Source organism: Sorex fumeus, unplaced genomic scaffold (genome assembly GCF_029834395.1).
Source record: "Sorex fumeus unplaced genomic scaffold, SorFum_2.1 ptg000042l, whole genome shotgun sequence".
Classification (NCBI taxonomy): Eukaryota; Metazoa; Chordata; class Mammalia; order Eulipotyphla; family Soricidae; genus Sorex; species Sorex fumeus.
Window position 1 is genome coordinate 3,994,794 of NW_026606099.1, and position 139,233 is coordinate 4,134,026.

Genomic DNA, 139,233 nt, shown 5'->3' on the forward strand with positions numbered 1-139,233 from the left:
CCCGTTGGCTGTTTCTGTGTAAATGAAGTTGTGTGAAATAGCCAATTGGATCACATATGCCCTATATCAATTAGGTGGCTTTTTTTTTGGGGGGGGGGAGGGTGCATACCTATATGTGCTTGGGGCTAACTCCTGGCTCTGTGCTCAGGAATCACTCCTGATGGTATTCAGGGGACCATATGGGATGCTGGGTGTTGAGCCTGGGTTGATTGTGTGCAAGGCAAGTACCCAAACCTCTGTAATATTGCTCTAGCCCACAAATAAGATTTTGTGAGATGACCAATGAGAGAGCTTGATTATCTAGCCCTCCCCTCCTCACTTCCTTCTTCTTTTTTTATTTTTTTGCTTTTAGGGTCACACCTGGCAATGCACAGGGGTTACTCCTGGCTCTGCACTCAGGAATTACCCCTGGCAGTGCTCAGGGGACCATATGGGATGCTGGGAATCGAACCCGGGTCGGTCACGTGCAAGGCAAACGCCCTACCTGCTGTGCTATTGCTCCAGTCCCACTTCCTCCTTTAAGACAGGAGCCAGAGATATAATTCTGAGGTAAAGCCCTTGCCTTGTTGGGAGGGACTGAATTTGATTCCCAGCACCATACACACAAAAAAACCAAAGCTCCAGTCCAGGGTTTACTTTGATACCATCTATTGTTAAAATGCTTAGAACAATATGCTAAGAACTCTGTCTTCTGTTTGCTTCTTCCTCTCTTTCCTTAAATTTTTTTTCTCAAGGTCTTTAAAATTTTAAATTTTAGGGGGCCAGAGAGACAGTACAGTGAGTAAGGCACTTGCCTTGCATGCGGCCAACCTCGGTTTGACCCCAGCACCCCATATGGTCCCACAGGCACCACCAGAAGTAACCCCTGAGCATAACTGGGTATGTCCCCATTTTCTCTCTCCCACTGCACCATCCCTGCTCTCCTTCTGTTAAGATTCCTTTCATGTAATTCCCCCCCCCCTTTTTTTTTCTTTTTGGGCCATACCCAACAATGCTCAGGGGTTACTCCTGGTTCTGCACTCAGGAATTACTCCTGGCAGTGCTTGGGGGACCATATGGGATGTTGGGGATCAAACCCAGGTTGGCTGTGTGCAAGGCAAACGCCCTCCCCACTGTACTATCACTCCAGCCCCACCCTCTTTTTTTTCTTTTTAAAGTAGAAAAGTTTATTAGAAAGTAGAAAAGAAAAAGGAACTCCAATTTGGGGAGCAACTCAGTATAGGACTAATTTCTATTTTCTCTCTTTTATCTGCCTCCTCGTGGGAGGCCTTGGTCACTTGATCACTTGACATCCCATTACCTATCAATTTGCTCTAGCGGGCGCCAGGAACGTCTCCATTAGTCCCTGTCGCATGCTAATGTAGCCCAATGGTGTCTGCTCCTTTTAGGAACATGAAGAGCCTCAAATCGATTGTTCAGGGTCTTGACGAAGAAGTCTGACCATCTTGTAGGTGCGCGGCCACGCGGTCTTTTGACGTCCCATGGAATCCAGTCGGTAACGGCTCTAGTCCAGCGGTCATCTCCAAATCTCATTACGTGTCCTCTGCTTGCTCCCCGTGGGAGGCCTAAACTGTGAAATTTCTCCCAATAATCTCTATTTCCTTATTAGCTACACTTAGTGTTAACCAGATGCAAGGGTACATATTCCAGACCCCTTGGCTATGTGATTAACTTTCGGTTAATTATTAAGGAGAAAGTAGAAGTGGTGTAAAAGGTTTCTTAGCAATGTACTTCTAGGGAGGTGCAAAATCTTGTTTCTTCTTTCCTGATGACTAGAATGTGAACATAAGGGATGGGTTTGAGCAGCATCCTGAACCATGAGGTGAAAACTATACAGAGAAGCAAAAAAGAAGCAATAGGACTCAATACCAGTCTATAGTGTTCTTTCCAATCAAGTTTACATGAAAGAATCTAATTTATTTCTGATTTAAGCCACTGGTCTTTGGAGGTTTTTGTTCCTTGTAGCCAAATCTAATGCTCAGTAACATGTATGTGGTTGTGGACTCAGGAAGATTTGAAAGCTTCAACATGGATGAACATGGATACTTTGGACAACCTGGCAGGCTACCAAATGTAACCTGCCCACACGGCAGAGTCTGGCAAACTCCCCGTGGCGTACCCAATATGCCACATACCAGTAACAATGATGGGTCTCATTCTAACTCTGAAAGAGCCTTGAATATGGCGCTTTTTCAAATCTCAGGGCTAGGACGAAGGAGACGTTACTGGGGCCTGCTCGAGGCAATCGACGAACAACAGGATGATCGTGATCGTGAACATGGACAGTTACTCTTGTGCCAGTCTATACTAATTGAATAACTATCATGTGCAAAATGCTATACCCAACCCTCTGTGGAAGGCAACAGTGAATCAGAGACGAATCCTGCTCTTAAGTATTTGCTACTGTTGGGCCGTGACCTGTCACCATCTCCCTGGCTGAAGGATTTTCTTTTTATTTTGGATTTACAAATATTTTGAAATGTTTGGGTATCATGTTTCACAATCCTATAAATAATAGAGTTTTATGAATACAATGTTCCAACACCTCACTTCCACTCATGTGCCCTCAAGTCACGACCTCCTTGCCCTCACCAGAGCGAGCTCTGTTCTCTAGACCAGTTCTCAGGTTTTGTTACCTTTGGCCATTTGCTATTTTTATGCTATGTTTCTTTATATGGGCTGGAGCGATAGCACAGTGGTAGGGCGTTTGCCTTGCACGCAGCCAACATGGCCGACCCGAGTTCGATTCCTCTGCCCCTCTCGGAGAGCCCGGCAAGCTACCGAGAGTATCTCGCCCGCACGGCAGAGCCTGGCAAGCTCCCCGTGACGTATTCGATATGCCAAACACAGTAACAACAAAGTCTCCAATGGAGACGTTACTGGGCCCGCTCGAGCAAATCGATGATCAACGGGAGGGCCTTTACCTTTTTACTTTTCTTTATATACAACATCTGAAATAGATTATCCTGGTTCTGGTTTGTTTTCCTGGCAACATCCAGTTGAGCATAGGACAGCTTGCTCCTGGCTCTGTGTTCACTCCTGATAGGTCTTGGGGGTCCATATATAGCACTGGGGGTCGAACTCAGGTTGGCCTGGGTGCAAGGGAAACAACATATCCATTCTATCTCTCTGGCCTGAGAAACATTATTCTGTGTCTGACCTTCTCCTGGTTAATCAAACCACACAGCAGCAAATTGCATGATTGTGTTTTTTCTTTTTTTGAGAGGTGGTTATTTTTTTTTAATTTTTAAAAATTTTTTTAAAAAAATTACACTGGTAATGCTCAGGGCTTACTCCTGACTCTGCACTCAGGAACCACTCTTGGAGGTGCTTAGGAGACCATATGGGGTACAGGATATTGAACCTGTGTTGGTTGCAAGGCAAACCCCCTGCCCACTATACTATCCCTCTGATCTTTTTTCTTTTTCTGGTGGTGGGTCACACCTGGCTGTGCTCAGACCCTACTCCAGGCTCTCTGCTCAGGGATTACTCCTAGTAGCTCTGAAGGACATATACCATGTCCTTCCTGGGGACTGAACCTGGGTCAGTCATATGCGAGGAAATCACTTTACCCTTTACCTACTATACTATCTTTCCAGTCCTGATTTTGTTTTTTCTTTTGTGATTCGTTGTTGTTGTTTGGGGGCTATACCCTGTGATGCTCAGGGCTTATTCTTGGCTCTGCACTTAGGTCTGACTCCTGGCTCTTACCTGCATCATACTATCTCACCAGCCCCAGACTCCAGTTTTTCAGATGAGTGTGTGTGTGTGTGTGTGTGTGTGTGTGTGTGTGTGTGTGTGTGTGTTGACAGGGTTTGAATCCAGCGCCTCACACACCAGGCAAGCAATCTATCACAACTACTTCTCTGGCCCTCTTCTGTGTACTTTAAAACCACATTACCAAATATCGTAATTCATCTAGATGGTTTGGTAGCAGGAGATAAGATTAGGAACACATCAATGCCTTTGTCAAGCCCTTGGAAAGGGTTTACCTTTGAGGCTATTGTAGGTTTGAAAAATGTAAATTAGTCTTTCAGATCCTGCTTATCTGTGCGTGGCCTACCATAACTAAGCCCTTGGCCTTCAAAACTGAGACCAGCTGGGAGATAGCTCAAAGGGCTTCACATGCAGAAGACACCTGCTGCACTCTCAGTAACCATGGTGCCTCTCCGGCGCTGGAGAATGAACATCGCGCCAGTCAGGAGTGGCTCTGAACAGAGGCTCTTTAAAGTGCTTGAGGTTGTTTTAAAGCGCTGAACAGTGCCCCCAACCCAAAACACTGAGAACCAAAGGGGCTGGGGAGATGCTCCCTAGCACCTAAGCTTAAAAACAAACAAAAATTCTTCTCACACGCTGGACAAGAATTGAATGCTGAAAGTAGGCAAAGGAATATACAGGATAACTTTTCAGCATTGGTCCTACAAACCAGTACTGCAAACCTTAATGCCCAAAAGGAGAGAGAGAGACAGAGACAGAGAGACAGAAATAGAGACCGAGGCAGGGAGACAAAGATAGAAACAGAGACAGAGAAGAAAAAGAGCCTGTGGTAAAGGCAGACTGGGGGTGAGGATGGAAGAGGAGGGAAACTGGGGACGTTGGTAGTGAAACATGTACACTGTTGAAGGTATGTTGGAACATTGTGTGATCGAAACCTAATCATGAACAACTTTTAACTGTGTCTCCCTCATGAACAACTGTGTAACTGTATATCTCCCTCATGAACAAGTTTTTAACTGTGTATCTCACTCATGAACAACTTTATAACTGTGTATCTCACTCATGAACAACTTTGTAACTGTGTATCTCAGGTGGTTTAATTAAAAACAAACCAAAAGAATCAACCCCCACCCACCCGCCCCCCCCCCCATATTCCTCCCTTCTAGTGCTAGGGGTGTATCATTCTAGTAACCTTTCCAGGGACATCCTATTTATACATTTTTGAAGCTATTATACATAGCTGCTCATTGGGTGTTTGCTTAGTTATGGGACCATCTCTTAGAACAGTTATTTTCAGTGTGACTGTGGATTACAGTCCTCAACCTTCACGTGAAAGTGCTTGAGGTTGTTTTAAATTATTACTTATATATTATGAATGACCTTCAAGCGGTATTCATGAAGCCTATGGCTCAACCATCCCCTGACACACACACACCCATGCTCAGGAGACCCTGAGATCTAAATTCTGCAAGACCCTTAACCACTCAAACTATCTCTCCGGGCTGTGGAGGGTTTTTTGGTTTTGTTTTCTTTTGTTTTTCGTTTTTCCTGTTGTCACTCCTTCGGCAGCCCTGCAGATGCAGACTAGAATGAGCATTTCCTGAAAAAATTCAAGGAACAATCGAATACAAGAAACAAAACACAAGGAACAGTGAACAACTGGATCCAGAGCAATTTCTGCACTGACTGGAGCGCAAAGGAAGAGCTTACCCCCAGCCTCCTCCTGGAGCGCACATTCCTTTGCTTTGCGTTCTCCCCGAGAAAATTGAGGGTCCTTCAGCCTGAAATGCGCGTTCCAGAAATCCGCGGGGATTCTGTCTGGGTTTCTGGAGCGCTGGGCGCGGGTACCCTTGGGCAAAGCCACCCCAGCCTGTTCTTCACTGTTCCTTGTATTTTGTTTCTTGAATTCAGTTGTTCCTTGAATTCTTTTGTTGTTGTTGTTCCTTGAATTTTTTTTTTTTTTTTTTTTTTGCTTTTTGGGTCACTCCTGGTCTTGCAGTCAGGAATTACCCCTGGCGGTGCCCGGGACCGTATAGGATGCTGAGAATCGAACCCGGGTCGGCCGCGTGCAAGTCAAACGCATCTCCCCGCTGTGCTATTGCTCCAGCCCCCAACTGTTTCGGGAAATGTGCACGGCAGTGTGCAGGGTGCAGGGCTCGCCCGCTCGGACAGACTACAGCTCCCGAGATGCCCCGGGCGGCGGGCGCGGCGGGCGGGCGGGCGGGCGGCGCAGTGCGCACGTGCGCGCGGCGGGCGGGCGGATGGCTGCGCTCGGCTGCTGCGGCGCGCTCCGCGCCCTGCCCTGCCGGTGGCGTCGGGCTCCGGCGCTCCGGGGCCTCTGCTCCAGGAGGGGCTACGCGGCGGGCCCCGGGCAGGTGAGAACGCCGGGCTTTCCGCCGAACCGTTGCGCTGGAAGCTGGGGCAGGCAGGGACCGCGCGGGGAGGAGCCGCGGGCGCGCTGCGCGCTCACCCGCCACCCCCGGGAAATGGCCTTGACTAAGCAATTGACCTCAAGTGCACCGCGATCTCCTCTCCTGGGGCGCGCAGGCCTCCCCCGGACTCAGGCCTCTGCAGCTCAGGAATGAGCCAACCAAATCCGAAATGCTCCTCGAGTTTTGTTCTCGTCTCTTAATGCCCTTTCTAAAGTTACTGGGCAGTTTGTGGGTTCCCACTTTACCGATCAGGTACTTTCACTGCTCTTCCTTCTCTCTTGTCTAATTTATTTATTTTTGCTTTTTGGGTCACACCTGGCGATGCACAGGTCTTACTCCTGGCAGTGCTCGGGGGAACCATATGGGATGCTGGGAATCGAACCCAGCTCTGCCGCGTGCAAGGCAAAAGCCCTATCCACTCTACTATTGCTCCAGCTCCTTCTTCTTTTTTTTTTATTTGAGGGAGGGGCCGCCCGGCCGAGCCCAGGCCTTCCTTCAGGGTCTGTGGACACTCCTGTCTATGTGAAGGACCCACTGTGGTGCAGGGCTTGAGCATGGGTCAGCCGTGTGTCAAGTGATTTCTATCTCTCCAGCCCAAAAGCAACATTTTTGGTCATTATTTGGGCCACACAGGCGACAGTCAGGGCTTACTCTGGCTCTGCACAAGAGGTCACGTCTGGCATTGCCTGGGGGACCATACGGGGTGCTGGGCATTGAACTGATCTACCGTGTGCAAGGCAAGCCTCTACCTGCTGTACTGTTGCTCCAGCCCCTCAACTTTTTTTTTTTTAAGTAACTGGAGACTTGGGGAGATATCTCAGAGTGCGGGACTACATGCCTCGCGTGTGGGGGCCAGCTTCCGTTCCTGGCAACATGTGACTCCCCAAGCTCTGCTAGGAACGGCCCAGATGCGCCCCCCCCCCCCCCCCCAGCACTGGGATGCTCCCTACCTGTTTATCACTGGGCCTGAGCAAGCAACTGCATTACTGTGTTTGAACCGTCTGGCCAGTGTAGCTGAACACAGTATTGCCTGGGAGTGGTCCCAGGGCTCCCCATCACTGCTTGGGAAGCTCCCGACAAAATGATCTGCAGCTCATGCTGGTGATGTAAACCAGCTCCGCCACTGACCACTCACTTCACAGAACCCTTTTTTTTTTTTTTTTGCTTTTTGGGTCACACCCGGCGATGCTCAGGGGTTACTCCTGACTCATGCACTCAGGAATTGCTCCTGGCGGTGCTCTGGGGACCATATGGGGTGCTGGGAATCGAACCTGTGCCGGTCATGTTGGCTGCGTGCAAGGCAAACGCCCTACCCGCTATGCTATCACTCCAGCCCCAGAACCCTTTGTTTTTTGTCTGTCAGGAGTCACTTTGTTTTCTCTCAGCTTGCAATTTCTGTACTGGTAGTATTTGTTTTTGAGCTGTACCGTGCCAGTGCTCAGTGGCTACTTGGGCTAGTTGCTGGGGTGCTCAGAGGACCCGCTGAGTGCCAGGGACCAACCCAGGGCCTCCTGCGTGTGAAACACATGTTCTACCCTGTTGAGCTCTTTTTCTTTTCTTTTTTTTTTTTTTTGTTAGGAGTTTTCCCTTGTATGCTGCTTTCACAGTAACCCTTTGACAAAGTTGTACTTATTTTCATGGTGGCAGAACTAGTCCCTTCCATGTGTGAATCATACTTAGCTATGGAATCACAGCCCCTGCCTCTTTATTTACTTAGAATCACAGATTACACTGTGTTCCGGGCACTATTCTCAATACTTCACAGTTGCAAATTTGTATCATCTTTTTTTTCTGCTCTGGCTTTGATGACTGGGATCACAAACTTTGTTGTGGTGCCTTTTATTTCTGCTCATGGGATGTCCCTAGGCCTGAGTAGCGGTACCACAGGTCGAACTCCAGGTCTTTATTTATTTGGTTTTAGGTCCACACCCAACTTTGCTTAGGGCTTACTCCTGGCTCTGCACTCAGGGGTCACTCCTGAAGGGCTTGGAAGACCCTGTGAGATGTCAGGGATCAAACCTGGGTCAGCCACGTGCAAGATAAGCACCCTACTCCCAACTCTTGACAGGTGATGAGTTACCACTGAGTGATCCTTGGACCCCTGTTTCTTAAAATTTTCATAACAATTCTGTGAGGTGTGTAGTGGCATGGTTCCTGGTTCCTATTTTTTTTCTTTTTGCTTTTTTTGGTCACACCTGGCGATGCACAGGGGTTAGTTACTCCTCGCTCTGCACTCAGGAACCACTCCTGGCGGTGCTCAGGGGACCATATGGGATGCTGGGGATCGAACCCGGGTTGGCCGCGTGCAAGGTAAGCGCCCTACCCACTGTGCTGTCGCTCCAGCCCCTCCTGGTTCCTATTTTATAGATGGAAGACTGAGGCACAGAGGGGTTAAGCAACGTGTCCAAGGGTGCACAGCTGTATGTGGCAGAATTTGGAACCCAGGGGCAGTCTGATGCCAGATCAGACTTAACTGCTATATTATTATTGCTATTTTGTTTTTTTTTCTTTTGGGGTCACACCCGGCAATGCACAGGGGTTCCTCCTGGCTCTGCACCCAGGAATTATCCCTGGCGCTGCTCAGGGGACCATATGGGATGCTGGGAATCGAACCTGGGTTGGCTGCGTGCAAGGCAAATGCCCTACCTGCTGTGCTACTGCTCCAGCCCCTATTATTGCTATTTTGCATATGAGCAGCGAAATGTCAAAGAAATAAGTCACTAGTGTCACAGAGCTAAAAGTTACTAGGCAAGGGGTGTGGAATGAGAATATATTGATGAAAGGACTTTGTAAACTCAAGTGACATGTTTATTGCTGTCTTTTATTTATATATTTATTTCAGGTTTGGGGGCCCAACATGGTGGTCATGCTTTGCTCAGAGGCCACTCTGAAGGGACCATTTGGTGCCGGGGGAGAGTTTTGCAAGCTTGTGCTCAGCGTAGTGAGTGATTTCTCTGGCCCCTGCTGTCATTTATAACTGTTATCTTGATCAGCAGAATGGGAGGAGATCACTTTTCCCTTCCTTCCTTCCTTCCTTCCTTCCTTCCTTTTTTTTTTTTTTTTGGTGACTAAGATTTTTAGGTGAATGGTTGAGGCCTGCTCAGAAGGCTGCGGCACACATGATCTTTCAGACTGCGTGGTCCCTCAGCACCACAAGGAACAACTCCTGAGCACTGAGCCAGGAGTAACCCCAAGCACTGACAGGTGTGACCCCCAAAGCAAACACCAATAAATAGTACAAATCCCTGATTTCTTGTTATTTCAGTTTTATAGTCTTCTGTGTAAGAAAGAACATGCCTCCCCCTCCCCCGCCCCCAAGGACCAAGTAGTAATATAATGTCTCGTTATTTTAACATTTTCATTTTGGAACTAGAGTGAAAAGTTGTGTGGATTGTATTCCTTGTTAATATCCATTGCACATTAGTTACTTTGCAGGTCAGCCAGGGCTCACTGGGTGGTGCTTTCCATGACCCATCTCACCTCCTCCAGCCCTTACAGTGTTCACCAGCACCATTTGGGCTGGGGCCACCATGGGTCGTGCAGGGCAATTGCCGCCACTGCCATGGGTCTGGGAATGCCCTTCATGTGCACCCACTGCCATGGAAGAGCATTTCTTAACAGCCTACACCCCCTCGGTAACAGTGTAGCACTGTCCTTCTGTTGTTCATCGATTTACTTGAGTGGGCACCAGTAACGTCTCACAGCAAATTGAGAATTGCTGTTACTGTTTTTGGCATATCGAATATGTCATGGGGAGCTTGCCAGGCTTTGCTGTGCAGGCGAGATACTCTCGATAACTTGCTCTCTGAGAGGGGCGGAAGAATCGAACCCGGGTCTGCCGCATGCAAGGCAAACCCCTTACCTGCTGTACTATTTCTCCAGCCCCGGCCCCCATGGTAGTTGTTTTATTTCTATTTATTGTAGAGGTCCCAGGTGCTCAAGGGCCAGTTAGGCAACCCTGAGTTTAGTCCCTGGCTGAGAGGCTGGATGTTCTTTGCAGGGATTGTACTTGGTGTCTTACTTGTGTAGACACGTATTTGACCATTGGAAGATTATCCCCAGCCTCTTTATTTCTATATCATTTTCCTTTTCTTTTTTTTTTTTTTTTTTTTTTTTTTTGCTTTTTGGGTCACACCCGGCGATGTACAGGGGCTACTCCTGACTCTGCGCTCAGGAATTACCCCTGGCGGTGCTCAGGGGACCAAATGGGATGCTGGGAATTGAACCCGGGTCGGCCACGTGCAAGGCAAACGCCCTACCCGCTGTGCTATTGCTCCAGCCCCTATATCATTTTCCTTCCACTCCTTTTGCTGCTGTTTTTGTTGTTGCTGTGTGCAGGAGAGTGAAGACCTGGTTGTGGTGCCAGGGACTCCTAACTGAATGCTCCTGGGGCCGCAATTGCATGGGGGTTATGTGGGGATCAAATTCACAGCCTCATGCTTGCAACCCGAGCCCCTAGCAGTTGTGTTAATATCACTTGAAATCCAGACCTTAAGATTTCCTATTTTTCTCAAAACCACGCCAGATGTATTTAGCATTTGAACTTTCGGGATACTGCCCTGTTCTCAGAGACTAAAAGGAAAATGACTGGTCACGTGGTCCTGAGAAGGGAAGGATATTGGTTTTTTGTTTGCTTGCTTGCTTTACCTTTGGGCCACACCTGGCCATGCTCAGGTTACTCCTGGCTCTGTGGTCAGGGATCATGCCTAACAGGTAAACAATATGGGATTCCAGGGATAGAACCTGGGTTGACTGGTCCAAGGCATATGCCCTACTGTACCGCCTCCCTGGCCCAAGAAGGGAAAGTTCTGCTTTTCCTTTGGCTTGTTAATGCTTGTGAGTCTGATTGATCCATCATGTCAGATTTTTCATAGATATTAATATATATAGTGAGCATCATGTATCTTTTACTAGTCATGTTGATCACAGAAATGACCCCCACCCCAGAATGTGGGCAAAAGGATTACATAAAAATACCTCTGGGGGTGTTGAGAGGGAGGATCGTGGGTAATGCTTCCCTTACGGGCTGCCAACCCGGGTTCCATTCCTGGCATTCTTCTGTTTCCCCAGACCCCTCCAGGGGTGGCCTCTGAGAGCAGAGCCAGGAGGAAGCCCTGAGCACGGCTGGGTGTGGTCTCCAAACAAAAATAAACAAAAAGTACCTGTGGAGCTGGGAGGTGGCACTGGCATGCTTGCTTTGTGTGTGGCAGCGTTGGGATCCGACTTGGCACTGTGGCCCCCCATGCAGCTGGAGCGGGTCCCAGGCAGGATCACTGCACCAGGAGTAGCCTTTGAACACTGCCATTTGTGACCCTGACAGTGCTAAAAATAGTTCTACAATCCCTCTAGCTCACTGTCCAGTGTGAGCTCCACACACCAACCTTGGGGGCTGAGTTGAAGATACTGTGTGTTCAGACATAGGGCAGGTATTTGCTAGAGGTCAGAAGTGCTACTTTGTTGCAGTAAGTTGCTTTCCTAGTACTTTCCCAGTGTTACTTCCCACCTGGAACTTGCTGCTGTCCTTGCTGGGCACCAACGTGAAGGAGCTAGAAGAGACCTCCCTGATGTTCTCTGCTGGGTGGGGGGAAGGGTCGTTATTTTACAGTCACTTCATTGGCAGTTTTACGTGACCCAGAACCCCACAGCCTGTTCCTCCCTGACTGTGCTGTGGGCCCTGGCCCCCTGTCAGTTCTTCAGGTCCCTGAATTTCGGTTGCTTCTCTCCTCCCATGCTCTCTTGTTTTCTGTGTGGCTCTCCCTTTGGCTGGGGGCCACCCCTGGTGGTGCTCAGCGCTACTCTGAGCCCTTCTCAGGAGCTTCCTGCCTGTGACGCTTGTGCGCCAGCCCTTGACCTGAATCTATAGGTTGGTTGGCTTTTGTTGCTGGGGCTCAGGAGTTGCTCCTGGCTCTGTGCTCAGGGATCACTCCTGGCAATGGTCAGGGGACCATATAGGGTACTGGAGATCAAACCTGGGTCAGCCATATGCAAGACAGGCGCCCTAGTTGCTATACCGTCTCTCTGGTCCCTGGAAGGGTAGATTTAACTTACTGTCTTTTGGCTCCAAATTTTCTTATTTATTTTGGTCTGTTTGTTTTTGGCGGCCACACCCAGCAGTGATCAGGGGTTACTCCTGGCTCTATAATCAGGAATTACTTCTTATGGTGCTCAGGGGACTATACAGGATGCAGGGGATTGAACCCGAGTTGACCACATGCAAGGCCATCACCTGCTGTGCTATCTCTCTGGTTCCACAAAATTCTCTTCTTAAAAACCTGTTTATTTTTATTTATTTATTTATTTGCTGTTTGGGTCACACCTAGCAATGCTCAGGGGTTACTCCTGGCTCTGCATTCAGAAATTATTCCTGGCAGTACTCAGGGGACCATATGGGATGCCAGGGATCAAACCCGGGCCGGCCCCGTACAAGGCAAATGCCCTACCTGCAATACTATTGCTCTGGCCCTGTTTTTATTTTCTGAGAACTTAAATCCTTAAACTTGACTTGCACTTGGGACAATGCTGCCATTGTAGTGGTTTCAGTATTTCCTAGGAAGGTCGCTTGTCCTTTCGCCCTCGCAAGCACAGTTCCCTCCTCGGGTCCCTCCCCGCAGGAGCCCTTTCAGAGCAGGAAGGCACTGGACTTTTGGCACCAACAAAAGCGAAATAGCAAAGAAGTTGGGTTGGGCTTTTTGATAATTGCAAAACCTTTTCTATGTAAGCATATTTGTAAAATTAGCAATATGATTTTTTTAGGGGTAGTGTTAAACTTTTTAAATATAAGCAGTGCAGATTGAGATGACAGTTTGTTTCTTTGCTTTTAAACAGTGTTTGATAATTGAACTTTTTTTTGGGGGGGGCCATACCCAATAGTACTCAGGACTTAGTCCTGTCTGGCCTTGGGTGACCATATGGGATGCTGGGGATTGAACCTGGGTCATCTGCATTCAAGGCAAGTGCCTTACCACTGGACTATTTCTCTGGCTCCCAGAACTCTTTAATATATGTGGAAGTGTACTATTATGTATAAGGGTAGAGTTTATTACCAATGGCTGTGTAGTTAGATATGTGTCTTTAGAAAACAGTTAATCGGTGGTGTTATGTCCTTAATATGCTTGCACTCCTTTTACTCAATCGTTTTTTGTGGGGAGTGGAGGGGGCAGACCACCTGTAACATATACAGACAAAGGGATTGAACCCAAGTCGGTTGTATGCAAGCATCCTACCCACTGTGCTATCACTCTAGCTCCCATTAGCTATATTCCTAAAATAGAAGTAATAAGTCATGCCAGAGAGATAGTACAATGGGGGAGGTGTTTGCCTTGCACACAGCCAATCCAAGTTTCACCCCTGGCACCACATATAACCATAGAGCACTTCTCGGAGTGATCCCCGAGAGCTGAGCCAGGAGTAGCCCCTGAGCATCTCCAGCTGTGGCCCCTTAAGCCCCCCCCCCCCATATAGAAAGATAAGTAGCACGGTAGCACTGTCCTCCCGTTGCTCATTGATTTGCTTTAGCGGGCCCTGTAACGTCTCCATAGTGAGACTTGTTACTGTGTTTGGCATATCGAATACGTCACAGGTAGCTTGCCAGGCTTTGCCGTGTGGGCAAGATACTTTCAGTAGCTTGTTGGGCTCTCTGAGAGGGGCAGAGGAATTGAACCCGGCTCGGTTGGGCCGGCTGCATGCAAGGCAAATGCCCTACCACTGTGCTATCGTTCCAGCCCATAGAAAGATAAGTATAGCAGTGAAAACTTCTTAGAGGGGGCTAGAGCAGTAGTACAGCAGGTAAGATGCTTGCCTTGCGTGCAGCCAGCCAGAGTTTGGACCCTAGTACCCCATAAGGTCCCTGGAGGCTGCCAGGGATGATCCCTGAGCTCAGAGCCAGGAATAAGCCCTGAGCACTGCTAGGAGTGACCCCCAAATCAAAAAGCACAAAAAGGCAAAGGACTAGTTGCTAAAGGCGGAATTGCTCCATCAATTCTCTCTCGCTCACTCGCACTCTCTGACACACAAAAACTCTCTTGCTCGCTCTTTATCTCACACACACAGAAACTTTTTTTTTCTTTTTTTAAAAATTTTTATTAGTGAAACACCATGTGTTATAGTTGTAGACTTACAAATTTTGTGCTTGGGTTTCAGTTATACAATGATCAAGTACCCATCCCTCCACCAGTGCCCATTTTCCACCACCACTAATCCCAGTATCCCTCCCACCCCCATCTCCCCATCCCCCCCCCTGCCTCTGTGGCAGGGCATTCCCCTCTGTTCTCTCTCTCCTTTTGGGTGCTGTGGTTTGCAAAAGAGGCATTGAGTGGCACTCATGTTCGGTCTATAGTCTACTCTCAGCATGCATCTCCCATCCTGGGAGGATCTTCCCAACACCCTTAACTTGGTGTTCCCTTCACTATCTGAGCTGCCTTTTCCCCTAGCATGTGTGGCTGGCCTCCAAGCCATGGAGCAAAACTCCTGGTACTTATCTCGGCTATTCTTGGGTGTTAGTCTCCTATTTTGTTACTTTATATTCCCCAGGTGAATGCAATTTTTCTGTCTGTCCCTCTCTTTCTGACTCATTTCACGTAGCATGATACTTTCCATGTAGTACCACTTGTATGTAAATTACTTGTATGTAAATGGCTTCATCTTTTCTAAGAGCTGCATAGTACTCCATTGTGTAGATGTACCAAAATTTCTTTAACCATTCATCTGCTCTCGGGCACTTGGGTTTTTTCCAGATTTTGGCTATTGTGAACAGTGCAGCAATGAACATAGAAGTGCAGATGTCATTTCGACTGTACTTTTTTGCCTCTCGAAATATATTCCCAGGAGTGGTATTGCTGGGTCAAATGGGAGCTCAGTTTCTTAATTTTTTGAGAATCGCCCATACTGTTTTCCAAAAGGGCTGAACCAGTCGGCATTCCCAGCAGCAGTCGCCACATCTATGCCACTGGTTGCTTTTGTTCTTTTGGATGTGGGCCAGTCTCTTTGGTATAAGATGATATCTCAATTTTGTTTTGATCTGCATCTCCCTGGTGATTAGTGATGTAGAGCATTTTCTCATATGCCTTTTAGCCATTCAGATTTCTTCTTTGGGAAAGTTTCTGTTCATTTCATCACCCCATTTTTTGATGGGGTTAGATGTTTTCTTCTTGTAGAGTTCAACCAGTGCTTTGTATATCCTTGTTATCAACCCCTTATTGGATGGGTATTGGGTAAATATTCTTTCCCACTCTACACACAGAAACTTTCTTGCTCTCTCATACACAAACTCTCTAACTCACTCTGACATACAACACACACACAAACTCTCTTGCTCTCTCTCTCACACACACAGAAACTCTCATGTTTTCTCTCTCACACACACAAACTCTCTTTCAAAGAGACTCTTGCACACACAGACTCTCTCTCTCTCTCTCTCTCTCTCTTTCTCTCTCTCTTTCTCACATACACACACACACGCCCTCACCCCCTGACTCTGCTGGTCTCTCCTCTGCAGAAAGCACCTACCTTTGGGTTCCTGTTTGACATCGATGGTGTGCTGGTTCGCGGTCACCAAGTGATCCCTGCTGCTCAGGAAGCGTTCCGTAGGCTGCTGAACCCCCAGGGACAATTGCAGGTACCCGTGGTTTTTGTCACAAATGCTGGGAACATCTTACAAGACGGTAAAGCACGGGAGCTGTCAGCCTTGTTGGGGTTCAAGGTAAGGAGTCAACAGAAGAACAGGGAGCCCCACCCCAGCCCTGACTAAGCTTCCTTCCTTGTATTGGGGCATAGTATAGACAAGCTAATCCACAAGTCTGGCCTCACAAGTAGACCCTCTTCAACACAATTCTGTTTACATACACTTTTCCCCCCGTTTTTTCCTGGGGGTTGGGGGGCATACCCAGTGATGCTCAGGACTCTCCTGGAAGTTCTCCAGAGACCATAGGAGATGCTGAGGATCAAATTCAGGTTGGCCACGTGCAAGAAAAATGCACTGCCCACTGTACTATCTCTCCAGCCTCTGCATACGCATCTGCATTGAGCACAAACTCCTGCTCATGACTTTGTCAGTTTTCGGCCACTGTCTTGGTGTCCACTGAGTTTCTTCCAGGCGTCACGGCTGTGTTTTTGGATGGTCAGTCCCTGGAAAACAAGGGTCTCATTGACCTTTCTCTCCATGTACCAGGTGTGACTCTGAAATAAAAGTCCTGCTTTTCATAAATCAGCTTGCATGATGGAGTGAGGCCAGTCCCCACGAGCATTTTCTCTCTACCCACTTATAACTCTGTACTGCGTTCCCAGAGAGACTGTCTACTTCATTAAGGATGGATTTCTGTTTGGAAAGAGTTCTCTCTTTTATTATTATTATTATTAGTATTATTTATTATTATTTTATCCTAGCATTAATAAGTTCTGGGGCTGGAGCAATAGCACAGCGGTAGGGCGTTTGCCTTAGGCTCAGCCGGCCCGGCCGAGACGGGTTCAATTCCTCCACCCCTCTCGGAGAACCCGGCAAGCTACCGAGAGTATCTCACCTGCACGGCAAAGCCTGGCAAGCTTCCCGTGATGTATTCGATATGCCTAACACAGTAACAACAAGTCTCATGATGGAGACGTTACTGGGCCCGCTCGAGCAAATCGATGAACAACGGGAGGACCGTGACTGTGATTATTTTATCATTAGCCTTTATTTTGTCTTATTTTTTATTTATTTAAAATTTATTTCAAATTTATTTTAAAAGAATTTTCTATTGAATCACAATGGGATAGACCCTTACATAGCTGCTTGTGATTGGGTTTCAGTCCTAGTGTTCCAATATCCATCCCTCCACGAGTGTACATTTCCCACCACTAATGCCCCGTTTCCCCCCCAATCACCTCCCGCCTCCCCAGGGATGCTGGAGATCGAACCCTTGTCAGCCACATGCCAAGCAAGCACCCTACCTACTGTACTGTCACTTCCTTTGCATTTTGGAACTCCAAGTTCCGTCTCAGCACTGCATGGTCTTCTCATCACCACAGAGAGTCACCCCAAGTACCACAGCACTGAACTGGGGGTAGCCCCCAAACCTACCCGGTGTGTCCCCCCAAAAAAAGAAAAGAAATTTTTACTAAAAGAAAAAAACCTTCCACTGTTTCCCTCTCCCTGCTGTTTCCCCCAATGCTTGCCTCTTCCTCAACCCTCCTGTCACCCTGACTGTCCTACAGGTGGATCCAGACCAAGTTATTCTCTCTCACAGCCCCTTGAAGCTCTTCTCACAGTACCATGGGAAGCGGATGGTAGTGTCTGGGCAGGGGCCCCTGGTGGAAAATGCTCGATTGTATCCTTTTGGTGTTCCCCTCTCTAGCCCAAGAGGAATGGACAGGCCTGGCCTCCCCCTTGGCAGGGGAGCAGCAGGGAACTGTGTCCATCTTGGGGGTTTCTGAGTGTGGTCAGCCCTGGTGCTTGGCAGGGTCCAAAATCCAGACGACTACACCTGAACCTCGAGAGATGGAAATGCAGTTCCTGGGCCTTCAGCTCAACACTCTTGACTCTTTAGGCCAAGGAAGGGAGGGGCTGAGAGCTGAAGATAGCATAGCGAGTCAGCTGCCTGTTGATCCCCAGCAACACATATGGTTCCTGAGCACTACGGGAGTGAGCACAGAGTCGGGAGTAAGCCTGAGCTTCACTGGGTGTGGTTCCCAAGAACAAAGCAAAAAAGAAAATGATGGGCTGGGGAGGTAGCTCAAAAGGCCAGTACATGTGCTTTTGTAAAGGAAACCCAGGTTTGAGGCCTGAGCCGTGCAGTTAAAAACAGAGAGAGAGAGAGAGAGAGAGAGAGAGAGAGAGAGAGAGAATTCTGTATTTTCAGTTTGGGACTCACAGCACTAGTGCTCTTCCTTGATGCCCAGTGAACACGCCGGCCAGTATCAAGTGTCTTGGCCCCGTGCGCATTCGAGAGCTGCTTGTCCATTTGCTCGCACCCGTTGTTTCCTGACGGGGAAGTGACCCGCTTAGACCCGGTGGGGTCTGACCTCTTCCTCAACCCTCCTGTCTGCTGTCGCAGGCACAGCACGTGGGTCTGAGTGTCAGGAGCGAGGGGAAGGGAAGGTTCCCGGCAGGCTGGCTGCGCTTCCTGAGGGCTGTATTGGAGCTGGCCCCACCTTGCAGGGGAAGTAGCTGAGGTGGGCAGGAGTGAGAGGAGATGCTGTGGGAATCCGGACTTGCCTAGGCCGTGATGGTGCCGCAGTGCCACCAGGCTGATGGGACGCCGTCTGGGGACTTCGTTCTGGGTCCAGTTAAGGCTGCCATGGTGCTGGAGGCTGGAGGCATGGGTGGGTCTCAGCTCAGACCGGAGGCGACTGCCTGTCTTTGGGACACTGAGATCATCCTTCCTTCCCTCGATTTTCTCAGTGCCCGCTGCCTATGGGATCCCCCACGGGGCACCGTCACCTCCATTTCTGGGAGCCCCGTGGTAGCCTCTGGCGGTGCCAGGAGAGTGTTGGGACTATGGCCCCATGCCCGCTGCCCATCAGGCCTGCCTACTGGTGGCCTTGGCGTTGCAGGGAGCAGGGACACCGGCTTGTCGGGACCTGAGTGGTTCCCTTATGCACGGCTCGGTGTGTTCAGTTAGGTTCCCCCTCCGCACTGTCCAGCTTTGCTTCCCTGATCATGCTCTAGACTGGGCTTCCAGAACGTGGTGACTGTGGATGAGCTGCGGACGGCCTTCCCTGTGCTCGACATGGTGGACCTGGAGCGGCGGCCGAAGACCACGGTGAGCAGGAGCCACCCAGCTGGCCGGAGACCTGGGCCCTTGGCCAGGCATCACAGCTGCTCCCCAAGAATTTGGTCACCCAGATCTGCCGGAGTGACCCGGGAGCCCTCAGCTTCTAGGCCTTTCCTCTCTGCTTTACAACCGCACAGAGAACCCAGCTCTCCTCTTTTTAGAGGCTGTTTCTTTTGTGCAATGCCTGCCCAGTGCTGATCAGGAGAAGCAGGAGCCTTTGCTTCTTCAAGCCGTGCTGCGGCTAGACCCTGTCGCACGCTACGGAGGTTAGCCTTTGTGAAAAAACACGTGCAGAACATCCTCCACATGGCCGCCGTGTAGGGAGCGACCCCCCAGCTCAGCTGAAGTGGCCCCCGAGCAATGCCCATGTGGTTTTCAAATTTAAAAAGTTTGTTTAGGGGCTGGAGCAATAGCACAGCGGGGAGGGCGTTTGCCTTGCATGCAGCCGACCCAGGTTCAATTCCCAGCATCCCATGTGGTCCCCTGAGCACCGCCAGGAGTAATTCCTGAGTGCATGAGCCAGGAGTAACCCCTGTGCAATGCCGGGTGTGACCCAAAAAGCAAAAAAAATAAATAAAACGTTTGTTTAATGAAGTGAGACTTGTATATTTAATAAGTCATGGGGAGCTTGCCAGGCTTTGCCATGCGAGCGAGATACTCTCAGTAGCTTGCCAGCTTGTCGGGTTCTCAGAGGGGGGAGAAATTGAACCCGGGTCGACTATATCGCCGTGTGCAAGGCAAACTCCTTACCCGCTGTGCTATCACTCCAGCACAGTAATAACAAGTCTCACAATTTGTTGTGAGACGTTCCTGATGCCGGCTGGAGCAAATCGATGAACAACGAAAGGGAGGACAGTGCTACAGTGTTACAGTTTAATGAAGTAACAAACAGCATACTTTGCAGACTGGACAGAGTAACAGCCCTTCAGGCACGTGCCCTACCTGTGGCCGACCTAGTTTTGATCCCTGTGTGGTTCTCTGAGCCCCACCAGGAGGGCTCCCCGAGTGTAGAGTAAGCCCTGAGCACTGCTAGGCATGGCTCCAAATCCAACCTTCCCACAAACAAACAAACAAACAAAAGTAGTACTGTGGTTTCTGTAGCTTTAGTTACCTGTCCTTAGAGCCTGCCTTTTTTTTTTTTTTTTTTTTTTTTTTTTTGCTTTTTGGGTCACACCCGGAGATGCACAGGGGTTACTCCTGGCTCTGCACTCAGGAGTTACTCCTGGCGGTGCTCAGGGGACCACATGGGATGCTGGGAATCGAACCCGGGTTGGCCGCGTGCAAGGCAAACGCCCTACCCGCTGCGCTATCTCTCCAGCCCCGAGCCTGCCTTTTAAATGGTGCCCTCCATGTGCTGGTGAGCTTTCTCCTGAGTCACGGATGCTGGAGACTCAGTGTCAGAACTGACCTCAGCACAGCCCAGACTTGAAGCCTGTGGCAAGAAGTGGCTTCCTCGGGACATACAAGCTGCTTGGTGGCAGAGCCAAGACTGACAGCATTGTGGAAAGAGGGACTCTGGAGCCGGGAGCCGGGAATCCTGCCTTCTGTCAAAAGCAATGGGCCTTTTTCTTTCTTTACTTTTGGGGCTGGGGTGGTGGAGGATTGGCCATACTTGGTGCTGCTCAGGGGTTACTCCTGGCTTTGCACTCAGGAATCACTCCTGGTGGTGTTTGGAATGGGATGCTGGAGATTGAACCCAGGTTGGTTGCATGCAAGGCAAACGCCCTACCCACTACACGGTCTCTTTGGCCCAAGCTATGAGTCTTTTTCTCCAGGGGCATATCTAGTCTTGCCCCATCCTTGAGGCTCACTTGGCCCTTCTTGCCTCCCAGCCTCCCTGGAGGACAGCGGCACAGCCTCTCCTCCTGACTACCTTCACACACACTGTCAACTTGTTCTCTGCTCAGCTGGACCAGATGTTTTGTTTGTTCCAGGGTCATACCCAGCAGTGCTCTTGGCTTACTCCTGGCTCTGTGCTCTGGGATCTCTCCTGGCAGTGCTCGGGGAACGCTCAGGGAACCGTGTGTGGCACTCGGGATGGAATCAGGGTTGGCTGCTTGCAAGGCCACTGCCTTGGCCCCTGTACTGTTTCTGTTGCCCCTTGACCCCTTTTGTTTGTTCGGTTTGGGTTGGGGGCCACGCATTCCTTGTTGCTATCTAGTTTTCATTGACTTGGGCTAGAACGTGGGTGGTCTTTGATCTTTCTGGAACTCGTCTTTCCTTCTGCCCAGGCCAGGAATCGGGGATGCCTCCCAGGTCGGGGAAGTGACTCTTGCACTGACTAGCCTGTTTTTTTGTCTCTTGGCAGCCCCTTCTGAGGACAGACTTCCCGGCCATTGAAGGTAAACAAGGTCCCCTTGCGTGGATGGGCTGTCTAGGCCCTTCTGAGCCCTTAAGGTGGTTATTGTGACACTTGCTGCAGCCGCATGGGGTTCTGAGGTAGGGTCTGCCACTCACTGCCTTGAAGGCATTTTTTCTTCATCTTTGACTCCCCATTATCATGCCTCATTCCTCTAGAAAAGCAGTAAGCTGAGACAATCTTAGGGGGACAGGTCACTTGCCTTGTACATGTGAGGGTCCTGGGTTCCATTGCCGACAACACACAAATACTTAGATGGAAAGGGTATCTTCCCCTAGTCAACCATGTTCTCCCCTTGTTATTAAAAAATAATCATGATAGATTGGGGATGTGGCTGAGCAGTAAAGTCCTTGCCTTGCATTTGAGGTCCTGGGTTTGATCCTTTGCAAACAAGCAGAACTGTAATGTCTCCTTCACTCTCCTGAAATAAGAATCATAGGTAATGAGTTTCCTAGATATGTATAGCAGTTCGATATAGTTCAGTATAACCCCCTTAGTGTAATATGGGAAAAACATTTCCTTAAGGTAATTTATGTTTCAATAGTGAAATGTGCCAGAAAGACATAACGAAAGACATAGTGAAAGATTTGTGCCACACATAGAATCACATCAATGCTACAAGTGCACTCAGAGGTGTGTTTAGAGAGGTGGGATAGGTGTGTTTTATTGATGACTGAAATTTGTTGTCAGTGAATTTCTTAAATGTTTTTGAGCCATATCCAGTGAGCTCCGTGGACCTATGGGATGCCAGGAATTGATTCCAGGTTAGCTGGATATTAGGCAAGTGCCCTACTCACTGTACTATCTCTCCAGCCCCATAAACTGAATTTTTTTTTTTTTTTTTTTTTTTTTTTGCTTTTTGCTTTTTGAGTCACACGCGGCGATGCTCAGGGGTTACTCCCGGCTCATGCACTCAGGAATTGCTCCTGGCGGTGCTCAGGGGACCATATGGGATGCTAGGAACCAAACCTGTGTTGGCCATGTTGGCTGCGTGCAAGGCAAACACCCTACCCACTGTGCTATCGCTCCAGCCCCAAACTGGAAATTTTTGAAAAAATAATACCTTGTCTTGACTTGTGATTTTTACATTTTTAAAATTGCATTTTATTTATTTATTTATTTTTTGAGCCAGACCCATCTGTGCTCAGGACTTACTCCTGACTCTGTGCTCAGGGTTCACTTATGGTTGGGCTCAAGGGACCATATGGGATACCAGGATGCCAGGGATCGAACCTGGGTCAGCCATGTGCAAGGCAAGCATTCTTGCCTTGGGACCCTGACTTATGATTTTTTTTTTAAAGTTGTTGTTTATTAAAACTGCTTCTAGAGGCCAGAGCGGTAACACAGCGGGGAGGGTGTATGCCTTGCCTGTGGCCCACCTGGGTTTGATCCCCCAGCACCCCCAGGAGTAATTCCTGAGTGCCAAGCCAGGAGTAGCCCCTGAGCATCGCTGAATGTGACCCAAAAAGCCATAAATAAAAATGAATCCAACTCTCTTCACCCATAGAATGGAATTAAAGTCTGAGCCCAGGTATTCTAAACAGGCTTCTCCCTGCATGCATGTCAGCTGGGACTCTTGGATGCTGACAGGGTGGTTTGGGCTGTCCTGTCCTGTGGCAGCTGCAGCCTCCTATTGCAGTCCTCATCCAATAATTGTCAGTCATTGTGACAATGAAAATAAATCTGCCAGGGGCCGGATAGATGTCTCGGCGGGCTAGAGTGCATACTTTGCATGCAAGAAGTCCTAGGGGTGAGTCCTGGTACCACATGGTCCCCTGAGCTTCCCGAGAAACAAGCCAGGAGTAGTGCCTGAGCACTTCTTGACCTGACCAGTGACCTGCAGCTCCTTTTGATGTGGCTTGCCCCTAGTCCAGGTTAGTTACATCAGGGCTTGTCTCAGTTCTCATAACAGCAGTAGGGATGTTTGGTAGGCTGGAGTGGAGAGAAGGTCAGTAATAGCCTGGCTCTGGGCACTGTGGAGGAAGAGAGGGTTGGGTAGCACCAGCGAGCCCCTGAGGGGACACACTATGACCCTCACCCCATGCCTTTGCTCTTTATAGGGGTGCTGCTCCTCGGGGAGCCAGTCCGCTGGGAGACAAGCCTACAGCTGATCATGGATGTCCTCCTCAGCAATGGGAACCTGGGGACAGGCCTTGCGACGGCCCCCTACCCCCACCTCCCTGTCCTGGCCAGCAACATGGATCTCCTGTGGATGGCTGAAGCCAAGATGCCCAGGTGAGGACAGTGCCAACCTTGACCTGGGGACATGCTCTCGCTGCTGCCCGGGCAGTGACCTCCCTGCCCGCAGTCTGATCATGTGCAGTCAGAGCCCTTCCTCGACGGACCCAGTGGGTGCCACTGGAGTGTTTTAGGTGACCTTCTGGAAGTGTGCCAGGGATTACTTCATACACAAGAACCACAATTGACTCATCACTGAAGATATATTGAGACAATCCACAGCTCTCGTGATTGGGTTTCCGTCATACAACATTCCAATACCCATCCCTCCACCAGTGCACATTTCATATCACCAGTATCCTCAGTTTCCCTTCTCTCCCTTCTCCCCACCTTCCACTCCCCAAGCCTTCTTCTATGGCAGGCACTTTTCTTCTTTATCTCTCACTCAATTTTTTTTTTTTTCTTTTTGGGTCACTCCTGGCGATGCACAGAAGTAACTGCTGGCTCTGCACTCAGGAATTACTCCTGGTGGTGGTCAGGGGACCGTATGGGATGCTGGGAATTGAACCCAGGTCGGCCACGTGCAAGACAAATGCCCTACCCACTGTGCTATTGCTCCAGCCCCATTCACTCAATTTTTGAGCTTTATGGTTACTGGGCCCACTCGAGCAAATCGATGAACAATGGGAGGACAGTGCTACAGGCTATATGGTTTACAATACAGAAACCGAGAGGCCATCATGTTTGGTCCTTTACCTGCTTTCAGGAATAAGTTCTTTTTGACTGGCAGGATTTAACTCTTTTTTTTTGGGGGGGGGGGTGTTTGGTTTTTGGCAATGCTCAGTGCTCAGGGGTTACTGCTGGCCCTGCACTCAGGAATATGGGATGCTGGGAATCGAACCCAGGTCAGCCACATGCAAGGCAAACGCCCTGCCCACTGTGTTGTCGCTCCAGCCCCAGGATTTAACTTTTAAGGCATGTCAGTGCAAGTACTCAGTTGCTTTTCTTCCCTTGTCTTCAACTGTACATTGTTTCTTTTGGGGGCAGGGGGGCAGGGAAGCAGGAAGTATTATTTTTTTTTTCCAAAGCCATAATTACTCTGATCTGTTTGTAGACCAGTGTCTGCACGTGAGCAGGGCCCAGTCCAGGTCTGCAGGTGAAAATTTCCCACTGGCCTAGTGCCTTGCTTAAAAGTATTAGTCTCTAGACTAGCATGCAGGATAAGTGTGAGCTTGCATATGTGAAAGGTTGAAGATGCTGCCATGGACCAGTCACCTTGGTGATTTCTCAGAGGCTTGTGGGTATTGAGTGCACCTATACTTCCCACTCAGCCATGCGGACATTTCTCCTATCTTTAAAAATAATATTTGCTCGAGCGGGCCCAGTAACGTCTCCATTGGAGACCTTGTTGTTACTGTGTCTGGCATATCAAATACTCTCGGTAGCTTGCCGGGCTCTCCGAGAGGGGCGGAGGAATCGAACTCGGGTCGGCCATGTTGGCCGCTTGTAAGGCGAACGCCCTACCCGCTGTGCTATTGCTCCAGCCCATGATTCTCCAGGGCCAAACCTGACATACTCATGGCACTGGCTGTGCATACCAGGAATAGAACTCAGGGCCTCGCTCATGCTAAGTGTGTGTCTGCCTCTAGCGCTGTTGCCCCAGAGATAACAGTCCTTTACAGTGAGGCTGGGCACCATGCAGGTAGCCAGTCCTTCTCCTGCCCCTTGAGAGACTGAGAGGTGGCCCTGGACAGCAGGTGGGGCCTTGCGTGCGAGGTCACAGTCTAGTGCTCAGGGGGACAGCGGTCTTGCCCTCGCTGGACCCACAGAGGGAGGGAGTCTGGACTTGTCTGATTGCTTTCATTTTCATTCTTTATGTAATTTTGTTCCTTGTGTTTTTTGGTGCCTGAGACTGACCCGGTGCCTGCACCCTTAGCCCATCTGGAAAGTGTGCTTCTGCGGGGAAGAGGGGCTTTTCTCTGGGGTGTTCCTCACTGTGGGGGCTACTGATGCCCTGTGACGGAGTTGGTCTATAGGCTGGAAAGTGGAGAAGAGACAAATTTCAATGTGTAAAGCAGATTTCAGGTTAATTTGTCATCAGGTAACTTACATATTGAAAACAGAACTTTTTGTGGTTCCAGTATCCACCCCAGGGCCTCAGGCATGCAAGCCTGGTGCACCCACAGGCTCTCTCCCGGCCCCAAGTGGAGCTCTTGGAAAGGTCAAACTGAGACGCCACTTTAGCACATAGTATGCTATCAGTGATAATTCCGTTTAACAAGAAAATACAAAATGTAGTTTCAATTTTATATTTTAAATTATATTTTAAATATAGCACTGCACTGCACTGTCCTCCCCTTGTTCATCGATTTGCTCGAGCAGGCACCAGTAACGTCTCCATTGTGAGACTTGTTGTTACCGTGTTTGGCATATTGAATACGTCACAGGGAGCTTGCCAGGCTTTGCTGTGCGGGCGAGATACTCTTGGTAGCTTGCCGGGCCTCTCCGAGAGGGGCGGAGGAATCGAACCCGGCTCAGCCTGGCCAGTCGTGTGCAAGGCAAATGCCCCATCACTAAATTAAAATTTTATTTCAAATATTTTTAAATTGTATATTTTTAAATTTGGGGGTATTTGGGTTGTTTTTGAGCCACACCTGATGGTACTCAGGGCTTACTCCTGGCTTTGTGCTCAGGGATCACTCCTGGCGAGTTTCAGGGGACCATATGTGTACCAGGGATCAAATGTAGGTCAAAGCCTGCAAAGCAAAAGCTCCCTACCTGTTACACTATTGGTCTGGTCTGGGTATCTTTATTTATTTATTTTTGCTTTTTGGGTCACACCTGGCGATGCACAGGGGTTACTCCTGGCTCTGCACTCAGGAGTTACTCCTGGCGGTGCTCAGGGGACCATATGGGATGCTGGGAATCGAACCCGGGTCGGCCGTGTGCAAGGCAAACGCCGTACCCGCTATGCTCCAGGCCCCCTCTTTTTCTATTTTTAATTTATTTTTATAAAGTTGTTCACAATATTTGATTACATTTAATATTTGAACATCAGTTCCACCACCATTACGCCTTCTTACCACCATATTTCCATCCCGAACCCCAAACCCGGCCCCCAAAGAAGAACCAAAATAATTTATTTTGTATTGCTTGTTATGACTAATCTGCTAAAAATGAGACAAAAAAGGTTTCCTAGAGGAAAGTGTATGAAGATGGTTATATTTCACCCAGGAGCCAGTAAGCCCTTCTATAAGAGATTAGTAACATTAAAGGTTGAGCCTTGTGTGCTTATATATATTTCTATATAAATATATTTCCCCCTAAGATTGGTTGCCTTCTACTTTAAACCCAATCAAATGTGGTGTGCTACTCTTAGTATATTGGTGGTGTAACGTTTGAGATGTCCAGGAAGAGATTCATCCTGGATGAGGCTCATCCGAGCATGTGGAGAGCGGCCGTGAGCATCTGGCCTGGGTATCTTAAAATTTGGAGTTTGTGGTAGCCAGTGAGGGACTTGTTTGTGAGCTCCACCTGACAAGGACCGAGGCATCATTTGGCTTCCTGCTGTGCCGTCCTTTCCCTTTCATGACATCCAAAATGACTGCCTGGACTGCAGCTATCATATCAGTGGTCCAGGCAGCCAGAAGGATGGAGAAGAGCATCTCCTTCTTAGGAAGGAAACTTGAGAAGTGTGACTCAGAGACTGCTTTCAGCTGGGTAGTCAGGTGTCACTCATTGGCTGATGGAAGATGAGGGATTTTCCCCCCTTTATAGCAATATTCTCGAAGGAAATTGGCCCCAAGCAAGAAGAGGAGAATGACAGCAAGGACTGTGCCATAGCTCCAACTTATAATTTATGTATATGCATGCGCGCGCGTGTGTGTGTGTGTGTATGTGTGGTGATTTTTTTGGGGGGGGGCCATACCAGGCAATGCTTAGGGGTCACTCCTGGCTCTCACTCGAGTGGTGCTCAGGGACCACATAAAATGCTGGGAAGCCATTGCAGGTTGGGTGCAGAGCGAGTGCGCTACCCACTATCCTGTCCCTCCAGCCCATTTGGTTTTGGGTCACACCTGGTGATGTTCAGGACTTTCTCCTCGCTCTGCACTCAGGAATTGCTCCTGGTGGAGCTCAGGGAACCATATGGGATGCCAGGGATCGACCTTGTGTCAGCTGCATGCAAGGCAAGTGCCCTACCTGCTATACTACTGCTCTGGCCCCTCATGCCAAATTTCAACTCCAAACTAAATTTTTCTGTTCCTGGAGTTAGCCTGGGGTATTCCTAGCTCCTTGCCTTCATGCAAGTGAGTCTTTATGCCTCAGTTTCCCTGCTTGTTGAAAATTATGGTAACTCTCACAGGGGTTTTATTTTTTTCTTTGCTTTTTGGGTCACACCCAGCGATGCACAGGGGTTACTCCTGGCTCTGCACTCAGTAATTACCCCTGGTGGTGCTCAGGGGACCATGTGGGATGCTGGGAATCGAACCCGGGTCCGCTGCGTGCAAGGCAAACGCCCTACCCGCTGTGCTATCACTCCAGCCCCATCACAGAGATTTTTGAGAATTAAATATGGTTTCCTGTACTAGAAGAGCATTTAGCACATATTAGTAGATAAAAGTATGCTGAAATGTAGACCATGTCACTTTGTGAAGCCCCGCGGTGAACAAATGTCACATGGGGTCGTGCTGAGAATGTGGCAGGTGTGGAACAGAACTGAGCTGCTGTGCCCTCCTCCCCTGGCAGGTTTGGCCATGGCACCTTTCTGCTGTGCCTGGAAACCATATACCGGAAGGTGACGGGCAAAGAGCTTCGTTACGAGGCCCTGATGGGCAAACCGAGCATCATCACGTACCAGTACGCGGAGGACATGATCAGGCAGCAGGTGGAGAGGCGGGGCTGGACCGCCCCCATCCAGAAGCTCTATGCCATCGGGTAAGCTGTGCTGCCCCTCCCCCTCCCATGCCCAGCACAGCTTCCTTCCTACTGAGCACCCCGCTCGCATCTGGCTCGCTCCACCTCACCCCTCCATCCTTCTCTGTAATCTTGGCTTTGCGACACTGAACTTAGGTTTCTTCCCGTTTCCTTTTCCTCTGCCAGTGATAACCCTATGTCTGATGTCTACGGCGCCAACCTGTTCCACCAGCACCTGCAGTCGGCAAAGCGTGAAGGGGCAGTGCAGCCCGGGCGGTCGCAGCCCTGCACCACGCAGAGCTGCACCCCCATCCTGGTGTGCACAGGTGTGTACAGTCCCCAGGCCCCGGAAGCTGCGCCTCCCTTCCATGGACATCGGGACTTCGACTCAAGCCCAAGCCTCCTGGAGGCCTCCTACATCGTCCATGACGTGGACGAGGCTGTGCAGCTGGTTTTCCGCACGGAAGGCTGGACTTTGTAGCGGGCCAGGGCAAGGAGCTCCTGCAGCTGGGACGTTGCTGGTCTCTTGGAAGATGCTGATTTCTCTCCCCTGCGGGGCAGTCGTACAAGGATTATGGCATTTCGTGAGCCACTTTATGGGTAGAACTCGGGATTTTCTGGGCTAGTTCCTGTCTGTCTCTGCTGGCAGTCAGGCCTCAGGCCAGCCTCTTTACCTCTGTGCCTCAGTTCCCTCCTCATGTCAGGAGGGACTTCTGAAAAAGGGTGGAAATGGATGGAAGGAAGGAAGAAATGGATGTATAAATTCCTGCAGGGCCTTTGCCCATACTGAAGGAGCTGTTGATGCCAGCACAGAAACACTCAGACATGACTTTTTATGGCATTTTAGATTCTTCTCCAGGGACTTCTGGTCTTTTTAAAAATAATTAAAATAATCATGCTAAATATTCATTATGTTGTCTCCGGTGAAGCTCTGTCTAGAGGGCAGGGCGTGTGCTGGTGACCTCGCATCAAAGGGATAGGCAGCATTTCACTGCCGTGAATCGGTGTTGGCATTTCTCTGCCGCCTCTGTTCTCCCGCCCACTGCCAGCCCACCCCCAATCTGGGCTGTGAAGCCTGAGTCTGTCTAGGAATGAGTTATACCCAGGCGTTGGCATATTCTTAGCAACTTCCCTGATGTGAAAGAGAAATAGGATCTTGTTTATAGTTTGTCCTAAAAGAAGGAGCTTTTCCTGCAGTAGTTGTAGAAAAAAGTAGGGACTGCTGATATTCTTCCCTTAGGGATCGTTCATTTCTCCACCGCCTGTTGCCCACGAGCTTGGCATTTGCCATCACCTCGCGTCACATCTTGTCTTCATCCACTCCAGCAAGTGTCCACAAGGTCACAGGTTTATTACTCCCTCCTTCTTAAAACATCTTTTTGGAGGCCGAGTGTAACTCAGTGTTTGAACACATACTTCACATTTGTGAGGCCCTGGGTTTAATCCATAGCACCACATGTACAAAGTCTTTTTTAAAAAATCATTCCAAGCATACAACAGACTTCATATTTGTAAAAAACTTTTTTTTGTGGGGGAGGGGGTCATACCCATGGCTCTATCAGGGATCACTCCTGGTGGCCTCTGGGAGACCATATGCAGTGCTGGGATTTGAGTTGGGGTCAGCTGTATGCAAGGCTAATACCCTACCTGCTGTACTATTGCTCCGGTCCCAATACTTCCTTCATTTTTGCAGTGCTGGGTCTTGAGCCTAAGGCCTCATCCAGGTGCTGCCTACATTCTACCACCGAGCCACAAGACAAGAAGAGAGAAAATCTTTTTTTTTTTGGTTGTCCTTCCCCATTTATTTATTTTTAAAAATTTATTTATTGAATCACCATGAGAAAAGTTACAAAGCTTTCAGGTTTAAGTCTCAGTCATACAATGATCAAACACCCATCCCTTCACCAGTGCACATTCTTCACCACCAAGAACCCCAGTATACCCCCTTTCCCACCCCTCCCGATTCCTGTGAGGCAGATGATTTCTACTTAACTCTCTCTCGTCTTTGATTACATTCATTATTTCGACAAAAGATGCACCATTATTATTTGGAATTTCCCCCCAACAATCAGAACTGCTGAAAAGGCATTGTGAAATAATTTGTTTTCTATTGCTGGTTAGGAAGACCATATGATGGCGATTTTGGATTTCTGATATTTTACTAATTAAGTCTGGAGGGATTTCTGCCAAAAGCCAGATAATTATGAAATTGGTTTGTGTGCCTCTGGGGCCATGGCCATGCTGGATCGCTGCTTGTGGGGGCAACTTGTGGCCTCGGTAGGGCAGGAAGGACGTGCCAGTTCCACTCCCCCCATCCCATGAGGCTGCAGTTGCCCCGTCACCACAGGCTCATACCTGGCTGTCCAGTAAGTTCTGAGGCGGCAACCACCATGCTGCCAGAGGGGTGGGGGGAGTGGGGGGTATGGCAGAAGAGACACTTTTCCCTTTCAGGGGGGCACGGCACCATAGTTTAATGCATAGTCCATTCACATTTCTGCCACAAGCTGCTGGGTTCTGAATTAGGTCCGTGTGCCTCTGGGTCCATGGCCGTGCTGGAGAGCCGCTCATGGGGGGCAACTCGTGGCCTCAGTAGGGCGAGAAGTGGGAAAATCTTTTTTAAAAAATAAATAAGACTAAAAGATAAGATGATTTTTATTTTTTAATTTTAATTTAAAAATGTGGGTGGGTTCGCACCCAACAATGCTTAGGGGCTACTCCTGGCTCTGCACTCAGGAATTACTCCTTGCAGTGCTTGGAGGACCATATGGAATGCTGGGGATCGAACCCAGGTCTGCCATGTACAAGGCAAATGCCCTACCCACTGTACTATTGCTCCAGTCCCATGATGAGATGATTTTTAGAAGTTCCACCAGACTCCTAGTTCTACCTGGTGACTACGGCTGTATCCCATGGCACCAGGAGCTGGAAAGAGACAGTGTTCATCAAAGAGAACCCAGGGTGATTTTTTTTAATTAAAACAGAGTTTATCCTCCAGAACTCAATTGCTGCCATACTCACAGCTCATCTCCTCAGGCTTGGACGAGACTCATCCATAAGTGCATCTGCTAAAAAACCCAGGTATGTGGGACTTGTGACCAAAATCTTCAAATTCTCACAGAGGGCTACACCCCCCACTCCCTCCGCATTGCCCTGTGCTTCCTCTAGCCTGCCAGTCGTGCCCACAAACTGTCTCTGGCACCGTATAAGCTCATTAACAGCCATGATCCAGAGTCTCATAAATAAATCTCTCAGAAGGGAGCAACACAGAGCAACATGCCATAGAGATGCCTCCAGACCCCATGCCAGGCCGACTCATTGGGGCAACCCGGAGGGGATGGGTGAGTTGCCCTCCCTGCCCCAACAGAGCCCTGGCAGCTAAAAACCTCCAGAACTCAATTTCCACGCTACATAACTATTTAAAATTTTAGAATTCCTGGAGTATGTCATACTCTACACCACTGATGTACCAAGAGTAGCACACCACATTTGATGGGGTGTAAAGTAGAAGGCAACCAATCTTCGAAAGGAAAAAATACATATAGATATTATATCTATACCAGAGACCTCCGGTACCCAGCCACAGCCATGCTCAAGGCCACACTCTACACGCTCGGATGAGCCTCACGCGTGAAGGAACCGGCAGAGGAACCCAGGTGCGTGGGTCCGGGGGCTGAGACCTCCAAGCCTGCTCGGATCGGGACTGGGCCTCCTCCACCCAGATCCCCCATTTTCCAGTAGCTAGGCAGATACACCCACAAACTGCCCCCAGCGCCATGAAATCCCATCAGCAGCCAAGATCCAGAGACTATGAAACAAAGCTCCAGACCTCTTATAGTCTAATTCTCCTCAGAGAACCTGGCAAGCTACCGAGGGTATCCTGCCTGCATGGCAGAGCCTGGCAAGCTCCCGTGGCGTATTCAATATGCCAAATACAGTAACAATGATGTGTCTCATTCCCCTGACCCTGAAAGAGCCTCCAATGCGGCACCATTGGGAAGGACGAGTAAAGAGAGGCTGCTAAAATCTCAGGGCTAGGACGAATGCAGACGCTACTGGTGCCCGCTGGAGCAAATCGATGAATGACAGATGACAGTGATATAATGATAGATATTATATATGCATCTATATTATATATGTGTGTTGTGTGTATATATATAATAGTTTATGTGTGTGTATACACACATGTGTGTGTATACACTGTCACTGTCATCCCGTTAATCATCAATTTACTCGAGTGGGCATCAGTAGCATCTCCATTTGTCTCAGCCCTGAGAATTTAGCATCATAAACTTTATGCTCTCTCTCCGAGGATGCGGCACCCAGTTGGATGTTCTTGGGTACAATGATGATGGACTTGGCAGAAGTTGGTGTCCTCGAGGAGCCCCACCAGGTAGGCCTCACACGCCTCCTGCAGTGCCATGAAAGCTGAGCTCTGGGAGCGCAGGTCGGTCTTGAAGTCCCATGTGATCTCGCACACTAGCAGCTTGAACAGCAACTGGCGGATCCTGCATAATGCAGTGGTGTTGGCCGGTAGCAGTGTGACTTCGTTGGTGCACTCTTGCAGGCCGCCTTGGTGGCCAGCTGCTTTCGGGGCACCTTCCCGCCCATTGACTTGCTTAGTACAAGCCCTCTCGCTCTTCCCAACTCAACTGGAGACTCCTTCAGGGTTAGGGAAATGAGACCCATTTTAGCTACTGTTGTTGGCATATTTGGTACATCATGGGTGGCTTGCTAGGTTCTGCTGTGCGTGCTGGAAACCCTCAGTAGCTTGCTGGCCTCTCCAGGTGCGTGTCTGTGTGTGTGTGTGTGTACAGTAGTTTAAGAGGGCATTAAACTAATATATATGTATATAAACACACACAGCTCAAACTTTAACAACATGTTAGTAAGCCCTTATACAAGGTTTTAATGGCTCCATGGTGAAATACAACAATCTTCACATACTTTCCTCTAAGGAAACTTTTGGATCATTTTTAGTGGATTATTCATAATAAAGCAATACAAAATAAATTATTTAGGTCCTTCTTGGGAGCAGGGTTTGGGGGTCAGGTTGGAAACATTCGAAATATGGTGGTGGGAAGGTGTCCTGGTGGTGGGATTGATGTTGGAATGCTAAATGTAATAAATTATTGTGAACAAAAAAAAAATAAAACAGATTTATATAGAGAATTTGAGGAAGGGGGAGGAGAGAAAGAGTAACATGCTCAAAAGAAAACACGGGCTTCTGCAGAGTGGAGCGGGAACCCCAGTACACATCCCAGCATTAGGTATGAAACTGAAAGTACAATCTCCAGGGGGAAGTTGTGGTGACACATGAGCTTGGGAGCAACACATGTGCTCAGGCACTGCATTTGTGCCAACAGGGTGTCTGGAGAATAGCTCTGCATGGGCAAGTGGGACTCAGGGCATTAAAGTATTATGATTCTTTTTTTTTAATTAATTTTTATTAGTGAAACACCATGAGGTACAGTTGTAGACTTACAAATTTTTGTGCTTGGGTTTCGATTATACAATGATCAAATACCCATCCCTCCACCAGTGCCCATTTTCCACCACCACAGATCCCAGCATCCCTCCCACCCCCATCCCCCCCATCCCACCTTGCCCCTGTGGCAGGGCATTCCCTTTTGTTCTCTCTCTCCTTTTGGGTGTTGTGGTCTGCAAAAGAGGCATTGAGTGGCAATCATGTTTGGTCCATAGTCTACTTTCAACATGCATCTCCCATCCTGGGAGGATCCTCCCAACACCCTTTATTTGATGCTCCCTTCTCTATCTGAGCTGCCCTTTCCCCTAGAATGCCCGGCTGGCCTCTAAGCCATGGAGTAATCCTCCTGGTACTGATCTCAACTATTCTTGAGTATTAATCTTCTATTTTGTTACTTTATGTCCCCCAGATGAATGCAATCTTTTTATGTCTATCCCTCTCTTTCTGACTCATTTCACTTAGCATGATACTTTTCATGTAAGTACTATGATTCTTCAAGTGCTCAGAGGACAGGAGTGGAGGTCTGGCCTGTGGATACCTTTCCTAACAGTCACCGAGTTGTAGGGCTGGGGAAAGTCTGACTAGCCTATGGTTTTCCTTCACATAACCTTTCCCAAAGCATTTCATAGGCATCACTTACACATTCCTTGTAAGACCTTCCCAAAGCCTTAATGGAGAGAGTTCTTAATCCTCCCAGTTTCTAAGCCAGGACACCAGGACGAAGATCACTGTTATTTCAGAAATACTGAGACACTGCTGGGTACTGAGCAACAACTAGGCCACAGCAATGACCAGTCATTGGCAGCAGCACCTGCCTTTGTGGACATCTGTTCCCTTGGAGTAATGATGTATTCAACAATCACAATCAATCACAACCATCCTGTTATTCGTTGATTGCCTCGAGCAGGCCCCAGGAATGTCTCCTTCATCCTAGCCCTGAGATTTTTTTTAAAAAGTGCCATATTCAAGGCTCTTTCAGAGTTAGGAGAATGAGACCCTTCATTGTTACTGGTATTTGGCATATTGGGTACACTACGGGGAGTTTGCCAGACTCTGTCATGTGGGCAGGTTACATTCGGTAGTCTGCCAGTTTGTCCAAAGTAGGAATGAGATGATAAGATGTCGCACAGCCTCGAATGCGGCTGCGCGCTTCCGGGATCTGGGTTTTATAGTCTCTGAGTCTTGGCTGTTGATGGGATTACACGGCGCCAGGGGGCCAGTTGGTGGGTGTGACCCCCGCTTACTGGAATTTGGAGGATCTGGGTGGAGGATGCTCAGCCCCGATCTGAGTAGGCTTGGAGATCTCAGCCCCAGGACCAGTGTGCCTTTGTTCCTCTGTCGGTACCTTCATGTGTGCGGAGAGTGGTCTCAGCATGGTGGTGACTGGTTCTGGAGGTCTTCGGCTGCCGGAGCTCTGGTCAGGGCAGGGAGGAAAACTCAACCCTCTCCCCTCCAAGGAGCCCCGGCGAGGACAGCCAGGCGCTGGGGCAGGAGACTCTGCGCTGTTCTCTTCTGGGAGCTGGGTTTTATAGTCTCTGAGTCTTAGCCATTGATGGGATTACACGGTAACATTGGTAACAAATCTGGCAGTTGGGCATTTGCCTTGCATGTGGCCAACCCAGGTTCAATTTCCGGCATCTCATATGGTTCCCCAAGCACCGCCAGGAGTGATCCCTGAGCACTGCTGGGTGTAGCCTAAAAACCAAAGGTTGGTAAGCAAATGGAGGGGCCATACCTCCAGTTGGGTCTCCTGACTTTGAGCCCAGTGCTCTTGCTCCCCAGGCATGCACCAAAGACCCTCCCTGCCTGCAGCCTGCTGCCTTCCTCTGAGCATCACTGCCTGCCCTGGGCCAGCAACCTTTTATGGATACAGCCCCGCGAGCTCTCGTTGGGCAAACAGGCTAAGCTTTCTAGGTGGAATGGCAGGCAGGTGTTGGAGTGAGTTGGAAAATCTGTGGCTGGCGGGTTGGTGAGGGGATCTTGGTAGCTAGCTAACTCTTCGCTCCAGGTCGAAGAGACAGGAGGACAACCTCTCCACCTCAGCCTCAGTCTGGCTGGTTGCCATTCTGAGTCCTTGACCATTGAGCCTCTTGGTCTCCTATACCTGTCACAGGCTCTCGCAGACTGGGTCCTGAAGAGCATAGCAACGTCATAATGCTGGTGTATGTCAGAGCAGGGCCCTCTGCTCCCAGTGTGGACTTTGTCTAACCCCTGAAGCCAAAACTCAGCTAACAACTTTATTCCAGCCACAACAGAATGAAAATGTTAGGCTGGAGTGTTTAGATGGAGCCGAGTGAATACAAAATAAAAATAACTGGAACTGCAGTGGATTGGGTGTTTGCCTTGCAAATGACTTGCCTGGTTCCCATCCCTGGTATCCCATCCGGTCCCCTGAGCCCTTCCAGGAGTGATTCGTAAGCACAGAGCCCAGAGTAACACCTGAGTATTAGGCCAGGTTGGCCTAAAAACAACAAAAAAGAATAATTAAAAAGAAATGAAAGCAACCTTGATAATTGAGATACCAGAGAGATTCCATACTTCTTTTTTTGTTTTTATTTATTTATTTTTGGTTTTTCGGTCATACCCAGTGATACTCAGGGTTTACTCCCGGTTCTACACTCAGAGATCACTCCTGGCAGGGCTCAGGGGACCATACATGGTGCCAGGGATCAAACCTGGGTCAGCCATGTTTAAAGCAAAAGCCCTACCCACGGTCTGATTGCTCCAGCCCAGATGCCCTAGCTCTTTTTTTTCCTTTTTCTTCTTCTTTTTGGTTTTTTGGTCACATCCTGTAATGCTTAGTGGTTATTCCTGGCTCTGCACTCAGGAATTACTCCTGGGGTGCTCGGGTGACCATTTGGGATGCCAGGTATCAAACCCGAGTTGGCTGCATGCAAGGCAAAGTGCCCTCCCCGCTGTACTATTGCTCCAGCCCCCCAATTCCATAGTTCTCGGGGCTGGAGTGCAGATGAATCTCCCTAGTCTTGGGGTCCCTTCAGCCTTCAATATTCCATCCCCATTTACCAGGCCCAGGCATTGGTTGGCCAGGTATTCCCAGGAGCTAACTGGGCTACCAGAACACCGGTTGGGAATGCCTCCCAGCCCCCAAAGAAACAAGCTTTGAGTGGGAAGTAAGGTTATAAGTTTAATAAGATTCTTCAGGGACCGGAGCAATAGTACAGCAGTTAGGGCGTTTATCTAGCATGCACCTGACCCGGGTTCAGTCCCTGAGCCCTAACAGGAGTGATTCCTGAGCATGAGCCAGGAGCTCAGAGCATCAGCCCTGAGCACCACTGGGTTTGGCCCCCAAACACAAAAATAAAATAAAATTCTTCACCCGGAACAAGGCTGGAGTGATAGCACAGCGGGTAGGGTGTTTGCCTTGCACGTAGCTGACCCAGTCGGCCCAGGTTCGATTCCTCCGCCCCTCTCGGAGAACCCAGCTAGCTACCAAGAGTATCTCGCCTGCACAGCAAAGCCTGGCAAGCTCCCTATGATGTATTCATATGCCAAACACAGTAACAACAAGTCTCACAATGGAGACGTTACTGGGTCCACTCGAGCACATCGATGAACAACGGGAGGACAGTGCTACAGTGCTACACCCAGAACAAAACAGATCCCTTGGGTGTCCACACGAGGCAGGCGGGACCACCTTGGGTCATGACCTTGGTGTCCCCTCTGGTGGACGCAGCTCCCGGACTCCTGAGGACAGGGTCCTGCTGGCTGCTCGCCCAAGGCGGATGCAGGGAGCAAGCTGGTAATCAGGACTCCAACGGAGCTGGGTTGCCGTAGCAACCGGATGCTGCCTCGAGGCTGGAATTTTAAAATATCTCAGCTCTCTGGGTTGTTTTTCCCGCACTCGTCACTCCCAGTGCTGCGTGGGGCTGTGGGGCTGGGCCGTGCCAGGATGCCTGCTGTTCGCTCCCTCTGCCGGGGGCTCTTGGCAGCCTCTCTCCGGGGGTGGAGGTGGGAGGACTGTCTCGGGGTGTCAACTGCCAGGAAGCTGACAGAGCTCCAGCCTTGGTTCCTGCTTCCCCAGCTCCTATCATTTTCGCTCTGTGGTGAGACAGAGGGGAGGGTCGTCCCAGTGCAACCTGAGCCTGGATTTCTAGGCCCAAGCCCTTGTCCCTTCTTTCTGCTTTTCCTTTGTTCTGACTTCATTTATTCGCCTCGACAAATGTCCGCTGAGAACCACGAAGTCTAGGATGAGGAATGAGGAAGTGCCCTGGGTTTGGCCTTGTAACATTTCAAATGTTAGTTTCGTTCTTTGGGCCGAACCTGATGGTGCTCAGGGATCGCATAGGAGTTGCTCTTTGCAGTGCTCAGGGACCTGGAGGTGCTGGGGATCAAACCCAGAACTGCTGTATGCAAAATCTGTGCTCCAGCCCCAAGAGCTCTCTCCCCAGTCTTCAAGTATTTTTATAAAGTTACAGTAACCAACACAAGTGTCACTGGCAGAGGGAAGGGTATAAACCAGTGGAACAAAATAGCACCTAGAAATGGTCCCTGAAAATATAGTCTATGAACCTGTGCATCACAAAAGAAATGTCTTTTCCTTCTGTTGACCCCAGCACTTTATTGGTGAGAAAGGCACCTTGGTCCCAGAGAGGAAGTCTGAGATGCGGAGGACCAACAGACATCTTGGGGATTTTCTTTTATCTTTTTTGCTTTTTTGGGTCACACCCAGCGATGTACAGGGGTTACTCCTGGCTCTGCACTCAGGAATTACCCCTGGCGGTGCTCAGGGGGACCATATGGGATGCTGGGAATCGAACTCGGGTCGGCCGCGTGCAAGGCAAACGCCCTACTCGCTGTGCTATTGCTCCAGCCCCTCTTGGGGATTTTTCTAGAGATCAGTTGTTGATGCAGGTTTAGAGAAAACACCCCATAGGTGAAATCTCCAAGGGCACCGCTGGGCCTGCTAGCAGGAAGGGAAGCCTCAGGAATGACAGAATTTGGATCCTGGGCTTGAAACCAACAGTAGGAAAATGGGGGTGGGCCTGCACACAGACAGGGCCATCAGCAGTTTCTCAGCACCCCGGAGACACTCTTGGGGCCCATCCCAGGAGCAGTGGTGCTGCAGAGCCTCCCTAAGAAGGTGAAACAGGTGCACACATTCACCTTGCGGGTCTCTAATCTGAAGTTGGGCTCCAGTTGCAGCAGGTTAATCCCAGGGCCTCCCCCAGGCACAACACCTGTGTTTGCTCTACTGCTGCTCCATCCCTCTGGCCAGGTTTCAGTAATTTCCTACTGTCTTTAATTTTGCTATTGTCTATATTATTCACTTTATAAAGTAAGTGTGACCCATTGTATCTTTCCCTCTTTTCTTGGAACAATTTATATTAAAGGGGCATCAATCTCTTGCATATTGGTAGCACTGTAGCACTGTCCTCTCGTTGTTCATCGATTTGCTCAAGTGGGTACCAGTAATGTCTCCATTGTGAGACTTGTTATTACTGTTTTTGGGATATTGAATACACCCTGGGGAGCTTGCCAGGCTCTGCCGTGCGGGCGGGATACTCTCGGTAGCTTGCCGGCCTCTCCAAGAGGGACGGAAGAATCAAACCCGCGTTGGCCGAATGCAAGGCAAACGCCCTACCTGCTGTGATATTGCTCCAGCCCGCTGTGCTATCGCTCCCGCCCAATATTGCATATTGGCAGAACACACAAAAAGTTTTGAATCTGGGAAATTTTGTGAGGGAGACTTAATTACTGATTCATTTTTTAAAACAAAAAGCTTTGATATTTTAGTGCAGATTGATTTTTGATTTTTGGACACACCTCATTGTACTCAGTATTTATTCCTGGCTCTGTGCTCAGGAATCAGTTCTTGCAGTGTTCGGGGAAGCATCTGGGACATCGGGGATCCAACCTGAGTTGGCCATGTGAAAGGCAAGCACCCTACCTGCTATACTATTTCTCCAGCCCTGTACACTGATACAGGATATTTTCATTATGCTAAAAATTCCCCTGTGTGTTGGAAGTGGTGTGACAATAATAGTTAGAAATGATCACTCTGGATGGACAAGAACTGAGTGTTGAAAGTAGGTCAAGATACATGATAATCTTTCAGTATCTGTATTGCAAACCATAATACCTAAAGGGAAAGAGAGCGAGACAGACTGACAAAGAAGTTCCTGACATACAGGGGGGCAGGGAGGGCAGGGGGAACAAGAGGGGACATTGGTGTGGGAAATGTACACTGATGAAAGGACAGGTGTCGAACATTATATGACTGAAACCTAACTTTATAACTATCTCACTGTGATTGAATAAAGAAAATTAAAATTGTTGGGTTGGAGCAACAGCACAGCAGATAGGGCATTTATTTTGCACATGGCTGACCCGGGTTCGATTCCCAGCATCCTATATGGTTCCCTGAGCACCACCAGGAGTAATTCCTGAGTGCATGAGCCAAGAGTAACCCCTGTGCATCGCTAGGTGTGACTCAAAAAGAAAAAAAAATCCCCTGTGGTCTACTTACCTATCTTTCCTTCCTGCCTCCTAATCCACTGATCTTTTGGTCTCCATACTTTTAATTTTTTCTAGAATGTCCTATAGCTGGAATCACACGGTATATAGACTTTTCTGATTGCTGTCTTCATCTAAGTAATAAACTTTTGAGATTCCTCCATGTTTGTTTATGGTTTGATAATGCATTTTTTTTTAGTGTTTAGTAACAGTTTGGACCATAGTATCTGTTCACTTACTGAGGGCCTCCTGGTCGCTTCCAAGTTTCACAAATTATGAATAAAGGTGTTATAAACATCTATTCTAGGGCTGGAGCAATAGCACAGCGGGTAGGGCATTTGCCTTGCACATGGCTGACCCGGCCGACCCAGGTTCGATTCCTCTGCCCCTCTCGGAGAGCCCGGCAAGCTACCGAGAGTATCATACCCACATGGCAAAGCCTGGCAAGCTCCCTGTGATGTATTCGATATGCCAAACACAGTAACAAATCTCATGATGGAGACATTACTGGGCCTGCTCGAGCAAATTGATGAACAACAGGAGGACAGTGCTACAGTACTAGGTATTGTACATTTTCAAGTTCTTTGGGTCAGAAGCATGACTGCGGGATCATACGGTAAAAGCACGTTTGGTTTTGTAACAGCCTGTTGCATCCCTGGCAGCAAGGCAGGAGTGTCTCTGCACTGCACATTCTCACTAGCATTGGCTGTGCTCTGCTCAGTGCTCCGAGCAGTGATCATTCTAATTTTCTAGTTGTGTGTCTTGTTGTTTGAATTTGCATTTCTCCAATGACAGATCGTGTCAGACATCTTTTAAACTGCTTCTTTGCCATCTGTATATCTTTGGTGAAATGTTTAATATCTTTAATGCATTTTTTCCGATTTGTTGGTTGGTTTTTGGGCCACCACCCTGCAAGGCTGACTCCTGGCTCTGCATTCAGAGATCATTCCTGGGGCCTTGGGGTGCCAGGAATCAAATTCAGGTCAGTTGTGTACAAGGCAAGCACCTGACCCGCTGTACTATCTAATACTATCTCTTTGGGTAGGAGAATATAATAAGCAGTAGATAAAGATATATTCTCCTAGCATATGTCCAGTGCACATTTTAATTATAAATGCTATGTATTGCATACCCATGACTTACATACTTTATAGCTGGTCTGCTATAATTGTACCCTTTTGTCCACTTTCTCCCACTTTGTTCACCCTACACTGTTTTCCCCTACCTCTGGCAAACAATCTGTTCTCTCAGAGTTCAGTGATTATTGGTATGGCTTTGTTCTGCGATTATGGGTATAAGTGATACCGTTTCATATTTATCTTTCTCTACCTGATATTTTACTTATCACAGTACCCTCAAGTTCTGTCCATGGCAAGACTTTCTTCCTTCTTATGTCTGAATAACTTCCTCTGTGTGTCTCGATTTCTTTCTTCATTGACTCATCAATGGGCATTTGAGACTGCTTCCATGTCTCGCATATTGTCAATAATGTTGTAGTATACATTAGAGTACATAAAATTTTCAAGTTCATGTTTTTGGTTTCTTCTAAATAATGCCTTGAATGGTTGGTAATTACTGATCTCTGCTTTAATGATTTTTGTGAACCTACATATTGTTTTCCATAGGGGTTCCATCAATGTACATTTTCACCCAAACCATGCTTTACTACACATCCTGCCAACACTTGTTATTTATTGATTTTAATAATATGAATAGATGTCACATGACATCTCCTGTGCGATGGTTTGATTTGCATTTCCTTGATTTAGCACTGTTAAAATATCTGTTAGCCAACTGTCTTCCTTCTGGATAAATTGTACAGTGGGTTGCCTTGCACGTGGCAGACCGGGTTTGATATCCAGCATCCTATATGTTCCCCGGAGCACCACCAGGGGTGATCCCTGAATGCAGAGCCAAGAGTAAGCCCATAGAATGGACAGGTGTCACCCCCCAAAAAGAGAAAAAAACACATAAAAAAATCACAAACAACAAAAAAACTGTGTTTTTCTGGTAAAAATTTTCTATTAAACTCCTCTGTTGGGGCTAGAGTAATAATACAGTGGGTAGGACAGTTGCTTGTACACAGATGACCGGGGTTCAATTCCCAGAATCCCATATAGTCCCCTGAGCACTGGGAGGAGTAATTCCTGAGTGCAGAGCCAGGGTAACCTCTGAGCATCACCAGCTGGGACCTAAAAAGCAAAAAAAAAAAAAAAAAACCATAAATAAAATTAAAAAATAAAATTCTGCTCAATTTTGGTCTTAGCTTTGTTTTCCTTTTTCTCCCTTTGTTGTTGCAGTGACAGGGTGAGGAGTGTCCTTACACTCTTGGTTGTGGTGCCAAGGATTCTAGTGAGGTGGTACTCAGACTTAAATTTGCAGCCAGCAGGTGTGAGAGCAGACACTCTGACGGAACTGGCCCCCAGTTTCTCTTTCTCTTTTTCTAAGTGTTTTGTTTTGTGTTTTTGGTCGTGGCAGTGGGGAGGAGAGGGGTGTTTAGGGAACACCTGGAGAAGTTTGGGGACCACTCCTGGTGTGCTTAGGAAAACATGTGGGACTGGGGATCAAATCTGGGCCTCTTGCATTCAAAGCACATGTTCTCTGTCCCTATACTTTTGTATTTTAGGTGAGCCTGGCAAGCTACCGAGGGTATCTCGCCTGCACGGTAAAGCCTGGCAAGCTCCCCGTGACGTATTCGATATGCCAAACACAGTAACAAGTCTCACAATGCTACTGGGCCCGCTGGAGCAAATCGATGAACAACGGGAGGACAGTGACAGTGACAGTGATTTTTCTTTAGTGCTTGGGGTGTATTTATGCTAGCTCACTTAGGTCTTTCTAAACCCAACAAACTCCTCTAACACAAATTTTTGTGTTCTTTTTCTTTTGTTTTTTGGATCATACTTATACCCACCTTACTCCTGGCTTACTTCTGACTCTGCACTCACAGATCGTTCCCAGTGGTTCTCGGGGGACCATGTGAGGTGCTTGGGATTAGATCTGGGTTGGTCCCATTTGAGACAATCGCCGTATTTGCTGTACTATCTCTCTAATCCTTTACCTATTTTGGGGGGGAGATGGGAGGGCTTTGGGGTCATATAACGTGTGTATTATGCTCAGGAATCACTCCTGGTGTACCTTGGAGGACCATATGTGGCCCTGGTGATTGAGCCAGAGTTGGCTGTGTGGAAGGCAACAGCCCCAAGTGTCCTATAGAACTACCTGCTGTTATCTCTCTGAGCCCCACTTACCTATTTCTTTTTTTTATAATTGTTTTATTCATTTATAATTCACCTCCCTTTTATATTTATTTCTTTATTTATATGCTCGAGCGGGCCCAGTAACGTCTCCATTGGAGACTTTGTTGTTACTGTGTCTGGCATATGGAATGCTCTCGGTAGCTTGCCGGGCTCTCCGAGAGGAAAATGCAGAGATAAATATAAACAAATATATTTATTTATTTTTTTCTTTTTGGGTCACACCCAGCATTGCACAGGGGTTACTCCTGGCTCACGCACTCAGGAATTACCCCTGGCGGTGCTCGGGGGACCATATGGGATGCTGGGAATCAAACCCATGTCGGCCGCTTGCAAGGCAAATGCCCTACCCGCTGTGCTATCGCTCCAGCCCCTCACTTACCTATTTTCTTAGGGGCTTCATGACTTTCTGTTGAAACTCAACATTTAAGATAATATATTCTAGCAACTCTGGAAACCATCATGCTTCCCGACCCCCACGCCTGACTGGAACTGTTGTGTTTCTGCCATTTGTGTAGCGGCATGTGTGTAGTGGCAGAACCACACTGCAGTGGCGCATGGATCCCACTGTCTGCTCAGAGCTGTGCCTGACCCTTCGCGACCCCTTCCTCCATGGAAGGGCTGTCGTCTGACATGGTTTTCCTGCTCTCCTGCTCTGCCTCAGTTGGTTTCAAATTGCAGCTCTGATGCTCCATCTGTGCTGTGTGACGGCACCAGGGGCGGAAACAGCTCTGCAGGCCATGCCAACTAGGCTGGTGCCTTTGCAGGAGGGTCCCACTGCTAGCACCTTCAAAAGCTCTTTTTACAGCCCCACATTCCTGGGTTTTGCTTAAACATTTGCTGTGTCATGTACTTTGTCACTTGTCGAAACTTTCTAAATTACTCACCCCCAAGTTTTTCATTGTTCTCAATATTTTCCTTTTTTATTGCTTTTGAACTTGGTGCCCTTACTCAGTGCTCCAGGGATCATGAGGTGGGTGCCAGAGATAAACCTGGGACTGATCTCCACTGTTTCCCCGTGTTCTTAGACTTGATCTTCCCCTTCCTCTGTTTGAGAGAAGGCCAGTCTCCTTATGTTGTGCTACAAAGCTCTTGTGTTTTTTTTTTGTTTGTTTGTTTTTTGCTTTTTGGGTCACACCCGTCAATGCACAGGGGTTACTCCTGGCTCTGCACTCAGGAGGTACTCCTGGCAGTGCTCAGAGGGCCATATGGGATGCTGGGAATCGAACCCGGGTCAGCCGCATGCAAGGCAAATGCCCTACCCGCTGTGCTACCAGTCACAGAGCTCTTGTTTTTACACCCTGGACAGATCCTCTCTGCCTCTACTCCGCAACCCAGAGTAAGAATGTGTATCTCACATCTCACCTGTCAGTTAGCGAATGAGAGAAGAGGGTGGTAGTCACTTGGCCTCTCAGCTTGCCCGTTCTGGAACCTCCACACTATAAGTGAGCTGCAACAGAATGAATGGGTTAATATTTCTGGCCTACAATGCCTATGTTAGAATTTCTAAATTACAAGTATGACTGGGTAGATTTAGGGAGCCACGAACCTCTCAGCAAAACTTCTATGGAACTGTGTTTCTGCCCATGTTTTGTTTTCCTCTTGCCCTCCCAGGTGGAGCTCAGGATACCCAGCAACACTCAGCCCATAAGGCCACGTGGTTCGGGATGCAGTGCTGCATGCTGGTAGCGTCCTCCAGATGACACCTGGCGATGATGCCAGGTGGTGCCAGAGACTGAACCAGGGTTGAACATGTGCAAGACATCTCTGTAACCTCTGTACTATTTCCTGACCCTGTACATGAAATTTGGGGAGGACAGAGTGGGATGAGAGATGAGACGTGTTGATGATTACCCCTTCCTGGGCACAAGCTACTGTCCTAGACTGGGATATGGGGAAATGAAGCCCCTGGAGTAGAATCTGTCACACTGACCTGGGAAAGCGAAAGAAGAGAGCAGGTCATGGCCTCAAGACCACAGACTCTCAATGTTCTTACTGAGATAAACTGAATTTTCTTTTTTTTCCTTTTGGGGTCACACCCAGGGTTACTCCTGGCTCATGCACTCAGGAATTACTCCTGGTGGTGCTCGGGGAACCATATGGGATGCTGGGAATCAAACCCGGGTCAGCAGCATGTGAGGCAAACACCCTACCCGCTGTGCTATCGCTCCAGCCCCAATAAACTGAATTTTCTCAAGCAAGTGTTTTTCCATTTACTGAATGCCCCAACTTTCAGAAACTTTAAATGATCTTTCTGTTGTTGTTGTTTTCAGGTCATAATCAGCAGTGCTCTTGTGCTATTCCTAGCTCAGTAGTCAGAGGACCATGCAGTGCTGGTGACCTGGGACCACCTACAGGTAGTGTTTGGCCCTAAATGGTTATTTTTAAATTATTTAAATTATTTTTTAAAATAATTTATATCAGGGGCTGGGAAGATAGTAAAAATGGCCTGGCAGCCAAAAACCTCCAAAACTCAACCTCTGCCATGCTCACGGTCACTCTCCACACACTCAAGCCAAGCCTCACCCACAAGTGAATCTGCAGAAAACCCACACGTGCAGGACTTGTGATTGAAAACTCTGGGTTCAATGAAACTGGGAATGGGTGACCTTTGCCCATTTCCTCCCCATGTTTCCAGCAACTTGGGAGTCACACCCACAAGCCACCTCTGGTTGGTGCCAGATAATCTCATCAACAGCCATGATCATTGTCCTTCTCTCTCAGAAGAGAGCATAAAATGACACTGTCATAGCCTTGCCGCTGGACCTGACGCTAGGCTGTTTCATTTAGGGTGCCCCAGAGGGGGACAGGTGAGGCCTCTCCCCACTCTAAGGGACCCAACCCCTGCAGCCAAAAACCTCCAGAACTCAACCACCACCGTGCTCACGGCCACTCTCCACACATTCGGGACGAGCCTCACCCATGAGTAAACCCATCCCTGAACATCTCATACCTCACACCACTCATACTCCAAGAGTAGCACACCACATTTGATGGGGTTTAAAGTAGGAGGCAACCAATCTTAGAGGGAAATATAATTTTTACAAATATATATCTGTATATATATAAACTGCTCTCAATAACCTTGTAAATCATTGTTCTTTAAATAAAAAAATTATACATTAATTTTTTGAAGGGAGGGCACACCCAGCAATGCTCAGGAGTTACTCCAGGCTCTGCACTCAGGAATAACTCTTGGCAGTGCTTGGAGGACATATGGGATGACAGAGATCAAACCTGGATCAGCTGCATGCAAGGCAAACTCCTTACCTACTGTACTATCGCTCCAGCCCCAAATAAAAATTATTAAAAACAAAAGAAAGAAAGAAAGAAAGAAAGAAAGAAAGAGGGAGAAAGAGAGGGAGAAAGAGAGGGAGGAAGAAAGGGAGGGAGGAAGAAAGGGAGGGAAAGGAAGAAAGAAAGAAAGAAAGAAAGAAAGAAAGAAAGAAAGAAAGAAAGAAAGAAAGATTGCATTCATCTGGGGAACATAAAGCAACAAAATAGAGTGTGGTACTAATCTCGGCCACACCCAAGAGTGGCCGAGATTAGTACCAGGAATTTTGCTCCATGGCTTGGAGGCCAGCCACACATGCTAGGGGAAAAGGGAACTCAGATAGAGAAGGGAGCACCAAATAAAGGGTGTTGGAAGGATCCTCCCAGGATAGGAGAAGCATGCTGAAAGTAGACTACAGATCAAATATGATTGCCACTCAATGCCTCTCTTGCAAACCACAACACCCAAAAGGAGAGAGAGAGAGAGAGAGAGAGAGAGAGAGAGAGAGAGAGAGAGAGAGAGAACAAAAGGGAATGCCCTACCACAGAGGCAGGGTGGGATGGGAGGGATGGGGGGTGGGAGGGATACTGGGACCCATGGTGGTGGAAAATGGGCACTGGTGGAGGGATGGGTACTTGATCACTGTATAACTGAAACCCAAGCACAAAAATTTGTAAGTCTACAACTGTACCTCATGGTGTTTCACTAATAAAAAAAATAAAAGAAAGAAAGAGAGAAAGAAAGAAAGAAAGAAAGAAAGAAAGAAAGAAAGAAAGATGGATGTGACTGCTGAGCTCCATGGGGTGTGGCCCAGTCCTCACCCCCCATAAATAAATTTAAAAGTTTCTATCAGTTAAGGTTGCTTCACTGGGAAGAAAAGTCACAGAGATCCATACACTGCTATTGTTGGATGTACTTCTTTCTGCTTTCCTTATTCCTTTACTTTTTTAGCTATTCATGAAAAAAGCAGATGATCCTAATTATCGTAAGCCTGTTGGTTTTAGTTTTTATCAGCTGAAGTTCTCAATCAGAGAATGTCTCATCTTTTTTTGTTGTTTATTTGTTTGTTTTTGTTTGGGGGCCACACCCGATGATGCTCAGGGTTTACTCCTGGCTCTGCACTCAGGAATTATTCCTGACAGTGCTGGGGGACCATATGGGAGGCTGGGGATGCAACCCAGGTCAGCCATGTTACAAGACAAACATCCTACCCACCGCGCTATTTCTCCTGCCTTGGCCTCACCTGGTTCTTTCTTCTTAGTTTTCATTAGTTTCTCTTCAACAGCAGGGCACGGATGAAGAACTCCATGTAATACACAAGCAATGCTGATTATCTGCAGTTCCTTAACTGTGCTATATTTCGTACTGTAGGCTGCTGGTTCCTCTTGCTACTTGTGCAGGGAAGGTTCTGAAGACCTCACTCCACTTCCTGTCTCCAACTCTGCTCATGTCCTGTAGCCATGCTCCTGATCCCTCCTCCAGGAAGGCTGCACTGACTTTTATTTTGGGTGTCTTTGAATCATGTACAGAATCCAGTTGTGTCGTTCAAGAGATTTGTGTTGTATTGTATACCTGTCTTTTTCTCTCTTGGTCTAGGCTCTAAGGTCAGGACTTGCTTTTTATTTCCTCTGGAGTCCCAACACCAGGCCCTGGGACTCTCATTGGTGGCTGATGGTGGGATGTCATTTAAGCCGTGACGATCTCTGTGAGGCATCAGCAGTCTGAATGAGAGGGACACTGACTTTGCCCTGTGGAGTGTCTAAGGGGTTCTAAACACAGCCGAGGACCCCACCCGCATCCTCTAGTTGCCAGTTTCCCACTGATTTTCGGAATGAGGATCTGGTGACTGTGAGAACCTCGACTCAGCTTGATCCACGCTCAGCATCTGGGAGGCGTGTATCCCCTTTAACAATTTCTTTCTTCTTTTGAAAGTTTAAGTTTTTAACAGATCATTACAAAGCTGTTCATGATTGGGTTTCAGTCATACAATGATCCAACACACATCCCTCCACTAGTGCATCCCTCCTCCCACCAACGTCCCCCGTTTCACTCCCACCGCCACCCACCTCCCTTGCCTGCCTTTATGGCAGGCGCTTTTCTTCTTTCTCCTCCCCTTTTATGCATTATAGTTTGCAATACAGGTGCTAAGAGGTCATCAAGTTTGTTCAGGGCGTTCAGTATTTTTATAAGGATGGTAAGGCTGGAGTAGTTTTTTAACTGGGTGGTAGCTTTGGGGTGTGGATGTGACTACCAGGGCTTCCGGAAGTGCAGGATGGTGCCTGGAGGTAGCCCATCCTAACCCCAAGAAAGTCAGGAGATTTCAGTCACAAAACCTGCATACCTGAATTTTCAGCAGATTATATCTCGGTGAAGCCTTCAGGGTCAGGTGAATGAGACCAGTTGTAGTTACTGGTTTTGGCATATCGAATACACAACGGATAGCTTGCCAGGCTCTTCTGTGCGGGCGGAATACTCTCGGTAGCTTGCCAGTCTTTCCGAGAGGGATAGAGGCTTTTGGGGCGACCTCTAATCACCCTTGTAGGTGTTACCATATTTGAACCCTATCAAATATGGTGCGACAATTTCGGAAGATGGGTATTTAGTGTCTTATGATGTGTCGCGCGGCCGCTTTGCGGCCGCGCAGGTTCAGAAAGCATCCTGGAGTGTGGCAACAGCTGGGTAGTGGAGGTAGTGTCGAGAAGTCAAGATGACAAATGACCTGGCACCTGAGCTGCGCAGGAGGAAGAGAGCGGCTTGGAACGCCTTCAAGAACGTTGAAGAAATAGCTAAGAGGACGAAGAACCTCCAGCTACGGGCACATCTCTTTGATTCCACTGTTCTTCCTGCATTAACATATGCCTCAGAGACCTGGGCCCTACGCAAACAAGATGAGAACGCCATTCAGGTCTCCCAAAGAAGAATAGAAAGAGCTATGCTTGGAATATCACGTTTCACTCAAATGAGAGAAAGACTCCGGAGTTCTGACATCCGTCGACGATCAAGAATCAGGGACGCTGTCTCGTTTGCCAAGGTATCAAAAATCAGATGGGCTGGTCACGTAATGAGATTTAAAGACGACCGCTGGACTAGAGCTGTTACTGACTGGATTCCACGGGATGTCAAGGGACCGCGTGGCCGCCCACCTACCAGATGGTCAGACTTCTTCATCAAGATCATGAATGATCGGTTTGAGGCTCTTCATGTTCCCAGAGCGAACAGACGCCATTGGGCTACACTAGCACACGACAGGGACAAATGGAGACATTACTGGTGCCCGCTTGAGCAAATCGACGATTAACGGGAAGTCAAGTGATCAAGTGATCAAGTGAAGATCAGATTTATGGATTTTGATAATAATTCCAGGTCAGAAAATATAATCACTGTTGTACCCTTCTAAAGATAGGATTAACGGGCAGGAGGTACAGCAGGTAGGCAGTTTGCTTTGCACATGGCTGGACCCAGGTTTGATCCCCAAGATCACAATGGCTATATTAATATATCTAAAGACTGAGGAAATCACTGTCTCCTAGAACAGTGAGAGGCTCATCAGTGTTTTAGGTTGTGTTCATTAGCCTGGTAAAAGCAAAATTTGAGGATAAACTGACAATGATCCCTATATATTTTTGTTATTGCCAATTAAAAATTCTCTGTATCTAAAATGTTGCGTTTCATTTAATGAAAAGTATTTTAGTGTGAAGTATGTATAGCATCAAATAAAGAATATTTAACATTTAATAAAAAAGAGAAACATTGTTCTAGCTCTAGACTTCTTGTTCTTTTTCTGCAGGGTTGATGCTCAGGACTTATTTCTGATGGTACTTAGGGGACAATATGGGATGCTGGTGATGAAATTTGCTGTGTGCAAGATCATACTATCCAATCCCTTTAGACTTCTAGTTCTGATGAGGGTTGAAAGTCTTGGTCTAGCCCTGTCCTGCACTGGCTATGTGAATGGAGATGCTTTGCTGTACCTCAGGTGAGAGGCAGTCAGTAGACATTCTCAGGTCTGGGCACAGGTGACCAGCTCTTCCCTACTCGAAGAGCTAGGGGATATTTGCACTTACTGTATACATGAGAAGGGTTTATTGTCTTCTTCTATCTTGCCACATATTTGTGAAACCCTTTCGAGGCTGAAGAAAAGTGTGTGTGTGTATGTTTTCTGTGTGTGTGTGAGCGTGTGTGTATGTGTGTGTGCATAGATGCTTTGGAAAAAACTCAGTGCAAAATGAGGTCCCTCTGACACTTTGACCATCAACTTACTCAATCAGGTACTTTCTCATTCTCATGGTCTATTCTCTATTTATTTATTCAGGGTCTCTACCTAAAAGCAGATTTACTTAAAAAAAAATCTTCCACAGAAGTTAATCTGACCAACTGACAGCGCATTTCCCAGAGATGTAGAGGCTAACTTCAAAGGGATTCACAGCCCAAGTTACAGGAAATGTCTTCCCATACCTGTGAGAGAAGGGCACTCTCCAGCCAGTGATGTGAGCAGAGGAGAGAGGCAAGTGAATGACAGCAGTGAGCTCTGCAGTGGATTCCTTGGTGTTCCCTACAGAGCCCAGTGCTTTTTTTTTTTTTTTTTTTTTTGCTTTTTGGGTCACACCTGGTGATGCTCAGGGGTTACTCCTGGCTCTGCACTCAGGAATTATTCCTGTTGGTGCTCAGGGGACCATATGGGATGCTGAGAATCGAACCTGTTCTATCACTCCAACCCCACAGAGCCATTTTTTACCTCAGTCTTCTAGTTCTGCTTCTTCAACTGTTTTTTTTTTTTCCGTTTTATAAATTTATTTATTGAATCTCCGTGAGAGCAGTTACAAAGCTTTTGGGTTTAAGTCTAGGTCATACAATGATTAAACACCGGCCCCTTCACCCATTGTGCCCATTTTATCAGTGCCCTTCACCCATTGTGTCCATTTTATCAGTGCCCATTTTCTACCACCCAAAACCCCAGTATACCCCCCAGCCCACACCCTCCCCCTACCTGTGGGGCAGATGACTTCCACATTACTCTCTCTCTCTTTACTTTAATCACATTCAATATTTCGACACCAGACCCACCATTATTATTTGGAGTTTTACCTCAACACTCAGATCTGCCAAAAAGGCAACCGTAGACAATTTGTTTTCTAGCCCGGCAAGCTACCGAGAGTATTCGATATGCCAAACACAGTAACAACAAAGTCTCCAATGGAGACGTTACTGGGCCCACTCGAGCAAACCGACGATCAACGGGAGGGCCTTTACCTTTTACCTTTACCTTGCTTATTATGAATAACATATGATGTCATGTGGCCGCAATAGTGGCCACGTGATTTTGGAATTCCGAAATTTTAACAATTAAATCTGGAGGGATTTCTGCCAAAATTCTGCTGAGATTTGTCCCTGAGTCTCTGGGATCATGGCCGTTAAGCAGCTTGATCAGGAGCCAGAGCAGCCGTTCATGGGCAGCAACTTGGGGTCTCGTTGGGGTGGGGAGGAAAAGGCTGGCTCCACCTCCATCCCGTGAGGTCCCACGTGTCTCGTCACTGTGGGCCCAAACCTGACTGTCCAATGGCCTCTGGAGGATGGCAGCCACCAAGCCACCAGGAGGAACAGGCCAAGGCACAAAACCTATTCCCACCTGGGGTCGTCAGGCACTGGTAACCTACTGCAGGGACTGGACGCATTTCTGCCAAAAGCCACTGGTTTCCAAGATTTGTTTCTGAGTCTCAGGAATCGTGGCCATTAAGAAGTTTGATTAGGAACCAGAGAGGTCTTGCCTCTAATTACATAACTGAGCCGGAAGTGGTTTGTGGGTGTGTTTCCCATATACCCTACTTTTGGCCGTTTACTTTCTTGGTAAACTTGACCCCAAGTTGTTGGGGTCTGGCCAAAGGCACAGCAGCAATTTTGGGGTATCTAGAAGTCTGAAGGCACCATAAGGCTGCAGATGCACTTGCCTCACAGGTACAGATTGACCTGCTGGCAGCACCATACCCCATTCTTCAACTGTTTTTTTGGGGGGAGGGTCACACCCAGCGATACACAAGGGTTACTCCCGGCTCATGCACTCAGGAATTACTCCTGGTGGTGCTCGGGGGACTATACGGGATGCTGGGAATCGAACCCAGGTCAGCTGCGTGCAAGGCAAATGCCCTAACCACTGTGCTATCACTCCAGCCCCTGCTTGGGGGCCATACTTGGTGGTGACCAGGTATTACTTCTACTCCTGACTCTGTGCTCAGGGGTCACTCCTGGGTGCTCAAGGGACATATGCATAAGCAATGCCAGTGAATCCACATAAGGGATTGAACCAAGAACCAGGGTCCACCACATACAAGGTAAGTGCCTTAATCTCTGTATTATTTCCCTGACTTTTGAGCAGAAGTTTTGGGATTTTTTTTTGCAGGGGGGGTTGTTGGTGTCACCCCTGTGATGCTACTTCTGGCTCTGCACTCAGAAATTGCTCCTGGTGAAATTCAGGGGGCCATTTGGATGCTGGGGGGTGGGTGGGGGAATCAAACCTGGGTCATTTGCATGCAAAGCAAATGCTTTACACTATGTGTGACCTCTCTGGCCCCTTGAGCAGAAGTCTTGGACCCGATTTTAGGCTACTTGTTGACTATCATTTTCCCTGGGGAAAGCTGGGAAATAGGCTGTAATCACTTCCACTAGGAGTTGACAGTGATCCAATCCATTTCACTTGGGCTGACATCTGCAGGTCATTGTGACCCTCACATCATTGTAGGTTGCATTGGCTACTGCCTCCTTGCCCATGGGGTGGGCCTGCCATCAGTCCCCAGGGCTGAATCTTTCCCTGTGGCCCCTAGTGATAGCAGCTTCCCCACTGAAGTACAAAGCTGCATACTCAGAATGTGGTCTCAGGAACGAAGCCAGCCCAGAAAATTGTCATGAGTGGCCTGTGCGATAGTGACTGTTCCCTGGGAAATAAAGACACTAGGACATGTGCCAAATGGAACTGTGGTAATAGCAGCTACCCTGAACAGAGTTGCATGCTCTGTGCCAGGTTCTTCAACTCAGGACCTGCTTAATAATAACAACAACTCATCAAGGTAGAAATTGGGCCCTTTTTACATCAGGATAATTTGGGGCTCGGAGAGGTAATAGAAATAGAAATCATAGCCAGTGGCAGAGGTGAGCCCCCAGCCCCAAGGCTTAAGTCTTCCCCATCTTAGCAAGCTCTGCTTTGCATGATGACTAGATAGAGAACTTTGCAAATGCTGCAGAGTACCAGAGACAGGTGACGTAGGTCGTGAGCAGTAAGTCCTACAATCTTCTCTCTTTCTCTTTCTTTTTTTGGGGGGAGAGTTGTTGTTTGTTTCGGGGCCCCACCCAGCTGTGTTCAAGGATTACTCCTGGCTCTGTTCTCAGAGATCATTTCTGATGGTGTTCAGGGAACCTTATGGGGTGACAGAGATTGAACCTGGGTCAGCCGCATGCAAGGCAAATACCCTACCTGCTGCACTATTGCTCCAGTCCCCTCTTCCTTCCTTCCTTCCTTCCTTCCTTCCTTCCTGTCCATACCAGCTGTGCTCAGGGGTTTCTCCTGACTCTGCCCTCAGGAATTAACTCCAAGCAGTGCTGGCAGGACCGTTTGAGATGCCGGGGATTGAACCCAGCTCAGTTCAATCATGTGCAAGGCAAATGCCCTATCTGCTATACTCTTGCTTCATCTTGCTTCAAACTCCTCTCTCTCTCTGTCTCTCTCTCTCTCTCTCTCTCCCCTCTCCCTCTCTATCTCATCTCCCCTCTTTTCTTTCTTCACTGTCAGGTATTGAACCCAAGTCAATTGTGCCCAGTGCTGGGCCACATTGTCAATTCTTTCCTGGTATCACTTCACAGTCATCTTAATTGATTTTTCTTCATGTCTGTATAATTCCAGTTTGTTCTTATTTCCTTTATCTTCTAGGAATTTTAGAAAATATTACTGTTAAGCTTACCATTCATGACTTCTCACAAATATTCTACACGTAGAGAGCACTGTAGCACTGTTGCACTGTCCTGTTGTTCATCAATTTGTTCGAATGGGCCCAGTAACAACTCCATTCAATATATATGTTTGGCATATCGAATACGTCATGGGTAGCTTGCCAGACTTCGCCGTCCAGGCGAGATATTCTCGGTAGCTTGCCGGGCTCTCCGAAAGGGGAGGAGGAATCGAACCCAGCTCAGCCAAGCCGGCCGCACGCAAGGCAAATGCCCTACCGCTGTGTTATCGCTCTAGCCCCTCATGTAGAGAGAAGGAAAAAAATGTAATAAAAGGCAGAGAGGATAGCAAAGCGAACAAATGTCTAAAGTTATATATTCCACATAGAGTGTAACACCCAACATACACACCACTCCTCACCCCTTACCCCCACTCCTAGAGTAGAGATTTTTCTCCGCCCATTACCTCTCACCTTACTTGTCTTTTTTTTTTTTTTTCAGGAAAATTGAGAAAAATTCAGTTTACTCTTGTGATGCTCTGCTTAGAAGTCTATCCACCTCCATTTATTTGTTCTTTACAAGTGGCTTGGTGATATTTGCCTTCTATTCTAGTTCTATTAAGATAATAAAGAGAGGTCCCAGAGAGATAATGCAGCATGTAGGGAATTTGCCTTGCACACCCCCAATCTGGGTTTGATTCCCAGTTAACACATATAGTTACCCAAACCCATCAGCATTAAGTCCTGGGTAACCTGAGCATTGCCAGCTGTGACCCCAAAACAAAACAAAACAAATGAGAGATAGGGGAGGGAGGGAGAGAGAGAGAGAGAGAGAGAGAGAGAGAGAGAGAGAGAGAGAGAGATGTTCTTTGTGCCTGTGACCATTACACTGTGATAATAAAGCCAATAAAGCCCTTAAGGGCAGGAATGCGTAGCCCTCAATCCCATCCCTATCTTAAGTTTAATGCTTCATATTTCATAGACCATTTCCATGTTAGTGAGTGGACTGAAATCTGCCATAGTGTCTGTACTGGTTTGCAAGGGTTACCATAAAAACACAAGAAGCCTGGTGACTTAAAGGACAGAAATATGTTCTCACAGTACTGGAACCTGAAGCTCAAAACAGATATGAGAGGAGATCTTCCAGGTCTCTCTTCCTGACTCTTCTTGTCATCTTCCCTCTGTACATGGCCTGTTGCTATGTCCAAAATTGTAGGATAACATTGGGTTTTTTCTTTCAGCCTTGCTGCAGGGAACTTAGTTTACTTTAAAGCAATGTCCTCTCTGTATGGACACAGGAAGACAGTTAATATTATGCTTTGTAACTTGGGAGTTGATTGACTCCGAATAATATTTACTTCTGGGCATCTGCTTTCCCAACTCAGTTGCCTTAGTTCCTAGCACCCCAAAAGCAGGGTCCCAACGTGGGACTGAATGGATCCAGGACAAGCTGTGAGCTACCCTGGCATCGAAATGGGCCAGGCCAAAGCGCCACAATACTCAATTTATAAGTTGAGAGCATGATCATGGAAAAATGTTGTCATGATCCAGAAATAATGATGAGATTAGGACCCTGCTGGGGTTAGGAAGACTAATCTGGCCTGAGGACTGGTCTGGACTATATAATGAGATGTCCTCAAGAAGAACCAAACTTTAAGTTTGATATATCTCTTACTGTGCTCATACAGAATGGCATTGCTAGAAATATTAGAAGTAGATTTGCTACAACTCTTCAAGTGGATTACTTGCTGAGGAAAGAAGAAAGTGGCACACCCAGGACACACCCTGGATGGGATCCCGCCCTTAAGCGGATCTCCTAGTAATCTGGAGTAATCTCCTTAGATGAGATTTTATCCTTGAGTTAATCTTCTGGAGGAGTGGTCTTATCCCTCTTCATTGATCTGTTAATGTTCAACCCACCTTTGTATCACCACCCTATGTGATTGCTATATAAACTAAGACTGTAAGAGCGGAAGGAGAGTGAGAATCAGGGGTCAGAGTTGAGGCAGAAAGAGAGAGTCAGGGAGTCATCGGAGCAAGAAGCAGGAGAGGGGACACCAGAGAGAGAAGCAGAAGGGGAATCAGAGTAGAACGGAGGGGAGACTGGAATAAACTGCAATTGATATGGACCAGCCTGGCCCTCGTTCCTTCCTTCGCCACAGAAGGCAAATATCAGCCAACAACCAACCCAAATCCAGTCCATACACAGCAGCTCAAGAGCACCGAACTTGGGCAGTGAGAGAGAGAGCCCGTGAACACACAACACACCACATCTTTCCGCCCATGCATAATATTTTTACACAAAATTTCCTTTTGTTTAAGTTCATCAGCCATACTGGATGATTTTACTCCATATGAAACATCCTAACCAATTATACTTGCAATGACTGTTTCCATAAAAGGTAACATTATGCAGTATTGGGGTTTCAGCCTGGAGCGATAGCACAGCCGTAGGGCGTTTGCCTTGCACACAGCCAACATGGCCGACCCGAATTCGATTCCTCCGCCCCTCTCGGAGAGCCCGGCAAGCTACCGAGAGTATCTCACCCGCACGGCAGAGCCTGGCAAGCTCCCTGTGACGTATTTGATATGCTAGACACAGTAACAACAAAGTCTCCAATGGAGATGTTACTGGGCCTGCTCGAGCAAGTCGATGAACAACGGGAGGACAGTGACAGGGGTTTCAGGCACCATTAAATAAAATTTTAGGGGTCACAAATAAACCCATCATAGTATGCAACCCTTTAAGGACAAGCTAATTTTCAGCAAGAGGAAACCCATGCTCTGAAAAGGATCTGGTCTGAAACATGCATGTTAAGTTCTAAATACAGAAAGAAAAAAGTCTTGTTTGTTTGATTTTTAGGCCACACCCCGCTGTGCTCTGGGCTTACTTCTGGTGGACTACGGGGAGGGGCCATATGCAACACTGGAGATCAAATCGGGTAGGACACATGGAAGGCAAGCATATGTGCTCTCCATCCTGTTTTGGTCTGGTTTTAGGGACACACCTGGCAATGTTCAGGGGTTACTCCTGGCTCTTTGCTCAGGGATCACTCCTGGTGGTGCTTTGGGGACCATATGGGATGCCAGGGATCCAACCTGGGTCAACTTGTGCAAGTGTCTTACCCACCATACTATCTCCGGGATCCCCCCCCCTTTTGAAGTAACATAACTTATAATAATAGTATCAACGTTCATGCTTTTGCCGTATGTTACTGCACCACATAGGCCACTAAAGAGCCGTTCTCTTCACCATTGCCCTTTTCATCTGTTCCCTCCTTCCCATCTCCCACTACCAAGAAAAAAGGCAAGGCGTGAGCATCCTCTATCCCCTCCAGTTCCCCGACCCCAGCAGCAGCACAGCCCGAAGGGTCCTGAGGTGCGTGGAACAAAAAGGGCAGGTTTGCCTGCCAGGATGTGCTGGGAGATTTGCATTAGACACAAGCCTCAGGGTGGTTTCCTTCTTGCCTAAACTCCTGCTAACTTCCTGATTTGCTGCAAAATGCCCAGCCAGGTCATGACCAAGTCCGCCAGGATGAGCCCCGGGCTCCTGGACGTTGGCCACCGTTTTCTTTTGCACATTTTGGTGGGTGGTCCCAAATCCTGTCACCTTCATCAGCCTTTGTTTTTAACAAAGAGCATGAAACTGTTCTTTGATTTTCGGCAGTGCTAGAAGCGGCTTCCTCCTAGTTCAGAACCCGGGACTCGGCCCCCGAATTCTCTTCCCTTCGTTCTCTTTTGCAAGCACCTGCGCTTAGAAAACTGCCCTCATTGACTGACCCCAGTACAGTACACGGACCCCGAGCTGCTGCTCCCCGACTTCTCAGCGAGGCCGGCCTCCTCCTCCAGGAGACCAGGATGGCCCCGTGGCCAGGGCAGGCATCGGACCGTAGCGGGGCACGCCAGCGGCCGGCGCAGGAGTCACGGAGAGCGAGGGACCTCGAGCATCTTCTCTAGGGACGCTCTGCCCGCCGCACCGACGCCGACCCCGCATCACCCGCAACTGCTCCGCCGCGCCCCTCCCTTTTCCCACCGCTCTTTCCTTTCTCCTCCTGCCTCGGTCCCTGCGCCCGCGCTGGGGATCCAGCGCGCCAGGCTTCCCGCGGCTCGGGCCTCTCCTCCTCTTCCTCCTCCTCCTCCTCCTCCTCCTCCTCCTCCTCCTCCTCCTCCTCTCCCACTTCAATCCAGTCCTGGTTTCGCCGCCGCCAGCCTCTCCATCCGCCCCCGCCGGGCGCGCTCCCCGCCCCCCGCCCCCCGCCGCCGCCGCCGCCGCCGCGCCCGCCGCCGCCGCCGTCACGGGGGCTCCGCGCCGCCCCCCAGCTCCCCGCCAGCCCTCGCCCCTGTCCGGCGGCGCCGGTCCGGATCTCGCCGGCGCCGGACGCGGGTGCGACCCCCGCGGCGGGGAGGGGGAGCCCCTCGGAGGACAATGCACCCGGCGTTCGGCCACCCCCGCGCGGTCTCGTCCTCGGCCGCCTCCTTCCCGCCGCCCCCCGCCGCCGCCGCGCGGCTGCAGCCCCTGTTCCTCCGGAGGGGCTCCCCCCGCGGCCGCCGGGGCTCGGGCGACAGCAGCACCACCAGCACCAGCCGCGCGGGAGGCGGGGGCGGCTCTCCCGGCAGCAGCACCGGCGCCGAGCGGGAGGACGACGACGAGAGCGTGAGCATCAGCAAGCCGCTGGTGCCCGCCGCCGCCGCCGCCGCCGCCGCCGCCGCCGCGGGGCTCTCGGCGCCCCGGGGCCTGGGGGGCGCCCCCGCCGCCGACCCGGCGCCCGCCGCGCTCTCCTCCTCGGGGGTCGCCTCCTCGTCCGCCTCGTCGTCCTCCTCCACGCCCACCTCCTCCTGCAGCATGACGGCCGCGGACTTCGGCGGGGGCGCGGGGGCCGTCGGGGGTCCCGGGGGGCGCGCGGCGGCGGCGGCGGCGGCGGCGGGCGGCGGCGGGGCGGGCGGCGGCGCCTCCGGCTGCTCGTGCTGCTGCTGCTGCTGCGCCCGGCCGGCCCGGCCGGGTCGCCGGGGTCGGCGCCGCGGCTGCGCCCCCAGCCCCGGCTGCCGCTGGGGTTACCAGGCGCTGTCCGTGGTGCTGCTGCTGGCGCAGGGCGGCCTGCTGGACCTCTATCTCATCGCCGTCACCGACCTGTACTGGTGCTCCTGGATCGCCACCGACCTGGTGGTGGTGGTGGGCTGGGCGATCTTCTTCGCCAAGAACAGCCGGGGCCGTCGGGGCGGCGCGGCGAGCGGCGCGCACAACCACCACCAGCACCACCACCACGCCGCGGCCCCTCTGCACCTGCCCGCCGCCTCCTCGGGGGCCGCGGCCAAGGCGCGCGGCGGCCGCGGGGGCGCCGGCGGCGCGGGGGGCGGCGTGGGGTCCGGCGCCGCGGCGGGGGAGTTCGCCTTCGCCTACCTGGCCTGGCTCATCTACTCCATCGCCTTCACGCCCAAGGTGGTGCTGATCCTGGGCACGTCCATCCTGGACCTCATCGAGCTGCGGGCGCCCTTCGGCACGACGGGCTTCCGCCTGACCATGGCGCTGTCGGTGCCGCTGCTCTACAGCCTGGTGCGCGCCATCAGCGAGGCGGGGGCCCCCGGTGGCACGGCGGGACCCCTGCTCCTGCAGCCGCAGCGGCACCGCGCCGCCGGCTGCTTCCTGGGCACGTGCCTGGACCTGCTCGACAGCTTCACCCTGGTGGAGCTGATGCTCGAAGGCCGCGTGCCGCTCCCCGCACACCTGCGCTACCTGCTCATCGCCGTCTACTTCCTCACGCTGGCCTCGCCGGTGCTCTGGCTCTACGAGCTCAACGCCTCCCTGGCAACCTCGCCCTGGCGCCCGGCTCCGGGACCCGGCAGCTGCAGCCGCCTTCTGCGCCTGCTGGGTGGCTGCCTGGTGGACGTGCCCCTGCTGGCGCTGCGCGGCCTCCTGGTGGTGAGCTACCAGCAGCCCCTCTCCGTTTTCATGCTCAAGAACCTCTTCTTCCTTGGGTGCCGGGGCCTGGAGGCGCTGGAGGGCTGTTGGGACCCGGGGAGTCGGACCTCCCCTGGTCGGGCCCGAGGGGGCTATGGGGCTCCGCCCTCTGCCCCCCCACCCCCTCCTCCGCCGCCTCAGGGAGGCTCCCAGCTGGGCCACTGCATCTCGGAGAATGAGGGCGGGACCCACGGCTATGTCAACACCCTGGTGGTGGCCCCCCAGAATTGAGTCGAGGAGGGAGCTGGACTCCGTTTGGGGACGGGATTGCGCCGCTCCTGCTCCCGGCAGGTTTGCCCAAGTTCCGTGTGGAAGAGGTGACAGCCAACGGCGTGGCGCCAGGCATCTTTCCCACCTCGTCCTGCAGACGGCCAGGGGCAAGAGTAGAAAGGGATGATGAGGGAGGAAGGTTCGCTTACACCCCACTCTCTACAGCTCCCTAATCCTGGCCTCTACGGGGCTAGATTCTTCTGCTTCTTGGATTTCCTAGCTCTATCGGGATTCTAGTCTGTTGCAGGAGAGTGGAGGACAGGCCCTACTCAGACAGGAGGACTGGGCCTTGGCAAGTACCGACTTTTAGGAGGTGGCTAATGGCCTTGTCCCAAGCCTGGAAGTGAACCTAGAATCCACTGTTTCCCCTGATGTGTCTATTGAACTTCTCCCAGATGAGCAAAGTCTACATGTGTATGTATGTGTATGTGGGTAGCTCTGATTTCTTGTGTCCGCTCTGTGGCCCCTTGTAATCAGTAGGAGAGCCAGGAGGCTGAGCCCTCTGTGCCACACAGACCACCACCATCCTCATTCCTACCTGAGTCTGTGGCCATAAATTTCCAGAAAGCTGGGTTCTTGGAAGCTGCCCACTTGCTCTCCTCCAAGGGAGATGCTTGCCTGGAATCCTCCTCTCTTCTGCTCCTCTCTTCTCAGCTTGGAGGGAGAAGGTCCATATCCTAAGGACCAAACTGCACCCTTTCTTGGGTGAGTGAGCATTTCTACCTCCGTGCTTTCAACCTTCATTGCATCTGGCACTGAAGCTGCTTGCAAAAATAAAGACAAACTACTCAGAAGTTGATCTAACACGGTCACTGAACCTAGCTGGGGTTTGGTGCCAGTGTTTATACAGGGTCTGTGGACATATCAGCCATCAGCCTGCCCCCCCACCCCCGTCCCTACCTCTGCTTCCCACGACTCTTTCCTTCCTGAGATTTGTTATTGACTGTGTCTCAATTTTGTCTTTGCTGGGGTTCTTGGATTAATGTGAAGTCGAACCTCTGGGAGTAGGAACCTCAGCTCACAGATCATCCTCTGGGGTGGAGCAAGGTTTCCTCCTCTGCAGATAAGAGAATCTAGGAGAGAAATGAGCTGTCTGAAATTGGGTACCCTCCACCCCTTCCCTGGTGGCTCTCTTGTAGAGAAGACAAGGGACACTAATGCGTTGCCCACTTCTGGTCTTGATGTGGGACGTCACTCTTGGGATCTCTGAGGTGCTCTTAGGTGCAGGATGGTTAGGAGCAAGGCCAGGAAATAATCCCTTTTCTCTACCCCTCAATAGGGTGGGTGTTTGTAGGGACTTTTGTTTGCTCTCCTCTCTTTCCACACTTGAAAGGTTAGATGTATTGCTAGAAACACTGCACAGGGGACAAGGGAATATAGTTTGACTGTCACTCACTGCCTTGGAGTGACCATGTCACTTTTACCGTTGAGACCTTGGTGTATCTCCTGGGGTCTCTCTTTTATGGCATTTGTTGACAGTACAGCAGAGGCTCAGAGGAGCTGGTGGCCTGCCCCAGCTTCAGAGCCTCCTCTAAGTGGAAAACAATGGGGAAATGTTTACAATCAATGTGCTCTGTGTCCCCAACCCGCCACCCTATCTGGTCCAATCTTAGAGGGCTGGATTCTGCTATGAATTCGTCTTTTTCTGCCTTTTATTCTCCCTACTAACTTCTCTCCTTTTGAATTTCACGGATCACAGTCCTCCCGTTGTTCATCGATTTGCTCGAGCAGGCCCAGTAACGTCTCTATCATGAGACTTGTTGTTACTGTGTCATGTCCTCAAAATTCTGGGGCCCAGACCTGGGAGAGGGGTGTGCATGGCTGAGCCCTCTCATTCCTTGTTCTTTCCCCACATTCTCTCTCCAGCTTTGCTGTATCTCTGCTACCTAATCTCAGTGAGTATGAAAGGACTCTGTGTCTTTTCCACCCTCGTTCTCCTCTGGGGATGCTGATCTGCTACGTGGCTGTAAAAACTTGAGTGTTAGGAGGTAGAAGGCTGGGATAGGGTCCAGTGAACTGTACTTCCTGGCACACTGATGACATCTTGGCCACCTTGGGCAGAGCCCAGGCCTGTGGGCCTGTCTGCTGTCCCCTCAACCCAACACCCCCTATCAAGTCTCTGGTGCAAGCACTTAGTACTCCTTTCTGGCGTATTTTTCTTGAGTCCTTCTATTTTGCCCAGTTACAAGAAATGACACCTAGGAGAATCAGAAGAGTGGGGTCAAACTAGGTGTCCCTGCCAACGTGATGGTCAGATGGGGTGTTTGCTTTAAGGCACGTGGCAGCAGTCCACCTCACAGGACCCGGGGTTCTGAGTTCAGATTGCGTGCTTCTGACGGCTGGGCGAGAGAGGCCTGACCTCGACTTGAACTCCTGCCTACCTGTTTTTATTCATTTATTTTTGGTTTGGGGGCCACAGCCGTGGTGCTCAGAGGTTACTCCTGACTCTGCATTCAGCAGTTACTCTTGGCAGGCTCGGGGACCATCTGGGATTCCAGGGATCATACCCAGGTAGGCTGTGTGCAAGGCAAGCGCCTTACCCACTGTTTCATCACTCTGGCCCCTCTTATTGTTTTTAGAAAGGGTCGCGCTCAGCCTTCTCTGAGCCCCCTGCCTGTGGCTGAGTCCATGCCTTTCCGGAGAGCCAGCTGGCAGCGAGAGGCTGGCATAAGGCAAGCGGCACCTCATAGCATCTATCACTCTTCCCCCACACACTTTTTTTTAAAAAAAAATAAAGCCAGATTCTGTTCTGAAAATAAAGAACTTGAGACTTGTGACAAGCTTCCTGTGTGGTTTAAGATCTTTCCTGTCCTGATTTCCTTGCTAAATTCTGAAATGTCACTGTGACATTTGTCTTCTTTTACAGGTCTTCATCTGTAATGGGAATGTGTTAGTTAACATTACAGGCACACCTTGGCAACTTTCTTCTTCGCGGTGGACACACTGGTCCAGGGAGGCAGCATGGTTTTGGTCTTGAGCTGGCGGGGTGGTCCAGCCAGGTTCACTGCAAAGTATCAGACACCCACTCAAACTGGGATTCTCATTTCTTTCTAAGAATAACTTACCAAGGACTAAGAGATTCGTTTGGGGTGGGGGCAGGGCCTGGGCATACCTGGCGATTCTCAGTAGTCACCTCAGTGATGCTTGGGGCAGCCTGTGGTGCTGGGGTTCAAGCCTGGGCCTTCGACATGCGAGGCGTGAACACAGCCTGTTGAGCCCCTTCCAGGCTAGAAAAACTCATCTAAACTATTCCGATTTCCCTTGTTCCTCCTTCCCAGTCAGAAGAGTGTGATTTCACATATTTGAATGAGAAGAATGTCTTCAAAACCAAAACAAGCCATAAGTGAATCTAAGAATTTTAGGTCTGCACAGTTAGACTCACACTAGTTCTCCGATATTCAACTGATCTGCAATCTCCCTCCTATACCAAAGGGCACTCAGCAGCCTGACCTTGTAGTGAAGAGAGGAAAAATCAGAGGTCGGGGAGACGCCGGTCCTGGCCTTACTCTGTCTGCCTCCCCAGCTGGGGCCTTGGGGACTCACCAGACCTCTCAGGATGTTTTCATCTCTCTCACAAAACAGGAGCAAGACTGCCTATTCACAAGGCTGCGGCAGGAATTCAATGAGATGATATATGCAAAAAATGGTCCTTGCCCTCAAGACAGCTAATCAGGGGGAAATTTTATATGTGACATGATCATGGAATAATTAAGACCATGTATTCATTGCTCCTAAATCTTGATGTAAAATTAGGTGATTAATTTGACTAAGCATATTATAAATATTTATACATTTTTCAAAGTTAAACTTTACTCTCACCAATTAAGGTTTGCTGGAGCGTAGCTTTGTCCAAGGTGAATATGGGGTGTAGGAATGCTGGCTTTTTGGGGGCTCAGCCTGAGGGGGTGTGTGAGCCTGCACTTCTGGTACCTAAACCTTCCTGCTGGCCGTCCCCTGCCCTGATTACACCTTAGTTCTTTTCTCCAGGCCAGCCACCCCTTACAGCCCTGAGGAAGGAGAAGCTTCCTGAATGCCATGTTACCATGGAGGGGGTGGGGGGTGCTCACATTAGAACCCAGGACTGTCTGTCTCCAAAGTCTGCACCAACCCAGTCAGCTGTTACTTGGTTCAGCTTCATGTTAAAGATGTTATAATTCTTCCTGAAAAGCTTGGGCTAGTTATCCTTTTCTTTCCTTTTTTTTTTCTTTTTGGGTCACACCCAGCAATGCACAGGGGTTCCTCCTGGCTCTGCGCTCAGGAACCACCCCTGGCGGTGCTCAGGGGACCATATGGTATGCTGGGAATCGAACCTGGGTTGGCGGCGTGCAAGGCAAATGCTCTACCCGCTGTGCTATTGCTCCAGCCCCTAGCTATCCTTTTCTATGTGAGTCCTAGGGAAGAGGAATAGAGAACAGTGAAAAGATCAAAACCAGGAGGTGGACCTAGAAATGATTTAGGAGTGGGAAACACAGGCATACACTTAAGAAGCCCCAGAATTTCCTGTAAGAGCAGTGTGGTGTGGTATGTGTGTGCATGGGTGTGATGCCAGTGGTGTGTGTTGGGGGGGGGTTACTCCTGGCTCTGCACTCAGGTATTATTCCTAGTGGTGCTTAGGGGACCATATCAGATGCCGGGACTCGAACTCAGGTTGGTTGTGTGCAAGGCAAACACCCTACCTGCTGTGCTATCACTCCAGCCCCCCTTACACACATCTGACCTGGGTTCAATCCCTGGCATGCCATATGGTCCCCCAAGCACCATCAGGAGTGATCCCTGAGGACAGAGCCAGGAGGCAGCCCTGAGCACCACTTGGTGTGGATCTCCTTCCAAAAAGAGCTGTGTGTGTGGGGGTGGGGGGGGCAGGGGCACTCCTGGGTCGGGGGTGGCTTCCAGGTTCAGACCACTTCTCAGTCATGGCTTCATGTTGGCCTCATCTGCTCCCCACAGTCAGGGAAGCATCTTCTGCGCACCCAAAGTCACACAGTCCAAGCCTGAGTAGGTAAATTGGTCTCAGTTATCAGTTGACAAGCAGCAGCTTTTGGTTTTTGATATTTGACCGTACGTGGCAGTATTCAGGGGTGCTCCTGGCAGTTTGAGATCACTCCTGGTCATACTCTAAGGAACATGCAGTTCCGGGGATCAAACCTGGGCATCCCTCATGCAGAGCACCTATACCCCAAGCTCTAGCTGGTTTAAAGCACTTCCCTCCAGCAGCATTTCCTGGGAGCTAATGCACTCAGGCCCTTTCGTTTTGGAGCAAACTGTGTTTTATGCCCTTCACTGGCAAGTCTTCTCAGGGAATGTCTGGAACTCCCCTCATTTATTTGGGGAGAAATTCAACTGTAGCCCTGAAGGCCAAAGAATGAAAAGCTTACTATACTCAACATAGCTCTTTTCTCACTTGCCCTATTTAATATTCCAAACACTGTCACTGTCACTGTCCTCCCATTGTTCATTGATTTGCTCGAGCAAGCCCAGTAACATCTCCATTTTGAGACTCGTTGTTACTGTGTTTGGCATATTGAATACGTCACGGGTAGCTTGCCAGGCTTTGCCGTGCGGGCGAGATATTCTCGGTAGCTTGCTGGGCTCTCCGAGCGGGTCGGAGGAATCGGCTGGGCTGGCTGCACGCAAGGCAAATGCCCTATCGCTGTGTTATTACTCCATTCCAAAATATATAAAACCCATTATTCCATGGCACTCAGAGCCCCAGCTCCCATTGCTGCGTGTTTAAGTGACAAAGTGACCACATTCTAACCTAAACTCTTGTATCAGTGCCACAGGGCTGACACAGGTGTTGTATCTGGAAATCCTGAATTCAATTCCCAGCATCACATGGTCCTCTAGCATCATAAAGCCTCCAGAGCACTGCCAGGTGGTCCAAAATTAAACAAAATAACCCCAAACTAAAAGCTCCAACTAAATCTGAAGGCCTCCTAAGAAGAGAAACTAGTTTCAAGTCAAAATTTCAGAGCCAAGGAAATAGCCTGGTGAGTTAAGGCACAGAGCCTGGGAAGCTACCCGAGGTGTATTCGATATGCCAAAAATAGTAACAATAACAGGTTTCATTCCCCTGACCCTGAAAGAGGCTCCAACACAGTAGCATTGGGAAAGATGAGTACGGAGAAGCTGCTAAAATCTCAGGGCTGGGGTAAATGAAGACGGTATTGGTGCCCGCTCAAGTAAATCGATGAACAACGGGATGACAGTGATATAGTGAGCACATGCCTGGCTTCCCAAGCACCACTGGGTATAGCTTTGGGGGCCCCCACCACCTCTGCAGAGACTCCACCCCCCAAAAAAAGAATCCAAGTTGCAAGCAGCACTATATTTAGCAACGGCTGGATCACCATTGAATCACTCCTTTTCCAGACTGGGATCAAGACTGGGACCAAGCAGGTAGGGAGTTACGGAAGCAGTGACAGCAGCTGGCAGGCTCCTGGGCTCACTGGGACACACCACTGCTCTGGCACAGGTTTTATCTCATGCTTTTATGGGGGTCCCCCTGATGTATATGAGTTACCTCTGCTGCACTCTATTAGGAGGGGCAAGAAGGTCACTGCTCCAGGGTTTGATATTCCTGAAGGGCTTCTTCTGCATGAGAGGATTTGACTAGCTGTGGTTCAGAGTAAAACACAAAGAAAGGAACAGTTCTATCCATGTCTCAAAGTTCTTGACCTTCCTCTCAGGTTGAGAGCATTTCCGGTATGTCTGGTGAGCCAAGAGATCCGTAAGGAACCAGGGCTACAGGGAAGGCGATCGCTCTGAAACTGGTGATCCTAATAGCTGTGGAGCTCTGAATTGCTTTAGGCCACTGAATTATACAGGGTCATTTGGGAACTTTATGATATATAAATTCATGAACGATTGGTTTGAGGCTCTTCATGTTCCTAGAACGAACAGACGCCATTGGGCTACACTAGCACACAACAGGGACAAATGGAGACATTACTGGCACCCGCTCGAGCAAATCAACGATTAATGGAAAGTCAAGTGATCAAGTGATAAATTCTATCTCAATAAAGTCGCTAGGCTTAAAAACAGCCATGCTGGAGGTACAGTGGTAACAGTGGGTAATGCCAACTGACATATCTATGGGCATGGCCTCATAGGCCAGTGAATCTCAAGGTGAAGCTTTGGGGAATAAATTCAAAATAGAAAGTGTGCTGCTGGGCATCAGATCCCCACCGGCTGGCTCATTCTGTGCCCTGGGACACTGCCCATGCAGGGCATGCTCACCACAAAGGCTCAGTGGGCACTGCAGAGATGCAGAGATGCAGAGGCGATGGCTCGCTGAGCTCTGTCCTCTTCTCTCTGGCTGGTCCATTTGGACTGCAGATCAGATACACAGACTGGGTGGTTTATACAGCACCCACAGCTTGGAGGCTGGAGGCTTGGTCAAGAACTGGCACTTGGGTATCTGCAAAGAGACTGTTTCCTTACTCCCAGCAGCCTCTGCTGGAGTCTGTGCATGGCAGGAAAGGGAAGCTCTCATTTCATGAAATAATCCCCCTCCAGGGTGCCACTTCGAATGTCATCACACGGAGGATCAGGGTTCATCATAAACATTAGGAAGGGGCAGAGGCCAATCCCTCGCCTGATGCTTTGCTGCTGCTGAGCTGTGTATGCAGGCCACCCCACTGCCCAGAACTCAGCTCAGTGGCCTGCGCTCCTCGGCAAACTCTCACTAGGAGAGAAACTAGAAAAATCATGAGGCGGATTTCTTTACCAGTGAGCATACTGGCTCATTGTTTTATTAAAACTCTCTCTGCAGTCTGCCTACACGTGCACACGCACGCGCGCGCACACACACACACACACACACACACACACACACACACACCACTGATGATGATCTCTCTTTCTCTCTCTCTCTCTCACACACACACACACACACACACACACACCACTGATGATGATCTCTCTTTCTCTCTCACTCACACACACACACACACACACACACACACACACACACCCTCTGATGATGATGCCTGATTTCCCATTCACCAGGCTTCAGAATTCTGCTGTGCTGAAGTTCAGTGCTATAGGAGAGGCCCAAATAGGGGCCCTGGGGAGTGGCCTCCAGGGGGCAGTGCTTTTACACTCTGCAGGACACCCCGGTGGACAGAAACCTCCGGTCCCGCTCAAGGAAGAGCTGAAGGCCTGTGCAGCAGCTCTGTGAATGGGCAGTCGTGGGTCTCACACCGCACATTTCTATCCTCTCTTCCAAAGGACTGAAGGAGTATGGCTGCTCTTAGCCTCCTGTCTGCCAGACTCTTCGGATTAAAGTGCCAACTCCTCGCCCGGCCCCCAGGCCTGCCCCAGCTTGGGCTCTGCCCAAAGTCTGCTGGTGGGACTCGCCTTCCAGCATTCGTCCCACACGCTGCTCCCTTCCACAGATGCGTCTTCTCCAACCAGCCTCGTGGCCTAGGAAATTCACATCTTTGGCTCATCATCTCCGGGAGTCTCCCTGGACCAGGTGCCCCTTCTTTGTACCCTTCTTTGTATTGAATAACCCTCTGAGCCTTCCCACCTGCGTACAACCATCCTGTTGGCTAATCTGTAGTACATACGCATGTCCAGCTCCTTGGTGGCTAAGGCCAGGACAGGTGCAATTTATCTTTGTAGCACAAATGTCTGGCATGCAGTAGGTACAAACAGATGCTGAATAAAAGAATGAAATCAAATGGTGGCAATTCAGAAGCCCTGCTGTTATCTTCTGGGAAATGGGCTGTGGAATCTTGTGGGCATGGAGGATGACAGATGGTCGAAGAAGAAAAATTAGGTGACAGCCAAAGAGCAGAATCACACGTCTCCACTGAAAGGGGGACAGTCACCATGACCAGGGCATGCCCAGCCACACCGACACAGCCATGGGCCCTCATGAGGCCGCAGTCTCTGGCCCCACACTGGCCAAGCCAGAGTTCCTCTGAAGCTCTTGGAAGAAGAGCTGATGCTGGAGACTCCTGAGGCGCTCCAGGTCCTCGGGGGACAGCATCTCGGTTGGCTTTCCTTCTCCCTCTTCCATAAACCCTTCGGGGGGCTGTGGACAGCTCCTGGAGATATAGCCCTGGTCCGACTGCTCCTCCTCAGAGGGGACCTGGGGGCGTGTGAGGCCCGCCGTCGGGCTCACACACAGTGCCTGGGCTTGGCAGCTCAGGTGCTGTTGGAAGAAGGAGAAAGGCAAGCTCCCAGCTAGGACCCCGGCATCATCCAGGGGGAGGCTGGGTGGTGCTGTGGGGCTGCTGCCGAGAGGCGGGTCCTCTGCTTGCTGCGGGAGGAAGAGGATGCAGTTCCGCTGAGGGCCACGGGCTTCCAGCAGAGGGCAGGCCTCACCTGGCTCCACCAAGGTCACGTGGCTGGTCACTCTACTCTGAACCATGCAGTGTGGGACAGGCACTATGGCTTGAGCTGGAGGGACCGTTTCCAACGGAAACACTTGTGTTTGAAGGGGGGTTGCCAGAGGCCTCTGGGGCTGCACCTGAGCTTCCAGCCTTGTCATCCCCCTTCCTTCCTCCCCAAGGAGCAGATCCACAGCCAGACAGCCCGGGGAGGCAGGCTCTCGCACCAGTGGCCGCTGACGGATGATGCCGCCCCCTGAGGGCAGCAGGGGCTCATCAAATGCTTCTTCATCCAGGGACGGGAGTTCCTGGTTATCAGTGGAGCCAAGATTCTCCTGCTCAAACCAGTCAGGGTACTGGATCTGCCAATCCCGGAACCTCTCCACGGCCTCCTTCAGTTGCAGGCCACTGGTGCTCTGCAGGTAGTTCTGCCCTGTGAGCTCCCCGACACAGCGCATCTGCCCAGGCCCGAACATCTCCATGTCCTGCACCCGGAAGTAGACCTCCTCCAGCTTGTCCATGAGTGGGTACCTGGAGGTGATGTTGAAGAGATCTGGGATGTCACTCTCACTGCTGATGGAGTTGAAGTAGCAGACGATGTAGGTTCCAAAGCAGGCTGGCTTCTTGAAGTCTGGGAGAATCATGTTCATGGCAGCTGTGAACAGGTCCCCAGCAGGCTTGCAGTGGTCACAGCGAAGCTGGACAGAGGGCTCTTCCCAGCCCAGCATGGCCTGCCACTTGGCCCGGGTTCCCCGGGAACACAGGACAATGATCTTGGAGCCGCTCTCCACCATCTCCTGCTTCTGGCGGCCCACCCAGGTCATGACCCCCACCTCGGAGATGACCTGCTCCTGCAGCAGATCGAGAGCCACTTCGGTGCCGCAGACAGTGAGCAGGAACTGCGCGAACTTCAGGACCACATCCACATAGAGGGGGTGGTCGGCTGAGTAGACAATCCAGACCTTCTTCGGCTTCAGGGGTGGTGGGGTCAAGGCAGCAGGGGGCTGAACATCTGAGAGGAAAAGGGAAGGAGTCACGCTCACAGGACCGTGAGGGTCACGGGCAGCACCCCTACCCGCTGTCCAGCCCAGATGGGCCTGCACCCCGCAGAACCTGGTTCTCACCCCTGAAAATTATGACCAAGGCCTTGGAATAAACCAAGGGCTGCTCTTCATTTGTTTTGTTGCCTGAAAACAACCCAGTCTAGTGCCTTCCGGGAAAAGAATCTTCCCTCACTCCCAATTCCTTTAGCCTGTACTTTAAATATCTTTAAAATGACACCAATCCTGGGCTGGAGCAATAGCACAGCGGGTAGGGCATTTGCCTTGCATGAGGCCGACCTGGCCGACCCAGGTTTGATTCCTCCACCCCTCTCGGAGAGCCTGGCAAGCTACTGAGAGTATCTTGCCCACACGGCAAAGCCTGGCAAGCTACCCATGTCGTATTCAATATGCCAATACCAGTAACAACAAGTCTCACAATTTGTTGTGGGATGTTACTGGTGCCCACTCGAGCAAATCGATGAACAATGGGAGGACAGTGCTACAGACACCAATCCTGCCTAGGAATGGGAGTATCTTACCAAAGGAAGGACTGTTTGAGGGGCCCCCAGCTGTGCTGAGGCAGGGCTTACTCCTGCGCTCAGGGTCCCTGCTGGGGCCTTGTGAAACCATTGCCCACTGCATACTCTCTCCAGCCCTTATAGGAAGGATTTTGTTCCTCAGAATGTAAGATCCTTACCTTCCTTTCCTATTCAGATGATTTAGAAAACTCATCCGAGTTCTGTCCCTAAGCCATGTTACCCCGTAATTCTCTGTGGGGTACTGGGCCTCTCACTGTGAGGTCTCCAGAAGGGACCAAAGCCTGGCAGGTGAGCCCCCAATGTATCTCTAGAGAACTGCCCGCCACGCCTTTGGATGTGTGCAGACCCTAGAAACACTGACCTGTGGACATGTTGGCGTCACCTGGCTTTCCGTGGTGCGACCCTGGAAGAAAAAGAACGCTTTAAGGTGGGTCTCCTACAAGAGAAAGGGGAGCCAGGAGTGTCTGAAGGGAATTCTGCCCCAGCTCTGGCGAAGGGCAAACGACATGGAGGGCTGTCCAGGCACGGTTGTCAGATGCTTCGAGGCCTTCTGTGAAGGCGGGGCTGTCCTTGAAGGTGCCCGGCTGGGACCCTGGGTCTGCACTGCGGGGTTCAGTAAAGCCTCTACCACCTTGTCAACTCAGCTTCTCCTGGGTTTGTGATTCTTGGTGCAGGACCCCTGACACATCCATCAGCTGGAGGCAAGGATTCTGCAGCACTGAATTGAAAGGGACCCTTAGAGCTGTGGCCAGGAGTCCTCTTTCCCCCCTCACTATGGTCCTACCAGACTTGGAGCAGAGCACTAAGGGGGTGAGCTCTCATGGCCTCTCTGAGGAGCAGCCCATGGGGCCCTCTGACACTGCTTCTGGGAGTGCGGAGGCCAGAAGACGCCCAAGACCCCCAAAATCAGAGAGAAGAGAAAAGACTGGAGACTTGTGGTGAAGGAGCACACCACAACAGGCGTTTCCCCACTCACCCCTCTGGTGACAGAGGTGTGAGCGAAAACAGTCAGAATCTTGATTTCAAGCCCTAGTCTTTGGGACCCTGGTAACTGTTGAGAGAGTTATGGGCGGAGGGCGAGTTATCTTCCCGTTGTGCTCTGTCCACTGTGTGGGCCTTGAGGTGTCTCAGTCTGTGAAGAAGCACATGAGACCTTCCCTTTTACTTTGTTCATCCCTGCAGTGCTGAGGGGACCCAGGTGACGTCAGGGGTAGAGCCTGGGCTCCTGCACGTGCTCAAACCCTTTGAGCCATTGCCCTGGCCCAGAGACCGTCTCTGCTTTGATGCCCCCGTAATTCTCTGGGGAAGGGTCATCTCTGCAGGTCTCCTGTTCTCACTGCAGTTACAGTAGAATCGACTCTGACAAGTCCCTTGGGCACTGGATAGCCTCCCTGATTACTGAGGAAAAAGAGGGGTTGTGTAGTGGCAGAGGAGGACTGAGCCCCTTAATCGGATTCTCTCCTGCTTAGAACTTGGCTGAAGGCTGCCAACAAAGAGGATGATGCTCTTTTTTTGTTTGTTTTGGGGTCACATCTTGGGATGCTTAGAGGTTAGTTCTGGCTCTGCACTCAGAAATTACTCCTGGCAGTGCTCACGGGACCACAGGAGATGCCAGAGGACAAACCAGGTCACCAAGGCAAATGCCCCCCCGATGTACTATTGTTCCAGCCCCAGGAACTGCTCTGCCACATGCACGTCCCACTGCCCTCCCTGGAAGCACCTGCCAACACTGCATCTCACCACAGCCCTTGAACAAGGGACTGTTATCCACTTTTCTGAAAAGAAAACCCAACCTGGGTTGCAAAAAAGCACAGTAGAAATGACATCTGCACCTGTATGTTCACTGCAACAGTTTACAGTAGCCAGAATCTGGAAACAACCCCAGGTGCCCGAGAACAGACGACTGGTTAAAGAAACTCTGGTACATCTACACAATGGAATACTATGCAGCTGTTAGGAAAGATGAACTCATAAAATTTGCTTCTAAGTAGATGATCATGTCATGCTAAGTGAAATGAGTCAAAAAGAGGGGGACAGACAGAATGACTGCACTCATTTGTGGAATATAAAATAACATAATACGAGACACCCAAGGACAGTAGACACAAGGGCCAGAAATACTGCTCCATAGTTGGAAGCCTGCCTCATGAGCTGAGGGAGAAGGCAGCTGGGATAGAGAAGGGATCACTAAGAAAATGATGGCTGGAGGGATCGCTCGGGATGGGAGATGTGTGCTCAAAGTAGATAAAGGACCAATCATTATGAAAACCACAATACCCATAAGTAGAGAGACAGTAAGAGGGAAACTGTCTGCCATAGAGGTAGGGTTGAGAAGGGAAGGGGAGATACTGAGGACACTGTGGTGGAAAATGGGCACTGGTGGAGGGATGGGTATTCGATCATTGAGATCATGACTGAAACTCAAACATGAAAGCTTTGTAACTCTATCTCAGGTGATTCAATTAAAAAAAAAAGAATAAAGAAAGAAAAGAAAACCAAACCTGGTTGTTAAGCAACTTGCCTACACAGTGGACCAGGGAGCCAGAGCCAGTCCCCTGCGTCCTCCCCGAGCCTCCCCTGCCTCCCTGGTCCACCAGCATCCTGTCCCTTGCTCCTCTCCTTGACCTCCTATGTGGGAGGCTGCACAAAGGGGGTGCTCAGGGGGTCCCACTAGCCTGCTGACCATTCACATGTGGGGACCCTCAGCCTAACTCCAATTTGGCGACTTTAATAGTCCCAATTTAGTAGCAACCATAAACACAAACACTGTCCTCCCGTTGTTTGTCGATTTGCTCAAGCAGGCCCAGTAACATCTCCATTGTTGTTACTGTGTTTGGCATATCCAATACGTCACGGGGAGCTTGCCAGGCTTTGCCGTGTAGGCGAGATACTCTCAGTAGCTTGCCGGGCTCTCCGAGAGGGGCGGAGGAATCTAACCCGGCTCGGCTGGGCTGGCTGCGTGCAAGGCAAACACCCTACCACTGTGCTATCGCTCCAGCCCAATAGCAACCATAGACTGAGCAAACACCAGGCCAAGTTCTCTGCTAAGTTCTCATATGCACCGTTCCACCCAATCCTCACTCCTGTGGTTTTCACTTTACCACAGAGAAACCTGACTAGGGTCAGGCTACCTGCCCAGGCAGGGAGTGGTGGAGCCAGCACGTGGACTGGCCTAATCAAACTGGGCCCTGAGGTGTGGTCAGAGATCAGTAATGTCTGTCCCTAAGCTGAGATTTGAGATGCGGCCTGACATGTTTCCAGAGACCAAAGGAAGAAGGAAGAAGAGAGGAGCAGGGGATGGTCTGAGGGGCAGCCGCTTACCAGCCAACTTCCATGCCAGGCAGACGGTCAACAGAATGACCGAGGCCACCAGCAGAAGGGCGATGCCAGTGATGAGCCCGTACGTCCAGAGGGGCAGTGACTCTGCAGAACAGAACAGAGTGGGCATGCGCCAGGAGAGGAGAGGTGAGCAATACCTGCCCTGGGGCCCCCAGCTCCGCACCGTGCTGTGCTGAAGGACTCCCTCCACCCCTGGTTCTACCCTGCTCTGCCATCAATGTGGCATGCAGCCCTGGCACTGTCACTGAGGGGTGTCGCACTGAGAAGGGGAGCTGGCTTACCTGCAGCTGGTTCTGCAAGGGGAACAAAGGAGAAACGATGGTCTTGATTAGTAAGTCATCACTAAAGCACCCCGTCACCCACTGAGGTCCTACCCCCCAGAGTGGAAGCAGGCACTCAGACCCAGTGACACCCTCGGCAGAGAAGAGCCCACTGGGCGACAAGCCCGACAAAGCCCCAGGAGGCTGAGTTCTCATCCAGGTCAGCGATTGCACAGGGTTGGAGACTGCAGATGAGTTCGGACTGAGAGGATCCGGGGGTGTGAGTGGGAATGGGAACCTGGGGTTCTCTGCATTCGGGGTGTGTGCCTGGAGCTTTGTGCCTCAGTTTCCTGAGTGTGGGGCGGGCATCTGCCCTGCACAGTCCGATGGCTACCAGTTCAGGAGTTTCATGACGGACAGCACACCCGAGCACCACACACAGTCCATGGAGTGGATTTGCAACACTGGGAATCACCTCGCCCCAACCCCCACCGCTTCCGTCCTGAACACAGGTGCAATTCTCCAGGTGATGCAGTCATGTAAGGCAGGCCCCTTCCAGCCTTCGCACCCTTTCCCCCCAGGCCTGAGGCACTCCCCCTAAAAGAGTGCTCCTACCCTCTGGACCAGCCCAGGCGCAGCTCAGTCACGAGCTCCTCACCTGCTGTGTCTGGGAGGGCAGGGCAGGGCAGAGTCACCGAGTATCGGAGGCAGTCGTTCAGACAGCTGCTGAAGAAGGGCTGGAGCTGCAGAGGAGAGAAGGGGCAGGCCAGGGGCACTGTGAGAGGCCGGGCACGCAGGAAGCACCCTGAGGGCTCTCTGCTAGCAGAGGCTACTGACGCCGGATGGGCGACTCTGGCATCTCAAGTGTAGCACAGGCAGCCCAAGAAAAATTAACTCAAAATCAACTCTGTGCTGACTCTGAGGTGTTTCTGTCAGCACTCACCTGCACTGCATTTCTCAGACCAAAAGGGGTTCTGAGCGGAGGGCTAAGAAGTCTGCACCCGGGTTACCCACCTGCACGTGGTGGCGGCAGCACCAGCTATCGGGCAAGCTGAGCATGACGTTGATCTGCTGGTGGAAATCCTCCTCTGGGGGCTGGAAGGGGAGGAAGCGGGAAGGTGGAGGGACCCACGGACACTCCTGCTGCCACCCGCGGCTCTGCTTAGCAAGGTGGGGGGCAGAGACACCTGTGGTCTCAGTTTCAGGAGAAAAGAAACAGCCACGAGGGTCTGTAGTGACCCTGCAAGGACCCAGCAGGCTGGGGAGCCACGGACCCACCTGCCCTCAGGGCACCTCCTGGATTTTATTTCTCCTTCTTCTAATCTTTGCACTGAGAAATTCCTCGCCTCCTTTTGGGAATGTGAGGAAAAGAGGAAAACAAAAAGAGAAGAGGAAAGGAAGTGGGAAACTGGAGAGACTAGGGTGGTAGGAACAGATCAACTAATTTCTATCAACTACAGAATCAACTCAAAACCCAGTGCTTTTTATTTTTTTTTTTTCTTTTTGGGTCATGCCTGGTGATGCTCAGGGGTTACTCCTGGCTCTGCACTCAGGAATTACTCCTGGCGGTGCTCCGGGGACCATATAGGATGCCGGGAATCGAACCTGGATTGCCATGTGCAAGGCAAATGCTCTTCCTGCTGTGCTATCGCTCCGGTCAACAGTTTTAACGCTAATTACTGCTCTAGATCAACTGTTATCAAGCTCCAATCAAAAGGCCGAGCTAAGAGCAGGGTGGAAATGACCAGAGTGCTGGCCCTCTGGGCCATGGGGTGGTGACCAGCCGCTGGAGAGGGCCATGGAGGGAGCCGGATTACCGCAGGGACATCCAGGGTGTGCGTGAGGCAGCTGCGGTTCTCCGAGCTCGGAAAGCTGTGAAGCAGGACGTGGTAGTGGGCAGACTCGTTCCACACGGTGAAGCCCACCCGCAGCTGGCGGGGCTCCAGCAGCTCCGCGGTGAGGTTGGGGTCCCACAGGCTGCCTGTAGGGCAGAGGCCGGGCCGCCAGTGAGGGAGCGCACGCACAGCACACAGAGGCCAGCCCTGCCAAGGCCCCAGCACTTACCCGCGGTCACGCAGGGCGTGGAGGTCTTCATGCTGGGGTCCCTGCAGCCTGCAGGACGGGAAGGAGTGGAGCTGCTACGCCTCTGCCTTAGAGCGTGGCTGGTCCAGATGCCTCTCATCTTTATTTCTGGGCAGCCTGGCGACTGATGGCCCCTTCAAAACTAGCCCCAGACAGAACCTGGCTTCTGGCCAGAGGCATTCTGCAGTCTAGCCCTCCTCTCAGGGTTCACAGTCTCCTGTACTGGGGCCGGAGCGATAGCACAGCGGAGAGGGCGACTGCCTTGCATTCGGCCAAGCCAAGTTCGATCCCCAGCATCCCATATGGTCCCCCTGAGCACCACCAGGAATTATTCCTGAATGAAGACCCAGGAGTAACCACTGAGAACCGCTGGGTATGGCCAAAAAATTTTCAATTAACAACAACAACAAAAGTTTCCTGCACTGAAAAGGAGTCTCAGTCTACTCTAGTCCCATCACCTCCCACCACCAACTTCCTCTCCCTGCGTGCTGACTCCTCACTAAGGGACACACCCTCCCTCCCTCCCTCCCTCCCAGGCATTTCCCCCAGTTTTCGTAGGCTCCCCACATGACTTCCCCAGGCAGAGACTCATCTGCATCGCTAGCAAGTTCTGAGCTAATTCCACACGCTGGTTTGGGCTAGTATCATCCACTCCCAATCCCCAGGGCCCCTCGCCATAACATTTTAACTCTGGTTCAAGAAGACATGTGACAGGCATGAACTTTAGAGGGACAGGGGCCAGGTCACACTACTCTAGGAGCAGAGAAAATGGGGGAGATTCACTCACTCAGCAATATTCACCAAGTATCGGTATGTGCCAATACTCCAGCACTGCTCTGGCATTGATTTTTTTCTTTTTTTCTTTTTTTTTTTTTTTGCTTTTTGGGTCACACCCAGCGATGCACAGGAGTTACTCCTGGCTCTGCACTCAGGAGTTACTCCTGGCGGTGCTGGGGGACCATATGGGATGCTGGGAATCAAAGTCGGGTCAGCTGCGTGCAAGGCAAACGCCCTACCAGCTGTGCTATCGCTCCAGTCCCACTGCTCTGACACTGGAGACGCATGCTAACTAAAGCCCCTGCCCGCTGCAAAGCACATCCCAGGAGAAAAGATGGGCAGAACCAAACAGCTTATTGCCACAAACTCTGTCACTCTAATTTCAGGGTATGATGAGGAATATGACAAGAAAAAGCGATATAATCAGATGTTCTGTGTGTGTCCATAGGTGGATGCTTCCGGGATGAAGAGGCCATCACTGCCCTTAATAACCTGATCTTCTCCCTAAACAGGCCATGTGGAATGTTCCGGAGAGTGAAATAGGTCTATGACCCCACTGCCCTCCAGGGACCTGGGGTTCAAGAGGAAAATTGCTCTGGTGAGCAGGAAAAAGGAACCCCCACAACAAAGGGACTGAATATGGACAAAGGACTACCTGGTGTGGCCTTCCCTCCAAATAGAAAATGATTTTATTTTATTTACTTTATTTTTTTTGGGTCACACCCAGCGATGCATAGGAGTTACTCCTGGTTCATGCACTCAGGAATTACCCCTGGCGGTGCTTGGGGGACTATATGGGATGCTGGGAATTGAACCTGGGTCGGCCGTGTGCAAGGCAAATGCCCTACCCACTGTGCTATTGCTCCAGCCCCAGAAAAATATTTTAATAATGAGTAAGGCAATTTGTGGTTGAGCCTGAAGAGGACAGGGACATAGAAGGTACACACACACACACACACACAAAACATGTTTCAGAAGATAACCTCAAAGGCAGGACTCAAAGGCAGCTTGAGGTAGGGGGAAGAAGTTAGAGGGAAGAAGTCATGGGATTGAGGAACCATGCAGGAGTTGAGATGAGAGAGGAGAGAGGAGGGGGCCGGGGGAGAAGGCAGCAAAGCTGTCTGTGTGGGACTGAACCGAGGTCAGCTGCCTGCAAGGCCAGCACCCCAAGGAGCGACATCTCAAGTGTAAGAATGATTTGTCCTTTAGATCCTTCTGGGGCGGGACAAGAGCTTTTCTAGGAGGAGGGAAGGAATTTGGTTCCTGCAAGAACCCTGGGGTCATGGGCCAGCACCTACTGTGTGTCCCTAGAGAGGTTGCTGAGCCCCAGGCCCTGAGAGCTGTGGAACCTGGACAAGCTCTGATGTGGCAGCCTCTGTCCAGCGCAGCAGGCAGGCTGGTATCCAACACGGTGGTTGACATCGCCCCGGGGAGGGACGCACTTGGAGCACGCGCTTACCAGGCACAAGGAAGCTCTTGGACTCGTGGTTCGGGTCCCCGTCAGAGCTGGATTTGGGCAGGTGGTTAACAGTCACCTCATACTTCTGGCCAGGTTCTACCACAAAGTGACTGAAGTTAAAGCGCCACTGAAAATAAAGGAGGAAGGAAGGTTGGCCAGTTGACACACAGAACACCTCTGGCCTGTCCGTACCAAAAACCCCACCTCCCTCAGCCCCTGAGAGATCAGTCCAAAACAAGAACAGGGCCTGGAGACCCAGGACGGGGCTAAGGCTCTTGCTCTGCACGCGAGTGACCCTGGCTCAGTCTTCAGCACTTCAGGGTCCCCCAAGCACCACAGGGAGCGACCACCTACTGCAGGGTGCGGCCCCAACACCCCCCTCCAGCCTTAAGAACAAAATCCCAATCTAGCAGCACCAGGATCTTTGCTTTTTCTCCTCGTGTTTGCCTATTGAAAACTAAGGGGCTGTGGGTCCAGCTCTGTGGGCTGGAGCTAAGCTCTGCTCTTGGGAGCCCCAAATTCAATCCCCACCACCACCTGGGGTGACCGCCTAGTACAGAGGCAGGAGTACAAATGAAACAAAAAAAAACAACCTACACCTGGCCTCATCAGCATCGTCCTGTGTCAGGGAACCCAGGAATTCTCAGCGAAACACAATCCATTTGGAGCTGCTTCTTCCCCACTTACCGCAGGATGCTCCAGTCTGGACAGAAACTTGAACTTGACACACAAACGCTCATTGGTGTTCAGCTGCAGGAGAGACAACTCTGCGCCCTTCAGGACCTGGAAGCTGGCTAAAGGGGGCAGATACGGATCTCAACAAGCAGCTGCCGCACCACTCGCAGGCCTCTGGGCTTGCTCACTTTCAGAAAAAGCTGTGCACTGACCCAACCCTTCATTTCCTGTTCACATTTGCTCATGAGCCTGGGTGAGCCTCCTTGCAAATGACGTTCAGCTGCCTAACCCATTTCAGATTTGTACCAGATTACAGACTCATAGTGAAGACACTGGACACACTGGTGAGTGTCTTAGGACTGCTACAGGCAGGAGAAGCAGGGTCTCACAAGGTAAGGTCAACCTGGGGCTGGCTCTGTGAATCCCAGGCTTCCCAATTCTGTAATACAAATCCCCAAGGGGTAGGGATTTGGTTGGATGATTTGGCTAGATGTGGTTGGGCTGGAAATATACAGCACCTTGGATGCAGCCAACCCGGGTTCATTCTCTGGCATCCTATACAGTCCCCCAAGCTCTACCAGGAATAATTCCTGAATGTCCATCCAGGAGTACCCTCTGAACACTGCCAGGTGTGCACCCCCTCCCCAGAAAAAAAAAACTAGAAACAACAAGTCGAAAGGAAGTGGCAGCCTCTGGGTACCAGGAAGATGGCAGAGGGGTTAGGGGTGCACGCAATCATGAACCCAACTGCAGTTCAATCCCCAGCACGGCAAGACCCTGAGCATCACCAGATAGTCCTGGAGGCCCCCAAGCACTGATGGGATGGCACTGGGGGATCCTTGTCACGCAGAGCCTGAACAGCAACATATCCTTGGATTCTAGCTAGAAGTGCCAAATACTAGAGACATCTGGGTACCCTGAGCACTGTTTTGGAGCACTCATCCCAATGTCAGTTCCTAAGTTAAGGGAAAAAGCAGGCTGGCAAATGTGTAAGTATTTCCCTTTAAATATTTGGTACTGCAGACAAAGAACGAACCACTCAACTTGACTCTTTCCCAGCCTGGTAGGAGGAAGGGAAAAAAAAAGTTTAGGCTGTAGGTAGTCTTCCCATCAAGGATGAAGGGATGAGAGGTGTGAGGATTACTGTGAAAGTCGGCAGTGCAGGATGTGAGGGAGCCTTTCGCCCCAGGATCTGGGCCTCCTGTCTGAGCAAGGATAAAGCTGCCAGTCCTGAGCGCGCACGGCCCCTGGGTGGCCCTCTTACAGTGGGGCGGCTACCTGGTCTCCAATCCCACTCACAGTCTCCCTTCAGCATCCACTCGATGTGAAGCACGGGGAGCAGCTCTCCATGCTGGGTCTGGGCCAAGTGCAGGTGGACCTGGATGTTCTTGGGGGGCGAGGGAGTCAGGTTTTCGAGGCGGATCCAGCTGTCATCAAGGCAGGTACCTGGTCCCCAGGAAAAGGAGCAGAGAATACTTGTCCGACAATAGACTCAGAGAACTATAAGAACAGAGACACGCCAGCGAAGGGGGCAGCTGTGGGCTTAGGGAGAGATTTGATTTGATTTTTAGGTATTTATTTCTTTTGTAGTGTTGTGGATGGAGCCCCTGGAATCACATAAACAAAGCAACAAGCTTTCCTGCTGACGCAGGTGCTGGGCCAGGCGTCAGAGGCTTGTGACTGCCTGTCCACTCTGTCCCAGTGCTTCTCTGGCCCCTGCAAAGCTCTGAGGTCTAGGATGCATTTCAGGAGTGAAGACAATGAACACACATGGCTTTGACATGAAGCAGGGGTTAGAAATGGGAGCACATGGCTGACCAGGAGTAAACCCCAGCATCCCAAGCGCCACTAGGAATAATTCCCGAGCACAGAGCCAGGAGTAAGCCCTGAGCATGGTGGGTGTGACCCTCCCTCCTCACCCCACCCCCAGCCAAAAGAAATGGGGTAGCATAGCAGGGGCAGAGCCCGGCAAGCTACCGAGAGTATCTCACCCGCACGGCAGAGCCTGGCAAGCTCCCCGTGACGTATTCGATATGCCAGACACAGTAACAACAAAGTCTCCAATGGAGACGTTACTGGGCCCGCTCGAGCAAGGAAGTGATTAAAAGTTGCTTTATTAAACCACAACACCCAAAAGGAGAGAGAGAACAAAAGGGAATGCCCTGCCACAGAGGCAGGGCGGGGTGGGGGGGATGGGGGTGGAAGGGATGCTTGGGACCTGTGGTGGTGGAGGATGGGCACTGGTGGAGGGATGGGTACTTGATCATTGTATAACTGAAACCCAAGCACAAAAATTTGTAAGTCTACAACTGTACCGCATGGTGTTTCACTAAAGGATAAAGATAAAGATAAAGGCCCTCCCGTTGATCTTCGATTTGCTCGAGCGGGCCCAGTAACGTCTCCATTGGAGACTTTGTTGTTACTGTGTCTGGCATATCCAATACTCTCGGTAGCTTGCCGGGCTCTCCGAGAGGGGCGGAGGAATCGAACTCGGGTCGGCCATGTTGGCCGCTTGTAAGGCGAACGCCCTACCCGCTGTGCTATCGCTCCAGCCCATTAGTGTTTCACTAATAAAAAATAGTTGCTTTATTTATTTCAGGGGTGTCGAAAGGTAAGGAAACAGGAAATGTGCACTTTCTCTTGATTTATGATAGAAAACAGGGTCTGGAGAGGTGGTTCAGCAGGTAGTGTGCTTGCCTTGCAAACCCAGCCAACTGGGTTTGATTGCCAAGCAGCCCATATGGTCCCCTGAGCCCCACGGAGTGTGACCCTTGAGCTTAGCGATAAGCGTGAGCCCTGAGCACCGCTGGGTGTGGCTCAAAACCCAAAGCAAAAGAAAGAAAATCAGCTCCATGCTGCTTTCTCTCACATTACAGTGATAACTCTGGCGAGTAAGCCAGTGTCACAGACAGACCAGGCAAGCACCCAGTATCCCAGCGGCAGCTGCCCTCACGTCCTGACTGGGAACAAAGAGGAGTCTTGCTAGGGCTTGCAGGCACACACAGCCAGTACCCAAGCTCCTTCCTGCTATACCCCTCCCGCTGAGCAACAAGTAGAGTGGCAACTTTCTGGGGCACCAACACAAGCCCTGCACTTTATTTATTTATTTATGATGATCGCACTTCAATAGTAATACATTTAATAGTAATACATTTAAGTTATCACCATGATAATTATGTAATAATATCATTTAAAAGCTAAAATTATGATTTCCAAGGCCCCAAATAAACTATTTGAAGCATTTTCCTGACACTTGAATACTTAAAAGTTATAGCTTTTGTATTTTAGTTCTTTCAGTGCGGATAAACTTAAGAAGCCAAGAAAAGAAATCCCATTGAATTTTTTTTGACTTATTAATCTAAATTTAATCATTCCATTTGCCTTTGTGTTGTCACAAACAATATGAAACAAAGGGCCTGCACTTTATAAACCAAGCAAAGAAGACCAAAGGAAAATGACTTACTGTTCTCGACGACGCATTCCAGTCCCTGCGAAGGAAAGGAGACGTCAGCAGTAGCAAAAGACTGATGCACAAGCTCACACCTCAACCTCAGAGTGCAAAATGCCAGCCTCCCTTCTCTGTCAGGTCCACCCTCAAGGCGGAAAACATTCTCCCGATATTTTTTTCCGTGTCATTCTCATTCTGTCCAACTCAGGAGAACCCAGATGTGGTATGCGGGTGGAGTACACAGCAAAAACGAAACTGGCATTTTCAGAGTAATTGTTATGAGCTGGGAACTTTCTAATTTTAAAGTATAGGGTTTTGTTGAAGAACTCTGTCCCACTCCTGTGTTGGACACACGTGATCTCGCTAATCCTTACAATAAGTTTAAGAATCTTCTGGGGCAGGAGCAATAGTACAGTGGGTAGGGTGTTTGCCTTGCGTGCGACCGACCCGGGTTCAATCCCCGGAACCCCATATGGTCCCCCAAGAACCGCCAGGAGTAATTCCAGAGTGCAGAGCCAGGAGTAACACCTGAGCGTCGCTAGGTGTGACTCAAAATTGAAAAAAAAAATCTTCAGGGCTGTAGCAATATTTCAGTGGGTAGAGTGTTTGTCTTGCATGTGTGGCCGCCCTGGGTTTGAACCCTGGCACCTGGCACCCATGTGGTCCCCTGAGCCCACCAGGAGTGATCCCTGAGCACAGAGACAGGAGTGAGACCTGGGTATTACCAGGTGTGGTCCCCAAACAAAATAGGAATCTGTAACCCCATTATTGATGGGGAAACCAATCACTGCTGTAACAGCACATTTGCTGCTTCCCACTATGGCAATAGATATAAACTATTTATTTTGTCCAGCTATGTCTGCTTTGGAAACACACACACACACACACACACACACACACACACACATATGCACACACACCTGGACTTAGGTCTACACTCAGCAGCCACAGGAATTTACACATTCTTGAACATGGTCAAGCTTTGGTTCCATCAATGCCACAATTAAAGCCACAACCACCCCAGACTCACGGTGTTAGGTGTGAGTTATAGGGACAAATATAAAGACAGACTTGGGGACAGGAATAGGACTGGTGGTGTGGGAGTCTGAATTTGTTCACATGTCCCAGCTAGGATCTTTTTCTTTTGAATCTTTACTTTTTTTTTTTATAGTTTATTTCTTTATTGAATCACTGTGGGAAAAGTTACAGAGTTTTCGGGTTTAGGTCTCAGTCATGTAAGTATCAAACACATTTCCCTTTACCAATACTTATTTTTAACCGTGAACCCCAATAGAACCCCACCTCCCACCCCTCCCAATTCCTGTGAGGCAGATGAGTTCTAGTTAATACTATCTACTTTGACTAGATACATTGCTTCGATAGAAGATGCACAATTATTGTTTAGAGTTTACGACCCCCCCCAATCAAATATGCTGAAACAGTGTTGTGAAATGATTTGCTTTCTACAGCTTGGTTTAAGAATAAAATGATGTCGTGCGGCCGCGATAGTGGCTGCGCGGTTTTGGATTTCTGCTGTTTTACTTATTAACCCTGGAAGAATTTCTATTAAAAGTTAGATAGTTAAAAAAAAAAAAGGTTAGATAGTTAAGAGATTGGTTTCTGTGCTCTGGAGTCGTGGCCGTGCTGGAGAGCCGCTCGTGGGGGGCAGCTGGTGACCTCGGTCGGGCGTGAAGGACGGCCCAGAACGCCCCCCTTCCCATGAAGTCCCTGCCGCCCCCCGCCCCCGGCTCAAACCTGCTGTCCACAAGGCTCCCGTGCGGCCGCCATCTTTCTTTTCCGAATCTTTACTTTTTTAATTGAGTCACTATGAGATACACAGTTACAAAGCTGTTCTTTTTTTTTTTTTTTTGGTTCTTTTGGGTCACACCCGGTGATGCTCAGGCGTTACTCCTGGCGTTGTTCAGGGGACCATATGGGATGCTGGGAATCGAACCCGGGTCAGCCGCATGCAAGGCAAACGCCCTACCCGCTGTGCTATCGCTCCAGTCCCACAAACTTGTTCTTGACCAGCTAGGATCTTTGTATTACAAAATATTCCACACAGTGGGGACTTATCTCTGTGAATAAACCTTCCAATGAAACGGAGCAACCTGCCGTTGAACAGGCAGCTCCCAGAGAATCACTGGGAAACTTGGCTGCAACGCCCAGATACCACCTCAGCGCTCTTAGTGAGACACTATTTGTTCAAGTCCGGCACATACTGTCTGCTCTTTCATTACTGGCTCCCCTTAGTTCTGGCATCTGGCAGTCTAGGTAAATGAAAGTCATGACACCTGGGTCCTCTCCACAGACTTAAATTGGCAAGTGGGGATAAGCCCAGGTGAGCTCAGGGGTCTCCAGAATGGACCAAACATGCCCTTGCAGTCAGAAGAGAGCTGCCGAAGCAGGTCAGAACTGTGTTTTTTTTTTAATTTCTCTTTCTGCGGGGGCTAGAACAATAGCACGGCAGGTAGCGTGTTTACCTTGCACGTGGCCAACCCAGGTTCGATTCCCAGCATCCCATTTGGTCCCCCGAGCACTACCAGGAGTAATTCCTGAGTGCAGAGCCAGGAGTAACCCCTGTGCATCACCAGGTGTGACCCAAAAAGGAAAAAAAAACCTCTTTCTATGGCTGGAGCAATAGTACAGTGGGTAAAGTGCTTGCCTTACATGCAGCTGACCTAGGTTCGATTCCTAGCATCCCATATGGTTCCCTGAGCCCACCAGAAGCAATTCCTGAGTGCAGAGCCAGGAGTAACCTCAGAGCATCACTGGGTGTGGGCCAAAAACAAAACAAAAATTCCCCTTTCTTCCTGAAGGCACAGCAGTCCACAGTCACACGGGACACCGTCAGAGACAGAAATGGCCCAGCTCCATAACTCAACCTCATCAAGCTGCAAAGCCACCAAATCATTCCAGGTTCATAGCTCCTGGAGCTCGCAACCACGAGGCACCTCAAAATTTTATAGTATTGTCAGCCCAGTTCTAGCTCCATGAGTTAGAGAAGTTCTATAAAGAAGACCACACCTTCTACAAGATCATTGTGGGTGATTTTAATGCCAAGATAGGACCGAGAAGATCAGCTGAAGAACTTCACATCGGAACCCATGGCCTAGAATGGAACGAACAGGGTGAGAGACTGTCTGAGTTCATCATGTCGACCAAGACCATTCATGGTAACTCACAGTTCCAGAAGGCAGAATCTAAACGATGGACATGGGAGTCTCCCGGTGGACGATTCCACAACGAAATAGACCACATCATATTCAATCGACGGTTTTGCCTGACTGATGTCGCTGTTGTCCCAAAATTTCGAACGGGATCGGACCACCGTCTCCTTCGTGCAAAATTCTACTTCACAGAGCGGGGAGAAAGGGCTGCAAAGTTCAAAAAGAGAACTCCCAGAACGACCACCAACTGGGAACTCTTTGGTACTATTGCAGCAACATGGGAAGATGCCATTGTTGATAACATTGACGAGGAATACGATCGACTGGTTCAGCACCTCCATGAATGTGCGAGGAACGCCAAGAGAGAGATAGCCACAAAAAGTCGCCTATCTTCGAAAACTCTTGAGCTAATTCGCCAGCGTGGTTTGGCGCATGCCTCAGGCAACCGCAAGCTAACGTCCGAGCTCGCAAAGCAGTGCAGAGATGCGATCAAGGAAGACCTCAAAGAGAGAAGAGCAGAAGTACTGGTAGATGCGGCAGAAGCCGGGAAAAGTATTCGTAACGCCCGCCTGTCCTTTGCCAACTATAAGACCAAGATGACTGCCCTCCAACGTCCTGATGGATCCATCACATCCTCCAGAACGGCAATGGAGAAGATTATCCATGACTTCTACTCAAATCTCTTCGATAGCCATGTCCACTTGCCGACATACCAAATTCCACAGGATGGGTATGTCGTTCCCAACGTTCTCCCTTCCGAAATCCGACACGCCATTTCGTCAGTAAAGAAGCAAACAGCACCCGGCCCAGACAAGGTCAGACCTGAACACCTGAAGAACCTGCCGTCAGTACTCATCAATACACTGGCTCGGCTCTTCACTCGCTACCTGTCTGAATGCAAGGTTCCATCTCAATGGAAAACCAGCAGGACCGTACTACTGTTCAAGAAGGGAGACATCCATGACATTGGCAACTATCGCCCGATCTGCCTATTGTCTGTCATCTACAAGTTGTTCACTCGAGTCATCCTGAATAGGATTGGCAGAACACTAGATGAAGGACAACCATGCGAGCAAGCAGGGTTCCGCAAAGGATTCAGCACCATCGACCATATCCACACGATAACCAAGCTCATTGAGGTTTCTCGGGAGTTCAAGATGCCGCTCTGCTTAACGTTCATTGATTTAAAGAAGGCCTTTGATTCTGTTGAGACGGAAGCGGTCATTGAAGCCCTAGCCAATCAGGGCATTCAAGCCCAATACATCAGGATCCTCCGTGAGCTGTATTGCGGATTCACTACCAGGATCTCACCATTCTACAAAGAAGTGATCGTTGATGTCAAGAGAGGGGTGCGGCAGGGTGATACCATTTCACCAAAACTCTTCAGTGCCACCCTCGAGAACATCATGCGACGACTGGAATGGGAAGGAATGGGAGTGAAGATAGATGGTCGGCAACTACACCACCTCCGCTTTGCTGATGACATTGTTTTAATAACACCAAACATCAGCCAAGCAGCACAAATGCTGGCCGACTTTGACCGTGAGTGTGGAAAGGTAGGACTACAGCTGAATCTTACGAAGACAATGTTTATGAGAAACAGCCTTGTTCCTGACGCCCCATTCGCTCTCAATGGAACGACCATCTCCGAATGCAACAGCTATGTGTACCTAGGTCGAGAGGTCAACATGACAAATGACCTGGCACCCGAGCTGCGCAGGAGGAAGAGAGCGGCTTGGAACGCCTTCAAGAACGTCGAAGAAATAGCTAAGAGGACGAAGAACCTCCGGCTCCGGGCACATCTCTTGGATTCCACTGTTCTTCCTGCATTAACATATGCCTCAGAGACCTGGGCCCTACGCAAACAAGATGAGAACGCCATTCAGGTCTCCCAAAGAAGAATAGAAAGAGCTCTGCTTGGAATATCACGTTTCACTCAAATGAGAGAACGAATCCGGAGTTCTGACATCCGTCGACGATCAAGGATCAGGGACGCTGTCTCATTTGCCAAGGTGTCGAAAATCAGATGGGCTGGTCACGTAATGAGATTTAAAGACGACCGTTGGACTAGAGCTGTTACTGATTGGATTCCACGGGATGTCAAGAGACCGCGTGGCCGCCCACCTACCAGATGGTCAGACTTCTTTGTCAAGATCATGAACGATCGGTTTGAGGCCCTCCATGTTCCCGGAGCGAAGAGATGCCATTGGGCTACACTAGCACGCGACAGGGACAAATGGAGACGTTACTGGCGCCCGCTCGAGCAAATCGACGACTAACGGGAAGTTAAGTGATTAAGTGATTAAGTCAGCCCAGTATGATCATAGCAAAACTGATGGAAAAGTTGCATATGCCACCACGCTCAATGAGCAAAAACGAAACGCAGAATGCTCAACTAGCACCAACCAGCTCAATCCTCAGATCCTTAAGACCTAAGTAACATTATTGTGAGATATAAAGATCAGTAATTGAGGAATCGAAAGAGCTATGCTTGGAGTATCACGTTTCACTCAAATGAGAGAAGGAATCCGGAGTTCCGACCTCCATAGCGAGAATCAGGGATGCTGTCTCGTTTGACAAGGCGTCAAAAACAGATGGGCTGGACATGTAATGAGATTTGGAGACGACCCCTGGACGAGAGCCATTACTGACTGGATTCCACAGGACGTCAAAAGACCGCAAGGCCGCCCACCTACCAGATGGTCAGACTTATTCATCAAGACCCTGAACGATTGGTTTGAGGCTCTTCATGTTCCTAGAATGAATAGACGCCATTGGGCCACACTAGCACATGACAGGGACAAATGGAGATATTACTGGCGCCCGCTCTAGCAAATTGATGATTAATAGGAAGTCAAGTGATCAAGTGATAATGATCAGTACAAATGGACTCCAATCAATCTGAGGTTTGATAACTCCATTTTCCTTTATGTTCTAACAAACAATTTGAAGTCAATCTGTTTGCGCCTGAAAGGAGACAGGCTGGGAAACTGGGGACACTGGTGGATGGAAAGCCACATTGGTGGTCAGATTGACGCTGGAACGCTTAAAGCCTGAAATAACTGTATTATGAACAACTTAATAAATCATGTTGTTTAAAATATATATGGTGTGGAGTTCATGCACAATTCAATCAGCCTAATCAGTGGCTGAATAAATACCAGTACTCCTACAAAAAAAACTTAATGAAATAAATGCCTCACCAAAAAAATAATAAAACATATATGGTTTTGGGGCTGGAGCAATAGCATAGCGGGTAGGGCATTTGCCTTGCAAGTGGCCAACATGGGTTTGATTCCAAGCATCCCATATGGTCCCCCAAGCACCGCCAGGAGTAATTCCTGAGTGCAGAGCCAAGTGAGTGCAGAGCCAGGAGTAACCCCTGTGCATTGCCAGGTGTGACTCTAAAAGCAATATATATAAATATGTTATATATATATATATATATACACACACATATGGTTTTCAGGACAGGGTGACTGGGTATGCACTGGCCAAGTCTACGACTCAACTCGATCCTCTCAAGAGAGAGCAGAGAGGCTGGTGCGGAACAGAGAAGACACTACCACCAGCCTACACTGGGACCCACCCGAAGCAGGTTCTCACAGCTGTGTCCTGGCCTTCTGAACAGTTCTCAAGCCCTTGGGTAAGTGCCTTCCTGTCCTGCCTGGTGATTCACACCTCCCATCCATCACAGCTCTGTCAGAACCTCTCACATGTTTCACAACAGAATCCATCTCCTATCTCTGCACATTCTAACAAGCGTCATTTCCTTTTTTCTGTGGGGTGGAGAACTTTCAGGAACATGCTCATTCATCTTCCCACTGGGCAGTCCCAGATTGGGACACCAAGTCTTTAAGCTGGGGAGCTCTCCTGGAGAAGGGCGACAGATACCCATCTTGGGAAATTCAGTTAGTCACAGACAGATACCAAAAATGCTTGTGATGAAAAACTCCTGCTCCCGCAGACACAAAGGAAGTTGGAAGGTTTCAGATGGAGACTGATGAATACACACCGGTCACCATCCTGCAATAATCCCACTGAGGGATGGAAACAGCTTGCCATGTAGTTTGTTAGAATCTTAGATTTTAATAGTCATTTTATACATTAGAAAAGGCTTCTGGATTGCATTCATCTGGGGAACATAAAGTAACAAAATAGGAGACTAACACCCCAGAATAGCTGAGATTAGTACCAGGAGGTTTACTCCATGACTTTGAGGCGAGCCACACATACTAGGGGAAAAGGCAGCTCACACAGAGAAGGGAGCACCAAATAAAAGGTGTTGGGAGGATCCTCCCAGGTTGGGAGAAGCATGCTGAAAGTAGACTATAGACCAAACATGACTGCCACCCAATGCCTCTTTTGCAAACCACAGCACCCAAAAGGAGGGAGAGAGAACAAAAGGGAATGCCCTGCCACAGAGGCAGGGTGGGATTGGGGGTTGGGGGAATGGGAGGGATACTGGGATTAGTGGTGGTGGAGAATGGGCACTGGTGGAGGAATGGGTATTTGATCACTGTATAAATGAAACCCAAGCACAAAAATTTGTAAGTCTACAACTGTACCTCATGATGTTTCACTAATAAAAATTTAAAAATATATATATTATGCTACTGGCAAAGGCAACAAAATTAAAAAATAAACAAATGGGTCTATATTTAAAAAAAGCTTCTCACCCAAGAATGGCCGAGATTAGTACCAGGAATTTTACTCCATGGCTTGGAGGCCAACCACACATGCTAGGGGAAATGGGAGCTCAAATAGAGAAGGGCGCACCAAATAAAGGTGTTGGGAGGATCCTCCCAGGATGGGAGAAGCATGCTGAAAGTAGACTATGGACCAAACATGATTGCCACTCAATGCTCTTTTGCAAACCACAGCACCCAAAAGGAGAGAGAGAACAGAGGGGAATGCCCTGCCACAGAGGCAGGGTGGGATGGGAGGATGGAGGGTGGGAGGGATACTGGGACCCGTGGTGGTGGGAAATGGGCACTGGTGGAGGGATGGGTACTTGATCATTGTATAACTGAAACCCAAGCACAAAAATGTGTAAGTCTGCAACTGTACCTCATGATGTCTCACTATTAAAAATTTTTTAAAAAAAGCTTCTGAACCTTATTGCTTCTTTCCAGCGCTTACTACCCTAACTCAATTTTATTCTTATTAGCATAATGAATTATATCAACAGATTTGCTGTTAATGGATCAACATTGAGCTCATTCATAATTGGCTGTGGCACATTATTCCTTTGATATTCCCAGAATCTGTACCCGGAGTTTGTGCTAATATTTATGGGAGGTGGGATAGCAAGTGAGTTTTTAGGTCACACCAGCTGTGCTAACTCTGGGTTCGAGTGCTGGGAATGGAACCAGGGATGGCTGCACGCGTGCACTGGCATTTTATACAGAATTGTTTGCAGCTCCACGCATAAGTGATTTTTTTTTTTGCTTTTTGGGTCACACCCAGCGATGCTCAGGGGTTACTCCTGGCTTTGCACTCAGGAATTACTCCTGGCGATGCTCAGGAACAGAACCATACAGGATGCTGGGAATCAAACCCTGGTTGGCCATATGCAAGGCAAAAAATGCCCTACCCTCTGTGCTATCACTCCAGCCCCGCATAAGTGATTTTGATCCGTAGTTTTCTCTTTTCACATATGACTTACCAAGTTTTTATATTAAACATGGAGCTCAAGAATAGCACAGTGGTTAGGATGCTTGCCTTGCATGTAGCCAACCTGGGTTTGATTCACAGCACCCCATAAGGTTCCCCAAACCCACCAGGTGTAATTCTTAAGTACAGAGCCAGGAGTAACCCATGAACATTGCTGGGTGTGACCCCCAAACAAAACAAACAAAAAATTTTAGTGTAGTGGAGTTCATGCCCAATTCAGTCAGCCTAATCAGTGGCTGAATAAATAGCAGTACTCCTACATTTAAAAAAAAATTTTTTTTAGTGTAAAACACATGCTAGATTTGAAAAGGGATAGCAGTCAGGGATGCGACTCCGCAGTAAAGCATACATCTTGCATATGTGAGTCCCCAAATTTTTTCTGTGGTTTTGAATGATCAATAAGAGGGAGTGCTGAATAGAGAGCCAGTTTAAGTCAGTATGCCTCAAAGGAGTAACAATTGGGTAGATTACTAATACATGGAACACTGTACAAATGCCCTGGATGCCAAGATGTGTTGATGGGTGAGAAAAAGAAACTGCTAGAAACATTTGATCATGTCACTCAATTTTCTAAGGAAGTGAGGAAAAAGTTCTTCCTCACGCGTTTGGACCTTGCTGTGTGAGCACTGCACTTAACAAGGTGAAAGCCCAGAAGCAGAGATGACAAAGAGAGGAAAGATAAGGGAAACGTTTTTAGACACAACAGAAAATATGCATGTAAGTAGAACTAGAAAACAGAGAATTCCATGAGAGCTCATACTGTGTTCACTGTGTAGGAAAGATAAGCTTTTTATAAATGCTCATGCACAAAGAAGGAATATGAATGGACAACATACGTGAGGGTCAGGAAGGCAGCAGCAACACACATGCCTGGAGAACTCGACTTCACCCCCAGCACCAGTGGCCTTCCTGGCAGCAGCAGGTACAACCCTGCTGACCCCAAGGAATAAAGATAAAGCAACAATTTTTATAAAGTTCTTGAGAAAATAAGATAATGTTGGGAACAGAAATACAATTAAATTGTATAGTATAATTATGTATATGTATATATAATTAAATTGGGCTGGAGCCATAACACAGAGGTAGGGTGTTTGTCTTGCACGTGGCCAACCTGGCTGACCTGAGTTCAATTCCTCTGCCCCTCTCGGAGAGCCCAGCAAGCTACAGCAAGCTACCCGTGACGTATTCGATATGCCAAACACAGTAATAAGTCTCACAAATATGCCAAACACAGTAATAAGTCTCACAACGGAGACATTACTGGGCCCGCTTGAGCAAATCGATGAACAATGGGAGGACAGTGCTACAGTGCAGTACATAATTAAATTGTATATTATAATAGTTTCAAAGAGATAAGAAAAGATACTGCAAACATATGTCAAGGAGATATAGGATATATACATATATATACATATATATGTATATATATATATATATATATATGGGACTGGAGCGATAGCACAGCGGTAGGGTGTTCGCCTTACAAGCGGCCAACATGGCCGACCCGAGTTCGATTCCTCCGCCCCTCTCGGAGAGCCTGGCAAGCTACCGAGAGTATTCGATATGCCAGACACAGTAACAACAAAGTCTCCAATGGAGACGTTACTGGGCCCACTCGAGTAAATCGATGATCAACAGGAGGGCCTTTACTTACTTTACTTTACTATATATAGGGCTGGAGCGATAGCACAGCGGTAGGGCGTTTGCCTTGCACGCAGCCAACATGGCCGACCCAAGTTCGATTCCTCCACCCCTCTCGGAGAGCCCGGCAAGCTACCGAGAGGATCTCGCCCGCACGGCAGAGCCTGGCAAGCCACCCGTGATGTATTCAATATGCCAAACACAGTAACAACAAAATCTCCAATGGAGACGTTACTGGGCCCGCTCGAGCAAATCGATGAACAACGGGAGGGCCTTTACCTTTATATATATATATATATATATATATATATATATATATATATATGGCTGGAGTGAGAGTTCAGCAGTTAGGGGGTTTGCTTTGCATGCAGCCATCCCAGGTTCACTCCCCAGCCTCCCATATGGTCCTCTGAGCCCACCAGCAGTGATCCCTGAGAACAGAGCCAGGAGTAAGCCCTGAGCACTGCCGGGTGGAGTGGGTAGGGCGTTTGCCTTGCATGTGGTTGACTCGGCCAACCCGGCTTCGATTTCTCCGCCCCTCTCGAAGAGCCCAGCAAGCTACTGAGAGTATCTCAGGCGTCTGGCAAAGCCATTACGTATTCGATATGCCAAACACAGAAACAAGTCTCACAATGGAGACGTTACTGGGCCTGCTCGAGCAAATTGATGAACAATGGGAGGACAGTGACAGTGACAGTGACATGAGAAAATAAACAGGCAGAGAACGAAAAAAAATAAACCTTGAAGAAAAAAAAACCATTGAAAGACTGGGCTGTACGATTCAGGAAACATCTCTGAAAGCAGAATAAAATAGAAATAGGAGAGATAACATGACTATTAGAGAATTAAATGCAAACTTGACTTCCAGAAGATTATAGAGAAAACAAAGAGTAGTCTGAGGGAAGTGGGTTGAAATGTAGCTTGGCTTGGGCTCCCTGATACCCAGCACCAACTGGACACACTCAAACAAAACAGAACACAACTGTCACTGTCCTCCACAGGTAGCTTGCCAGGTTTTGCCGTGAGGGCAAAATACTCTTGGTAGCTTGCTGGGCTCTCCAGAAGGAGCGGAGGAATCAAACTTGGGTTGGTCTGGTGGGCCGCGTGCAAGGCAAACACGCTAACCACTGTGCTATCGCTCCAGCCCCCAACAGAACACAAGAGAACTTGCAAATAGGGATGGAGGGGGGGTGGGAAATGACGCTCTAGAGCTGAAGTACTTTGTTATGAAATTTAAAATACCTTTACCAGAAATAAAAAGAGGCTCCTAAATCTTTCTAGAGGAGGATTGGGAGATAGTACAGGGGTTAAAGGGCGTGACTGCACTTGCCCAACTCTGGTTCCACACTGGCATCCCCTGCCTTCAAGCACCGCCTGAAGTGACCCCAAGCCCCCCCCCCCCCCAACACATGTCATTTTTCTTTCTCTTTTTTTGCTTTTTGGGTCACACCCGGCAATGCACAGGGGTTATTCCTGGCTCATGCACTCAGGAATTACTCCTGGTGGTGCTCGGGGGACCTTATGGGATGCTGGGAATCAAACATGGGTCGAATATGGGTCGGCTGCATGCAAGGAAACTCGCACACGGGCTCCAGGGGGACCAGCAGGTGCAGGGCGGCGCCACCCGGGGCCAGGCCGCTCAGCAGCAGGAGCAGCAGCCGGGGTACGGGCACGACCCCCATCGTGCTGCGGGCCGGGGCCGAGGGCCTGGAGGACTCCGCTGTGCTTTCGCCCCAGCCCCAAAACCATAATCTTTAAGAGGGAAAAAATTAGGTACCATACAAAGAGACAAGAATGAGAATGTTGGGCTGGGGCCCAGTGGAAGAGTTCATGCCTCACATGTATGACGCTCCAGGTCCTTCCTTGGCAGCAAGTCATAAAACAATGATGGAACAAGCCCTGACCAAGCCCAGAACAGTAGTGCCTTCTAGTCCCTAGAAGGATTAGAAACAATGTATTCAACATTCTTTTGTTTTGTTTTGTTTTGGAGGCCACACCCAGAGGTGCTCAGGGTGTGATCCCTTCTCTGTAACAAGGGGCCATTCCTGGCTGTGCTCAGGGACCATATGAGATACCTGCCTTGTACTTGGCCACCCGGGGTTCGATCCCCAGCATCCCATATGATCCCCGAGCCGGCCAGGTGTGATTCCGGAGTTCAGAGCCAGGAGTAACTCATGAACACCCCCAGGTGTGACCCCAAAACAAACAAACAAAAGAGATGTTGGAGAGCAGGTAACCAGGTTTGGCTGCATGTGAGGCAAGTGTCTTAGTTCTTAGACTCTTTGGCTTCGTGTCTTCAAAACTCTCAGGGGAGGACAGAGCAATAGCACAGCAGATAGGGCACTTGCCTTGCATGCCTCCCCCGGGTTCAACCCCTGGGGTCCCATATGGTTCCCCAAACCTGCCAGGAGTAATCCGAGTGCAGGTGAAGATAAAGGTGAGGATGAGGCCATAATGAGTTAGGAACAAATCCGCCCGGCAAGCTTTTCTTCCACCTTCTCAGGACCCACCGAACAGGTGCAGGGGAGCTGGGCGATTCCTGTCTCACCTCAGTAAAGTCTCCCTTTGAAGCTTCTCTCACTAGTTTCCTTCACTTTATCTCCCTTCCAAGGGCCTTGGTTCTGGCCCTTTCCTCGACCTGAAATCTCCACCAAACTCAATCTTGGAAGCCCCAAGTTATCTTCTCTTCCATGAAGTACACCCCAGCTGGCACTTCCCCGGGAGACCCCCCTGGGTTCTGTTGGCAAGGGACACCCGCAGCAGGCTGGGCTGCACTGTGGCTGACAGGAACTCAGCAAACAGCCATCAAAAACTGAACACAGAATGCCCAGTGTCAGAATACCAAATACACCAAACATCTGCTGTGCTCAACCTCAGGAATCACACTTCCCAACATCAGTGACATTAAAAACCAACAACACCCTGGGGCTGGAGCAATAGCACAGCGGGTAGGGCGTTTGCCTTTCACGCGGCCCACCCGGGTTCAATTCTCAGCATCCCACATGGTCCCCTGAGCACTGCCAGGTGTAATTCCTGAGCGCAGAGCCAGGAGTATCCCCTGAGCATCGCAAGGTGTAACCCAAAAAGCAAAAAACAAAACAAAACAAAAAACCCCAAAACACCAACCAAACAAAAACCCTCCACTAAATAGTCACTCACCCTCGACCCTCCTCCATAAAGTTTGTTCACAAAGAACCTGGTTTCATGTGTTCCAGCTCAGGGATTGCTCTTAAGTTTAAGGCTAGTGAGCGGTGAGGGTGAGAGGCCAAGGGCACTGCAGAGAAAGCGGAGTAGAGGGGCACAGCCCACTGGGACCTGCGTGCTGCTGGCCAGTACCCTCTAAGGCCAGGCCTGGAGGGGCAGCAGCAAATAGGTCTCCGTCCCAACCCCGCTGGCATACGTGTGCCCGGACAGGACGGGGCGGAAAGGGCAGAGACTTAATCACCGTCCCATGCCCAGGGGAGGTGCCGCCGAGCCGACAGTCCCTTAGAGGGCTCCGGGCCACGGCTTCCGTCCGGGCTCTCACTCCAGAGGCCGCCTAGCTCTGGACGGGAGGGTCCAAGGTGCGGTCCGCCGTGGCCCCCACGTTCCGCACGGGCCCCGCCGGTAGGACTGCAGACCAGAGAGCGTCCAGCTCGGCCTCCCTCCCCGCGGGGGGCCGCCTGGAGGCCGCCGGGTCCCGTCCAGGCTCCCGGAAGGCCCGGGGCCGCCTCTCCCTCCCGCCTCGCGTGCGCGCAGTGACTGACTGCCCGGGTTGTGCCACGCAGTCAGTCCGATCTTCCCCCCAAAACTCCGACTCCTCTTCCCGGGTCCCGCCAGGTCCTTCCCGGACCGACCCCCGAGTGCCGGGCGGGGCAGTCTCACCTGCTGAGCGCACACGGGCTCCGGGGGGACCAGCAGGCGCAGGGCGGCGCCACCGGGGGCCAGGCCGCTCAGCAGCAGGAGCAGCAGCGCGGGCAGGGGCACGACCCCCATCCTGCTGCGGGCCAGGGCCTGGCGGGGTCTCCCTCCGGCCGCTGAGTTCCCCGAGTGTCTCCTCGGTCTTCCGGCTTCCACTGGCTCCGCGGGGGCGGGGCAGGGCGACGCTGGGCGGGGCAGGCCAGGGAGGGCCCGGCGCGGGCATCTTTTCTTTTCTTTTTTTTTTTTTTTAAATTTTTATTAGTGAAACACCATGAGGTCTAGTTGTAGACTTACAAATTTTTGTGCTTGGGTTTCAGTTATACAATGATCGAGTACCCATCCCTCCACCAGTGCCCATTCTCCACCACCAATGATCCCAGTATCTCTCCCACCCCCTCCACCCCCCCCCCACCCCACCCTGCCTCTGTGGCAGGGCATTCCCTTTTGTTCTCTCTCTCCTTTTGGGTGCTGTGGTTTGCAAAAGAGGCATTGAGTGGCAATCCTGTTCGGTCTATAGTCTACTTTCAGCATGCATCTCCCATCCTGGGAGGATCCTCCAGACACTCTTTACTTGGTGCTCCCTTCTCCACCTGAGCTGCCTTTTCCCCTAGCATGTGCAGCTGGCCTCCAAGCCATGGAGTAAACCTCCTGGTACTTAGCTATTCTTGGGAGTTAGTCTCCTATTTTGTTACTTTATGTGTGTGTGTGTGGGGGGGGTATCTCCCGGTAACCCGGCCAACCTCAGGTGCTCACGGCATTCTGCCTCGCCCATCGGTCAGGCGAGTGCTTCTCATGCCAGCCCCAGGTCCGTCCCACTTTCCAATTTCACGCCCCACCACAGTGGGAGCCAGCAGCTCCTCTCTCCGCGATCCCCTCTCAGCTCTCCCTTTCTTTCCTTGTCCTCCTTGTGCGTGGTGCTCTGACTGCGCTTTCTCCAGGCTTTCTCCGGGCTGTGGACCTGCAGAGCTCCGGGCGGGATTCCAGGAGAGGAGGCGGCCACAGTGAGTTCACCAGCATCTAGAGATTGTACTCCTCGCTTTGGCCGAATCATCCTACTTTCAGTAGGTAACAACAAATAGAACATACTGGAGCTTGTGCTATTTGAAAAAAATTTTTATTGAGGGGTTGGAGCTATAGCACAGCGGGTAGGGCGTTTGCCTTGTACGCAGCCGACCAGGGTTCCATTTCCAGCATCCCATATGGTCCCTTGAGCACCACCAGGAGCAATTCCTGAGTGCAAGGCCAGGAGTAACCCCTGAGCATCGCCGGGTGTGACCCAAAAAGAAAAAAGGAAAAGTAAAAATTCTTTATTGAATCACTACGATAGATTCGTACAAAGCTGTTCATGATTAGGTTCCAGTCAAACAGTGTTCCAACGCCTGTCCTTCCACCAGAGAACATTTCCCAGTTGTGCTTTTATTCTCTTTTATTTCTCTTTTCATCCTGACAGCCTTCGAAGTCTGGGTTAATATACTGGAGGAAGAAAGCACCTGGAGACATCACAGACAGCCGAGCTGGGCCAGTAACACAGTGGTAGGACATTTGCCTTGCATGCGACAGATCCAGGTTCAATCCCCGATACCCATATAGTTTCTCTTTTTTTGAGGGGGTCACACCCAGCGATGCACAGGGGTTACTCCTGGCTCTGCACTCAGGAATTACTCCTGGCGGTGATCAGGGGACCATATGGGATGCTGCGAATCGAACCCGGGTCAGCGCACATGTAAGGCAAATACCCTACCCGCTCTGCTAATGCTCCAGCCCCACCCATATAGTTTCTGAGCCCCGCCAGGAGTGATTCCTGCGCACAGCCAAGAGTAAGCTCTGACAAGATCTATCAATCTTCCAGCCACTGCCATGGACCAGATCTTTCTGACCTTCCAGCACCAGCTGGAACTATATCAGACCACAGAAGATGTCCCAATTAATTCCTAAGAAAGAGAAAACTTATAAGTTTGAAGTGTTTTTAATATAGGAAATGTAAAATGATATACAAATTGAAATTCGTATAATGGGAATTTTCAGGGCAATTTTTTTCTTTGAATCTTGGCCATTCATCAGTTTCATTTTTAATGTAAGGTAACAATAGTTTACAAGTGTATAAATGTTTGTCTTTTAGATGTACAATGCCACTACACCGCAGTCACTGCCAAAGTGGCAATATCATTCCACCATTGTCCACAGGACTCATCAAGCTTGGGTAAACACCACCCTCAAGTTTGGTCTACCTCAATGCTGTTATTTTATCATGAATAAATTTTTTGAAAGCATTTTCTGCATCACTGATACAATCATTTATGTTGTTGATATGATGAATTACATTAACTGATTTATATATATTGATCCATCTGTGCTTCCTTGGAATGAATTCCACTTGGTCATGGTGTTGAATTTAGTTTGCTAAGATTTTGTCGAGGATCTTTGCATCTGCGTTTATCATGGTAATTGGTAATTGGTCTATAATATTTCAAAGTGATACCTCTGTCTGCTTATAACATTAGTATAATGTTGGTTTCTTAAAAACTGTTAGGAAGGATTCCTGCTTCTTTGATATTGTGAAAAAGGTTGAGAATAGGTCTTTGAAAGTTTGGTAGAAACTCACCAAAAACTCATATAGGCATAGATTTTTGTTTGGGGGAAGATTTTTTAATTGCTATTTCAAATGGGTTGGAGCGATAGTACAGTGGGTAGGGTGTTTGCCTTACATGCAACCGACCTGGCTGACCCTGGTTCGATTCCTCCGCCCCTCTCAGAGAGCCCGGCAAGCTACCTAGAGTATCTTGCCCGCGTGGTAAAACCTGGCAAGCTACCCATGACGTATTCGATATGCCAAACACAGTAACAAGCGTCACAATGGAGATGTTACTGGGCCCGCTCGAGCAAATCGATGAACAATGGGAGGACAGTGACAGTGACTAATAATTGATCTGATCAGGTTTTCTTCCAAGACTGATTCATTCTCAGGAGGTTTATGTTTCCAAAAATTGTTCATTTCTTCTAGGTTTCTAGTTTATGTCCATAAAATTGTTCATGCTTCTCCTGTGATCTTTGTATTTCTAAGGTATTTGTTGTAACTTCTCTCTCCTCATTTCTCATCAGATTTAGTTTTTTCTTTTATTCGTCATGAGGGTTTGTCAACGTTTATTCTCCTGAAGGAAAAAAAAATAGCTTGTTTATGTTGATCTTTTTAATTTCTTTCTTTTGTTTTTGTTTGATTTGGGGTCACACCGAGCAGTGTTCAGGGAGTTTTCCAGGCTCTGTACTCAGGAATAATTCATGGCTGTGCCTGGGGAACCATATGGGATGCTGGGGATGTAACCCGTATCAGCTGCGTGCAAGTAAGCGCCTTACCCACTGTCCTATTACTCTGGCCCTTGAATCATTTTCTTGATTTATCATTTGTTCTGCTCAATTTCTGGAATTTTTTTTTTGCTTTTTGGGTCACACCCAGCGATGCACAGGGGTTACTCCTGGCTCATGCACTCAGAAATCACTCCTGGCGGTGCTCAGAGGACCATATGGGATGCTGGGAATTGAACCCGGGTCAGCCGCGTGCAAGGCAAACGCCCTACCCGCTGTGCTATTGCTCCAGCCCCAATTTTTGGAAAGTTTTTAAAACTTATTTAGAAAGATGTGAGGAGAGAGAAAGGGAGAAGTATATGTTCAAGAGAGAACAAAGGCTTCTCCAGAGTGGAAATAGGCAAGTAATCAAGCTATATGTTCAAGGGAGAAAACTGGCTTGAAGAACAAGCCTCTGCTCTATTTTTTCTTCTTTTTTTGGGTTACACCCAGTGCACAGGGGGGTTACTCCTGGCTCCGCACTCAGGAATTACTCCTGGAAGTGCTCGGGGGGCCATATGGGCTACTGGGAATCGAACCTGGGTTGACCGCGCGCAAGGCAAACGCCCTACCTGCTGTGCTATATCGCTCCAACCCCCAGCCTCTGCTCTATTTTTAAAAATTATTTCCTTCCTCATATTTATTTTGACCTTCATTTATTATTTTTGTAGTCTATTGTGATGTGAGGTTAGATTATTAATTTTTTTTAATCTTGTTCTCAGAGCTGATAGCTTGTCTTTGTTCTCTTTAATTTCCAGGAATCTCCTTTTGATTTTTTTAACTTTAAACACCATGGTTTGCAAAGTTGTTCATAATACAGTAGTTTTTTGTTTTTGTTATTTTTTTAATTTTTGTTAGTGAAACACCATGAGGTACATTTGTAGACTTACAAATTTTTGTGCTTGAATTTCAATTATACAATGATCAAATATCCATCCCTCCACCAGTTCCCATTTCCCACCACCACAGATCCCAGTATCCCTCCCACCCCCCATCCCCCCATCCCACCCTGTCTCTGTGGCAGGGCATTCCCTTTTGTTCTCTCCTTTTGGGTGCTGTGGTCTGCAAAAGAGGCATTGAGAGGCAATCATGTTTGGTCTATAGTCTACTTTCAGCATGCTTCGCCCATCCTGGGAGGATCCTCCCAACACCCTTTATTTGGTGCTCCCTTCTCTATCTGAGCTGCCTTTTCCCTTAGTGTATGTGGCTGGCCTACAAGCCATGGAGCAAACAATACAGTAGTTGTTTTGGACATTCAATTTTCCAGCACCAGTCACACCACCAATGAGAACTTCCCTCCACCATTGTCCCCCATTTCCCATCCACACCTCCAAGCCTGCCCCGTTAGCAGGCACAGAGTCATTTATTTTATATTGCTTGTTTTTATTGCAACAAAATGATAAATGGAATTATCAAAAAATTTTTTCAGTAAAATATTTGTAAAAATTGTTGAATCTGGGGCCGGAGTGATAGCACAGCGGGTAAGGTGTTTGCCTTGCATGCAGCCAAACTGGGTTTGATCCCCGGCATCCCATATGATCCACCAAGCACCTCCAGGAGTAATTGCTGAGTGCGGAGCCAGGACTTAACCCCTGAGCATTGCTGGATGTGACCCAAAAAAAGACAAAAAAATGTTGAATCTCACAATGGTGTTATTAAAACCATTGGCTATTTACTGAGATGTTTGTTGCTAGTTGAGTCTTCTGTGTTGGTGTTTTCAATTATTGAGCCTAGTTGGCTTCTGTGCTACTTTCCCATCTAATTTGCTGTGCTCCTACAGGGCTGTCTGTATTGTGGAATTTGGCATATGCAGCTATGTGTTCCAGGAGCTTCAGGATCTGTGGAACTAAGACAATTCTTGGCCTGTACCCTCCTGAAGAGGCACCAGGGTTTTCAACCCAAAGATCGCTATACCTGGGAGTTTCATTAGGTTGGCTTGGCATCTCTTCCAAGATTAGTTGTGAAACTGGGCCATTTATATGATGGTGGCTATGGGATGAAGGTTACTCTTTTGATATTTTGGGATATTTTGATATATGAGGGATCAGCAATCCTGGGAATTAAAATTGGGACCGTAACATGCCACACATAAATTTTAATCCTTTGAGTTACATCCCTTGCCCTCTGGGAATCTCCTATTTTTGATTTTCTCTTTGGCCGAGTGGTTGTTTAGCAGAATGTCTAGTCTCCAAATGCTTGATTCCCCCCACCCTGCCCGCTTATTAATTTCTACCTTCACAACATAGTGGTCTGAAAAGAAACAATATTTTGATTTTCTTGAATTGATGGATACTCATTTTGTGTCCCAGCATGTGGTCTATCAAGAAAATGTATATTTTACTTTTTGTGGATGGAGTATCTCTTAAGCCCAGATCTTCTAATTCTTCATTTTGGGTTCTGTTTCCTTATTTTCCATCTGGCTGACCTGCCCAATGAGAGAGGGTCCTGATACTACTGTGTTGCCATTGATCTATTTCCTTAAGTCTGTTAGCAATTATTTCAAGCACTTTTCTGTCCCTTCATTTGGTGCATAAGTTGTTAATAGCTAAATTTTTGAGCCACACCCTGTGGTGTTCAGAGGTTCAGAGGTCCTGGCTCTGCACTCAGGAATTACTTCTGACAGTGCTCAGGGTCCATATGTGATGCCAGGCATGGAAGCTGGGTCAGCTATGTGCAACAAACCACTTCAGGTGTATTAATCTCTTAATGTGTGCATCCTTTCCTTTCTTATATTTTTTTAGTTTGAACTCTGGGCTGGAGCAAAAGCACAGCAGGTAGGACATTTGCCTTGCATGCAGCCAACCCTGCCAACCCAGGTTCGATTCCTCCAACCCTCTTGGAGAGCCCGGCAAGCTACCGAGAGTATCTCGCCCACATGGCAAAGCCTGGCAAGCTACCCATGATGTATTCGATACGCCAAACATAGTAGCAAGTGTCACAATGGAGACGTTACTGGACCTGCTCGAGCAAATCGATAAACAACAGGAGGACAGTGACAGTGATTAACATGTATTTTCCACCAGAAATTGTAAGCTTAGATGCTAGAGCAATAGTAGGTAGGATGTTTGCCTTGCACACGGCCAACCAGGCTTCAATCCCCAGCATATAGTCTCTGGAGCTCTCCAGGAGTGATCCCTGAGCATAATTCCAGGAGTAAATCCTGAACACCACTGTGTAGGACCGAATCCCTCTTCCTTCCTCACCCTAAAAAAAAAATAGTAAGGGACAGAATAGAATGGTGGGTTCTATCCTTGCATGTGACTAACCCAGGTTCAACCCCAGGCATTCCATATGGTTCCCAGCACCGCCAGGAGTAATTTCTGAGTGCAGAGCCAGAAGTAACCCCCTGAGCATTGCTGGGTATGACCCAAAAAGCTGCTCCCCCCCCCCCCCCCGGGCTGGAATGATAGCACAATGGGTAGGATGTTTGCCTTGCACTTGGCTGACCCAGGTTCTATTCCCAGCATCCCATATGGTCCCCTGAGCACCGCCAGGTGTAATTCCTGAATGCAGAGCCAGGAGTAACCCCTGTGCATTGCCGGGTAAAGTAAAAGTAAAGTAAAGGCCCTCCCGTTGATCATCGATTTGCTCCAGCGGGCCCAGTAACGTCTCCATTGGAGACTTTGTTGTTACTGTGTCTGGCATATGGAATACTCTCGGTAGCTTGCCGGGCTCTCCGAGAGGGGCAGAGGAATCGAACTCGGGTCGGCCATGTTGGCCGCTTGTAACAAAACAAAAAAAAAGCCCCCACCAAAGTAAGCTTATTTCCTTTTTTAAAATTTAAATAGGGTCTGGAATTCATTCTTAGTCTTCACTATTACTCTATTTCTTTCTCCCATTTTTTTCTCTACTTCTGAGTAGGATTTCCTTGTCTTATATAGAACACTGTTTATTTCTTGGAGAACTGATTTAGAGACCACTAATGCCTTTAGCTGAACATGTTTTATCATTCCTTTAAAGATGAATGATAACCTGGCAGGATAAAGTATTCTTGTGGATTCTTTCCATTCAAGACTTTGAATCTATCATACATTCCCTTCTTGCCTATAGAATTTCATTTGATAAATTTAATGTGAGTTATATGGGGAATCATTTATATGCGAGTGCTTGTTTTTCTCTTGCCATTTTAGAAATCTCTCTTTGTTTCTTGTCATTTTAATTACACTATGTCTTGGTGGGAACACAAATTTGAAGGGACAGGGAAGAGATGGACATGGTTTGCAGAAAGTTTCTCAATAAAAATTCTACCAGTTTTTTTCATAGGAAACAGTAAACAAATTCTAAAATTTGTAATGAAACTCAAAACACCTAGGATATCCAAAACAGCAGTTTACTCAGAGAAAAGTGTGAGAACTTATGCTACTGTATTAAAGCACTATAGCACTGTCCTCCCGTAGTTCATCAATTTGCTCAAGCAGGCACCAGTAATGTCTCACAACAAATTGTGAGACTTGTTGTTACTGTTTTTGGCATATCAAATATGTCACGGGTAGCTTGCCAGGCTTTGCTGTGGGCGAGATACTCTCTCTCCGAGACGGGCAGAGGAATCAAACCCAGTTCGGCCGTGTGCAAGGCAAATGCCCTACCTGCTGTGCTGTATTAAAGACTTTTTCAAAAGACATAGTTATCAAAATTGTATGAATGTACTGGCATAAGGATTAAGAAATAAATCAATGGGAGAGTTAGAGATTCCTAAATTGGTTGAACACTTGTTTTTTGTTTTTTCACTTGGTGCCAAAATCATTTAAAGGGGAAGGAAAAGCTTTTAAGACAGTACTTGCACAACTTGGTAAACTGAAGAAAGCAAGAAAACCTCTATTGCTACCTAAAACCATACACAGTTTTGTTTTGGTTTGGTTTTGGGACCACACCTGGTGGTGCTCAGAGGTTACTTCTGGCTTTGCACTTAGGAATCACTCCTGGTGGACTCAGGGGACCATATGGGATGCCAAGGATCCAACTCATAATTGTCTGCACACTGGCAGCAGCAGAGTCAGGCAGTCCCTCCCCGGCTCTCTGTCTGCTCCTGATGCCGAATGTCACACCCACAACCTGCCTCCAGTGTGCAGACAATCTTGGCACAACGACAGACACAGAAACAGCGTGTCCCGGAGGGCACCACAGTGCCAGAGATCTCTCTGGGCCCCATACTGAGCCGATTTCAAGAGGAAACCTCAGATGGAGCAGATGCAGTCTCCCTACCTACTCCAGATGAATCCTAGTGGCCATGAGCTTACACAAGCAAGGCCCAGTTATGTGAGTTCTGGAGTTAAGTTTCCAAGCTGCATGGCAGCAGGGGAGCCAGGCAGTAGCACCCCGGCTTCCCGTCTGCTCTTGAGGCTGGAAGTCATGCCCACAACCCACCTCTGGGCACCATCTTGGCGCAACAACAGCCCAGGCCCAGAAACTCCCAACTGAATCCCAAAATGGATTAGCTCTCAACAGAGATGTCTCTGGAACCCCATCATTTACCATCTTAGAATTTAAGAAGCACGTGACCTCTCATGATATGCAAAATGAGCAATGGAAAATAAATGAAGGCAGGTTTGGTGGTGGGAAAATTCAAGCAAAATATAATGCCCAAATGTAGAGAGAGCATCTGAGAAATTGTCTGCCATATAGGCAGGGTGAGATTCATTTTTTTTTTTTTTACTGGATTTGGCATATCGAAAAATCGGATGGGCTGGACACGTAATGAGGTTTACAGACAACCCGCTGGACTAGAGCCATTACTGACTGGATTCCACGGGACATCAAAAGATCGCGTGGACGCCCACCTATAAGATGGTCAGACTTCTTCGTCAAGACCCTGAATGATCGGTTTGAGGCTCTGCATGTTCCTAGAACGAACAGATGCCTTTGGGCTATGCTAGCACGCAACAGGGATGAATGGAGACGTTACTGGCACCCGCTCGAGTAAATCAATGAATAACGGGGGATCAAGTGATCAAGTGATAGGCAGGGTGAGGACTGGGATGGGGGAGGGGGATAATGGGGACATTGGTGGTGGAAAGTTTGCACTGGCGGAGGGATGATGCGTTTCGATCATTGTATGGCTGAATTTCAAACATGAAAGCTTTGTTAACTGTATTTCATGGTAGTTAAATAAAAAAATAATAAACAAAAAATTGTCTGCACACAAGGCAAGTGCCTTACCCACTGTGCTATTTTTCCAACCTCCAAAAAAAATTAATTCAGGTTAGAGGTGGGACCAAGATGTGGAGAAGGCTGTCTGTAAAATTGTGCCAGTTTCCTTCTCTTGCGAAATAAAATCACCCCAAAGACCCAGAAAACACACAGTAACACAGAAAAAAATCACAGAATGAGTCCCACATGTGGCCCCACAGAGGATGTGAACAGGAGAAACCAACGAACAGCTCTGGAAAAATCTCTATGAGTTTCAGAATAGATGAGAAATTCAGAATAGAGATGCTCCCAGGAAGGTTGGAGGGTGAAGCAGCATCGAATGTAGGGGGTGGGGGCTTAAAAGTGGTGAATAGGAAATCCATGCAGTAGCCTCCAGCTCCACCCTCTCAAATGCTGAGCAGGGGTCTCCAGGCTAGCAGTTACAGCGGGCACATCTCTGTGGCCAGGGATAGAGCTAGTGGACTTGCTGCAGTCCAGTACGGTGCAAACAGGTGGCTTCCCTGAGACTATTGCATCTGACTGAGCACTCATCCAGAGTAAAGGAGAGTTGCTTCAAAGACTGAGGGAAACTTTCTTTTGTATATGGCTTCCCAAACTTCAGCATTGTGATTATAAAGCCACCAAGGCATTGGCAGTAACACTTTGCACAGTGAAGTTTCAGCCACAGTTAGAAGCAAAACAAACTCTGTGGAGAATTGGTGAGTGTGAAATCTAGATTGTCACCAAGGCCTGCGGAATTCCGGACCTCACCCCTGGCCTTTGTCACACCAGTGACAGTGAAGCAATGGAGGAGCCCACCTATACGAATGAAAAAAATGAGAGCCAAGAACAGGCCCCAAGCATGCAAGAGCTTTCGAACCTTTAGACGAAGACTGTGAAGTGGCAGTGGTATGGATAGTCACTGAAATGAGGAAAGCAATGAAAGACCTACAAGGAAAAGGGGGAGGCAGGGAAGAATACAAAGAGGGAATGAGAGGGAGAGGGACAGAGGGAGTGAGGAACAGGGGTTAAGACACTTACCTGCAAGCTGGTGATCCAGGTTTGATCCCTGGTAACATGGTACCACAAGGACTGCTGGGTATGGGCCCTAGAGACCCTGAAACTCCACAGGGGTGGTCTGGGTAATCTCTGGCACTACAAGATCTGAGCATCACTATGTTCTTAGACCCTTGCATTCAACTGTTAGCCCAGTTTACCAAGTACTACTGTGAGGGCCCAGCCCCCAGACCTCCTGAACAATACTTGGGTAATCCCCCTCTGCTCAGAAGAGAAGAGATCTCCAGCCAGAAAGACCCAGAAAGACAGTACAGTGGGGAGGGCACTTGCCTTGTTCACAGCCAACTTGTATTTAATCCCTGGCACTCCCATATACCAGGTGTGATCCCTGAGCACAGAGCCGGAAAAGTAAGCCCTGAGCAGTGCTGGGTGTGGACAGGAAAAAAAAAAATAAAAGATCTTTAGCAAAGAAAAAACATGAAAGTATGAGAAAACTGCTGTCAAAAGTTGGTGATCCAAGGGCATGGTCGGTGAACTGAAAAATGCTACAAGCTCAGCTACAAAGTGACAAAAGTGACAGTAACAGGAAGAAATCTGCTTGAGGATAAACTACATGAAATTACCAATCTAAAAAGAAGCAAACAGAAAAGGGATCAGAGCAATGGTTTAGCCAGTAGTTGCGTGCTTTGCATGAGGCTGATCCGGGTTCAATCCCCAACATCGCATACGATTCTCCAAGCCCAGCAGGAGTCAGTGATTTCTGAGTGGAGTGTAGAGCCAAGAGTAATCCTTGAGCATTGCCAGGTGGGCCCCATCCTCCCCCCCACCAAAAAAAAAAAAGACAGGAAAAAAATGAATGAAAGTGAAAACTTCAGAAACCTATGAAAAGGTTTCAAAAAAAACCATCTTGGTTTTGGGGCCACACTTAGCAGTACTCAGGGTTTATTTTACTTCTATCTCTACACTCAGGGATCACTCCTGGCAGACTTGGGGTACTCTATGGGTTGTTGGGGATAGAACCCAGGTCAGCTCCATTCGCGACAAGCACCTGTCTTTTTTACTGTCTCTTTGGCCCAGGAAACAATATCTGAATTATGGGAGTTCTCAAAGCAGAGGGGGAAAAAACAGGGAAGAATTTTTGGTCAAAGAAATTATAGCCACGAATTTTCCCAATTTTAACATCAAGTTATATGTCCAGGTACAAGCAGCTCAAAGAGTTCTAATCCAAATAGAACACCAAGACATGCTTCATTTATTTTATTATTTTTTGACATCTGTATTTAAAATGGCACAAATTAAAGAGTGAGTTTGGGGTATTCACTTCTGCCTGCAGCTTTATCTGCACTGTCCCCAGTTCTACAAATCATCCTGGTGAGTCCCCCGACAGACGAGGCGCCCTGTAGAGGCAGCCTGGAGACTGAGAGGCACACCAGGACTCCATCCCGAAACCCCAGCCCGGCCTATGACTCAGAGAGGTTCTGTTATCAGTGCCTGAAGCTTTGTTGTGCTGTTCCTAACATTGCCAGAACCCTGAAGGGGACTGAATACTCAGCGCAACTGTGGGAGAATTCTACTTCTCCATCTTCACACCAGGGTGGGGGTACACCCAGCAGGTTCTCAGGGTGACTCCTAGCTCCACACTCAGGAGTTACTTCTGGCTGCTCAGGGGATCATGTGGGATGCTGGGGGACGAACCTGGTTCAGCTGCATGCAAGGCAAGTACCCTATATACTGTACTATTGTTCTGGCCCCTGATTTATTTTTTTATGTTAACAATAGTCACAACTATTGATGCAATTCTAGAGTTGCAACTGATTAAATAACAAAGCACTAATATTAAATTGATGTTTAAAAATCAATTTTTATGTGAAAATTGTTATCTCGCCATGGGGTTGTTAAGCCCTTGTCTATGGATTAGCTAAGATGTTTATTGCCAGTTGAGCTTTCTGTGTTATTGTTTTTGTTGAGCTTAGTTGGCTTCTATGTTACTTTCCTATCTAAGTTGGTGTGCTCATACTGGAATTTCAGTATTGAGGAATTTGGAGGTGCGGCATCGAGGTCCCGAGATTTTAGGATCTGTTGTCTGGGCCGATAATTTGACATGTGGTGATGGTGGTGGTGGTGGGGGGTGGGCCTAGCTTCTGGGGCTTCTGGAAGTATGAGGGTTTAGGGAGGCTGTCCTCCCTGATTCCCAGTAACACCAGAATTCTCAGTCTGCACGTCAGGTCCCTGAAAATTTTCACAGGTTGGTATATCTGCAGAGAGAATTAGTGAAGCAGTGGGGCTGACCTCTTGGCACAGCTGCAGGGATTCGGGGGTAATGGTGGGGACTTGGCCCACCCGTCTCTGGAGGGCAACCCCAAGTTAGCTGGGGGGACTGGTGTGCCCATGAATTTTAGCTGCTTGGCTTGCATCTCCTCAGAGATTAAATCTGTGGATGAGTCAACGTGATAGTGCCTGTGGGAGGTGGGTGTGGCTTCCAGGACTTCCGGAAGTAGAGGGTGGGGAGTTTCCCCCATTCTTCAAACTATCTTTCATATCCATTTAGCAATCACTGTGCCACACTCAGAGAGTTTGGTATTGAAGGACTGCATACTATGACCACAGTTTTCACCAACATTTACATTATCATTTCTTGGAACTTCCTTTTTTGACTTCAACACACATTGATTCAGCTATTGTTTTTTTCTGTTTTGTTTTGTTTTTTTTAAATGGGAGGAGCCCACCCAGCAGTGCTTGGGGATACTCTCAACTCGGGACCTAGGGCATGTGCTGTGCCAGGGATCCGAGCTGGGGCTTCAGCACGCAGAGCACCTGCTCCGGCCGCAGAGCTGCCTCCTGGGCCTGAGTCAGGTGTTTCTTTTTTTCTTTCCTTTTTTTTCTTTCTGAGGGCACACTCAGCAATGCTCAGTGGTTATTCCTGGCAGTGCTTGAGAAACCATTTGGAATGCTGGGGATCAAACCAGGGTCAGCCCCCTGCAAGGCAAGTCCCCTACCCACTGTATTATCTGTTCGGCCCATGTTTATCTTTTGTACTTATAAATTTGAGCACCAAAGAATATATGGTCGCTTACAATGTGACCTAGAAAATAAAAATTAGTTCAGAAATGGGTAAGAGATACACCATGAACGTATTCTTAATAGAATTAACAATAATTGATCATATAACTTTGGGATTTCAGACAGAGGGAAAAAATTACTCATTCTCATTACTTAATTTAAAAATAAATCATATATTTTTAAAGAAGCTGGAGATTCTGACCCCACATGGGAGATAGACCAAAGAAAGGAGGAGGAAGCAGCATATAGAGATTCCAAGTCTTTCACAGAGCTTGCCTGGGGGAAGAGAAGAGAAAGTGCTTGGAAGCCAGCTAGGGATAACCAAATGCTGATGTGGAGAGGTCTGTAGACAGGAAGTGAGGGTTCAGGGGAGAGAACGACTGATTCAAGGACCTTGGGAAGGCCTGAAGAGAAAACCAAGGAGTTTCCTAGGTGGTTCTTTGCTTACTTTTTGGTTTAAGTGAGATTACAGTGGAGGAGAGCAGGGTTTGAAAAAGTGGGAAATATCAATAGGATACTCTGGGGGATTGACTAATAGTTTGTTCCATGTTCAGACTGCAAGGACTGTGAATCAGGAACAGAGAGGAGGAAAGAAGGAGCCTTTGGGGACTATCAGGCTCTAACTCAGAGAGACTTCAGATCCAGAAACCCTTTCCTCTGTACAATAAATGTTTGTTTTACTGAGGGCTACTCTCAGGGCAGTAGGGATGGAAAGAGCTGCTTCCCAGCAATGCTCCTGGGAACATGTGGGACTGAGGACCAAACCAAGCCCTTGTGCAAGCTGGATGTGCCTTTACTACTTGAACTATCTCCTCATCCCTTGCACACCTCTACTCGGTGTGTTCAGTTCTTCCTTATAAAACCCAATGAGTGGGTAGTTCCTTTCAACTCCTTTGGCAGATCCTTGCTTTTTTTTTTCATTTCTGAAATAAAACTATTTCACTTCACCATATGTCTTCTCCAGAAATTATCTTTCCTTTTGGATCTTAGACCACACCTAATAGATGTTTAGGGGAATTCTCAGCTCTGTGCTCTCAGCTTCCACCGGTGCTCATGGAACCAAATGTTCCCAGGGACTGAACCCAGGCCTCCTGCAAATAAAGCTTATGCTCCAGTCTCTGACTTGGCTTCCCAACCCTGGGGCAAATTTTGTTTGGCCATGCACTCTAATGCTCTGGTCTTTCACCTGACTCTGCATTCAGGAGCCACTTCTGGTGGAGCTTGGGAACCATGTATGTCAAAGCTGGATCGGCTGTGTACAAGGCATCCCCTCACACCTTGTCTGGTCTTCATCCCTAAACCAAGGTGGTTCATTCTGTCTCTGTGAGCACAGTTTACAGAGGAAGTGCTGATGATATTGGCCACCTCTTCTCCTCAGGCCATTGTCCAAAGTAAAGGACCAAACTTACTTGTTAAGAGAGTTCAAACAAGGGGGTTTGGTGCTGCCAGCAGGTCAATCTGTACCTGTGAGGCAAGTGCATCAGCAGCCTGATGACACCTTCAGACTTCTAGATACCCCAAAATTGCTGCTGGGCCTTTGGCCAGACCCCAAAAACTTGGGGCAAAGTTTACAAGAAAGTAAACGGCCAAAAGTTAGGTATGTGGAAGACACACCCACAAACCACCTCCGGCTCAGCTATAAAATTGGAGGCATGGCCTCTCTGGTTCCTGATCGAACTGCTTAATGGCCATGATCCCAGAGACTCAGAAACAAATCTCGAAACCCAGTGACTTTTGTCAGAAATGCGTCCGGTCCCTGCCGTAGGTTACCGGGAATAGGTTTCGTGCCTTGGCCTGTTCCCCCCTGGCGGCCCAGTGGCCGCCATCCTTCAGAGGCCTCCCCACCCCAACGAGACCCCAAGACATTGCCCACGAACGGCCTCTCTGCTCCTGATCAAGCTGCTTAACGGCCATGATCCCAGAGACTCAGAAACAAATCTCAAAACCCAGAAGCTTTTGGCAGAAATGTGTCTGGATCCCGCCATAGGTTACTGTCGCCAGGCCACCCCAGGGGGGAAAGGGTGTTGTCCCTCTGCCTGTTCCCCCTTGGCGGCTTGGTGGCAGTCATCCTCCAGAGGCCATTGGACCATCAAGTCTGGGCCCGCAGTGACAAAACTTGTTGGACCTCACAGGATGGGGGTGGAGCCGGTCCTGGTCTCCCCGTCCCAATGAGACCCCAAGTCATCACCCATGAATGGCCTCTCTGGCTCCTGATCAAGCTGCTCAACGGTCATGATCCCAGAGACTCAGGAGCAAATCTCGAAACCCAGTGGCTTTTGGCAGAAATCCCTCCAGATTTAAGTGTTAAAATTTTGGAATTTCAAAATCACACGGCCCTACTGCAGCCACGCGACATCATATGTTATTCATAACCAGCAATAGAACACAAATTGTCTACTGTTGCCTTTTCAGCAGATCTGAGTGTTAGGGTAAAATCTCAAATAATAACGGTGGGTCTGGTGTCGAAATGTTGAATGTGATCAAAGTACAGAGAGATTAATATGGAAATCATCTGCCCCACAGGTAGGGGGAGGGTGTGGGATGGGGGTATACTGAGGTTTTGGGTGGTGGAGAATGGGCACTGGTGAAGGTACGGGTGTTTCATTGTATGACCGAGATTTAGACCCAAAAGCTTTGTAACTGCTCTCATGGTGATTCAATAAATAAAATTATAAAAAATGGGGAAAAAAAGTAAGTTGGAGTTCATGCACAATTCAATCAGCTAATCAGTGGCTAAATAAATAGCAGTACTCCTACATTTAAAAAAAAAAAGAGTTCAAACAGATCTGATACCAAGCAACATAATCCCCTTCTACATTTCAGAGGTGATGGGGTGAGATGAAAATCTGGTTTGGTAACGCATTCCATGTTTATTACTTTCATTTAGGGCTTATCCGGCTGTACTCAAGGCTTACTCCTGGCTCCGTGCAGTTCTGAGGAAGTGCTGATGATATTGGCCACCTCTTCTACCTCAGACCAATTGTCCAAAGTAAAGGATCAAACTTATTGGTTAAGAGAGTTCAAACAGATCTGATGCCAAGCAACATAACCCCCTTCTACATTTCACAGGTGGTTGGGGTGGGATGAAAATCTGGTTTGGTAATGCATTCCTTGTTTATTGCTTTCATTTAGGGCTTATCCGGCTGTACTCAAGGCTTACTCCTGGCTCTGTGCAGTGCTGGGAGACCATACATAGTGTCAGAATTAAACCCAAGTCAGCAACTTGCAAGAAAAGGCACCTTAACCACTGTAGTAGCTGTCTGACCTCATTGCATAGTTGTTGAACAGTAGATCCTGGAATTGGCCAGGAAATGAACTCTGGCCTAAATGCAGCCCCAAGTTTGTTTCATACAGAACATTTTACACAGCCATTCCCTGACACTTCATGTTTTGAATCTCTCTGGCTTTTGTCTCTGACTCCTAGAAATAAATTTCTAGGGCTTAGGAGATGACCTCAGCCAGTTGATTTGGAACCTTCATTGTCACTTCAAAGTAATTTACACCCTGTAAATTGATGGTATGGGGGAGTAATTGGCAGAAGATGCTCCCCAGGGCCTGGGATTTGAGAGCTCGTGTCAGAATTCTACCATTTCCATTCCATAGAAATGTGATACCAGTATTTGATATTTTTATCAGAAGAGGACCCAGAATCAGACCCCTATTATTCTGATGCTTTCAGTCCTCCTTCCACTTAGAAGCACTTCCCAAACCAGGTGGCCTCTAGTTTGAAGGGGTCATCCATAGAAAGAAATGTTGTCTAGTATGCACACCATTATTCCTTGCAGTACTCAGCACAATAGCTTAAGATTTGGAATCAACCTATGTCCAACAACAGGTAAGTGGATCATGAGGATGTGGTATATATACACAATGAAATATTATACAGAGGTCAGGAATGATTAAATCACGCAATTCACGGCAACATGCATGGAACTGGAAGATATCTTAAATGAAGTAAGCCTGAAGAAGGATAACATGATATGATACTATGCATATGTGGTACTTGGAATAAATGGATAAGAGAATGCAATGTTTTAAAGGGATGATGACCTGATCAAACTTGGGCCCAGAGTATAGGGAAAAGAAGAAAAGAAAGAAGGGAGGGGAGAGGGAGAATAAACAGATGAGAAGCAGTGGGGGCCAGGTAAGGAGATTCAGTTACAAAGATAATGTTAAGGGATGATAAATATCCAAACCACAGAGTCAGCAACACTGAAATGAAGAGACCCAAACTTTAATAATCAAACTTAGAATAGTTCCTGATAAGAGGGCAGGCTGGAGGTGGGAATATGGGTGGGAACACATTGGTGGAGCCAAGTTGGTACAATATCAATGCTGCGATATTGTATGTCTAAAACAACAATGAACAGCTTTGTAAATCATGGTGCTTTAATAAAAAATTGGAAAGAGATAGAAGGAAGGAAGGAAGGAAGGAAGGAAGGAAGGAAGGAAGGAAGGGGTGTTTTCAGTAGAATGAGTGGGAAAACAGTTCAAAGCCAACAATGTCCTCACAGTGGGTTTCTCAGAGCTCTTACTCTGGGGTTAATCTGGTCTTCCAAGACAAATATGTCAACGGTGGGGTTAGAGAGATAGCACAGTGAGTAGGGCGTTTGCCTTGCACGCGGCCGACCCGGGTTCGATTCCCAGCATCTCATATGGTCCCCTGAGTTACCGCCAGGAGTAATTCCTGAGTGCAGAGCCAGGAGTAACCCCTGTGCATTGCCAGGTGTGACCCAAAAGGCAAAAATAAATAAATAAATAAATAAATAAATAAATAAATAAACGGTCCCTTCCTCCCACACCTCGAGATTTAAAAAAAAAAAAAAGATGTCAACGGTGATTTTAAGGTAAAAGACACTTATCAGGAAATGGCCATGAGGGATGATAGGATGATAGTCCCGGCAGTCAAAAACCTCCAGAACTCAACCTCCACCAGGTTCATGGCCACTCTTTACATGCTTGGATGAGCCTCACCCATTAGAGAATCTATTCCTGGACATCTCATTCTTTACACCACCAGTATACCAAGAGTAGTACCACATTTGATTGGGTTTAAAGTAGAAGGCAACAAATCTTAGAGGAAATATATTTTAACCTTTAACATGTTACTAATCTTTTATAGGAGGGCTTAATGGCTCCTGGGTGAAATACAACAATCCACGTACTTTCCTCTAAGAAACCGATTTTGTCTCCTTTTCAGCAGATCATTCATAACAAGCAATGCAAAATAAATTGTTTTGGTTCTGCTTTAGGGGCAGGGTTTGGGGTTCAGGATGGAAATATGGTGGTGGGATTGGTGTTCGAATATTAAATGTAATCAAATATTGTGAGCAACTTTATAAAAATAAAAAGAGAAGCTTTGGGTAAGGCCACCAGGGTATCATTGAGCCCAATTCCTCTGTGATAAAGATCCCACCAGTGCTAGAACCAGCCTGCCGTGGTGACCTGCTGTGCTCAGTCTTAGGCTGGGGAAACACTGAGGGACTTGAGAGCGTACCATCAGTTAATGCCCCACAGAGGAGGCAGGCAAGAGGCATGTTTTTACGTAGTTCCTGATCACTTGACATCCTGTTACTCATTGATTTGCTCAAGCAGGAGCCAGTAACATCTCCGTTCGTCCCTGTTTTGTGCTAGTGTAGCCCAATGGCATCTGCTCATTCTAGGAACATGAAGAGCCTCAAACCGATTGTTCAGGGTCTAGACGAAGAAGTCTGACCATCTCGTGGGTGAGCAGCCACGCGATCTTTTGACCGTGGAATCCAGCTGGTAATGGCTCTAGTCCAGCTGTCCTCTCCAAATCTCATTACGTGTCCAGCCCATCTGATTTTCGATGCCTTGGCAAACAAGACAGCGACCCTAATTCTGGACCATCGATGGAGGTAGGAACTCCAAATTCTTTCTCTCATTTGAGTGAAACGTGATATTCCAAGCATAGCTCTTTCCATTCCTCTTTGGGAGACCCGAATAGTGTTTTCATCCTCTTTTCGTTGGGCCCAGATCTCTGAGGCGTAAGTTTTCATAGTTAATACATAGTTAATACATTAACATGCCTCCCAAAGGAGGTTTTGGGGGGGGTTAATTTTGGTATTGCTTGGGGTCACACCAAGGATGCTGGGGAACATGAGGTGCTGTGGATCAAACCCAGATTTCTTGCTCCAACTCTGAGCCATCTCCTTTCCCTAGAGTGTGTTTTTGAAATTAACAGACAATATGGTCTATATCAGCTGTGCTTCTGTGGGGTGTGAGCAGCTGACCTCTCCCTCTCCCTCTCTCTCCTTCTCTCTCTCTCTCTCTCTCCACACCTTTGGGGGTGATGGCATCTAGCCCTGACCCCCAGCCAGCCCTGACCTCCTCTCAGCACCGGCACAGTGACATTAGCTATACGCACCACAGGCTTTCTAGAAGGGTAAAGGCCTGCATTCCAGGTATAGAAGGAACTGGTGTGCAGGGGGAAACTGAAAACGTCGTCTATATTTTGTCAGCTTGATCGGCCACTGTCCCTCCCACTATGCTGGTAAATGGGCAGAAAGTCCTAAACACTCCATCATGCCTGCAGGAGATGTCAGACATTTCGCATAGCACCCTTGATTAGGAAGAGGTAGTGTGACCTTTTGCAAATGGGTGTTTCCTTTTACATGTTAAATGTGTCGGCCAAGACTGTCTTCCCTTTAGTCATTGGGAATGTGGACTATAAGATTCTGTTTTCCTTTCTTCTCTGGTCAAGGACCCTGTTTTTCGGGCTGTGTGCTTTTGTCCCTCCATCCATGCCTTGGGACCCTGGGGACAGGCCTCCTAGATCCAATCTAGCTCTAATCTCCCAACAGCTAAATATAAGCATCAGAGACTCAGATATTCTGTCTGTCCAGAGCTACAGCCCCAGCTGGAGAGCTTTCTATGCCTTGAATAAGTCAACCCCATGTGGGTGGGGACTCTGGACCATATTAGTCTCTTCCTGGACCGGAGGGGTTGGGGTGGGGATTGGTTCCACCCTTCTAGACAAGATGCCATGAGCTTTGCCTGAAATGAAAGGCCTTGCTCCTACTCCGTCCCCTGGAACTGCTCCCTTGCCTTGGTGGCCCCTGCTCAGAAAGGGGAAAAGGTCTCTCCTGTAGTTATCATGAGGAGAGTACTAACCTAATGGGTGCATGTGATGGGACTGTGAGACAAGTCCTAGCCAGGAAAGCATTTGGCTCGTGCTTGGCACATGGTCCATACCAGACGAACACTGACTCTCACCCTCCTCCCATTGTCCTTGCAAATGGACCAATTTGATCCAGTCTGTGGCATCAAGGGTTCACTAGGAGCACTCTTCCCCCATCCCCACCCATAATTTTTATTTTGATTCCCTTGTTTTCCCACCCTCTCTAACCACCCTAAACAGTGACCATCTGGCGGGATAGTCACTACTCAGTTACATAAAATCTGAGAACCAGGCACAGCACCTCCCCTTTAAGGTCCTCACAAATGTGCTCCAACATGGTGAGTGCAAATTGAGTGCTGCTGCTTTCCTACAAGCTGACCCTGCTCTGGGAGAGTCCCCATAGTTTGCTAATACATAGCTTTGATTTCAGCATGGTTAAGTGAGCCAGGAATGCAGAGACAGGATCAGGTAGGAGGGATCAGTTGGGCTCAGGATGAAAACGTATCAAGAACAGGGAAGAGAGTTCAGCTGTCGGGGAGGATGGAGAACTCCCATGGAAGAAGGCAGGAAAACACAATTCTTTTTTTTTCTGCTTTTTTGGGTCACACCCGGCGATGCACAGGACTTACTCCTGGTTCCTGCACTCAGGAATCACTCCTGGCAGTGCTCGGCGGACCATATGGGATGCTGGGAATCGAACCCGAGTCGTCCGCGTGCAAGGCAGATGCCCTACCCGCTGTGCTATTGCTCCAGCCCCAGGAAAACACAATTCTGAAGGTGGAAATGCAGGAGAAGGGCGCGGTGGAAGAGGACTCATCATGGGTGGTCGCTCCACATTGGTGGGGATTGGTCAGTCTGGATCAATTCTGAAAAACAGTTTAAGGTTTCTGTTGGTCCAGGCTTAAGTAGGCTTAACCAGGCCTGTCTCCATGTCTACCACTTGGCACTTGAAGACCAAATTCTTTCTTGCCACTCTCCCTCCCCCCAACCTTTTTTTGTTTTGTTTATTTTGGGGCCACACCTGGTGGTGCTTAGGGCTTACTCTTGACTCTGCATTCAGGGATCACTTCTGGTGGGTTTCAGGGTACTATATGGGGGTACTGTTGACCGAAATAACACTAGCCTTATGCAAGGCAAACACCCTACACTTTGTACTATCACTCTGTGTGTCCCCTGCCACCCCCCCCCCCCCACCCAGTCTTCTTACGCCAGCAAGCATCAGCAGTGCTTGGAGCTGACTTGAGCTGTTGGCTTAACTTCCCTCTAGTGCCTGAGAGAGATGAGCTGAGAAGTGATTTGGTACGGCCAACCACTGCAGTGATTCAGCCGGATTTCAAATCAGTAAGCAGACTCACTCCCCTAGCCCTGGGTGCTGAGAAACTTCTGAGATGGAGATGGAGGCAGATGGAAAGGAGAGGGGGAAGAGGAGGGGAGGAATAAGGAGAATGACTGGTTCCAGCCTCCTCTCTAAGCCTTTCTAATGGGCAGCACGGTGGTGTGCCCAGTGAGATGGGCACATGATTTCTGCCCCCTGAGAATTTGCAGATTTCGGGTAGAGACCTGAAACATCTTGTGTGGTGTTGGGTTCCAGACACCATCTTTCTTTTTTCTTCTCTGGTGGGGTGGGGAGATACCCGGCAGTGCTCAGAGGTTATTCCTGGCTTTGTGCTTGATGGTTGGAAGTTACTCCCAACCTTATGGTACCGGGGCTCAAACCTAGACTTTCTACAGGCATCGTAGTCAGCTTGTTGGCTCATTGGGATTTGCAGGAGCACAGATGGCCCCATCTCAGAATTGGCTGGCCAGGGAGCTTGGGTTTGGGACATCAAATGAAGAGAACAGGCAGAAAATTGAGGGAATTCATTCCTAAAAACCAAGTCCTAACTCTTCAGAAATGTAATGGTGAGAGCCCAGGGTCTTGGGGTTCATGCTTGGATTTTCAATGAGGGCCAGCACATGAGATCCAGCCTGGATTTAAATTCTTTCCTGACTCCACTTTCCTACCAGCTTCTCTTTCTCAGGGTATCAGATGGATGTGCTTCAAGTTCCCTCGTAAGGGAGGAAGATGAGCCAGGCTGGAATTCTAGGGTCAGGTCCATGCCTGCAGCTGGGCTATTGCTCCGGCCCCAGGAAAACACAATTCTGAAGGTGAAAATGCTGGAGAAGAGCGCAGTGGAAGAGGACTCATCATGGGTGGTCGCTCCACATTGGTGGGGAATGGTCAGTCTGGATCAATTCTGAAAAACAGTTTTCAGAAAAAAACAGCCACTCTGGGCTGCGTTCCTTGAGGAAGCCCCTCAGCTGTCTGTCTGGGTCCTCTTGCACACCTGAGGGGTCATAGACGTCTCTAGTTTGCCTTCCTAGTTACCCTGTGGCTCCACAGGTGGGCAACACCATCTTGGAGTTTATTGGACTCATGAACCAACAGAGATATTTGGCCTGCAAAGGGAAACAATCTCATCCTCTAGCTCATCGGGATCACCTTTACTAGACACTTGGTGAGGTGGGGCCAAGAGGAAGGCCTGGAAGGTGGAGCAAGGAGAAGGGGCAGGCTGGGTAGAAAGAGACTTTCGACTGAAGTGTTCAGAACTCCTGAAGATGATGGGGCTGGAGCAATAGTACAGCCAGCGGGTAGGGCATTTGCCTTGCACACAGCCAGCCTAGGTTCGATCCCCAGCATCCCATATGGTCCCCCCCAACACCACCAGGAGTAACCCCTGAGCATTGCTGGGTGTGACTCAAAAAGAAAAAAACAGATTGTATAGTAATTGTATTTTGATAGGGAAAAGCTAGATGTTTCCCAGAAATCTTATAGAAATCACTAAAACACATCAGCGTTGTAGTTAAAAACCTAGGAAGGATATACATGGAATAATAAGCACACACCCAGGGTCTGGCCATTACTACTTTTCTAGCCCCCCTCACTTTCCTGAACCTAAAAGTACATGTTACCCATCCCACATCTCACCCCTGCATTTTCTCTCCTCCCCTACTTTCATAGCTTCTCACCCAGACCCTGGACATGTGAGCAGTGGTTCAGGGGAGCAACTGAAGACTCTACAGGAGAGCCCAGAGGAGTGGTGGCTACTGCCTGGCCTCCTCCTCCCTGTGAATCTGGAGTTTGTTGCTGACTGGGCTGAGATTTTTCCCTTCTGTAAACTTGGGGGGGCTGGAGTGATAGCACAGTGGTAGGGCATTTGCCTTGCGCACAGCCAGCCCGACTGAGCAGGGTTCGATTCCTCCACCCCTCTCAGAGAATCCGGCAAGCTACTGAGAGTATCTCGCCAGTGCGGCAAAGCCTGGCAAGCTACCCATGTATTCAATATGCCAAACACAGTAACAAGTCTCAAAATGAAGACGTTACTGGGCCCGCTCGAGCAAATTGATGAGCAAAGGGGGGACAGTGCTACAGCAAACTTGGGGAAGAGATGCACCCACCTTTTCCTCCAGTGCCTGCTCCCCACACCCCCAACTCTTAGGTGAAATATGAATCAGAACTGAAGAGGATGAGGGATGATAAACCATGGTAGATCAATAAAAATGTACTTAAAAAGCATAAGGAGGGGCCAGGCATGGCCGTCTCCTTCCTGCTGTCACATGTGCCCCCACATTTTCTGCCTCTTGGCCCTTTGCTCACCTGCCCTGCCCTGGAACGTTCCCCAAGCCTCCTCGTTCAGAAAGCTGCTCTGCCTCCTGTCTTGGCAGAGCTCAGGACTTGCTAATGCTTTACCAGTATGCAGTGGAGGGGACAACCTGTAAGTTCCAGGCTCCTAAGAAAGGAAGGGAGTGACTAGGGATCAAAAAGAAGGATTGGGGTAGACTGATTTGGGGCTTGGCATTAAAGTCCTTGCCACCCTCAATGACAAGTTTCTTTGCCTTAACTTGTCACCATGGTGTGTCATCCTAAAAATTATGTGATCTTTGTGTTCATGTGTATGATCATACTGGCTCTATGGGCCGAGTCCCTGGTATGCCCCCCCCAACCCCCGCATCTCAGCTGCTTGTACCTCAAGCATAAAGTACCAGGGGGTACTTCTGGAAGGGTAGCTGTGGGAACACAGGCTCTAAGGACCACCCAGTCTGTGGAGCAAGCGACTGAGTTTGCAGGGAAGAAGACTCAGATGTGTGTGTGTGTGTGTGTGTGTGTGTGTGTATGGGGGATGTGGGAAGGGAGTGAGGGTCAGAGTCGGTTGTCCGGTCTAGGATGGGAGGAGTCAAGGGTTGGAGCAACACCAATAACCAGATGGCAAGACACTTTTGGAGGTCGCCTGACTTGGGAACAACTCCTTCTTGCCTTTCATCATCATGTTAAAATATTGGACTCAAGATATAAAAGCAGTATTGTTATAAAGTCATGAATCCATCACCAATCCGTCTGTTTTTCCTTAGCCCCAGTTTTGAGCCTTACTGTATACACAGCCTACCTGTGATGTCTGTCTCAGTCAGGGCTGGGATGAGGTGGTCTACTCATCACCTTACAGGTGTGTGTGCATGTAAACTGAAAATGTCTTTAGACCGAGTCCAAAAGTAACTTTCCTTTATTGTATTTGTATTAATGCTTCCCTGATACTTGATTTTCCCTCTTTCTCTGAAATACTGATGTTGAGCTGATAGTGTGGACTGAAGGTTGGTTGCCTAGAGCTTGAACAATTTATTCACTTATTCTTTCTTAACTTAACCACTCAGTTCATCTCCCTACAGAAATTCCTGCTCCATCTTGTAGTAATAGAGGATACCATATCTGCTCCTACCCACTCAATTCTCATCCACCCACGCACCCATAAATTTGTTCCTTTTTCCTCGCTCCATCCTTCCTTCCATCCGTCTCCCCCCCCCCTTCTGTTTCTCCACTAGTCCTTTCATTCAGTCATTTCACAAATAGTTGGGTATTACTTTATCCCAGGTATTTTGCTAGTCTTGGATTAAAGAGGTAGCCCGAGGATCATGGGGGCTCTAAGGAGAGAAAATCCAGGTCAAAAACACAGGAGGAGGAAAGTTGGTACACGATAGGGGTATGGAAGTGGAGAAGCAGTGGGAATGAGAAAGACCTGGTCTGTCTCCTAGTGGCCTTTTGATGAGAGCATCTTTCTGTTGATCTTGGGAACATCCACAAGACTTTCTGAATGCATTTTCTCAGCAGGTATATTCTGAGTTTCCGTATTTCCTCATGAATGACAGGATAGATATTATGAACTCTTGGGTGAAAACAAATATAGATAGGTTGTTGAGGTGTTCACAGTTTCAGTGCCAAGGACAAGCACTGGAATGATCACCCAAAGGTCAGTAGGATGTATGTAGCAACAGAGGAAAACAGAGATTGCAATGGTATCTTCAAAGAGCAATGGGCTGACTTGGTCACCAAGAGGCCATAAAGGCGGGCGGGCATTTTCAGAGCATCTGGGAGAACACGGAGATTTCTGCATATCTGAGGAAGACCAGGTATTCCAGTTGCTTTAGGAAGAATGCATTTGCTCCATCCTAGAGAGATATGCCTTTGGATCCTTTCCCCTCCTTGTCTGTTTTTGTGTTCCTTTAGTTCTCCCAGCAGAGAGGGACCTACATAGAATCCTCCAGGCAGATGGCTTACTTTCTGTCTTATTTAAAACAAATTTAAATTATAATTTAGCTTAAGCACCATGTTTATAATAATGCTGACGTTTATGGTATGGATGTACAATTACCATACCTAAAAGTGTCCCAGGACCATGTCCTGGTTTTATTTCTAGTTCACCTTCTCATTTCTACCTCACTCCCACAACTTGGCAATCTAAATTTCATCACACAAGTCAAAGATTCTTTTTCCCTGTTGGCCTATTTTTTAGGCAAGATTTACAAGGCTTAAGGCAGGACTAGGTAGTTCATTAAAGGCAAGGTGGGTGCAGAAATCCAGTAGTAGCTTTTTTATTTTTTATTTTTTGATTTCTTTTTAATTTTTTATTAGTGAAATACCACGAAGTACAGTTATAGACTTACAAATTTTTGTGCTTGGATTTCAGTTATAAAATGATCAAGTACCCATCCCTCCACCAGCGCCCATCCTCCACCACCACTAATCCCAGCATCCCTCCCACCCCCCATCCCTCCCATGCCACCCTGCCTCTGTGGCAGGGCATTCCCTTTTGTTCTCTCTCTCCTTTTGGGTGTTGTGGTTTGCAAAAGAGGCATTGAGTGGCAATCATGTCTGGTCTACAGTCTTTCAGCATGCTTTTCCCATCCTGAGAGGATGCTCCCAACACCCTTTATTTGGTGCTCCCTACTCTATGGGAGCTTCCTTTTCCCCTAGCACGTGTGGCTGGCCTCCAAGTCATGAAGCAAAATTCCTGGTACTAATCTTGGCCACTCCTGGGTGTTAGTCTCCTATTATATTACTTTATGTTCCCCAGATGAATGGAATCTTTCTGTGTCTATCCCTCTCTTTCTGACTCATTTCGCTTAACATGATACTTTCCATGTAGTACCACTTGTATGTAAATTTCATGACTTCATCTTTTCTGACAGTAGCAGTTTTTTTGTGTTGGTTTTGCTTTTGGTTTTGGGGCCACACCCAGTGACACTCAGGACTTATTCCTGGTTCTGCGCTTAGGGATCACTTCTGTTGGGCTTGGGGGACCACATGGGTTTCCAGGGATCAAATCCGGGTTGACTGCATGCAAAGTAAACGCCCTATGCTCTATACCATCTACCGTTTATGCCCCAGAATGCTAGCTTTTGTGTGTTAGTGGCCTAGATTGCTGCCTTCCTCCTTCCCTCCCTAGAGCAGACCAGTCTCCCAGGCAGAGCTGCAGACAAAATCGACAGCCTCCCAGAAGCAGAGGGCTTCGGAGAGTCACTTTCTCAGGGCCTCACAGGCCATTAGCACTGGCTGCAATTGAAGGAGGCATCCATGTTCTGCAGAAAGAGAAATTTCTTCAAGTTTGTAGAGGGCAAGAGTAGGCTCTTGAAACTGAGGCTGGGGGATGAGGCAAGGGCCAAAATTTCTCCAGGAAGTGTCACCTGTATAGCCAGATAGCAGGCAGGGTTTTGGAGGAGGTATGGTACTGATATCACGGCAGTTTTTTGAGTCCTCTCTCCCCAGGAACAAGAGTACCCTTGAAGGTCTCCTAAAACTGATGAGATTTCTGATTGAAGAGAGCCTCTCTGGGATGGAGCAATTCTTGGAGGTTAGTGTAGGGAAAACTAGGAAGTTTGTTGTATTCCTTTCCCAGGGCAGCCATAACTGTGCACCCCAAAAGAATTGTTTCAAACAACAGAAATGTATTCTTTATCCTCTTCTCGCACTGTGGTAATGCCTAGAAGTTCAAAATCTAGCTAGGGGTTAGGTTGCTTCCTCCAGGGAGCCTCTGAAGGAGAAGCTGTTCCATGGTGATTCCTGACTGGTGACATGCCCCCTCCACTTTCACATGGTGATCCTCTGTGTGATTTGTTTTCCAATAACAACAGAACTCCTTCAGCCAGTATGAACTCACTTTCACTTATCTACAAAGACGCTATTTCTGAGTCAGGCTATATTCTAAGATTCTGGGTAGTTAAGAATTAGGATATTGGCGGGTATGGTGCCGCCAGCAGGTCAATCTGTACCTGTGACGCGAGTGCATCAGCAGCCTGATGGTGCCTTCAGACTTCCAGATACCCCAAAATTGCTGCTGTGCCTTTGGCCAGACCCCCAAAACTTGGGGCAAAGTTTACCATGAAAGTAAACAGCCAAAAGTTAGGTATGTGGGAGACACACCCACAAACCACCTCCGGCTCAGCTATGTATATTAGAGGCATGGCCTCTCTGGTTCCTGATCGAACTGCTTAATGGCCAGGATCCCAGAGACTCAGAAACAAATCTCGAAACCCAATGGCTTTTGGCAGAAATGTGTCTGGTCCCTGCAGTAGGTTACCAGCGCTGGGCCACCCCAGGTGAGAATAGGTTTTGTGTCTTGGCCTGTTCCCCCTGGCAGCCTGGTGGCTGTCATCCTCCAGAGGCCACTGGACAGTCAAGTTTGGGCCCACAGTGACGAGACACGTGGGGCCTCACGGGATGGAGGTAGAGCCGGCCCTTTCCTCCCCACCCCAACAAGACCCCTCGTCGCCACCCACAAATGGCCTGTCTGGCTCCTGATCAAACTGCTTAAAGGCCATGGTGCCAGAGACTCAGAAAAAAAATCTCAAAACCCAGCGGCTTTTGGTAGAAATGCGTCTGGACAGCGCAGTAGTTTACTGTCGTCGGCCAACCCAGAGGGAAAGGGTACTGTCCCTCCACCTGCTCCCCATAGGTGGCTCGGTGGCTGCCATCCGCCAGAGACCATTGGACAGTCAGGTTTGGACCCTCAGTGAAGAGACACGCGGGATCTCACGGGATGGGGGTGGAGCCGGCCCTTTCCTCCCCACCCCAACAAGACCCTGATTGCCTCCCATGAACGGCCTCTCTGGTTCCTGATCAAGCTGCTTAAAAGCCATGATCCCAGAGACTCAGGAACAAATCTCGGAACCCAGCAGGTTTTGGCAGAAATCCCTCCAGATTTAATTGTTAAAATTTCGGAATTTCAAAATCACGCAGCCACTACTGCAACCACGCGACATCATATGTTATTCATAACCAGCAATAGAAAGCAAATTGTCTACTGTTGCCTTTTCGGCAGATCTGAGTATGTTGGGGTAAAATCCCAAATAATATCGGTGGGTCTGGTGTCAAAATATTGAATGTAATCAAAGTAGAAAGAGAGTAATGTGGAAATCATCTGCCCCACAGGTAGGGGGAGGGTGTGCGATGGGGGTATATTGGGATTTTTGGTGGTGGAGAATGGGCACTGGTGAAGGGACGGGTTGTTTCATTGTATGACCGAGACTTAAACCCGAAATCTCTGTAACTGCTCTCACAGTGAGTCAATAAATAAAATTATAAAAAAATCGAAAAAAATGTTAGATGGAATTCATGCCCAATTCAATCAGCTTAATCAATGTCTGAATAAATAGCAGTACTCCTACATTGAAAAAAAAAAGAATTCGGAGAGATTCTTTAACTTAGTTGAGCAGTATTATTGTGGGATAAAATAAGAGGTTGAACAAAGAATGAAGTTCTTTGCTGATCCTTTCCAAGAAGAATATTATAACTAGGATCTAAATGATGTTGGGTTTTGCTTAGAGAAAAACTTTGCTCCTTCCTGCTTCACCTCCAGCCATTGCTGTGCCCACTGCCTCCCTGTCCATCTGCACACTTTCCTAGGAGACAGAGGCATGGACAGGGACTTCTCCACCCTCACTTGCAGATGCTGGCTCTGTTGTCAGTTGTGTGGCCTGGGAAATCATATAACCACACCTATGTATAATTGCTACCCCAAGCCCTCATGATTCAGGGCTATAACTAAGGCCTGGGCACGAGGAGTAAGATTGGGAGTAAGATGGGAGTAAGATAGGGCACGAGGAGGAGGAATATGGGAGTAAGTGAGACTAGAAGGAAGCAGAGGGAGATGAGATTGGAATAAACTGCAACTGATCACCAACCAGCCTGGCCCTCGTTTCCTTCTTCGTCTGCCCATTGCCATCATCTGTCAGGGGTGAGAGAAGCGGCCCCAGACCACTGAACACAGGCGGTGAAAGAGCACTGAGCTGAAATATTTACTTTGTGAATACACAGTAAGTGACATGTACATAAAATGGTAAAGGAATCTCATCAGTGATGTGACTTAGTTTGCCAGCAAAGAGAAAAGTGACTTAAGATCAAGACGCCACTGGCCAATACTGTCAGCCAAATGTGGACTCTGCATTGACACAGTCAAAACCAAAGAATGTAGCGAAGGGGCTTCTCCAAGAGAAGGGTTGGCACATCCTCCAAAATACAAGTCTCGGAGTTGGCCCCCACAAGCAGCTCTCTGGCATGGCCATGGCTCCAGAGGCTAAAGGACTTAATCCAGAGCTCGGCAGCATGCGGTAGAAAAGTGAATGGACCATGTGTTAAACTACAGCGCCATGCCTCCCCGGGAGGGAAAGGGTGTTGCTCCCTTCCGCCTTTTTCCCCCCAGCAGCAAGGTGGCCACCGCCTCAGAGCTTATTGGAAAGCCAGGTATGAGCCTGCGGTGACAGGGCAACTGCAGTCTCATGGGAAGGGGAACAATACCGGCTCGTCCTTCATGTCCTACCAAGGTCATGAGTTGCCCCCCACGAGTGGCTCTCCAGCACAGCCATAACACCAGACGCACAGAAACCAATCTCGTAATTCTCTGGCTCTTTGCAAAATTCAAAATCTATGCGGCCGCAATAGCGGCCACCCAACATTATGATTCTCATAACCAGCGATAGAAGACAAAGTATTTCACAATGCTTTTTCAGCAATTCTGATTGTTGGGGGGGGGATTCTAAACAATAATGGTGCATCTTTTGTCGAAATAATGAATGTAATCAATGTAGAGAAGAGTTAAGTAGAAATCATCTGCCTCACAGGCATTGGGAGGGGTGTGAGGGGGGTATATTGGGGTTCTTGGTGTTGAAAAATGAGTACTGGTGAAGGGAAAGGTGTTTGATCATTGTATGACCAAGACTTAACCTGAAAGTTTTGTAACTTTTCCCACAGTGATTCAATAAATAAATATAAGAAGAAAAAAAATACAAGTCTCAGGCAAGTATGTTTCAGTCTCCCTTTTTTTTAAAAAATTTTTGCAGATCTGTAAGTTCTTGCGCCTTACATTTCAAAGCTTTAATAATACTGATATGGGCTGGAGCAATAGCACAGAGGGTAGGGTGTTTGCCTTGCATGCAGTCAACCCAGGTTTGATTCCTCCATCTCTCTTGGAGAACCCGGCAAGCTACCGAGAGTATCCTGCCCACACGGCAGAGCCTGGCAAGCTCACTGTGGCATATTCAATATGCCAAAAACAGTAACAAGTCTCACAATGGAGATGGTACTGATGCTCACTTGAGCAAATCGATAAACAAGTGCTTATTAATATAATTTAAAAGCACTGAGATTTTAATACTGTTTCTGGTAGGGTACAACATTCCAACACCACACCCTCTCCTAGAGTGTCCACTTTTCCCCACCACCATTGTCTCAGTGGTCCTAGCCTTCCTTACCATCCCCCTATGCCCTAGTGGTCAGTTCAGTTCTGTAGAGCAGTTCTCAGTTTCTGTTGCCTTTGGACATTTATTATTTCCTTACTATGGCTTTTTTATATGTCACATGTGAGTGAGATCATTCTGTACCTTTCTCTCTCCTTCTGGCTAATTTAATTCAATATGATACTCTCCAGGTCCATCCATGAAGCAGAAACTTGCATGATTTCATCTTTTCTTATAGTCTAGTGGTTGTCCATTGTATTCCTCTGCTATAGTTTCATGATCCAGTCATCTGGTTTTGGACACTTGGGTTGTTTGAATTATGAATATATTGCACTGAATGTAGGAGTGTTATTCTCTTTGGATGAAAGTTTTTCAGGCCCTTGGGAGTTGATGCCAAGGACTGGAACTACTGAGACATATGACAGCTCATTTCTTAAAACCTTTGAGAAATTTCCAGACTGTCTTCCATAGAGGCTGAACCAGATGGCATTCTTACCAACAGTGAAATGTAGGTTTCCCCTACCACCCACCACCCCCCCCCCCCACCGCTATCCTAGCCAGCACTGTTGGATGTCTTCTTGTACGTCAGTCTAGCTGGTGTGAGGTGTTTACTCATCGTTATTTTGGTATGTATTTCCCCATTAAGTGATGACAAGCACTTTTTCATATATGAACTGTCCATCCTTGAGGAATTGTCTAATCAGCTCCTCTCCCTATTTTTTAATGGGGATGTCTTTTTATGTTGCTAAGCTTTGTAATCCACTTTATAAATCCTGCATGTTTGTCTTTTGTCAGTCCATGATGAGTAAGTATTTTCTCCCTGTCAACAGGGTATCTTTTGCCTGTACTCATCCTTTCCTTTACTGTGCAGACATTTCTTAATTTGATGTAGTAGTGCTATTGGGTTTTTTTCTTGTTTCCTCAGCTAAAACTATTAAGTCATTGTAGAAGCCTCAAGAGTGAATATTGTGGGGGAAGTTCTGCCTTTGTTTTTCCCAATATGTTTTCTGCATTCAGGTCTCATATTGAGCTCATTACTCCATTTGAATTCATTTCTGTGGGTAGTATGAGATAGATTTATATTTTTTGCATGTGACTAACTGGTTTTCACAGCACAATTTTGAAGAAGGCTGTTTCATTCATCTAGTGCCTTTGTCAAAGATCAGCCATCTCCATATCTGTCTTTAGGCTCCCAGTTCTATTCGCTGGTCTGAGAATCTGTTCTTAGCCTAATACCACACATTTGTTATTATCACAGCTCTGTAGTATAAAGTTGGGGATGTTCTTTTATTCCCAGCATGCATTTGGCTATTTGAAGAGTTTTATTCCTCCATCTACATTTTAGCAGTATCTGGTCTATGTCCTACTGTGTTAAATCTGTAAGGTAGGATGGTCATTTGTGATTTCTTCCAATCAGGGGATATGTTTCCATTTCATTGTGTCTTCTGTTTACTGGTGATTTATGGGTTGTATATTTTGGGTAACACTGATTCTGTGGTCAGGGCTTACTTCTGACTTTATTCTTAGGGATGACTTCTGGCAAGGTTTAGGAAACCATCTCTGGTGTCAGGGATTGAACCTGGGTTGGCCTTATCCTCTGTACTATCTCTCCAGAACCCTCACTTCCTTTGTTAAGTTGGTCCCCAGATACTTGATTCTTTTAGGCACAATTGTGAATAGAATTTTTATTTCCTTCTTTTCAATTTCACAGCTTGTATATGGAAATGACACCAATTTTAGATTATGGATTTTGTTGTCTGCCACCTTTCTGTGGATAGATTTGTTACCAGGTGATTGTTTTCTCTTGGTGGGGGAGGGCATGGAGTATTTAGGGTCATCTAAGATGAATATGTCGTCTGTGAAAAGTGGTAGTTTGTATTCTTCTTTGCCAATTTGAATTCTTTGTTTTATTTTAATCATTTTCAGAACTGTGCTCAGGAGGTCTGGGGGCCTCACCACTGGTTCTTCACCATGTGATCAATGCCAGCCCCTAGTATACAGTTCTGCTCAGAGCTGAGCAGTGGTGGTGTATACTCAGGCCTGGTCCTGGGGTCCTCCAGGGCCACACCTGTCAGTGCTCAGACATTTGGGACATCACTCAGCAGTGCAGTACTCGGGGGATTATGTGGTGCTAGGATTCAAACATGGGTCAGGTGCATGCCAGGCATATACCCTAAACAGCAGGTGCCCTAAATGTACTGGCCCCATCCAATTTAAATCACTTTAATATGTCTTTCTTGTCAAGTGCTATCACAGAGACTATTATGTTGAGTCATAATGGTATTAATGGACATTCTTGTCTTGTGCCTTATTTTAAAGACTTTCAGTTTTTCACCATTTATTATAATGTTAGTTGGGGTTTGCAGTAAATGGCCTTCACTATACTGAGGAAAATTCCTTCTATCTCTATTGTGTTGAGAGCTGGGTTGTTTTTTTTTTAATCATAAATGGGGGGCTGGAGCAATAGCACAGCGGGTAGGGTGTTTGATTTGCACGCGGCCAACCTGGGTTCGATTTCCAGCATCCCATATAGTCCTCTGAGCACCGCCAGGGGTGATTCCTGAGTTCAGAGCCAGGAGTAACCCCTGTGCATCGCCAGGTGTGACCCAAAAAGCAAAAAAAAAATCATAAATGGGTTTTGGATCTTAAATACTTTCTCTGTATCTATTTAATATGATCATACAATTTATATCTTTCCTGGTATTAATATGTAGTATCACATTGAGCAATGTATATTAAGCAATCTTCAGATCCCTGGGGCAAATCCCACTTGATCATGGTGCATGATACTGCAATATTTTGTTGAATTTGATTTACTAAGACTGTGCTATGATCATTGCATCTCAGTTCATCATGGAAATAACTTTTTTTCAGTGTTATTTTTTACTTCTTTGGGATAATATTTGGCCTCAGAGAAGCTATTTTGGAGAATTCTTATTTCTTTGACTTTCAGAACAGGAAGTAGGTCTTTGAAGATTTTGGATGAAATCACTCATGAACCCATCTGGGTCTTCTCCTTTATTTTTGTGGAGATTTTAGTGTTTAGTTTCATCCTGATATAATCTTGGAAGTTTATGGAGTCATCTCCCTAGCTCTAACCCCTTTTTACTTTTTACTTGTACCTATACATTTTTGGAGGACAGACTCCCACACCGTGAAAAGATGATTAATTCATCTACTTCTTATCCCTAGCACAGAACTGCTAAGATCCTTGATTTTCCTAGGTGAGGAGGGTTAGAGATGTCTTTGCTTAACAATGAGATGATTTGCAGGAAGCTCTGTCCCCTTCTGCATACTTTGCTCTTTGTAGCTTTTTGAACAAGCCACTACTTAATTTTAGCTTTTGACAGCACACTGAATAAATTCGTGATTCACTGAGCAGAATGTCTTCTTGATTTCTGTGAGCCTCTCTGGAAAACCAGTTGACCCTATACCTCTTCTCCAGGGCCTGGAAGGTCAGGAGCACGAGGAGTCGGACTTGAGATTGCTGGGCTGTTGGGAGAGGTGTGGTGACTTGGGATCACTGAATGAATGGGGGAGGAGTGGGAGGAATTTTGCAGGACTTTGGAGTGAATCGTTTAATTTATTAATTAATTAATTTATTTATTGAATCGCTGTGGGAAAAGTTACAAAGCTTTCAGGTTTAGGTCTCGGTCATGCAAATATCAATCACATTTCCCTTTACCAATACTTATTTTTCACCACGAAGAACCCCAATAAACCCCCACCCCCCATCCCCCCAATGCCTGTGGGGCAGATGAATTCTAGTTAACACTCTATCTACTTTGACTAGCTTCATTGTTTCGATAAAAGTTGCACCATTATTATTTAGACTTTACCCCCCCCCCAAATCAGCCATGCTGAAAAAGCATTGTGAAATGATTTGCTTTCTATAGCTGGGTTCAAGAATTAAATGATGTCGCACAGCCGCTATTGCGGCCGCACGGTTTTGGAATTCTCCTATTTCATTTATTAACCCTGGAAGTATTTCTACTGAGAGTCAGATAATTAAGAGATTGGTTTCTGTGCTCTGGAGTCGTGGCCATGTCGAAGAGCCGCTCGTTGGGGGCAACTGGTGACCTCGGTAGGGCGTGAAGGACGGACAGGAACGCCCCCGTCCCATGAGGTTTCAGTCGCACCCCCACCCCCGGCTCAGACCTGCTCTCCACAAGCAGGTCTCCATGCGGCCACCATCTTTCTTTCCAGAGAGGAGAGGGTGAATGGAGCAACACCCTTTCCCCTCCGGGCAGGCAAGATGGCGTGGATTAACGCATAGTCCGTTCGTTTTTCTGCTCCAAGCTGCTGGTTTCTGCATTAAGTCCTTGTGCTTCTGGGGCCGTGGCCGTGCCGGAGAGCCGCTCGTGGGGGACAACTGGTGACCTCGGTAGGGCGTGAAGGATGGGCCGGAACGCCCCCCCCCCACCATCCCATGAGGTTTCAGTGAATCGTTGTTTAATTTTAAAAAAAAATTTTTTAGTGAAGCAAGGTAGTATTTATTGACCCAAACTTGCTTAGAAAATTGTAAGCAGCGGGACTGGAATAGTAGTACAGCTGGAATAGTAGTCCATGCACTTGATTTGCACAAGACTGACCTAGCACCCTATACAGTCTCCCGAATCCCACCAGGAGTGATCCTTTAACATAGAGCCAAGTCTGCCCTGAGCACTGCCAGTGTGGCTGCAAAACAAAAGGAAGCAAACAAAAAAATGTGAGAGGAGAGAAAGAGGGGAAATGTTTCCAAGAGAGAATACAAGCTAATACTTTAAAACAAGTAAAGTAGCAAAGACAAGCAAGCAAGACATATGTTTCAGGAAGAACACAGCCTTGAAGAGCAAGTCCTGAGTGACTTGTGGGACCTGAGACTGCCACTACGTAGTGTCAGAACTGAATGCATTGCAATATGTGGAAAAAGACCTATGTGATACGTATTTTCAGAAAAATTGGTATGGATCAGCTCCTCTCAGTATTTCCACGGAGCAGAGTATAACCGGAGTTAGGTGAAAGCTTTCTTTGCAAATTACAGGTAACTAAGGAGACTTTGGTAAGATTCACTTCAGCCCAAATGTGATAATTTAAAAAAAAAAATTTTTTTTTTGAGCCACCCCTGGCTGTGCTCAGGGATTATTTCTGCTATGCTATCTCTCTGGCCCTAATACTGAGAATATTTTTAAATTTTCATTTGTCATTAACAAATACCTACACACACATACACACACACACACACTTTTTTACTGTTTTTTTCCTTTTCTTTTTGCACAGCATTGCACAGGGGTTACTTACTCCGGCTCTGCACTCAGGAACTACTCTCAGAAACGCCCTACCCGCTGTGCTATTGCTCCAACCCCCTTTTTACCATTTTTATTTATTTATTTTTTTGGCTATGTCCATAACGTTCAGAGACACTTTTCCTGGCTGTGTTTAGGGGAGGCTCCTTGTGATTCTAAGGGACCAGGATGGAACCTGGTAGAATATGCACTCAGCTCTGAATTCTCTCCAGTCTCAGCAAGTATACCTTTCTGCATCTTGTTTTTGGTTTCTATAGGCAGTACCCAGGGGTTGCTCCCAGTGATGTTCGAGGGACAGTGGTGCCAGGGGTGAAATCCGGGTCCTCTGCCTCCCGTGCTCCCTCTCTGCCTGTCTTGTTCAGTTTTGTCTCTTCTGTGGTGCTCAGGGACTACCAGGGCTACAAAAGACAGTATGTGGGGAGGGTACAAGGATCTAAGAGTTGTGTGCTTTATCCCTGTGAATTATCTCCCTGGTCCTTTTCAATTAAAAAAAAATTTTTTTTTGAGAACAGTTTGGTTTTGGCCACTTGAGTCTATTAATAGTTGGGGCCACTGCAGACGGTTTGGGGACCATACAGTACTGGGGATAAACTCCAGATCTCCTGAGTGCAAGCAAGTGTTTGACCAGGCCAGTAAGTGACACAATTTTTATTTTCCAGTACCAGGAATCAAGCCCCAGAACCTCACACATGTAAAGCAAGTGCTATATCAGGAGCTTCATCCCCGACCCTTGGTCCCACAATTTTGTTTTATTTTTCAAAAAGACCAGTTATTGGGGCTGAAGTGATAGCACAGCGAGTAGAGCATTTGCCTTGCACGCGGCCGACCTGGGTTCGATCTCCAGCATCCCATATGGTCCCCTGAGCATGGCCAGTAGTAGTTCCTGAATGCATGAACCAGGAGTAACCCCTGAGCATCGCTGGGTGTAACCCCAAAAAGCAAAAATAAATAAAAATTAAAAAATAAAAAAATAAAAATAAAAAGACCAGTTATTTGGGGCCGGAGCAATAGCGTCGCAGGTAGGGTGTTTGCCTTGCACGTAGCCGACCTGGGTTCGATCCCCGGCATCCCATATGGTCCTCTGAGCACTGCCAGGAGTAATTCCTGAGTGCAGAGCCAGGAATAACCCCTGAGCATCGCTGGGTGTGACCCAAAAAGCCAAAAAAAAAAAAAAGACCAGTTATTTCCCCAACCCTTGGTCCCACAATTTTGTCTTACTTATTTTTTAAAAAGACCAGTTATTTTACCAGCAAAGTGAGTTTATTTGGGAATGGTAGAGTGGATATAATTCAGGAAAGGAAGTTAAGTGTCAAAGAGATTTTTTTAATAATTTCTAAGAGAAAATTTGGGAGGGCTGTTTTTTTGTTTTTTGCTGTTTTTATTTTTTTTTGGGGGGGAGGGTCACATCCGGTGAAGCTCAGGGGTTACTCCTGGCTCTGCACTCAGGAATTACTCCTGGTGGTTGTCAGCTATCTGCAAGGCAAGCGCTCCAGCCCCTGTCCCACAATTTTGAATGAAGTTAACATTGCGGTCTAGTAGTCTTTTGAATTTCAGGTCTGCCTTATGGGAAAAGTTCACATGGGCTCCCTTTTTGTCCTCATTCATCACCCCTCCTTTTCTCCTTATTTTCTGATAACACCACTTTGGTCTTAAAGTGTATTTTAGGTTAAACAACAGACTCACAAATATTAAATTCTATGGTAATTTAAACAGAAACCAAAATGTAGGTGAGAACTGAAATTTCATTTTGGGACTCCTTTCCCCAGTCTTGAGAGGTTTGGAACTGCTTGGACTTCAGTAGCATTAAGGCTGGTCCATATGCACTGAGAAAACAAAATCAGCCACTTCTCTACCTCTGCTGACCAGAAGGCAGTTACAGAGTCAACTAGTCAATACCCAAGGAAGTCTCCTAAGCAGAGATCCAAGTTCCCCATCGCCCTCATAGAGAACGATTTTTTAAGAACAATTCAGAATCTCTTAAGATCATCAACAGTAAAATAAAATTCACACGCAAAAACAGAGCCCATTGTTAAGAGAAAGAAATCATTTCTGCATTTTGGTAAAAGAATTTTCAGCGTTTCAAGCTACCCAGAAAGAAATCAGAGAAATAACTCTGCAGCTTCCTCTCAGGAGAAACAGCCTCTGGAATTACTCTGAAGTTGAATAGGGGAAAGTTAGTGACATTTGAAGTAATTTAAAATAATTTCGAGTTAGGAAATTGCACCTCTGCCCAATCGACCCGCACCCTATTTGAACTATACTCTGTATTAATAGACTGATGTCTGATTTCCCCTATTTCAAACGCTTCACGAGAGGAGCAGCTTTCTCAGAGTAAAATCTGTTACTGACTCCTCACTGTCTAAATCCTCGTGCGCTGTATAACTGTAAAACCTTTTGTCTAAGGGGCCAGAGATAGTACAGCGGATAGGGCGTTTGCCTTGCACAAACGACCCCGGGTTCAATCCCGGGCATCCCATATGGTACCCCGAGCACCGCCAGGAGTAATTTCTGAGTGCAGAACCAGGAGTAACCCCTGAGCATCGCTGGGTGAGGCCCAAAAAAGCAAAAAGAAAAATCTTTCGTTTAAACACCGCAGCATCTCAGATGTGCTCGGGAAATGAGGCTGATTAGATTAAGCTCCGAAGACCTTGGAGGGCAAAGGCGCCAGGGATAGGCCCCCTAAATCTCCCCTAATTGGTTTTGAACCAATTTAGCGTTGAACTGACGCTAGGGCCGTTGGGTTCTGTATTCCGGGCGCCAGGGACAAGCCCCGCCCCGGGATCCAGGACGCAAGCGCAGCTACTCGCGCGGGAGGGGGCAAAGTGCGCGTGCGCGAGGCGGGGGCGTGGCCTGCCGACGCCGCTCCCGGGCCGGCTTGCAGCCAGAGCGGCCAGTTCAAATTCCACGAGGTTGACTTCTGACGGCAGCGAGTGAGTAGCGAGACAGTGAGGAGGATGAAGTCAAGTGAAAAAGGGCAGCTTGGCTGGGTGGAAACTCCGAGAAAGGTCTTGTGTGCAAACTGGCCCCGGCACCGGCGGGAAAGCGCTCTGAAGGGGCGGGGTCAGTGTGTGATTGGCAGGCTGGGAGCCAATGTCGGGTCAGCGAGAGCGACGAGGGCGGGATCTATAGTGGGAGGCGGGGATGCTAAATATTCATGAATGCAGGCCTCGGCGGGTAGTACAGTGGCTAGGGTTCTTGCCTTGCACTTGCACCTGGCAGCCCGATATTCGGTCTCTCGTGCACCGCCAGGAGCGGTCCTTGACGCGTAACCTCTGAGCCCCGCTGGGTGTGGCCCAAGCCCGCCCTCTCATCATTAATGCTATAGGGACTGCAATTTGACGGCCTCAGCTAAGGTTTTCATGACATTTATTTTTTTCTTTATTTTTGGTGTCACACCCGGAGGTGCTCAGAGGAGGCGCTGGGCCGCTCATGCAAGGCGTGGACTGAGCCTCTGACTTTTCTGAATTTCTATTTCTATTATGTGGTATGTGGTTACTAAGTGTGCCACTTAAAGATTATACCGCTCTTGCTGTTGCTACTTTACACATGGGAAACACGCTCGGGGACATTACTTTAGCTGGAATCCCAGATTGGCAATGTAAAGATACATTACATAGGGTGGTGATACCTAACTCTATTCTGCCTTCCTGCCTCTCTGGAAATCGAGATGACACAGGGTTCAGCCAAAAGGACTGGGATGGGGCTGGAGCCATAGCACAGAGGGTAGGGCGTTTGCCTTGCACGCGGCTGACCCGGGTTCGATTCCCAGCATCCCAGATGATCCCCTTGGGCACCGCCAGGAGTAATTCCTGAGTGCAAAACCAGGAGTAACCCCTGTGCATCGCCGGGTGTGAACCCCCCCAAAACAAACAAAAACAAAGG

The 139,233-nt window shown here is 48.6% G+C and overlaps 3 protein-coding genes across 3 annotated transcripts; 2 read left to right on the top strand and 1 right to left on the bottom strand.

The window, feature by feature from the left end:
• Positions 1-5,948: 5,948 nt before the first annotated feature.
• On the top strand, positions 5,949-29,255 carry HDHD5 (haloacid dehalogenase like hydrolase domain containing 5). The gene is made up of 8 exons (XM_056120152.1): positions 5,949-6,092; positions 15,643-15,846; positions 17,337-17,449; positions 18,790-18,883; positions 21,204-21,237; positions 23,315-23,489; positions 28,179-28,367; positions 28,533-29,255. The coding sequence occupies exons 1-8, from the start codon at positions 5,979-5,981 to the stop codon at positions 28,825-28,827; spliced, it is 1,218 nt and encodes a 405-aa protein (XP_055976127.1). The 5' UTR covers positions 5,949-5,978; the 3' UTR covers positions 28,828-29,255.
• A 29,923-nt stretch (positions 29,256-59,178) lies between these two features.
• TMEM121B (transmembrane protein 121B) lies at positions 59,179-61,003 on the top strand. Its single transcript, XM_056120155.1, has one exon. It carries the CDS (start codon positions 59,194-59,196, stop codon positions 60,952-60,954), a length of 1,761 nt encoding a protein of 586 aa, XP_055976130.1. The 5' UTR covers positions 59,179-59,193; the 3' UTR covers positions 60,955-61,003.
• Positions 61,004-63,893: 2,890 nt separating this feature from the next.
• IL17RA (interleukin 17 receptor A) lies at positions 63,894-98,418 on the bottom strand. The gene is made up of 14 exons (XM_056119984.1): positions 98,308-98,418; positions 83,972-83,996; positions 81,808-81,954; positions 80,506-80,627; positions 79,834-79,960; positions 77,580-77,627; positions 77,333-77,496; positions 76,530-76,610; positions 76,174-76,258; positions 75,238-75,339; positions 72,278-72,319; positions 69,904-71,346; positions 68,233-68,325; positions 63,894-63,997 (listed from the first exon to the last, which is right to left on the bottom strand). Exons 1-14 carry the CDS (start codon positions 98,416-98,418, stop codon positions 63,894-63,896), a joined length of 2,694 nt encoding a protein of 897 aa, XP_055975959.1.
• Between the last annotated feature and the right edge of the window lie 40,815 nt (positions 98,419-139,233).

Coding starts and splice junctions, on each gene's coding strand:
- HDHD5 (XM_056120152.1), top strand. CDS start 5,979: ATGGCTGCGCTCGGCTGCTGCGGCGCGCTCCGCGCCCTGCCCTGCCGG. Junction 15,847..17,336: donor CAGCCTTGTTGGGGTTCAAG/GTAAGGAGTCAA, acceptor ACTGTCCTACAG/GTGGATCCAGACCAAGTTAT. Junction 28,368..28,532: donor CAGAAGCTCTATGCCATCGG/GTAAGCTGTGCT, acceptor TTCCTCTGCCAG/TGATAACCCTATGTCTGATG.
- TMEM121B (XM_056120155.1), top strand. CDS start 59,194: ATGCACCCGGCGTTCGGCCACCCCCGCGCGGTCTCGTCCTCGGCCGCC.
- IL17RA (XM_056119984.1), bottom strand. CDS start 98,418: ATGGGGGTCGTGCCCCTGCCCGCGCTGCTGCTCCTGCTGCTGAGCGGC. Junction 79,961..80,505: donor CTGCGGTAAGTGGGGAAGAA/GCAGCTCCAAAT, acceptor CTTTATTTTCAG/TGGCGCTTTAACTTCAGTCA. Junction 75,340..76,173: donor TGCCCTCCCAGACACAGCAG/GTGAGGAGCTCG, acceptor TCTGTTCTGCAG/AGTCACTGCCCCTCTGGACG.